The sequence below is a fragment of the Hirundo rustica genome, chromosome 1 (genome assembly GCF_015227805.2).
Source record: "Hirundo rustica isolate bHirRus1 chromosome 1, bHirRus1.pri.v3, whole genome shotgun sequence".
NCBI classification, from domain to species: Eukaryota; Metazoa; Chordata; class Aves; order Passeriformes; family Hirundinidae; genus Hirundo; species Hirundo rustica.
The window spans coordinates 122,859,285-123,003,463 of record NC_053450.1 but is presented as its reverse complement, the minus strand read 5'-3'; the positions used below and the strand labels follow the sequence as shown (position 1 = coordinate 123,003,463).

The 144,179-nt window shown below is 41.0% G+C and overlaps 3 protein-coding genes across 14 annotated transcripts; 2 read left to right on the top strand and 1 right to left on the bottom strand.

Moving 5' to 3' along the window:
• The first annotated feature begins 83,901 nt into the window (after positions 1-83,901).
• NFE2L3 (NFE2 like bZIP transcription factor 3) lies at positions 83,902-102,074 on the top strand. Of its 2 annotated transcripts, none has more exons than XM_040079042.2 (4): positions 83,902-83,955; positions 95,837-95,938; positions 96,792-96,875; positions 99,281-102,074. In XM_040079042.2, exons 1-4 carry the CDS (start codon positions 83,947-83,949, stop codon positions 100,490-100,492), a joined length of 1,407 nt encoding a protein of 468 aa, XP_039934976.1. In that variant the 5' UTR covers positions 83,902-83,946; the 3' UTR covers positions 100,493-102,074. The 2 variants fall into 2 exon arrangements, with proteins under 2 accessions (XP_039934976.1, XP_039934983.1); XM_040079049.2 differs by lacking the exon at positions 83,902-83,955 and adding an exon at positions 84,736-84,911 and having other exon boundaries at positions 99,281-102,026.
• Positions 102,075-105,635: 3,561 nt separating this feature from the next.
• Positions 105,636-120,582, bottom strand: HNRNPA2B1 (heterogeneous nuclear ribonucleoprotein A2/B1). Of its 8 annotated transcripts, none has more exons than XR_005703205.2 (12): positions 120,334-120,522; positions 115,258-115,368; positions 114,186-114,332; positions 112,749-112,959; positions 112,357-112,458; positions 112,178-112,267; positions 111,620-111,682; positions 111,057-111,176; positions 110,661-110,783; positions 109,545-109,627; positions 108,097-108,227; positions 105,636-107,272 (listed from the first exon to the last, which is right to left on the bottom strand). XR_005703205.2 is itself a non-coding variant. In XM_040079078.2 (11 exons), the coding sequence occupies exons 1-10, from the start codon at positions 120,361-120,363 to the stop codon at positions 109,566-109,568; spliced, it is 1,059 nt and encodes a 352-aa protein (XP_039935012.1). In that variant the 5' UTR covers positions 120,364-120,522; the 3' UTR covers positions 105,636-107,272; positions 109,545-109,565. The 8 variants fall into 8 exon arrangements, 6 of the variants coding, with proteins under 6 accessions (XP_039935012.1, XP_039935032.1, XP_039934996.1 ...); XR_005703206.2 differs by having other exon boundaries at positions 112,187-112,267; XM_040079078.2 differs by lacking the exon at positions 108,097-108,227.
• On the top strand, positions 119,584-131,609 carry CBX3 (chromobox 3). Of its 4 annotated transcripts, XM_040079131.2 has the most exons (7): positions 120,727-120,769; positions 122,320-122,370; positions 124,136-124,285; positions 126,158-126,300; positions 127,812-127,977; positions 129,324-129,418; positions 130,959-131,609. In XM_040079131.2, the coding sequence occupies exons 3-7, from the start codon at positions 124,244-124,246 to the stop codon at positions 131,083-131,085; spliced, it is 573 nt and encodes a 190-aa protein (XP_039935065.1). In that variant the 5' UTR covers positions 120,727-120,769; positions 122,320-122,370; positions 124,136-124,243; the 3' UTR covers positions 131,086-131,609. The 4 variants fall into 4 exon arrangements, with proteins under 4 accessions (XP_039935091.1, XP_039935073.1, XP_039935083.1 ...); XM_040079139.2 differs by lacking the exon at positions 124,136-124,285 and having other exon boundaries at positions 120,529-120,769; XM_040079157.2 differs by lacking the exons at positions 120,727-120,769; positions 122,320-122,370; positions 124,136-124,285 and adding an exon at positions 119,584-119,888.
• Positions 131,610-144,179: the final 12,570 nt, after the last annotated feature.

Below are 144,179 nucleotides of genomic sequence, written 5' to 3'. Positions count from 1 at the left end.
AAAATAGAAGTACTAATTAAATAAGCATATCTAAAAACCAACCCCAGATAGATACAATAGGACTTTAAGACATAATTGAATTAATTTAAAAGGCTGACGCCCAAGTCTTAGGAACACAGACTGTGTGCCACAATTGCACATTCCTATCATTTCCGTAAGTGACATCCACTAGAAATTGAAAACTACTTTTCAAAATACCAAGCAGTTGCAATCGCCAAGCTGTTGTGCCTTCCCTGACTTGCTGCGGTTTAAGATGCCTCTTTTTTGGGAAATACACATACAATTGTCATGTGCTGTCACTCACATTGCTTAAGTTAGCCGTTTATGAACTAATTTTGAAGTAATTAAACATCAAGGTCTGTGTCCATTTCTGCTCCACACCCACTGGTACAGATTTGTGTGCTCCTGAGAGTGAGAGTTAAATAACTTTATTGCTGTGCTGCTGGTTGATTGATAACAGAAGGCAGCAGTTATTGCTTTTTGTTTCCACAATACAGTATTGTTCAGGAACATAATAATTTAGCGATACTGGGAGGTCAGAGCACTTACAGCTTATTATCTCACTGAGCAATAGTCTGAAGTTTTGCCTGAAATATTTGTGGGCCTTTGTGTTTTTTAAAAGGCACAAATTGACTTGAAATCCAAATTTTTTCAGGATATGGAGCAAAGCCTGATCTTAGCTATGGGCAGGCAACAAGCGCCAGGCAGACAAAGATGCTACTTCAGAATTGCTTCAATACAACCCAAAGCTTTGGCCTCATAAAGAAGCCTTTTAACATTATGTATATATCTGCTGTGTGTTGTGCAGGCATCACAAAAGTAGTCATTGCATCAGTAGTGCGACAGCTAAAATAGCTGTTTTCACATTTCAGGGCTTAGCACTATCAGCAGATGCTGATGGAACAACCCAGAAACTCAAAGCACAACCCAGTGCAGATAAAACACTTTTTATGTTACCTTTAATCTGAGGGGGGAATAAAAACAACTTATCATTCTGACAGAGAAAGAAACTTTCATGTGATGGTGGACATTCATGTAAATAGGTTTTGAGGCTGGCAGCTTTCTCCATGGCCATCGGGAAGATACTGCCTCCAGGTGTTCTGGTCTGGAAAGGAAAAATGAACGGTAGGAAGGAGAGGAAAAGGACAATCCCACCAAACAGCTAGCTCTGCCACAAAGCTGAGAATCTGCCCAGCGATGCTGCAACAGAAACAGAAAACATGACAGTTGTTCATTTTGTGTTAATAAATTCCTCAAGCAAAGGCTGGAAACTGCCAGCTGCTGGATTTACCACCAAAGCACAGCATGCTGAGCATTGACCCTGTGCTCCTTGACGTGGGTTAGAGTGAGCACTTTGCTCCTCATCACTGGAAATAGCGATCAGAGTGCTGCCATCATGTCACTGGCATGGCCAGCAATGTTCAGACCTCCCCACCCACCTGCTCAACAGCCCATCCAGAAACTTCATAAATAAACCTTTGGAGATCCCACCCCTCACTTGCTGGGTTTGGCAGATACAGCACTGTAGGAGTATTTTTTGGGGGGCCTCACCTCAGACAGTGCAGTCAAACACACCCTGCTCATATTTGTGTGTTCAGAGCATCTCCCTCACCTCTGGAGCAGCATGGCTGCTGCCAAGACCTTTGTCCCTCAGAAGGAGTCCTGGGAACAGCAGTCCCACTACGTGTGGGAGAACATCATCAAGAATACCTTTGTTGCAGCATTTTCCCTTTCAGAGGAGCCAGAGGTGTGGTAGCAGCAGATCAGAGGCTCCTGTACCCAAAGAGGGGCACATCATGTTGGCTTCTGGAGACTGGCATGGTTGTTCATCCTAAATTTTGCCATAAGTTGTTCAAAAAAGCAAGGATGGAGCCTAGAAGCATCTGAATGATCTTTGCTTGTGAAAAGAAGGTATAACAAAGCCTCAGCTGCCTGGCTGTGAAGGGCACAGAGATCTCTCTCTGTTAAACTTCTTGCTTCCTTTCAGTGGCAAAAGAAATTGTGGAGTACCATCCGTGGAAGTGCTCAAGGCCAGTGACAGATCTCTCCCTGTCCACAGCAGGGAGCTGGACTAGGTGTTCTTTAAAGGTCCCTTCTGAAACAAACCATTCTCTGATTCTACCAAACCCATTTCACACGGGCCCACTGCATTTTCACTGGCTCAGATTTCCCGGGCACTATTGCCCCTTGGGGCACCATTCCAGGTACTTTGCATAATAAGGAGGCGAGCGCCCTAACAGATGATTCCCACCCCCAGGGATGGAAAGGCTTCTCTCTGAGGGGCTGGAGGTAATGTTAAAGCTGACTTAAAGAATTCCCAAAAGTCTGTTGGTGAACTCGGCTGAATGTATTTTAGATTCCTGACAGTATCAGGGATAATAAGGGATCAATTCTGTTGCCATACCTGTATTTGGTTCATGTCCACATCCATGCCCATGTCCACTCTATGACTGGACAGAACTCTCCAGGTGTTCAGTTGTGAGATATATATATATATATATCTCACACACACACACACACACACACACACACACATATTATATATATATATATATATATAAAATGTGGAGATGTTGATATTCTAGGAAGTACATCAAAACAAGTTAATTCATTTCAAAGAGGTCCTTGAAGAGCCTGGTGGTCAAGCAGTGATGAGCCAAGTCCTCCTGTACTGCTATTTTCTGCATCAATTTCTACTACATTGCTCTGAACGGCGCACTGTGAACGGTATATTTTCTCTGAAAAGTACCATTTTTTTGCCATAGGAAAAGGGTCCACAAGGTGGCTCAGGTGGAAAAGAAATGCAGAGGTTTTGATCTCTGGCTGCACATATATATATATGTATTCTGATTGGGACAGAATAGTGCTACTCTAGAACAGCTGCTTGAGACTCTCTCAAGAGATGTGTTGATTTGAATTCAGCTAAAGATGAAGAGGTGCAGCATACCAAACAAGTGGCAATCAGTGTTGAGGGGATCTCATATTAAGAGACCAAGAGCTGAGACAAAATAGCCAGGATGCAGAAAGAAAATGGTATCCTTGTGATCCAGATCTTAGGACTCAGCCCTTTCGACTTACCCACAGGTAGCTTCTCCAAAAATTAAATGTACCCAAGACTGAAAAGCACCCATCTGTTAGCATTTTCTTCAGAGTCAGTCAAGGAAGTTTCTGTTGAACCAAGATCTGCCTCTCATGTTTGGCAAATCCTTTTAAAGCCTATGAAGTAACTTGTATTATTATAAGCTATTTACAAATCAAGAATCCAGAATCACAGGATCACAGAATCACATAATGGTTTGGATTGGAAGAGACCTTAAAAACCACCTAGTTCCAAACTCCCTCTTTCAGTTTGAAGCCATTACTCATTGTTTTGTCACCACATGCTCTTACAGAAAGTCCACCTCCAACTTTCTTGTAGGCCTCTTTTGGGCACTGGTAGGGACTGCCAGGTGTCCCCAGAGACTTTCCCATACTCCATACCGAACAGCCCCAGCTGTCAGCCTGTTTTCATAGGAGAAGTGCTACAGCCCTCTGATCATGTTTGTGGTCCTCCTCTGGACTTGCTCCATCAATCTGTATCTTTTCTGTGTTGAGGACCCCAGACATGGATGCAGCACTCCAGGTGTGGTCTCATGAGAGCAAAGAAAAGAATCACATTCCTTGATCTGCTGGCCACGCTACTTTTGATGCAGCCCAGGGTACAGGTGGCTTTTTGGGCTGGGAACAGGTGTTGATGGCTCCTGTTGAGATTCACATCATCCAGCAACCCTGCCTGTGAGGCTAACAAACTGCTCATGGCACTAATTCATTATTCTATAATATATCAATAAGCAAGGTGTATTGTTTTTGTTCTCTAAGTGGATGATGGGACATTTAATAGTTGAATAAGTGGAGAATAATATGTAAGAACAATACGTTCTCAATACCAGGTAACTCAGGATTTCTATGCCATAGAATCATGAAGTAATTTAGGTTGGAAAATGCCTTTAAGATTGAGTCCAACCATTAACTCAGGACTGCCAAGTCCATCACTAAACCATGTGCCCAAGTGCCCCAACTACACTTGTTAGGAAGGTTTGAATTGCCTGGCCTGGGCAGAAGTGGAGTACAGCAGTTACCTGACAGTTTGCTTTGTGCTTGCGTAAAACAATGTCCCAAGAGGCAGCTATCCTCTTTGCTAATAAGTGTGGGTTGAAAGGTCACCAGGTGGAGAGTTTGGTAAAAGGAGACTATTCCTTAGCCAGCAGAGACTAGCTTTTGTCCACTGACCCACATTGTTCCAACTACAATATGCAAAGCCTTTCAGATGAAGCATCACAGTGCCTCATGTAACTTCCCTGAGACAAATGTAAATGGTCTAAGCAATAGCCTTTCTGTCTTAAATGCCTTGTTAAATGTATCTTTTTATAGTTACCAGTGACAAATTCCTTCCAAAGAAGCAAGTTCCAAATCACTGTTCCAAAGAACAGTGATTCTTGCTGATGTGGAATAACAATTCCTCACACCTGCTGAAAAGAGCGATAACACAAGAAGTCTCAAAGTTTAGAGAGTAATTGCCAGTGTTGTATTTTGGAAAGAGAAACCTTCAGGACATCAATTTTACTAAAAAGAAACAAGCATCTATGCCTGTTACGCTCAACGCACCACTGAAAAATCCAGCACTAGAACCAGACAACTTTTTCCCATCCACAGTGCAGATGGTGTGAAGGATGCCTCACTGTTGTGCATCACTAGCACAGCTATGTTCTCACACACCCATTTTCATTCCCACAGCAAGAACGGTCATCTGCCTTCACCAGCTTCTCTCCAAACGCAAAGAGGCGGGTCAAGGAAAGCCAGCCCCCAGCACTGGAGTTCTCTTCCCTAGCAAAATGACTTGCTGAGTGTTTTTAGGGACGCCTCCTTCAAAATCTCCTGAAGTGCCCACCTTCCATTCTCACATGTACACCAAGATATTTCTTATCAATACAACAGGAAAGAGAGGTAAAAAATACAGGGCATTGATTACAAAATATTCCAACAGATACACCAAGACTCAAAAGACAGGATTATTTTCATCCTGCTAAGTCTGTAGTATTCCCCTTTGATGGTTCATCCCCTGCTCTTTAAACACTGAGGGCAGCATATTGAGGGGGTTCAGCAGCCTTCAGTCTGGCAGGAAGCCAGGACCCCAAGCCTCTACTCCCAAGCATGGTGGTGTCTGAGGGCCATGAATCACATCTGCTGGTCCCAGCACTGCTGCTATAACACCCACACTCCTGTTCCAGCCCCTGCTCTCACGGGGCTCCACTGATTCCCCAGGAGTGCCTCAGACTGATGCCCCCCATGAAGTTCTCTTCCCCAACAGAAAAGAAAACTGTTCTACTTTGTGCTAGCACTCATTACTTTGCATTACTCATTTGTTTTAGGGGGGTCGTGACAACCTCTTCATTTTATAACCAAGCTAGTTAGCAGAGCTAGATGAAAAATTGGCCACTTACATTATAAAATTGTAGTTTTTTAAGAATTGCTTCAAACCAAAGCCCTATGCCAAATGCATTTAGATGAGATTAACTAATTTTGCCTAACATTTTCTAGGCCATATTTCCATAAAAGCAACACTACGAGACAGTAAGGATGCTGAGATCTGATAAATGGTGAAAATAAGGGTGACTTAGAAATTACATTTCCCACAGATGAAAGAAATTAATCAAGTTAGACTTATCTCAAAAACTGAGCTCCTGTTAGATACATTTAAAAAGAAATGCTCTTCATATAAAGGCAGTAACTGCTCCCAATAGCCATGGAGTTTCCTTGAACTGAATTTTGGGGAAAAAGGAAGACTTTACGGAATATCTGTATTTTTTAGTTAAAATTATCCAGACTGGCTCTAGGCACCCATGATCTGTAGTGGGAGCTTTCATCTCCATGCAGGCTGAAAACCTAGCTGAGGGATACCCTCTCCCAAAATAATTTTCTTTCCCATATGGCTCTTTATGGTTACATATTTTACACAACTCCAGCCCCAAACCCTGCCATATCCTCGATAGTCCTGGCTCCATGGGCTTGTGAATGGCACCCTCTGTGCTGGGCCACGCCAGTGTGTCATATCCTTATAGCTTCTTCACCTCTCCCTCTGAGGAGATAGGGGACAGAGACATTCTACCAAAGCCGTGTGAAAACTGATTTTCTACAGCTAATCCCGAAAAGAAGTAGCAGGTCGGAATTCTAGTGGGAAGGAGCACCCAGGAGCTCTCCAAACAAAGATGGTGTCGCGAGTTCAAGGCAGGGTCTTCAGTGCTAAAATTTCTTTGGAGACATGGAAAGCATTTAGCCTCATCACTTTGTGGGAGGAAGCTTCCTGACAGGGAAAGGAAGCAGTGACAGCCTCAAGGAGAGAGAACTCTCTGGGAGTGACCTTGGCTATGTGCATAAACGTCTGCCCTCTATGGGGTGGCCGAAGGGCATTGAGTATCCAGAGAGGGACACATGCAGTAATAACTCTGTCAGATGCTGCCCCAGCCTCCAGACACCTATGGCCCAAGCTGTCCATGTCCCCAGCCCATGGCCAAGCTTTGAAACTGCTCCGCCAGCAGCCGGAGATGGCTGGTCCCTAGGTAGGCTTTCAGACCTCTTAGTGTCTCAAAATACCAAATGTGGTACCAAAAAGCAGACATAAAAATAAAACGATATATTGTATGCAAGTTGCTTAATTATAGACATTCTTCAGTCACAAATCTTGTGGCAGCTGAGGACCTGGCACTTTGCACACAGAAAGGACAGGTTGAGTCTTAAAATATTTACAAAATTCCAGGTAATGATTAAAAGATGTAAGTGCCACACCTGAGGCATAAACAAATTGAATCATGTTTCACATTTCCTGAAATGTAGCCATTATTTCTAGTTAACTGATCGTTGACTGAAGTCTCTGGATATTCTGGGCATATTTGTTTTACTCTTTACAGAATTCATAATTTTTAAAATTTTTTTTTTTTTTTTTTTTTTTTCTCTCTTTTTTTTTTTTTTTTTTTTTTTTTTTTCCCCCCATCATTTAGAGTTGTTTTTTGTGTTTTCATCCAATCTTTGTTCAAACAGTCCATAGGTTCAAGGCATGTATTTTGCTCAAGAACAGATGTGTTCTGAGCTCTTCAATGAGTGCCGGGGAATTTTTCCTGATGGGAGCATTCCCAGGACGTATGAGGAATGAGTTAATGCAGAGCCGTATGCCAACCTGGAACATAGGAAATGATGGATCAGTGTCCTAAATCAGCACGCGTGATAGCAATCACATAAACCACGTATGGGTGGGATGATGAATTATATCATTTACAGTGTGCAAAAGGTTGTTTAATTTTTTTCTTCCCCCAAACTGAGGGTTAGCAGCAAATGGTCAAAAGTTAATGCATTGTATTAGCTCTTCTTTAGAAGAATATTAAAATCTTAAATACAAAGTGCCACAGGTCGTAAAGGCATCACTAAGTGTTCTAAGAAATTGTAAGGAAAAGAAAGGAGTGTAGTTAGTTAATATTTCTCCCAAGAAATTCCTCCTTTCCATTTATTAGTCACATCTAGGCAATGCCTAGCTTAGCAGTACATTCAAAGTAGATCACTTGAAAATAAATTTGAAGTTCATTCAAATTCAGTTCTCCTATACCATAGAAAAGTATAAGGGCTGATCTTTAAATTAAATGCTTTCCTACACGGAGAAAAAACAGTAGCCTGTATATGTGAGAATGCAGTTAAAATACTGGCACTAGAAAAGGATTTCTCAGAATTTTTTTTTCCATATTTCTAGAATTTCACTGGAAAATATGCTGTCTGACCTCCTGAGGGAGCAAAGCATCCTCTCCACAAATTATGTTGGAGAGCTTGGAAGGAAAGCAGCCATTTTCTTCAGTGTTGTGCTCTGTGGCTTGCTAATTTGAGTTTCTGCAAAATGGAACCAGTTTCAAGTGCCTCAAATGATTCCTATCGAGTGCTGACATTTCCAGATAAGAGAACATTAACTCCTATGTTGTCTTTCTCTGCAGCTTCAGCAGGCTGGTTCTTAGCCCTCTGCTTACCAATATCACTGCGTATTTACACTAGCTTTTGTTCTCAGTGCCAAGTGTCTAGAATTATGGGGAGGATTTTCCCCACACTGTAGGGAAGAACATGGTTTTTTATGAGACAGAAGCCATTCAGTAGAATTGAAAAAGTGTGACTTTTATGGGCCTTGAGGTGAGGAATAGTGAGTGTCACAAAGATTATTTAATGGGTTAAGTCCCCGCAGGGATCTGAAATCCTCAAGGGGCTGTTGAAAGAAGAAAATTAATTCAAGAATGTTTTGCCAGTCAGGTTATACGAAGAGGGGGTGTTTCTAGTGGCTGAGTGGGAGGGAGAGGTGTGATGGCACTCTCAGCTACGTGAAGTGGGCATGGCTGAGCAGCTGGAGGCCAGTACCCCCATTTGCTGATGGATCCTGATGACTATCATGGCCTTTGAAGGTCAGTGACTGAAGGTCAGGCCTGGTCTTTGTCCCACTGATGCTCCAGCCCAGCTGAATCGGGAAAGTGATCCTGCCTGGTCCATACATCCCAGACCCTGGTCTGGGGAATAAGTGGATGCACAGAATTAATGCCAAACCCACGAGTTTCACGGATTTCATTATGATTTGCTGAAGGATCTTGATCAGCTTCTGCAAGAGCTGGTGAGGGAGTCAGCATGAAAACTGGACAAAGGCTACCCTGGCTTCACATCATTCTTCCCTGAGAAATTCTGCTGAGGTTTCTCAGAGAAAGAAAAGCACCTACAGCATTTTGCCATTGGTAATAAAGTAACACTTCTAATTGAGTTCATTCACTGCAACAAAAAAAATCAGTCCCTCCCCAATTAATGTGAGGAGAGGTGGCATTTCATCACTCGTGTAAGGAGCTTAATAACCTCTAATGTTCACTTAATACTCTTATTGGTGGTTGACCACGAAATAAAGCCAGGTTGATTAGGATTTGTGGCTTAATGCCAAGGATAGCTGGGTTTGAAGATGGCCACTTTAATTTCCAGGATTCATTATTACTGCTAGGGTCTGGTGGTATTATTTCTATGGCAGCACTAGAAAGCCTTTCCTACTTACCACTGCATAAGTACATGACAAAATTGTGACCATTGCCTCAGGCACTTTGTCACTGTAGGGGGAACACGCCCTACGGGCCTGATGGTACTGCTGCTGAAGGACTGGGCTACTACTTAAGAGTCTTGTAGATTTAAAAAAATTATTATTGTTATTATTATTATTATCATCAACATGGACTGGATTTTTCTCAGTTCAACAGATATCCATCAATGAAAGGACTAAAAGACAAATGAAGAAAGAAGTTACAGAGCAGATTAACAGAATTAATGATAATAAACACTCAGTCCTGGGAATTGTCTTTTGAGCTTTGAGTTTCAGCTATCCTCTGTGTTTCAAACAGTTTATTGTGTTCATCACTTTGTAACTCTTTTAAGGCGAAAAAATAAACAAACCCTCCACAAAGTAGGATCATACTATTACAGATGTATATAGAGCTCTTGAAGATGAGCATATTTATCTTGTTTTCTGTTAATTTTTGAAAATACATTGTCCACTGTTTGCTGTTGTTCCTACCCTGCTCCTGCTAGCATGACTGTAAGCTCCAAAGGGGGTCCTGCACATCAACAGATCTGGGGCAGAATGAATTTTCAAAGGTGTGCACAGTGTTTGGACACGTGAGCAAGGGCCCCGATACAGCAGTGTCATTCACTCACAATTTATATATTTTCTGATTTGAGCTGCATCAGAAGCAAAAGTGATTCAAAAAGCAGTTAGCTTCTGTGCTGGAATCAGTTTACTGTTTGACTGTCATTTAGATAAAGGCTGGTTTTGCAGGGCAGCTTGTATTACGTCATACAAAGCCAACCATCAAGCTGCCACAACGTCACTCATTGCAGAGCACTGCTGCACAGCCTTCACTAATGAACAGAAGCAGCCAAATTCCTCCTGACACTGAGGAAGGAAATATTTCTCTACATCTGATGTCTTTCACTTCTCCTGTTCTGAGTTATAAATATTCTGGTGCAGGAGCTCAGATGAATAATGCTCATACTACAAATAACTAAAGCTAAGGATCTTTATATTTAAAGGCGAAGAATGATTTCTTTTGGAATGTAAAGTGTGGGGTTTTTTCTCTTTTGTTCTGTTTAGCAGCTTTCAAATGTGAACAAAACCTTCTGTGAAGGAATTGAGATTATGAGGTTGTGGTTTTAATTTCAAACCTAGAAACTCAGATATGGATTTCTATCCAGTTAAAGTTTTTAAGATAATGTTAATAAAAAATAAAAAATAAAAGGGGGGTGGGGGGGGGGATGCAGGGGGGATGAACCCTGTAACTCTGAATTATGTCAGCAAAACTCTTCTAATTGATCACTCTGTTTTCCAGCAAACTCATCAGTGCTGGGGTTTCTTTTGTCCTCTGTGCAACTCCACCATTAAGAAACTTTTCTGATTGCACAGTTCAAACCCAGACAGGGAATCTGAGATTTTATTGTTCCCCTTTTGCTAGGCTGTGGTTAGTAATGTCTTACACAATGTTTCATAACCCATTTGTAGTCTAGTATCTATCTCCTTGAAGAAGACAGAGAAGTTTGACCCTTTTTTTTTTTTTCCCATGAAATAACTCCCCAGTTTGTCTCTTCATGGCAGAGCTGTACTGATTTAAACACAAGAATAAGAAATCAAGTAAACACAGGGAGGATCGGTTTTGAGTAACTGAACACTTGCAATACAATGCAGACACCTCTTTGTTTCGAAAGTACTTAAGTAAAAAGATAGATTTTTGCTTTGTTCTCCATAAAAACAATTTTGAGAAGCAATGCTGAGAAAATTATGAGATGTATCAGCAATAAATATCTTTGTCATATTGAGAGGTTTATTCATTTGAGACAGTATGGCACACAAATTAAAGACTGATAAGATTATTGGTGCCGATCTTGCCCATGGCCATGTGCAGGACTGTCTTGTTACTGCAGCTATTTAGCAGGGAGTTTTCTCACCCGCCTTCTGAATTTTTGTCTGTTAAAACACTGCAGGCCAAAACCAGTCATTTTGTATTTGGCTGTTACCTGTTACCATTCCTTTCTTTTCCAGCTAGTGAGCAGCTTAACCCTTGCAGTGCCTTCTCTTGTTTTTCCTCTGGTGTTCACATTAAAATAGCTCATGCTTAACATTCTGCATTTTTGAATGGGGACTATGACTGTTGAAAAGCAAAAACTGTAACTACTTTAAATAAGCTAGAACACAATATGCAGATTTAACATGATGCATATCACTTGTTTAACAGTTCCTCATTCAAATGCCTTCAAAGGTGCCTTTTTTCCTAGGCACCAACTTTGCCCAGTCACCAGCCCCAAAACCCAGTAAGTAGCTCCTGTTGGCACACATGGGTGCTTCAGCATAGTGAGAGGAGCAGTGTCTTTAAAAGAGAGGGTTACTGCAGCAGTAGATCTTCAGTACAGCAGAAATAAAAACAAGTTCTATCAGGAGAAAGCTGGATGATGTTAATTATGAGCCTACACAAACACTTAAGACTATGCACGACTGTTAATACACAATGGACCGTCCACATCTTCAGCGGAAGGCTTGGACACAGATCAAGCATAGAAACTCACTTGTGTTTTCAGCTTGTGCAATCAGTTATTTCTTCATTTTAAGTCAATATAAACTGCCTCCAGCCTTTCTTAGGTTTGTCACCCCCTAAATAACTTGTAGTGGCTTTGAAAAAAAAATCCCAACAAGTCCAAAGACACTTCCATTTGAAGTGGACAATAAACTACCAATGCGCCCTACTGGGGGCAGCCTTATTTGTCACCTGTAAGGCCTGCTCCAGAGCTGCAGCCCAGCATGCTGCCTATGTTGTGTCTCCCCCAAAGTACAGGGTATGTGGTCTGAGAGAGGATGGTAAGCATGTAATTTAGGTCCAGATTTTGCTCCACAGCTCTTGTGTTAAATATTTTAGAGATTGCATTTGCAACAGTAAACACCTCTCCAGTTATATTCAACCTTGTCAATTTAAGAAGTAGTATTTTCCAGTTCATTTAAGTGAGCACAAAGAATGAGTTACACCAAACTACAGATAATGCAGGTTCATTAATATGTATGCAATTTTCATGCTTGTGGATTAAAGCCAAAGTTGCTTTTCTGTTTGAATGTATCAGCACTTTGCTCCTGTTAACACCTAAACCACCAGGCTCCAATTTTGACAGTTTCATCACAAAGAACCCCTCAGTCCCTCTGGCTGGGATATGTTTTGTGCTTTTCACCATCATGTACCATAACTGTGTCTTTATTAACAAATGCCTTCAGCTCCTCACTCATTTTATTAAGATCTGGCTCCCACAAGTACTTGGCACCTTCACAGCCTTACTTGGCAATTGATGATTCAAACAGCCACATCAGACATGAACTTCCTTACTTACTCTTCTGTTCTCAGTGGCTTTGTATCACCTCCCTGAGCCCCAGATCACCAACCATCACATTTCCTCCCTGCCCCCATGCCACCCAGATTCTAATTTACTTGTTTTGGTTGCACAAGACCCTATCATCCTTCAATTTATATCTAGCTTATATCCAAACCTGCTCAGAGCCTCTACTCATCTCCTCTTGCCCACCCAGTTCTATAATTCAGGATATTCATGCAACAGTGGTATAGACCTTCCCTGCAAAAAAAAACCCTACTAGATTAGCCAAATGGAAATACAAATACTCTCCAAAACCAGTTCTGTTGGAAACATCACAGCCAAACTGCATCTCCCAGCCTCTGATACTCCAGGCACTCAAAAAATTTAGCTGCGTGCCTTTCTCCCAAAATGTCCTTTATGTGTTTGTTCTTCTATATTTAACTTTTACTCCCTATTTGATGAAAAATTTTATTCAATTAAAAAAACCCTCCATCAACTAGATGGCAAATCCACTCCTGGGTTTCCCCACTACTGCAGTGGTTCACAATATTAACCATACCTACCTCCCAATTTCTATAGAGCCTAAGTAATGAGACGTTTCCCTATGCTTGTGAAAACATCCTTTAATACTTTCCCTTTTTTCCCCCTTTTTCTCAAGGGAATACAGTGCCTTGGACTAGATGGCTATTTTGCTGCTAGTGCTTACTACTCAAAAAATTCCCCAAGCTGGCAGCACTGCCATCCTTTGCCCATTGCTGTACACGTATCTGTCCTCCCCTGCATGCAACAACTCTTGTGACCGGTGGTGTAATAAAATCTTATCTGAAAAAAGCAGATACAATAATGTCTGCAGAGAAGTACCTTTAGACTATGCAAAATCTAAGTTCAAAAAAATCCCTTCTGCATACCATGCACTTGAAAAAACTTCATAAACATCAAAATCTAAACCCATACATTTTACATCCATATATGTGTTTATATGCATATATTTAGATAATCATATACCATTCAATGTTTTTCCACCCCAAAATAACAGTTTATGAAGCAGAATAAATAGCATCAACTTGGCAAAGCGTAATCCAACAGCAAGTCCTCTCATTAAAGTTTTTTATTCTTAATGAAGGAAAATAATTTCAGTCCGGAGACTGTAAAATCCATTTGTAGCTCATAGTATTTTATTAGGTTCCTTTTCACATTCAATAACTTTGAATGTTATGAAATGACTATATTTCCTTGGAAGCTTTACACAGCTAGCAGTACTTCTACTTACTGTCTCATACACTGAAACAGTGACTGTCACCAATATATCTGCCTTTGTACATCAGAAGTGAGCATAATAGAATCATTTAACCTAGGAAAAGACCTTTAAGTTCATCAAGTCCAACTGCTAATCCAGCACTGCCAAGTCCACCAGTAAACCGTGTCCCCATACACCACATCAACACATCTTGGCAACTCTAGCACTTCCCTAGGTGGCCTGTTCCAATGCCTGACAGCCCTTTCAGTGAAGAATGTTTTCCTAATATCCAATCTAAACCTCCCCTGGCACAACTTGAGGCCATTTCTTTTTGTCCTATCACTTGTCACTTGGGAGAGGAGACTGACCCCCACCTTGCTACAGCCTCCTTTCTGTCAGAGAGAAAATGTGATTATTCAAAACTCAGAATTTTGACATTATCCTTAAAACAGGATGCCAATTCAGCACAATTAAAACACAAAGATTTCAAAGCACCGAGGAAAAGATCAACATGGGCCTGTAATACAAGCTTTCCCTGCTTTCCCCAGCCTTGGCGCTGCTCACTGTACATGGCAAGTGCTCCATATAATACAAGTATCTCAGCACTCAATGCTGAACATAGACTCTGAGCTGTGCTGCCCATGCCCCTTCTTCATTTGTATCCAACCACTAAAAGCTGCCATTACAACTTCCCATTTTGTTTGCTTCATCCCAACTATGAGTATATTTAACACCAAAATTTAAACAATATGGTTCAGACAAGTGAACCAATCCAGAACTGCATGTTAAATGTTAAGCCAAGAACATACAATTTTAGTAATGAAGTATTTTAAAGACAGAATTCAATTTTCATTGTATTTTTATTCTTGCTTCTTAATCAAACCCACATGGAACGCATTGTGTTTAATGAAACTACAAGATTAATATTTCAACAAACCAGCCAGTACACGAGACCACAACTGAGAGTAAGTTGAAGAGGTTATTTTAAAATATTTCTGAAAAAGCATTTTATGAGAGAAGCACCCTCCTGAAGGCTTGGGCCTGCTTTCTCTTCTCTTTCAGGAGTGATCTCTCCTTGAACACCAAACTTGGTCTCCATGCATTATTCCTTGTTTTCCAGTTCTGGTTTGGATTTGACTGGCTGAGAACACGTGAGGCTGGAAATCAAAGCTGTTGTCATCCATTTACTTCCTTACAACACTGTTGTCGGAAACTTTTCCTGTGAAGGACTTGTGATCCTTCCCTCCTTGTTTAGGACTCCACCAGTATTGATTCTTTACTGTGCAATGGTTAAGTACAGTTCCTCTTTCTTGGCAGCATGTCCTCTTTCTCTCTAAAGAGACAGTTAATTACAGTTTGCCAACAATTGTTTACGAGTACTGCAGATCCCCACTGGGTTTGCTAACATATTTGAACTAATGAATTTATAAGATATAAGCCTTAAGAATCCAGAATTTGAAGTCCACTTTTCTTTTCAAATTAATGCACAACATAAATTTAAGTCCCTATGACATAATTACAGTACTTTATGAACATTATGTTTCAGCTACTTATTAGAATATCTCAAAAGGCACGAGCTCCTCTCACACAGTGTGAGTGTACACAAGGCTCCCAAATTACTTTGGTCAATGTGGAGTCCAGCAGTTTAACATCTAGAAAAGTACTTTACAAGTCACAGTCACATGGACATTAAACTTTACAGCAGAGCCTAAATCTTGCTCCTTTGGCAACTTCCACAGCCTCTTCTACCCACCACCCTCTGCCTTATCTTCTCCCCCTTTTTTCTTCCCTCCCCAGGTATATCTACACCCCCTTCTTCCTCCTGATCCCTCAAGCCATCTCCTACAGGAGAGTGCGGTATGTTACACAGCAGCAGCAAAGCAAATATTCCCCAGCATACTTGCTCCTCAAGGCAAGGACTACAAGAGTTTCACAACTAGCGTGAAATGTACCTTTTCTCCAAGCCTCGCTCTACACTATCAGCTTCTAGCCTTGATGGCTGTGAGAGGGTGTTACAGTGATGCAACTCCCTGCAGACTAAACACGACTCCTTGAAAAGCAGTCAGGGCAGCCAAGCAGATATTCTTTACTATTTCAAGCCTTCCTATCTACCCAACATCTTCCACTGCAAAAAGTGCTCACTTCACCTACATTTCTGTCCTGGCAAGGTCCTTCCCTCTCTATGGAATTGTGGTTTGCCACACTTTCCCCCACCTCAACACAGCTCCTTTTCCTTGGTGAAGGGGCAAGGAGCAAGTCTCACTGGCACTGGGGCCCTTTGGTTAAGAGCTGCTATCATTCTAGGAATATTTTGTCAGTCTATTAACATCACGGCACTGGGAAGGCCTTCTGCAAAAGAAATCTCTGAGCTTCAGTTGCTTCCTCGGGCCCCACCATAACTTAACAGCAAAACCACACTTTTAGAAGCATATAAGTCACTAGGAAAATGAGAATCCCTCTGCATTAAACACATATTTAATACTGTACTTGACTACTTACGTAGGTTAATGCAAGAACATTGCTTCTGATGGGATTCATTTTTTTTAAACACTCAAGTTAAGTAACACTAGAGTCAAAGGTGATCACTATGTGCTTTACATTACATTCATTCAGATTAATATCGATCTTCTGTAGCCCTTCTTCCCCTCTGCTTTATTAATGAAAGGATAATTCATGTGACAGTAAGTAGCAAGAAGAAACTGAGAACAGGGAGAACACAGAAGAAAAGTTTTCTGCATATAAAGTGATGAAAAGAATTACAGAACCACAGAATGGTTCAGGTTGGGAAGGAACTCCAGAGGTCATCTGGTCCATCCCCAAGTTTAAGAAGGGCCACCGAGAGCAGGCTGCCCAGAACTGTATCCACATAGCTTTTGGATATCTTGAAGTATGGAGACTTTGCAACCTCCTTGGTTAAGCTGTAAAAGTGCTTGGTCAGCATCACAATGAAAATGCACTTCCTGATGTTCAGATAGGCCTCCTGTGCTTCAGCTTGTGAAAGAAGACACTAAAGGATGATACAGCTAATTGCCGTATCTACGTACATTTCCATAAACTACGACAGCCCTTTCTCTGCCTCTTCCAAGCAGCACCTGAAGGAACTGTTACAGAAAGTCACAATTTTGGGATGTCTTGCTGGGACCTGAAAGTCAGTACAGCAAAAGTGATAGCACGCACTGCAGTTAACTCACTTGCCTTTATGAATTTAGATACAAGTCATATAGCTGCCAAAATGCAGAGCATTAAACAGCTTCTGTTCGCCTAAATGGCACTACTTGCACAATATATTACAGCCATTATTTTGAGTCTTCCATACTGTTAATGATGTTTCCAAAACTAGTGCTGCTGGATTTTACTGTCCAAGTGGGTAAATACTCAGCATTGAGACTTAGTTCCACTAAAAAGAGAAATTCATCCTTTGACTACAGCTGGAGAAGATTCATAAGAGCAACAGATCAAGTATTGGTGCAAGAATGTAGCTTCCAAAACTTGAAAGGTAACAGCCATCAGATGGTAAAGATTGTCATTGCACAAATAGGCAGTATTGCCTCACAGCCCAACTGGGCTCAAAGTAAAGTGACAATCACTCACTAATAGTCCCATGCTGCTCTTTCACAAGGCCCAGGATTCTGTATGCTCTTAGGCAAGTCACTATATGCATATATATAATTCAGCAAGTAATTACTTTGAGTTGCCTATATGAAGCCAAGTTTCAGCTCCCTCAGTCTGCAGCTAATTAGAATGAAGTTTAAGTACACCACCTCTAATATTTTAAATACAGGTTCAACCACCCCAAGCTATCTTCAATAGTATTAGCACCAGTATTCAAAAAAAAAAAAAAAAAAAATCCTGGGCACTGTAAAGATTATTTGCAGAATACAGGCAGCACCACGGGCACCTGGCTCACTTCTACTTCATCAGTTACACAATGTAAGAAAATAGCCTTATTTGAATGGCATTTATCAAATCTTTTTAACTTTTGTTTCCCTCACAAAATAAAATTAAAAATACACCCTGGATTGCTCTGCAGCTCCAGTTTCCACTTCTAAGAAACCACTGATTTATAGCTCAATGTCCAGGAACAGGTTCACCTCCTCTGGTTCCAGCTGTAAGGCAAATCCTTGACCTCATGGTGTCATTAACTCACCTCAAATACTGCAACTACTTCCCATTCTGCAGCTGACAGATGCACTGTGTTGGTAGCTTAGATATCCTGCAAAACACTTCTCTCTTGCTGTCCCAAGATTTTGGGAAAAGACCATTGCTACCACCAGAAGCAATATAAATAAGATTCCACAAGCTGCTGCTCTAGGTGGACTTTCAGGACACTTCGATTTATGTGGGTCTGGAGAAATTTCCTGAATATAGCTGCCCAGGCAGCAGATAAATATAAATATACCAGGGTTTTTAGTAGTCAGGTCATTACTTCCAACACTTTATTTGTATTTCATTGAACTCTATGGTCTATTTATAAATTGTTTATCATACAGCTGCTAGAAGCCAGTAAATCTACTTTGTTTCTAATAAAACAGAACAACTTTGTTGCATGGAAATACACGTGAAAGGCTTGTCATTTTTATCTCTACTAACAGCATTTTTTGGTACAAGCTAGATTCTTGCTTAAAACTTCAGCTCAAAATCCAGTCGCTGGAAGCTACTCGAGTAAGCACATTCCTCAACTCTATCAGGTCCCATGGCATCCTGAGACTAACCAGCTACAGGCTGTGCAGCTACAGGCTTCTTACTCTATATTCCCTATACTCTTAATTATTCTCCCATCACAAAAAAACCCCAACACTTGAACTTGCACACTGGCTCCTTCTGGCTAATTATCACACCCAGCAGTGCAAGACATGCCAAAATCTTGGCATTTTAAGGAGATCCCAACCTGGAAGAGAAAAGAAAGCATAAGATAGCACCTTTTATACTCCAAAATTCTAAGATGTCTCTTTTAAACAGCACCTCTGTACAGATTTCAAGCACATACTTACAGCTGAATCAATACATACAGGGAGTCTGGGCCATGCTCAGATCCATTCAGCTTCAACCTTCAGAGTACTTGACAGCAAACTCCTTTCCTGTCCCTCCACTTTGCAGAACAATAAATAGGCTGGTATCATTTCCTTTGCCTCTGCGCCTTCAAATAACAGACTTGTACTATTTTGGACATGTGTGTAATTTACTCAGCATGCTCATTTGCCACTCTTCCAGCGAGGGAAGGGCTGTAATTGGAATAGACACTCTGAAGTGCCAAAAAGCACCAAAAATTAAAGCAGCAGTTTAGAGTGTGTCTCCAGTGATGCACTGGAAGAGAAGCAGACAATGCCACACAGTCATTGAAAAATTACATGTATCAACGCATTTACACAGTTTGGCATTCAAACTCTATATTAAATAGCATCACCAGTTATTTTTCTGTTTCCAATTCCTGCATCAACTTCATCATCAAACACTACTGTTAGTAGGTTAGCCAAAGCCTCATCTGCCATTCAAGGCCCCAAGCACTGCTACACACCTCGAGCTTGCTTCTGAAGTCTTACACTGCAAAGAAGTGAGAAAGTTCAAATGCCAGGGTACTGTCAGAGCACATACATTTCAGTGCAAGAATAAAGCACAAAATCGGAAGTGCTAAGCTCTTCTCCAGTCCTATCCGAAGGCCACATGATTTCCTGTATCAAAGCAGAAGTGTCACCAAAAGGTCACTATTCAAGCATTACTTGTAGGACAGGAGGTACAACATGCTGCAGACATGTGGCAAGGACAAGTAAGGGCTACCAAGAGGCCAAGCATTACTCACTTTACCTTCAGAACTGGTCAGCTTGACCTCCAGGGAAGTAAAGCAGGCAAAAAATTGGCTACCTGTAATGTTTTAAAGAGATGGCAGACAATTCTTCATTCCCACTGCAGCTGGACTCAGGTTTGCTACCTGCCATCACACCCAGTCCACTACAAGAGGTTTCAGGATCCTGCCCCCCTCCCCAGCCCGTTCTGAGATGAATTTATATTGCAATAAGCAGAGATCCAAACACATAACACTTACCCCAAAAGACTAAGCCTATGCTCCAGTCTGTGGGTTTCCAGAACTCAAAGAATCTATACCGTTTTAACCACCAAATCTGAGTATCGAAGAAGCCTTTGTAAGATCTACTGTGTCGCCACTAACCTCCCACCCCCTCCCCCCGACACTCCAAAAGGCTATTTAGTACAAGAACTGGAAACCGCAATTTGCATATCCTGCTAGGCAGGAACCACCCCTAAATTAAATACAGCGGGACTTCAGCCCTGACAGTACAAGGTGTTTCCCTATAACCGCACTGATTAAACAGTTTGCGGACACCAGACCTCCAAGTCCTTTTTAGCAGACGTCACACTGAACGACATAAAGCTGCAGGCAATTGGCCAAAAATGGTTAGCAAAAAGGATTCCTTAAACCTCCAGCATCCAAATATAGCCCTAGCTGGTCACATGGGCTGCCATACAGTAAGTGCTCCTCACTTTACCTACCCTTTGATTAAACATTTTGAGCTAAAAAGCATGTACTTAGAATAGCATTTCAGTTTCCAGCCCAGTTCCATGAACCATATAATCTTGCTGTACCTTCCACATTCAGACAAGCAAAAAGGAAAAGTTGATTCAGGTTTCTAGTGTGCCCAAGGGCGATGATTAGCTAGAAGAAGCTAACAGAATATGAGACCTCTAACATATATGCGTATACACACGTTTTTATGTGTATGTATAAATATAAAATTATTTTTAAAAAGGCAACACATCTGCCATACAATGCAGCTGCTGTAAAATACTTCATTATTAACATACTTTACAGCACATACTGATCTTTAAATAAATTGTCATACCTTACTCCATCTGGCCTCTAGCAATATGTTTTTTCATATTACTCTCATTATGATGAAAGCGGATCAGCTGATTACATCCACCTCACAAGAACTCCACAGCTTAGTTTACACATCAAGAAACGGCAAAATTTCTGAAGGCAGGCCAGTTACTGTGCCGTTGCCAGGTGTCAAATTTGAACTGAAGAAAGTTGAGCTTGGCCCTTCCCTTCTCGGCCCTTAAAGCCACTGTCCAAGTACTGTGCAGGTGTCAAGTAAGTTTACTTTATACAAGTTTTTATAAAATTATAAGTTTTACAATATAAAAGCTTGCAACCGCAATAAATACAACTGTCACTTTTCCTTCCAAAGCCTTCCCCCCCACTATTAGTGAGGATGAAGCCTTGCAGTACTCACTCACAACAAAGCTTGTGATCTTTGAATATGCAGAGACTTGAAGTATTACTCTACTGAAGTTGGAAGTCTGAGGTTCCTAAAGAGGAAAACAGCCCGGTAGCAGAGGCAAGGCCTAAACCCTGAATTAGCACACTTACTGCATTGTGTTATAGCAGGGCTCGGTGGCATAGATTTTTGCTAGAAACACGGAGCCTTTTATCAAACTCAAGCCCTCAGTTAAGCTGCCATATTCTGTTACACAGTTAAAAGGAAGCACTATTAGGCACAGCATCGAGCACGTTCACATACCCACCACCGGCTCAGCTGCAAAGAGCACCAGTTAGTTTCACATTTATGCCGGCAGCCAGGCCGGCCTGACTGCACTGAAATAACCCTCAGTACCCAGATGTTGCGCTATTTTTACCCTGGAAAAGAAAAAAAGGACACCCAACAAAACTTCAGAGCGGGAGGCCACGACAGCACAGACTTTATTCCGAGGCTGCAGCGCAGGTCTCGGCGCTCGGCAGCGCCCGTGCTCGCCATCCCCGCAGTGACGTGTCCACCTGAGGCTCCGGGGCCGCCGCCGCCGCCGGAGACAAAGTTCTGTAGTGCACTGACTGCTATCGTACCCAGAGTCGGAGTGTCACAGAACTTTGCTTCCGGAGGCTCCAGTCCTCCGCCGGTACCGGCACCGGGGCCGCCCGCCAGCACAAGTTTCCCTGCCTGGGAAGGGAAGGCGCACAGGGTTAGAGGTGGGGAAGGGAGCCCCCTCCTCCTCCGCGGCTCGGCGGGAGACCCGCTGCCCGGGGAAGAGGGAAAAGGAGGCGAAGAGATTTTTCTTTTTTCTTTTTTTTTAATAAATACCCAAAATGCATCCCCCCCCACACACCTCCCCCAACCCGGAGCTAACGGGCCGCCCTGCGAAAGCCGCGGCCGAGCGGCTGCCCGGAGCGCTGCCGCTGCAGCCAGCGGGATCTGCCGCTTGCCGCTGACAGCCCCGGCGCCGCGGCCTGCGGGACCCCGGGCGGCGCCGGGCATTCCCCCGCGGCCCCGCAGCCCCCCGCGGGAGGGACCCGAGCGGCGCCCCCCGCCCGCCAGCCCTTCCCCCGCCGACGAGCGCAACAGGTCCGGCCCGCCCGGTGTCGCCCGCGGTCCCCGCGGCGGCGGCGGCCCCGTCCGGTCCGGCCGCGTCCCGCCGTGCGGCGGCGGCGGCCGGTGTCGCCCGCCCGCCCGCCCGCGCCGAGCGCCCGCCGCTCCATCTTGACTTTTGCCGACGTGGAAATTTTGGGTTCGGGGACGAGCCGCGCTCTTATTGGCCGGCGGCGGGCGGGGTCGGAGGTCACGGCTGCTGTCGCCGCTCCGCGCCAAAGCCGCCTCGCAGGCGGCCCCGCCCCGCCGCCTGCCCCGCCCGCCCGGGGGCGGTGCCGCCCGCGGGGCCCCGGTGGCCGCTGCGGCCGTGTCGGCGCGGGGGGCGGCGCGGAGGGGAGGAGTGGCGGCGCTCCGGAGGGTCTTCGCCTCCGGCTCGCCTCGGGCGGCCGCGGGACGGGGCTGGGGGCGTGGGGCGGGCTGGAGGGGCCGCCGCGGGCCCGCCGGGGGCGTGGACGGGGTGCCGGTTCTCGGCGCGCCCCCCTCTCTCCGCCGCCTGCGGGCCCGCAGCGGTGCCGCCCCGTGCGGGTCCCGTCCGCGCCCGGCCGTGCCCGGCCTCGGCAGCCGCCCCCGTCCCGCCTGCCGCAGCCCCCGCGGGCAGAGCTCGGTGTTACCTCGGGCGGGGGTGCTGCCCCTGAGCGCTGGGCGCCGCTGTGCTTGGGCTCCGCCGGCACTTCAGGTGTCCTGGCTCTCCCCGGAGAGAGCAGCCGGGGCTGTGCGGCGGTGGATGTGAGCAGGAGAATCCTCGGCCGTCTCCGGTTCCCGCTTGGCATTTGAAGGACTTTGGAAAGAACGTAACAACTTTCACTGAAGAGTGTGTTCCCTTTCCCCGAAGGAATAGCTGAGGGCATCTGTTGTCTGAAAACAATGTTTTCTGCTCTCTCTCTCGGTGTGCGGACTTCATTAGTTCTCTGTGGAACTCATCGTATACTAATAGCGCAAAATTACCTAAACAAAGCTTTGAAAATAATTCCTGCTTGTTTTTTATCTCTTACATTGAATTAAAGTGCTAGAACTTACAACTGGTCTTACTGTGCAGCTTGGATGGAACAGCTAACACCAGTAACAGTTTGAAACACTCATCAGGGCTCCTCCAGCCATGAAGGCCTCCACAGTAAAAATGCTCTTTCTGTACTTGAGGCACTGGAGTAGTTCCAAGAGATCCCTTCACCGACAGGAGCTGTGTGTACATGCAGGTGTTCACGGGAGGAGACGTGCTGGCCCTGTCCTGCTGCAGCATCACTGCGCCACCAACTCCAGTGTGCACAACTCCAGTGTGTACGTGGTCCTTGTCGTTGTGGGGTTACAGTGATACCTGTTAACCCAAACCTACGGCTGTCATTTCAGTATCTGAAAGAGAAATAAACTGAAAAATGCTTTGAAAGTAGTTTTTGCCTCCTTTAGCACCTTTGCAGAAACAGAAAGGGCAAGCCTTTCGTGAGCCTTTCTGTTCTGTTTAAAAAACATGTTCTTCCCTCCTTGTCTGCACCTTCACTGTGCTGCTCAGCCATCAGCCCCGTTCTGTCTTACTGCAGCTCGCCGTGGGCAGCAGTACTCCCCATCTTCCCGTGGCCCCTCTGTCCCTGCTCCCTCCACAGACACCTTCTCTGCTAGACCATGGAGCAGGCCCCAGCTATGATCTGCTACTCAGCTGTGTGTATGGGAATATTGACTTGACAGTGTGTATGCTCTATATTAAAAAAAAAAAAAATATATCGATATTTCAGTAGATTGAGCAGAGTGTGTGGCAGTGTAGTGGAGCCCAAGTCTGCTAATGTAATGTGCAGGGGTCCTCATTCAGAGATTGAGGTCACTCGGAAAATGGAAATGTGTTTTCTTATTTTACTGTGTGTTTCAGGTATAATGTAGGTGTTTATGTTCTAGTGTTTAACTTACAGCATGCAGTTACTTTTAAGTGATATCCAACAGAAGGTCACATATTGCAGATGACACACACAGAAAAGCATGCCACAGATATACAATCCATTTTTTTAAAGCTCAGTAAATCCCCTCTTACCTTTATCCATCATATATCTACCAAACAACAGTTGTGAGGGAAAATGCATGATTTTTGTTTCTGGAAAAAAAAAAAAAAATTGTTCTGGCATTCGGTGCAAACTTGGCTTCTGATTATGTAATGAAACATGCAGTACTTTAACAAACTCCAATATAGCAACATGTATCGAAGAATGACATAAACTGTGCATAAGTGAAAAGAACGAGGGAGGAGAAACAACCAATGTATGACACAAAACTAGAGTAAAAAGCTCCCATTAATTTTAGTAGACCTGGGATTTCAGCCAGAATTTTCTCCATGATACATTTTCCACTTTTTAAACCGTTGCATCATGCCTTAAAATGTAGCTAAAGTAATTCATAAAATGACACGAGAAACCACGGCATTCTCAGCCTCAGAGTCAAGAATAGTGTAAGCTAACTATTGTGTCACAGCTCTGGGCACAATTGATAGGGTTTTATCTTTACTTAATAATTTCATCTGCTGGTTTTGTCAGAGGCTACTTCTTGTCTACCAAAAGCTCTCACTGCAGCAGTGAGCACAGATCTATACAACAGGCAGCAGAGTTTTATGTTCGTGAATGTTACAATGCTTTGTGCTGAATATAACATACATTTCAAGATGCTACAGGGGCCCTCATGTTGGGTAAAAAAGGCAAAGCTATTTATTGTTTCGTCATTCACGTTCTTAATTGGAGACTGATTTGGCAGTCGTGGCCGGGGAGGCACGCAGGGCTGGAGCGGTAACATCTTTCAGTTACTACTCTGCTTTAGGACATGACTCATGGAGAAAGCTTCCAAATGTAAAATACTGCTACCTACAAATGCACACGATACTGGGATTTCTCAGAAGTCAGTTGATATTCTTCGGTCACTGAACACAGATTTCTCATATATGTTTCACTGTTCTGGAGAAGTGTTTGTTTTAGTATTAACAGCTGCTGGAAACCTGTGCACTCACCGCTCTTGAAAATGTACCTCAAGACATGCAATATGTCCTAAAATATTTTAGCTATAGTTTAAAGAATAATACTGTAATTACATAAAATGTAAAAATATATTTAAACCACTGCAATATAATATTTTACTTGATCCTAGAATGCTTTTTGCAGTACAAGTATGATAAACTGCAATGAAAGTATTATTCCAATTTAAATGAGAAGATAAATCTCATAGCTGAAGATAAAGAAATAATAATTAGTCTTGCACTTTACTTTAAGAGTCCATCTGTTTTGGCAGCATGATTCCAAATAAGAAGATTTAAGGAGGTGGTTACTATGTGAGACAGACAAAAGTACGTGATACAGAGGACCAAGCTGTGATGTTTTGTAAAGCAAAGCTGAAACAATATTTCATAGAATGTTAGTTTAAAAGGTGGGAAAGTTTTATGATAGAATTTATTTTATGAACTAAAGACTCTTTTTCAAGGGTTTTCATCTGCCAGCTTTGTGAAATAGTAAACTGGGGATGGGTTCTCCTGGTTTTTGTTTTGGTTTGATTCATTGGGTTGGTTGATTTTTTGGGGGGGGGGTTTCTTTGTTTTTTTCATTTTGAAGAAGTTAGTACATTATAAGAATTGGTATTTAAATCTAATTGAAAACTGGAATTATGCTGGATGGGAAATTAATTTTCTTATTAGTTGGAGAACTTTTATGGTATTCGTACAATAAGTACTCAGCCTAAAGCATCAATCAATATTATAGAATATTTTAAAACAAATACAAACAATTTACACTGTAACAATTTGTAGCATTACTTATTGATGGAAGACAAATGATACATAGAAACTCACTGCCATATAATTCTAATACTTAGTTGGATATTATCTGAGATTGCTCTTGATTAAATATGATTTGTGTTATATCTGTGTAATTCTGGTCTTCATTACTATAATAAATGTGCATTAAAACTACATTATAATGTTCTAATTGTGAAATTGCCATTGAGTAAATTAAGGTTATGAGTATTGTAATGCAATATTTCACTGAATGTTTTATTTCCCAGGGCTTAAATTTCCTTGCATATTGAAATCATAAAATTAATTGCTAAATTTAATAAATAATGATAAATAGTCTAAGTCAGCAGTAAGTCAGAGAAGAATCCAGGCTTCCTGATTTCCTATTCTCTTTCTAAAGAACAGACAAAGTAGATACTTCTTTCTGAAATTGTAGCGATGCATCACTGATATAAATATAATTTTAGTATTATATGAACATTGCTAAAATAAGATCAGGCATCAAATCAAAATTTGAAGATATAAGGACATAATGTAATGAACTTTCATTCGAGGTCAGTAGAAATCTTTCTATTGATTTTAATAAAATTATTATCAATTCATAATGTGCTGGCATCAAGTGTATGAATAGCTCCATTAGTTAAGTAGCTAAAGCTCCTAACAGCTTATATGTTAGAAATTTGCAGAATCAAACCCTAGATGTCTCCTAAAAAACCTGCAAAGAGTCAGAAGGGCTCCATTTACATTATAGATCCCAAACAGAGTGATTCTGTCCTCCTCATTTTAAAGAAGTTATGAATGGATTTGTGAGGCAATCACTGCCGGGTTAGTGTAACACTATCTGCAAAATGTTGGTGTTTTGGAAAACAATGGTAAAAATGTGCTTTTGTTGAGCATTAAAATGAAATTAGAACCTTTCTGGGAAAAAAAAAAAAAACAAACAAAAAACAAACAAACAAACAAAAAAAAAACACAAAAAAACCCCACCACCAGGCACCAAGAGACAGAAGCCAGTAAGAATACTCCCTTTTACCCTTTTACCCTGACTGATAATGTTCAACTTTGCATAGCTGGCCCAGAAAGAGATTAATACAATGAATCAGTGGGGTTTGAACATCTCCTGCCCATTTCCTCCAGGGAATGGCTGAGCACTAAGCAGCCATCCACTTTGAGGAAAAGAATGGAAAGTTGTCTTTCTCTCTCTCTCTCTCTCTCTCTCTCTCTCTTTTTTTTTTTTTTTTTTTTTTTTTTTTTTTTTTTTTTTTTTTTTTTTTTTTCCCCACTTCTGAATCTGAGAAGCCTTCTTACTGGAACAAATATTTTCCACAAAAAGGTTCCAGTTCATCAAGTCAGCATTTTTGCATACAAACAGATTGTGGGAAAATTCCCACCAAGTTTTACTTCGGAGTCTTTCAGAAAAGAACATGCAAGGGAGAATTATAGGAATGGCATTTACAAAGGCATACACATGTTGCCCTCTACTGAGTTCAAACACAGTGACATGGCAATATCTAGGACAAAGACTTGAAGGCATTTAACCTTTCCTTTTTCGAGCAGTAGAAATCTCTGATACAAGAAAATCAGCCAGAGATAAATAAACAACCAAATTCTGTACCATCCATCACAAGCCACAATTTATTCAGTTTATAAAACTTCAGTGGGGATTGTGCTGAAGCTTGTCGGCAGAGTCTGCAGGACCAGGACTGAGAAGGAGCAACCAAGAGGTTATTGATGTAACAGACCCAAGTGTCTTGAATAGTGTGTCCTAGAAATGGGGACCAAGGGTCATACAGCTCAAACTGGCTGACAGCTACTTCTGTAAGTAGTCTCACCAAATTCAAACCTGCCCTAAAAAGGCACTTAAGAATCTTCTGGCGGCAACAATGTGAAAAGGAGGTAAATAAATGGCTTGCAGAAATGGCTGGGATGATCATGAAGTTACTTACTTCTTCCATCTGCCCTACATGGGCAGTTCAAGATAAACCAGCTGCTTTCAGAGTGATGGAAAAGCACTTGCATAGGGTATTCCGGTGGTGAAAGCTGTAAAGGCATGCACTATCACTGCCTTTTCTCCTCCCTGTGGCCTCAGTGTTTGAATACTACGTTTTCTCACAGAATCATAGAACATCCTGAGTTGGAAAGAACCTGAAAAGTTCATGAACCCAACTCCGATCCTGGACAGGACACCCCATGAGTCACACACCATGTACCTGAGAGCATTGTCCAAATGTTTCTTGAACTGTGTCAGGCCAGGTTGGCTGGCTGGTGACCATTCCCCTGGTGACCATTCCAGTGCCCAAACACTCTCTGAAGAACCCATGTCCTAATATCCAACCTCAAGCTCCTCAAGCCTAGCAAAACTCAACTAGTGAGTAAGGCTGAGGAAAAGAATTCACGCAGCAAAATTTAATGAATAAATGCTGGTAATGCAACTTGCAACTGCAGACTAGCTGGAAGTGCAAAGAACATTAAAAATCATAACCCCGTCCAGCCTGTACACACATCTTCTCTGGATAAAAGTAATGTCATTTGTAGATACTAGTCTTATAGGAAAGTTCTGTAAGCATTTGAGAAATGAAAACTATTCTTACATGCTGAATAACCAAAGAAGATAGAGGGTGGTGGAAAAAAACATATGTGACGGTTGTGTTGTGCGACAGTTTTTCTTATCCACCTCCAAACCATTTGCCTGGCAAATCCCTTCTTATTTTTTTAGTTTTTCCTTAACTCTTAGGGTCTTGACCACAGCTTACCCCTCAAGGAACAAGCATAAAAAATAATATCCAGTGAGCATTAAAAATCATGATATCTCTACCACATTAATTTCATTTCTATTATCTACATCAAAGCATGAATTTGGGGAAGGTATGGTTATTGAGGGTAAAGAAACAGAATGCTTAGCAGAAGATCCCTTTCCTCAGTCTCCTTAAACACATAAATCACAAATTCTCAAACATTCTTTCGACACAGAGGTATTTGATTAGGAAAAACCTGCTCTAATGGAAAGGTTTTAGTTGGCTTGGGATGAAAGAGATGCGATGCTTCCTGGTGAATTCTGGAGCTGTGGGTCTTCCTGGGTCATGCATTTCCAGCTCCCTTGGAGACTGTCACAGTGCTGAACACTCACCAGATTTGGTATTCATCCAAGATGCAGCGTGACTGCTCCAGAAGGTACTCAGCTCCACGATCATATTTAAAACATCAGCTTCTGTCTCTGAGGTAGCAGGCTGGGTATGATGAGTCGGAATCCCACTGAATGAAGCATCATACAACCATCCTTCAGAGGCCATCTGTACCTCCTCCAGAACACTGTGGCTTTTCATTAGCAGCCTTGGAAGAAGAAGTGTACTCATCACACCTCCTGGGAATTTCTGAAGAATACAGTTCAAAAGTTCCCTCTTTCACTATTTCCTTATTCCAAAGCAGGGAAGTATCTTTGTCCTGTCCAGTTCTTAAACAGATGAAACGAAGTTTGGCTTCTTAATTTCAAAACATTAACAATTGCTTAGACTTTCACTTCTGCTCAGACCAGATTTATGGCTCTCACCTTGCAAGACATATAATTCAAATCACCATCCACTTAGGTCCACAGGAAAAATCTTCAGGCCAAACCATTACAACAACCCATTAATCTTCTGGCTTTTCTACACCACCAGGAAATGTCAGTGAATGCCAAAATTTTGCAACTGCAAACAAAGGGAAGTGGATATTCATCTCTACCATTACTTTCATAATTAGTTGAACGGGGAAAAAGCAATCTTACCAGGAAATCCTCACAAGTCTGAACTACATCTGCCAGCCTGGTTTGTTTGCCAGTTCTTCTGATGAACCACAGGAAGTATATTCCCACTCCAGCACAGATTGTTCAGAGGAGACAAGACAGGCTCATTAGCACTGTAACCTGCAGGCAGTAGGCAGATACAAAAAGTCTTCAGCCTTTGGATAGGGTAGAGCAGATGCAACCTCACGGGCTTGCCTGACACAACTGGATGATGTATTCATATTTATGTTGATCATATAACCCCGACTGTGGCTCTTTATCAATGCACGTGTGACCTCGATAAAGCAGGCTCTTAGATCCCAAGCTCAGATGCATGAGAGACCTGGATAGTGCAGGTTCCCCTGCATGCAATTTCCCCAAGGACTGTATTTCTTCCATGCTGGAGGGTAATGGCAGTAAAACTACTAATTGATGCAATCATCAGATATTAATAGAGTCACTTGAAGGAGTGCTGTAGTTGCTGTGCAGGACTTCCTAGACACAGTAAGTCACAATATGAGTGGGTCACTTTTTGAAAACTATATGATTTTGTCAAAGCTTGCTGTACAACAGACCGGGAAATGTATTAAAATAAATAATCTGAATAGCTGAATAATGTATGTAAAATTAAATACATCAGAATGTAAATGAGGCATATTTCGTGGGTCTGGATGTTTTTGTTTCCTCTAGCTAAATTCCATATCATTAAATGAAGAATTTCACTGGGCTTGTTAGCTTGTTACCTATAAAACTTTTAGTAAATTTATATATACCCCACTCAGCTGCTTTCAAACAAAGGCATTAGAACCTATTTGACTGAAGTGTTTTTTCTCATTGAAATCCACAGAAAAAAATGTGTAAGTTTCATCAAGTGAAGGAGGCTATCTTTATAAACGTTTCCTTTCGAAACAGATTGCTTGGAGTCCTTTACTGTAAGGAAAATATTTCTCTTTAGATCCCACCATGACACTCTCCTAATTTTATGAGATTAGGAATAGGCTGTCAAAATTCTGAAACACAGGGAGATCCTAATCAGGAGCAGCTTGTTCCAGCTAGAATCATATTTCCTACGTTGCAGGACAGCAGTGGGCAAAGTGCTTCATTTGCACCTCTCAGAAATGTGCTTTTCCTCCCCAGTTTCTCAGCAGAATGCAACAAGACACTTCCTCTGGCCCTTAGCAACAGCCCTGAGCAAGGGCTGACAGAGAAGTACAAGCAGCAAAGCCAGGGCTAGCAAAGAGCTATTGATTCGTGAATGAAAGAGAACATTTTCTGAAATTAAAAAAAAAAAAAAAAAAAAAAAATCTAGTCACAATAACTCTAGGACAAGTCTAACTTTAGTGACCATAAGCAAAAAGAACAGGCAACTTGAATTGACATTGATCTTGCTGGCATTCCAAGGGTAATATTTTCATTATGATAAAATGTTCTTTAACAATCTCTCCGGTGAATTGGGCACAAACATGCTTTTCTTCTACATTGGTCCTGCCTATCTTCCTGTTCCACCTATTTTTATACTACTAAAAAATATTTGTTTAGGCAATGCAAACAAAATCCCCTCTTCCATGTGTTTAAGTTCCCTTGCCGTTTATGCTATACCGTAGTACAGGACCAGCAAGACAGATTATAATTTAGTTTCAAATTAATTTTTTTGTCTTCTTTTCAGTCTCTCATCAGAAAAGGAGTAATAAAACTTGCTCACAATGTCAGTAAGCATGCAGGACCTGGACGAAAGTTCTACAACATCCCTTCCCAAAAAACGCACTGGCAGAGGAGCATACACACATATGTGAACAAAAGCACCTGTATGGAAATGGACAGGCAACTTTGTTTTGTCCAGAGAAATATTTTTGTGGGCAATAATATAGAAAAATCACCACAAAGTTACCTCTTATATAAAATATATGTATATAAAATTTCTTCAGCCATTTTTAAACTTTGATTCCCAAAGAAAACAGACGAAAAGATGTGATTACAAATAGTCACTATGGACCTTCATCTTTCATAAATCTCCATGGTTTCTTTGCCCATCTTAATCAGGTGATAATTTGTCTAATTAACATAGGAGAGAAATAGACTGCCTGCTTTTCAACACTGTTCCAAAAATATGTAGCAGTATTACGTGACAAAATGCATTGGTAGCAGATATATGACTATTGCTTGCTATTATAAAGCATCAGCTGTGCATTCATGGGCTGCACAGAAGACAGACTCTCACTGAAGTCCTGTAGAGTCTCGGTGAAGATTTATGTGACCTTTTTTTTTTTTTTTCCTGCAGCTTGTGATGTGGCAGAATGACCAATTTACGATGTGGGTGGAACTTTGTTCAGCACATGGAAATGCCTCCGCTCTCCAGATTATGTTCTCCTGCGGTAGGCAGCAATGTTTCTGCCCTCCATATGGCCACCATGTGCCAGCAGACACCAAATGGGTATGTGGGTTAAATGTAAAATAACCACAAGAGCTCCTGAGCCAATAATTACAAGGCTCCTTTTGATATGGTTAGTGTATCATTATCTGTACTGTGCAATAATAAAACAGAGCTCATGTTGTCCCTCTCTTCTCCTTCAGTAGCTGGGGAGCTCATTGCAGAACTATCACACACAATTGATGTTCACAAAATGCTTTTAGGAATTGTCATAGCAGCAGCAAAGAGCACACCAAAATTGCAGTTCTAATTAGACATTCGCTTGAATAAAATACTGGAGAGGACAAAAAAAGAGGCTTGTTCTGTTCATTCGCTAAAGACACGTATCTGGCATCCTGGTCTGAGCTGCTCAGGCTGTGGGGTAGATGAGCTGGTTTGGAGGGCGTCTCAGGTGTTAAAGAAGTCCATTTAAAGCCTAAATTATCAAGTTTTAGCACTCCGTACTTGTGTATTCCAAGAACACACAGCTCTGTAAACACTGCTAGTTCCCACTTCTATCCAGGTGCAGTTCAAGGCTTGGATGTGAGTTATTTTATAATTTTGGCCTTGCCACAAGTATCTCAAAAACTAGTCCCTGTGGTTTTACCCAGAAGCTGATATAAACTGGGATTCAGAAGCAAATGCTTCCTGGATATGCTTAGCTATAGGCTTAGGACAGGTCGTTCTTAGAGCTCATGACTATTACTTTGCTTGGTGCACTAAATCCCAACATTTTTGCAAGGGTTTTTTATAGACTTGAAATTTTTGAGAAGGTAGAATTTAGTGGGAGGGATTTGTTGAACAACGAGTGCTTAAACTGTTTTTTCTCTTACACTTGACAAATATGGATTATTACTTGTCATAGTTCATAATGGTATTTTATGTGTGATTTTGACTGGCCTGCTGTGTTAAATGAAAACAAATAGGACTTGTCACTCATTTGTCTTCTGAAAATGTCACTCAGAACGTTCTAGCTGTCTGGTGCAGAATGGGCTTCCTGCTCATCTTCTTGCAACATCTATAAAGCAATAGATGGGCTCAAATCTGTCTCCATCTGGAAATGTACAAACATTCCCATTAATCAGGAACAGAGAAGTTGGTGCACATACAAAATCCAGTTAGAAAGTAACTCACATGAACACCAAATAAGATTTTTAGGTTTGTTGCCTATTTGTCATTTATAACAACTGACAGTGTTCCAATGAGCTTTAGCATTTTCCTCCTTATGGCGTATGGAGTATATTATTATATCATTAATTATAATGTATTAATAATTCATTATGTTGAATTAAATAATTATTAAAAAGTATGTCTGGATATACAAAGGAAATCTATGTGTATATATAGATGTGTACAGGGCAGGGCAAGGGAGTGAAAGACCTCTCAGTGGCAGCTTCTCTAGCTGTGACTTCCACCTAGGCTGCACATTGTGGGCACTGTAAAACCAACAGTGTGACACTTCATTGACAGCCATGTCACACATCACAGGTGGCTGCTACTCCTCACATTTAGTATGAATAATTCCAGCTCAGCTTCAACCTTTATTAAGACTGTCAGGCAACACTTGCAAAAAAAACCAAAACCAAAACAAAACAAAAGAAATAACTTTCTGCTTTACATTGGTAATTTTATTTTAATTACAGTTGTATTTGTGTATTTATAACTAAAATGGTGGCCATGCCATTTCTACTCTTTTCTTTTTATTTTTTTTCCCCCAATCTGTTATAAACCAGTCATTGGTTTCCTGACCCAGACAGCTCCCACGGGTATCAAACACCCTCTGAGTACTAGATTTCTGGACTGGCTTTCTGATTTGGCTGACAGACATGCAAAATCACACACAGGGAAACTGCTCCAAACCAGGTTGGCAGAGACTGAAAGCTACTGCTGTCTGGAGTCTGTCCAGAGATAGATGGGAATTACAGTAGTTTTGTAGTTTCAGTCAAGTTCCTGGCTGACCAGTATCTGCATCACAAAGCCACCACTATACCCTTCACTTGGCAGTAATTAGTACTTTGTTAACAATCTCCACAGGGAAATGGTTAGCAAAAAGTGCAGGAAAGACCAGAGAGTGAGTGATGGGGCAAACAGCTGGATATCCAAACCAGCTATATGCAATATCAAAAATATGTTAAATAAAGAGGAACACTCACAGTCTTCATATGCACAAATCTGTGACATCATAGGGGCCACGAAGTCCTGATGGAACAAATCAAGGAGCTGGAATAGGGACACAGATACAGCTTTTTTTTTCAAGAAAAAAGGCATTTGGACATGAATACTTGCTTTCCATTTCAGTGAGAGCTAAGAAGCTGACTTCTTGACTGCCTTTAAGTGAAAATGAGGAGGGAAAAGAAAAAGATGTAGTCTTGTTGGATGTGTTTTGGAGAAAACTAAATCATGGAGAAAAGGTAATACATGAGGGTCTTTTTGCTTGAGCAACTCATAAAGATGTTCGAGAGTCAACCTTGTCTCTACCAGGCACTTCAAATAGCATCACATCCTTTGAAAAGCAGTAGAGGAGGACACAGACAGTTGTCAGGGTCTTGGAATACACAGAGGGCAGGTTTTCCCTCAAAAGGTGTGGTGTGAAGGGATAAAATGTCTGGGGACACAGCTAAACCGAATATGATTCAGCTAATAATGAGGGGTTGCTTAAAAGGGCAGAAGACAGTCTGGGTGAAAGAATGCAAGTATGAAATGACAAAATGCTATTTTAGGAACAGCCTTGCTATTAAGGATGAACTACATAAGAGCAGATTTCTAAAAATTCATAAGCTAGTGGGGAGGCCTCTTGAGAAGACAATTGAAAGGATAAAAGGGTAGGAGACCACTGGAAGATAACTGAAAAAAACGTATTAAACGTTCTTCAATAAGCTGTTCAGATACAAAGCGAAAGGAAAGCACGATTGCAATTGCCCTAGAATGTATTCTAAGGCATCCTTTAGGCACCTGGAAATGAAAGTCCCATAGAAATCCTGGAAAACCAGGTCACCTCTCTATGTCTGACTGTATAATATGTAAGGACAAAGCAAAACATTTGGGCATACAAAGAGTTACAAATAGTAGGAGGCATAAAAGGCAACCAGAAAATGTTACCAGAACATTTGATGAGGAAAGAAGTACAGCTATATAGCAGAGAGAACAAATAACAGGCTGCACAACAGAGGCTGAAGTATCCATTGCTTCAGTCTTCACTTAAGAAGCTTGTTATGCACAATGCCTAATAAAGTTAGCTTAAACCAAAAAGTAGAGGGTCAGGCCAGAGCAGACAGGGAACAGTTAGAAATGCTTAACTAAAGCAATATTCAAGGCCTGACCACATTCACGCAGAAGTACTGAAGAAACAAGTCGCAGTAATATCTGAGCCATTAGAACTTGCCTCAGAGTGTGTTAGCCTAAGGGACAAGGAGGAGATTTTGGATAGAAGAGAATAGATATAAATATAAGTATAAATATAAATATAGTACAATATGTGTGTGTTAAAAGGGAAAGAGGGAATTATAGAATAGCCAGCCTACCTCTGACACCCAGAAAGAGAGTCCAACAACTCCCTGTACAATATACATACAAACATTTTGAGGAAAAGGTGTTAAAAATTATAACCAAATCACACCAAGTCAGATTGATTTCTTTCATTTCCCAGATAACTCACATTCATAGCATTCAATATGCTATATCTTTATTTTAGCAAGGGTTCTGCCATGACCCTTTGTGACATCCAAACTTAAATGGTTAAGTGCAAGTAAAATCACTAATGGAGTGCACACAAAAAATTGCAGACACAGTTTTGTGACACACATGGGTAATAGTTTAAATGTGATCTCACTAGAAGATCTTGGATCTCTGCTTTCTACCTGTGGATGATATGGGTATTGGAACTGAGAATAGGCTTACAAAATTTACAGGTGACAGTGAGGAATGGGAGAGCTTTCAGGTGCTTGGGAGACTGGGATCTGAATTCAAAATAGTCTTCAATCCAAATTAAACAAACGGAGTTCAGCAAAAACATACCTAAATCATTATTCTCGGGAAGGGGAAAGCAAATTAATTTAAGACTTAAATAATAGGAAATAAATGCAATATTTTCAGAGCTCCTGGAGGAAAAAAAAAGGTCAAAATTATGATAGATTTCAAAGTTAGTGAGCTAATAACATGGTACTATTACATGTATTAAGAACTAGACTGTGTGTAAGAAATGGGGACTGAGAAGTTTCAGCAGAAATCCCATTTACAGCTCCAGGCATACTTAAAAACACAGGTGAATTAGTGAGAAGTAGACAGAATCAACAAAAGTGAAGGGAACATATGAAGAATGGTGGGAAAGGCTGGGCTGCCTCCTTCTTGAGGGGAATGATGAAGGGCATGATATCAGACTTAGAGTGCGTAAGCTTGTTGCAGGGAGGGTGGTGGTCCATTGGAAGTTGGTAGGACAAAAAAAAAAAAGTGAGTTCCCCAACTAATGGAAGGATTACTGGCAGCCTGTCTCACATGTTTACTCAACACTATAATTATCATTACCTACAGACTCGCTGAGTTCTGATTTGCCCTCCACTGAGTGATTGGTATCCTAGTAACCCTTTTTTCCCTTTTTTTTTTTTTTTTTAATATCAGTTATTTTTATCTTTGTGTGATTTGTCAAAGCAAAGACTGAGGATTTATCATGCTGTGTAAAGTCTATGTTCTACCAAGACAGATAGTCTTTGTTATGCTCTTCAGGAGATCTTGGATCATACAACTTGTTATTCCAGTTCAGAGCAGTCACTTCACCCAACTTTTCTTCTCCACAGCAACTGTTGCCTTCACAGTATGTTCTTAATGAATGTAGAAATCAGAGAACAAGAAAGATTGCTTCGACTCAATTTTTCTTCCACTCCAAACCAATCTTCCTCCCTCCCCAGGTACTCAATACAGTTATGTCAGGCCAAAAAATTTGAGTCTTAATTAGAAAATTATCATTAGTCAAAGAACGTGGTGATTTCTTCCCACTACACCATCCACCATGATATAACAAAAGCCACCATTTCCAAGGTCCATGACTTCCTAAATCCACCTTTGTCTTAGGGAAAGAAGAGCACTAGTTCTGCAGTGTCCCAGACCTCCTCTGGATACCACTCCCCAGTAGTTTTTATGATAAGAATTTGCTTCCTGGACTTTTGGCTTTGGAAGCTGTCTCTAGGAGTGCCTCATGTCCTTTTATGATGAAGGCCAATGATTAAACCAGCTTCCATTATCACTTCATTGTGGGGATTGGTACCTTTATTAATAGTCCACATGAGATTAAGTTGCTTGGAATCTCTCCCTGGCTGAAGGTATCTGCAGGAGTGCAGGAATTAGAGAAATATGAGGTGATAGCAAAGATCTACCAGATAAATCAAGGTGCAACATGAGTGGAACTGCTCAAGCTCTTAGTTGTGTTTTCCAGCTTTTACCTTCACTTTTGGGTGGCCATGGATTTTTTTTTCACCCTAAAACACTTGCCACACCATGCTCCCATTTTTATCTGATTCATAATATTTCAGCATGGCTGAAGAAATTAAACAGTGATGCCCAGTGGTTCTTGAGTGCAAACATCTTGAAAAACAAATGGAATGCCTCTCTTCTCATCAGTAGTGGACTAAGGACCCTCAGTTTCACCTGCAGGTCCTGCTTGTTTCTATGTTCATAAAGCAACTCTACTTTATCACTGCCTGTGAAAGGTCTTATTGCTTCAACATCAGATTTGCTTCCCTGTCACTTCTCCAGGCCATGACTAGACCAACTCGGGATCTTCACTGATGGCCATGAGTGAAGAGACTGGCACACAGAGTCATCACAAACATTAACTAATTTTGGTTAGTAAAGAATCTCCAGAACCAAATCCTGCCCATGCCCTGGGTAGAGGCTCTAACTCCTGGACTCCTGGAAGCCCATGGGAGTGAGAGCTGCTGTTACTGGGTGAGTTTGTCAGGTGGGGATGCCAAGGAGCCACTGACTGCTGCATCCTTAAAAGCACACGTTTCCTAGGTTATAGAAAGAGCTAATTCCTGCCTACAGAAGTTCCTTAAATACATTTTTATTATAGACGGTTTGAAAATATGTGTTGAGAACGAATGATACTAATGTGTGGGTAAATTATAATGTATTGTATGAATGTCTAGTCACAAGCATGGCTGCCCAAAATATCAAGACAATTCCTCTCTTCCAGGGATAAAGTCAAAACAGAGGGATCAAAATCTGATGGAAAAAGACACTCACAAGTTTCAGACATGAATCCTGCCACATTTCAGAGATTTCATGTTTGTTGTTTGACACTGTATCTTGAGTGAGACACTGAAAGTAGACTCTACAGACTTTTCCAAGAGTCATCTGTGTTGTGCTGTCCCAAAAGTTTTGTCTGATTTCATATGGCAGCATGTTAATAAAGACTGAGTATTTGCACTTCCATCACCCCTGCTTTAAATGCCTCTTTTTTTTTTTTTTTTTTTTTTTTTTTTTTTTTTTTTACAGGACCAAATACGTCTGAGTGCAAGAAAGATATCAAAAAAAGACTTGAAATTAATGGAAACTATCCAGATGGATGTCAAAGAAAAAGCAAACGGCAAGGAAAAAATAATCTTATCCTGCCTGCATTGGGTCTTAGAAACTAAATTTCTGTTTGCCACTTCAGCATAACTATGAGCAACTATATAATCACCTAGGTTATCATTACTCATTTGTCTGCAACACAGTCAGGGTGAATGATGGCCACATCAGAGGAAAGATGCCAATAAAATCAGTAGTCTCATTGTGAAGTTATTTAGCTGTTGCACACAGAAGATAAGGTACTCCCTGCTCAAAAAGCTGCATTTCCACTTTGCAGACATTAACAGAACCATGCAAAATCACAAAAGGGACTGCATGCTCAAAACTTCAGAGCAGACCATTGAAACTAGGACAGTGGGTTGCCTGTTAATGTACTCCACAGCTGGGATTGTATACATGGTGCTTGGAAGCATCCAGTCTCAGGGTTGACACATCCCGACACAGCTGCCTTCGTGCTCCCATCCACAATGAGGTGAAGAGGGTAAAAAAATCAAAACAAAACAGAAGCTATAAGTTTTTCTTTAGAGTCCCTGATAACACTGTACCTCTACTGTGGTGTAAAAATAAAAAGAAAACAAAAAATAGAAAGAAGCAAATAACCTTGTACTCAGTTTAGAAAATAAAAACAAAGGGAAAATTACTTGTCCTTATAGAAGTGATGCACAAGGTTATTATGCTCAGTTAATTTATTTTAAACTTTGCTGTGTGTAAAAGCTCTTGCCTATTTCTCTTTTGTTTTCCTGTGAGGGTTTTTATCATCAGAAAATAGTCATATGCTATAACAAATTGTGGAATATGAAAGCCAGATGCCTTACATATTCCTTTGACTGTTATGTGCTTCCCTCCACTTAAACATTATAATTTTTCTTTATCCCAAGACAAGAACATTTCCTAATCTTTATTTTGGCCCCTAAACAAAGACAAAATTTGACTTGAAAAATTGTGGGTTTACCAATTGTTAGACTCATATAATCAATAAATTTCAAAGGGAAAATGTTGATAACTGGACACTTGCCAAGCAGCACTCTCTTGGAAGGGGGAAATTTGTATACAATTTTTGAGTGTGGAGTGCACATCTGTCTTTGCACTAAGGACAAACGGTGAATAATGTTTCAAACTAGTGTTTTGCCATTAGTAAAAAAAAAAAAAAACTTTGCTCAGGGTTTAATTCTGATTCTTGTCACGCCAGTGGTGAAACTTCTCTAAGCTCTGTTTGGATCGGAGCTTCACCTGTGGCGTGCCACAAGAGTGAATTTCCTCTCAATCTGTTGTTTCCTGCAAGCTGCCCAAACAAAAGTATTTTATTCATTTAATGTATATTCTTAACACAGGGATTTCAGAGACTGCAACTTTTAGCTAGAGAATGAAAAGAGGAGGAAAACTTGACTTCAAATGAGATATAAGAAGAGTCGGGGTTTTTGCAGTGGAATAATCCTGCTGAATGTGGAAATATTGATAGCACTTGTGCAGCTTTGTTTCAACAGGAGATGCAGCAGAAAAGAGCAAAGGTAAATTGCCCAAGTAATGTCCACTTCAAGTTGTGTAGTGGGTCATGGTACACTGGTCACTGCGGTCTCTATGCTCAGAAAGCAAATGTACTTAGCAGAGTCTGATAAAAGTTTTGCTTCAATTGAATGACAATTGAAATGAAGTCTGCAAACCTGTGGTCAAAAGAGGAACCAACACTGGGGGAAAAAAAAATAATTTTCCCATTTCTTTACTAACTGTGCGGTGTCATCTGATCACAGAAGGATGAAAAAGTTTGTATGATGTGTCATCATCAGAGGAAGACATAATTTGCATTGTGTAACAGATATGTTCCCTGACACTAAATAGCTACTTGTGTTTTTTCCCCTGGGCACCATGAAGGGAGAGAGAGAAACGATTGTCTAAAAAAAAAAAAAAGGCTAAAAGGAATGATGGAGCCAGTAAAAATTCAATTCCCAGAAAAATACTGGAATTATTTACAGTCAGCTACAATAAAAAAGTGAGATAAATAGTAGCTGTCAATGATTTGAAAAGCACAAGTAGGACCAAAGCAACTAAAATTTTCATGGTGGGTAAGCTATGTGAATAGAGAGAAGGAATATTTCATGGCTTTAGTAAAAACTCCCTAAAAGGGCCAGTTAAGTAAACAAAAACAAGACCACAAATAAAACCAATAAACAAGCAAAGAGAAACAGAAAAATAAAAACCACCAACTAAAAAAAAAAAAAACAAAAACAAAAAAAAAAAAACAACCACAAAACAAAAAGAAAAACCACCACAAAAAACACTAATAACAATAACAAAAACCCCATGCCAAAAAGTGCTAACAGAATTGGCCAGAAAACTACTCAGGAAGTATTTACTAGTTCTGCAGAGGGTCTTAAAGTACTTTTCATCATTTTTATTTGTGAGGTGGAAAACTACATGCTTTGATATTACAGATGCACACCTGGAGGCTGGAGAGGAACTGTAAAGGATCTTGGCAAACTAAAGAAATTACCTAGAAATTAGATGGAATCAAATAACAAGATTTTGCAACTGCAAAATGATTAAGACAATAGTGATTAATTGCACAAAGAAAGGATGAGGATTGACTGGGTAGGGAAGAATTCTGCAGAAAAGGATCTGGGGCTTGTTGTAGATCAGAAGTTGAATAGAGGTAGAGAAGGACCCACTGTTATGAAAAAAGATTAAAATTACAGTGGGATAGATAAAGGGAATTATTGTCTGGAGGACATATATTCCACTCTACTCAGCATTACTAAAATCTCAGCTGGAGGTCTGTGTTCAGTTTTAGGAAATGTATCTCAAGAAATGTATAGACCAGTGGAGAAGAGCTGAGTTTGGAGATCTTAAAACTGGGGATGTTCCATCTAGAGGAAAAAAACAAACCTGAGGAACAAAATAACAGTCATGAAGTATTTTATAGAGCACTGTGAAAAGGAATGGGATGATCTATTTCCCATGTCCATGTAGGACAGGACAAGGAATTATAGGGCTTAAAATGAAGAAAAAATTAACCTCAGTATTAGAAAAATGTTTTCTAACTCTAAGGGTAGCTAAATACTGAGCTGGAATCTTTTAAGGCTCATTTATGCAAACCACTGAGGCACAGGTATAAGAACTGGATGATTTTCACAGGTCCCTACAAGCCTTATTGTCTGTGACTGTGTTCATTTGTAAATGCCTGAGCTATTGAGGTAATAGATATTATCAATACCTTGTAAAAAAATCAAATATTTCATATTCATATGAAAACGTTATGTTCCAACATCTGGTTTTGTAATAGCTGCCATAATAAATTTCACCTACTAGTGAAGTGATCACGCACATTTCTCTTTTCCATACACAGAAACATTTTTTCAATATTATTTTCCAAGCCTTCATTTACAGCTTCCTTCTGAAAGGAGCTCACTTTCTAAAACCTGCAGTTGCTTTCATTTTTCTAAGTTTTGAGGAAACCCCATTGATACCCATTTAGTTTTGGCATGACAGAAAAAGCTAGAGATCTTGCCTACTACTTTAAGAAAGAAGGAGTTCATTTTCTGGAGAGAAATATCCTGTAATACTGTACATTTATAAATGCATATATATTATATTTACAGTAATATTGTATAGTACATATGCAATAGTACTGCAGCAGGCAGCAAATAGAAGGACCTTTATATTTTATATTATCTGTGCCATCCCTTGCTAAGGCAAGCCTATTTTTTACAAAGCGTTTTATAGCAGTTTTTAATGATTGCTACATATAATGAGTGGTTGCATATGGCTGGAGGGTAACATTAGCTCGACACACAGGGTGATGTGAGCAGCCCTTTCATGTTTTATGGGTTGCCTGTCATGCTGTTGCTCTTATACAGTTCTTTGAACACAGTATATAAAGTACATATGCCAAAAAGAAGCTATGTAGTCATTCCAAAAGAGCAAGGGGAAGGGCAGGAAGGAAATACCTGCCTGTTAGATATATCAGATGAAAATCACTTCATTAACAGTGTATTCAAAGGTTAAAGGGGAAGGATGTTTGCAGCCAGCTATCTCTGAACTCTTGAAAAGCAGCACACACAAATGCACGAGCAGAAGTGGAAGTGAGGATCCCTTCTGCCAGCACTCCTGGTTTTCCCCATTGCCCACATCAGTTTCAAACAGGTGTCAATCAGTGTCCAAAGCTAATCCTGATTTCTATCAGTGTGGAGGAACAATCTGGACATTCTTCTCTTCTAAATCTTGCAGATCCAGTGATTGTCCATAAGTATTATGAGGTTCTCAGAATTGTGAGACTGTAGGGAGGTATAGGTTTTATGTTTCACAATCTGCAGTGGAGGAAGAGGAGCACTGACAGCACAAAAGACTGTTCACGTGTCTGTATACACAGGTTCTGGGCCATCTTCAGACCATGACAGCGACTAACACAGTCACCATCGCTGTCATGGGAGACAAGTTCAAGGGAGCAAGGGGTGTTGAAAACCCTTGGTACACCTCCCAGACCAGCTGTCCCTGCCCAGGGGAACATCATCTCACATCTCACATCCTTGCCTTTGTCACCAGCTTACCGAATGCACTTTCCTCAGGAGCTGCAGGTCCTTTCTGCTGTGACAGCAGTGTGGAATAACACAGATGCTGCCCAGCATCAGTGTCAGCTCCTACATCTCCCTTCACCACTGCCACACTCTGTGGGTCCCATGCTGCACCCTCTCCCTGGCACTAAAACTGCCCCTAAAACTGGACAGGGGAACTTAGCTGGGTTAAAAATAACCTTTTCTTTTGCTGAGTTAAAAATAACTCGGATCAGTTCCCCGATCCAGGTCACCATGTTGCTGCACAAATAGCTGTGCCAAGATGTGCCAGCATATTTGCAGAGTGGAAAAAAATTGATAGAGGAGGGAAGGAGTGAGTTTGATTGTGGGGAGAAACGGCTAAGAGTGTTTTTCTGTCTTTTGAGCAGTATCACTGTGTGTCCTCACCCAGGCTCTCCAGTGAGAACGAGGCCCAAAAGGCTTTGTGCTGCGTGGTGAAGACACCTGGGCAATATCCACAGCGCAGCGTTTTGTGTTGCTGTTGTGGTTTGGGAAAGCTGGATGGCAGGATCTCTAAGGCCATCAGGAATTTGGACAAAGTGCCTTTGTCACCAGCTGTATCAGCTGCCTTGCTCATGTGGCACATATGGGCTTCATAAAGAGCTGGTCCTATGCCAGTTTACAGTACGATTTTGTGAATTTTACAGGACATGTGTAGAACTGGTATCCTTTACAGTATCAAATATCAGATGTTAGAAGCTGCAACTCAAGTTTAAATGTATAAGGTAACAGTTTAGGTTAGGTGAAAATGGAATCACCCCACAGGTGTGTTGGGTATGTACTGAGCACAGGAGAGTTTGCTCTTCGGTTTTCCAGGCTGGAACAAGGCTGCCATGGGGAGTCCAGAGCAGGGCATGTGAACTAGCCCGCGTGGCAAGTGGAGTATTTTGAGACTGTGCCAGTAGTAATTATGAACCAGGAAGTAGAATGCAAAGTAAATGAGGGAGACAGAAAGCAAAATCAGCTGCTCGTGCACATATGGGTGTTGGTAGATATGTCAGGTCATCCAGGTCTGGTACAGCAGCACAGAAATTCCTGCCCAGGAGGGGAGACAGAAAGAAAAATCAGCTGCTTATGCATATGTGGGAGTTGCTAGATGTAAGTCAGGTCATCCAGATCTGGTACAGCAGCACAGAAATTCTTGCCCAGGAGGGGAGAATCCAAGGCACAGCAGCAACATGAGCAACCGTTCCCAGACCAGCCTTCCACAAACCCTCAGAAATCAGGGTGCTGCTGGGAGATAGCAGCCCCAGTTCTGACAGAAAAAAACACCTCAAGTCTCCCAAGTAAACTGGAATAAGTAGTTGCCAAGATATCCAGTTTTTACGCCTTGTCTGGAACCGTATTTCACACCTGCCCTACCTGCAGCCTTTTGTTTCTGGTCTTGTAACTAGAACCCTTGCTGTAATTCTTGCTGAATAAACCATTTCCTTCTTCTGCCATTAAGGTTGTTCGGTGTTGCAAAGTGAGACAAAATAAGGATGCTGCTACAGAAGTACCAGAGTCACATAAAGTGATACAGCATCACCCCAAGGGAACTGCTTCTCAAGGCATGTTCAGGGCCAGGCACTTCCTACCACAAGCTATGTTTTGGAAAGAAGTTCTTGCTGCCAAGTATGTCCTTTACCCCACCCCAATTCTTTCTACTGCAGAAAAATGAAATACCAAACATAACTGCAGGCAAATCCCCAAACTTCCAATAAGCAAATGCTGATATATGTGATCTCAGCAGAACAGAACCCAACAGAAATTGGAAATCAGAATGGTATTCAAATGAGGTCATATTGGAAATTTGTCTTCTTGGAAGTGGTTCTGTGGCACTATTGTAAAATAAACTTTGTGAGCTTCCCACTTTTCTAAAAGGTGTCTGCCAAGCAAGCAGCAAAGAGATGTATTTTTCATTGATTGCAAGTTTTGAAGTAAAATTTTAAAAGTTTAAATGATGTTGTCAGGTGCTCATAAGGAAGAGCCATCTGAAGATTTAAATAGGTTTTAGATGCAATGGAGGTGTGCTTCAGACAGGTCTCGGAAGACCACGGTTAAGCTTGTCACAAAATGTCACTGCTCGAGAGTGCCAGGATGAACCTTGAGCAAGGTCAGCCGTGTTCCTGACTTCTTTTGCTCCGGAAGCCACCCCAGCATATCAGGACACTGTGATCAGCACGATGGCAGTTCACACAGTGGGGACCATATTGCTAATCTCCCCATTTTGCAGAATACATGTGTTCTGTGGAGTGTTTTTTGCTCTGAATCAGGATGTTTGGGAGTTCAGATCAAATGTTCTTACTGAGAGAGTCAGCCAGCTAATCTCCATGCCAGGAAATGAAGCCATCTGACGTCCCGAGGTGAAGCTATAGGAGGCTGTATGAGTCCAGAACAACTTGAAATCTGTTTTATAAATAATTCCTCATTGGTTTGGAGTGTTTGTTTTCTACCACAATCAGTATTGTCGTCTTTTTATTTTCAGGCCTTCTCAAGGGGACAAATGCAGGTAACTTACAGGTATGTACTACTTACAGGTAGGATTTTACAGGTTTTACAGATTTGTAAATGGCCTTTCTAATGCTGTTTGCAAAAAATCTGAATATTGTCTGAAAGAGAGAAAGTAACACTTTGTACTGGCAAGCTGTAATTTACTATTCTGCCTCTGAATCTTCTGCATTGAGATACTGCAAATTAATATCCTGGAGACTGAGAGAAGCATGTGCTGTTTGTTTGGCTCTATTGGCAATGACATTAACCTCAAACAAATGAAAAGTTTCAGCTAAAGAAGTCTTTTAAAATTTTATTTGTATCATTAGCTCAATAGGTCTCTGTCCTCCAGTCTTTTGGACAATGAGGGAAGACCAAAAGTAAAAATCCTCCCTTTATTTTGATGGTGTCCTGAAAAGAGTATATGATGAGCATAGGACCTGCTGGCACAGACAACTTGTGCTTCCTAGTCACTGTCCAAAGGACATATATTCCCCCACTGACCTCAGAAGGCCCCAGATCTTCATGTGAATGCACACAACATGCGCCAAAATGGGAAGATCCTCTTCCTTCTTCTCAGTTCTGTTGCTGGCTCCAGTTTCCTTATCCATTTACCTTTGTGCCAGGTCTGGTATCCAGCAGGATCAGCCATAGATCTTCTCAACTCAGGAGCACAGCAGAAAATTAAAGCCATCAGAAAGCAGTGCATAGCTGTCTGCCAGTTTTGTGAGCTGAACTGGTCCAGCTCGGTGAGATGCAGAGTAAGTTCTGTGACATTACACCAAGTTGATATAGATGTATAAGAGCAGCAAGCTCATCTGCTTGCAGTTTTCCAGAGGAAACTTGAAAAATTTTGGAGGCATTTGGACAATTTAAAGTAGCAGGATGTAGTTCCCATTGTGTAGCTGCCCAGAATCCAATAGAGAATTTCTGTGCTAAGGAGCCATTTGCTCAGGGTAAAGGTGCCAAGGAAAGATGCTGAATTCCCAAGCCATGGTTTGTCGAAGGGCTCTGCCTGCATGACTTGCACTGGCACAGAGACCAAAAGAGCTAAATTTGTTCAAAGCAGAGCACAAAGCGGGGACTTCAGGTGATACCAGAATAATGACTCAGCAATTAAGGGGTCCATTTAAGGGCCAAGGAAACAGCAAACGTTTTGCTGACTGGGCAGTGCCCACTACCCAACTGGCAGGATGAGGGAAGAGGCATCTCCCAGCAGTGAGGGGCACTAGCACAGGTCGGGTCACCTCTGCCTCCCCCCTTGCACAGCTCATGGGGTTGTCTTTAAAGACTACATGAGTGACAGCAGCACCATTTTGGGGACTCAGCCATCTTTATCTGGAGAAATTGGGAGGATTTATAGACTGTACGCTAAAAAGTCTGGAAAGGAAGATCTCTGCCTTTTTTTTCCTTTGAAGTTTACACTCTTTCTTCCCCTTATCACTAGGATTTTTACCAGAACAGAGAATGAATTTCACCATCAAAACATTAGACAGCTGTGTAAAATAAGAAGTATTTTTCCAAAGAGGAGGCTCAAATTGCCCAAGGCAATTCGGGATCAAAAGAAGGACACATTGATTTCTCAAATAAAAGCATTTTCAAATGAGAGTCCCTTACTCTTTGGAGTTTTTTAGAAAATGATTTGCAGATGGCACATCTCTCCCCGGTGTGACTTTTTCCAGACACATGGAGCATTTAGCACATCCGCAGTTCGGAGGCAATGCAGCTCGAACATTTACGTGCCGACTTCGTAAATGAGCATATTACTGTGAGTGCCTCCTAGGTAAATAACAGAAGTTTCCTTATGAAACGATCAAAGGGAATGCTAACAAACCCCTTCCACTGGCACAATACAAAGTACCCGTTTATCAGCTATCTGCAATTATTTACACAAGAAGGTCCTGCAGAGCCCAAGGAGGCACACGGTGCCAGCTGTGAGGCATGGCTGCATGCACCTGGAGCTGAGAGCAAGGAGAGCAGCCCAGCCTTTGGACACAAACCTGCATGAATGGTATTGGTATTGTCCTGGGAATGCAGCTCAATGGAAAAGTCTGTTTCAAGCGCACTGGTGCATATAGATCAATAGCAAAATGTGCAGAATTGGCAAAATAGTCAAAGAAGCACGCCTTTAAAAAATACAGGTAAAGTCTTTACATCCAAACTACAGCTTCCAGATGTTTAGCAGAACACCTAGAAATTATTATTATGGTGAAAATCGTATTTCTTCACTTGCCTCCATGTGCTCTCTTTGTCAGCTGTATTCTCACCAAGAATTATGTCCATAACTTCTGCTCAGTTTAACCAGTGAAAGCTACACATGTGAAAAGATGAGATACATAAATCTTGAAGTTAACCATGACCAAATCCTGTCAAGTGTAAAACTAACTTTGTTTTCATAAGAATTGTTAAATAATAATGTTGTCTCAAAGATGTATCTTTGCCTTAAAAAATTATTTATGAGAAGGCACTCTAAAATTTTGCGTTATTCCTGCACGCGTATTAAATGGATACCAATAACACGCACACATGCACACGCGGTGCTTGGAGGAGCTCTGTGAACGACTGTGACATAAGGAGACATTTAACAGCAGCAAGTTGAAGACAGCATATCTTAAAAAGCACCCCCTCACATTTTGGGATGCTGGTTCAGTACTAATGCCACAGGAAGAGGGTTGACTGCTGAACCAGCAGCAAGACCTTCTCTGCACAGAAACTTGGGGTTTCGCTTGGGGAGCTTCCCTCTTTGTGTTAACTTTCTGCAGTGCACTTCTCAGAAACAAGGTCACAGTCTCAAGGGCGTCATGACATCCGTGTGTGTGCGCTTCAGACTGCTCCGGCAAGAACATATGCCGGTGCTTTTGGGAAAGGATGTGTTTTTCATTTCAGTGTGAAAGCCCTTATCAATGTGCTAGCATGTGGGGAGGCTCAGGAGACTGTTTGGCAGGAGAATTATATAGAAAAAACTTCTACCACAGCCTCTCAAGAAGGGAAATCTATGACATGTGGGTTAGGTACAAATATCGGAACAGTACATCACTAAATGATCAAGAAAACCCTAGTAGTGCAGTATCAGTGCATGGAATTAGTAGGAACCCAATTAAAAGCCCACTCTTGCTAGCAGTAAAGTGCCAACTGAGTTTGTGAATTCTGAATCAGGACAACTTTTGGAAAGAAAGAGGGGTTGTAGCTGGATAAGCCAGAAAAAAAAATGTGTTGGCAGAAAATTCTTTTCATCACCAGTAATGAATTTGTTGACAGATATTATGTAGAACCGGATACAGACACTGCCTGTACATGAACAATTTAACCAAAAATTACGACATACACCCTTTCAGAAGATTATATGACAAAAATAAACATCTCAGTAAGAATGTCTTTGAGCTCCACAATTTATCATGTTTCAAAGGAGTCTTATACTAAGAAAATTTACAGCTGAAAATTTCATGGTTGTGCTCTCATAGGCTTAGTCTTGACCAAAAGTAACATAAGCTGTGTTATATCTAAAAAAACCAGCTTTAAGTAACAAAGTAAAATAATTATCAGGCTAGTTTCTCCACCATGTAAGGCAGTTGCAAAGATTTATAGACCAATCCTGCAGGCTGGTTTCTTTTTAATTTAAAAGACAGCTACCAATGAAGGGGAAGTGTTTCAACAAAAGAGAATGTAATTTGAGATTATATTTGAAAAAACAATTTGGAGTTTACAGAAAGAAGGAACTTTGAAAAATGACCTGGGGGTTGAAACTGTACACGATTGTTCTTATAGGAGCTTACAGTTGGAAAGTGTCCGGCCTAACCTGTTTCTCCTGAATGCAAATTCTTCACTGACGCAGTGGAACAGCGTTGTACAATGTCCGTGCTGGAAGGGGATGGGCAGCAGCAACCTCAGAGCTGGCTTTGCACGCTGAAGGAACAGGAGTCTGGCAATTGTGTAAGCAAAGTTAAAACCACTGCCCCTTTCATATCCAAGGCAGGGAGTAAAGTGCAGAGATCAGGAAAAACAGAAATTGCAGCTTCAGTGCTGAAGTAACTCTACATCTGGGGAAATGGGGCTGGCCTCTCGTCACTCTTGTCTAATTCTGCTGTGTTGGCTACTTCTATGGACAAAGTGCAGTGAAAGGACAGGAAAGACAAAGACAATATATCACTTTACCTTTTCTGCTTCTGTTGTTCATTTCATCTTTTCTTATTTAACCCATGAAGTGCATAAAACTGGTCCCCCTTGCTCCACTTTGAACCATCTTCCATTTTATCTGACATGCCCTTCTTTTCAGAAGAGTTTGTTCTTCCAGTCTTACTCTTGCGATGGGTATGAGCTCACACACATTGTCTTACACTCCCAGTGTTTGCTTTGGAGAGTCAGCTCTGAAATTAAGAATGTTTTGGACCCACTTTCCTGATCTCTGTGTGAACCAGTGGTCACTCCCCAGTAAAGGTATGCTTGTTTGCCACTGCAAATGTAAACACCACAATTCAGGGACACCTTGTTATAAAGCCTACAGCCTGTTTAGTTCACCACAATAAGCAAGAGCTTTGCCTGACAATGCTGAAGTTAATTTCAGCCACTTGCTGTTTCCATAAAGCTACAGTTTAGGCCCTAAATCATGGATTCTGTCCCAGCAGACTTAAAGAAAATCAAGAAGTGTTTTCTCTCTAGAGCTGAAGTAAAACTTAACACAGTAGAATTCCATACTGCAACTCTGTAGTCTAGTATCATCTTTCTTATTCACAGAGAAGTTAGACATTCCCAGCCTGTATTTATGATCAAGGATGCTTCAGAATAATATATATAAATTGAGTTTTATTGATCATTGAACATCTGCTGGCACTTAAGCTTGTGAAAATCTAAGCATGAACAAAAGCTTTGCAAGTTTGCATTTTTTGATGCTTATAAAATTATAATTTATAATCAAGTACTCTATGTTACATTTTCTTTATCACCTTCATAAAGATAAAGTAATGTAAGCAGGGGCTTGGATTACATGACCATTACAAGATTGCAAAGACTCAGGGGTTTATGATTTATGGAAGAAAAATTCCATTATTTTCCCTTAAACCTGACACAATTTAATAGCATTTTGCCTGCTGTGGTAGAGGGTATGTGCCAAACTATGATTACTGCAAACAGAATTGGAAGTGCTATAAAATAATTTTTTTTCTTTTTGCATCCATTGCCAAAGGTGGTGAGCAAATGTCTTTGTCCAACTTCCTGGTCATGCAGTTTTCACCCATCCTTTCCAAAACTGACTAATATAGAACATGTGCCAGTGCTGATGCAGACCCTTCTTAAAGTATGTGGCCTTCACACACTCTCTCGTGGATGCACGGATCATTCTGTGCAAGTACAGCTTGAGCAGGGAGCCAGGAGGAGGGAAAATGTGGTACTAGAGAGAATCAAAACAACAGGGTGTGCAACCCTTACAGGTGTGGGTTCAAGGAAAGCCTCTGCACACCAGGCGTGTGTTGGGAAATTACGTTCTTTTATGAAAATGTGGGTCATAGGAACTGAAAGCAACTCAGAAGAAGGAGCCTTTGTCTCATTTCCCAGAGTTACCAAGCCTCTTTCATGTGGCCTGACCTTTTCTCTTTCTTTTCAAAGTCAAACGTGAGCTAAACCAAACATGCCAGCAGCATGTCCAGGCATGGAAGCATTAAAGTTGGCCCCCCTTTATAGACCTGCTGCTCTGCTGGCATAAATCTGACCAGCTCCAGGTCTGAGCAATAGGACCCCCAAAGTTCCTGCTGGACACAAGTTTTGCTAGATAAGGATCACCTAGAAGTTCAGAGCATGCTGGAAGTTGTGACTGCGAAGGCTCTGAGAATATCACAGTTTCACAGGGGTTCTGAGGTAACTGAAATGAAGAAAGGACAGCTTTATGTTCAAGACAGATTTTGTAAGGAACGGTGGCCTATAATGATTTATAATAATAATAATAATGGTTTAGCTAGCTAAACCAGACTTTAAAACACTTGGATAAGATGATCTTTTATGGATAACAATTAAAACCCATCCATCCTTAAATCTTAGAATGTAAAATAACTGTGGAAACCTACTACATGCTGTTGCCCATCTTTTTAATGAGAAAATCACCCTTTTAATTGTCATCATGACAATGCCAAGAAATTCCCAGGATAGAACTTCTCTCTTTCCTGCCCCGACATGTGTCCATTGCCTAATCACTACTGCTCAGGAAGGAAATGCTGCAGATCTAAATACTACAGACCAAGTATTTACAAGACAAGGAGGTTAAACGCAACATCTTTGCTCCTGTCCAGCCAACTCCTACACCGAGGTTAGGGACTGTGCCACTGAAAGGTCTCACTAGAGGGCAGCCAATAAAACCTCTAGCACTAAAATTGCACGGGCTGAATGCTGCTTTTTTAATTTTCCTTAGACCCTGGAGTGCAATGGGATATGAAAATTGGCCCCTTGAAATTTCTGCCAGTGACTGTTTGTGCTGTGTTTGGCTTTTTTTTTTCCATGTAGGGTAGTAGAGGAGGATCTACTCACTGCTTTATCTCCATCGGACTCCTCAGGCTTGATGGACATGGAACATCTTTGTGAAGCTTTGAAAAACCATGAAGGTGAGACAGCACTTGATGCAGAGGAGGGCAATTGTGACTACCCCTGTTCTCACTTTTTTCCTTTGACTCCTTAAGGGAAAGATCACAAGTTACAACAAAATATACACAGTGTGATATGTAGTTGCTTGCCATTAAATTGCTACTGAAGTAGTTATTGAGGTTCAAATGTACCATGCCACTTTTTAAGATTTCTGTAGTCCTTGTAATAAACTGCAATCCTCAGTGCCTCTAGGTCCTCTCCCACCTCTGTTTTCATAAATGGTTCCCAGTACCTGTCCTATCCTGTAACACCAAAAAAAAAAAAAAAAAAAAGAAGTATGCTATATGCTTTCCAGAGAAGCACAAGAACAAGATCTCAAGAGCTTCCAAGATAAATACATTCTCTGAATTCCACACATTCATCACGTAGCTTTTATTAGGCCAAAAATTTTTTTACAAGATTTTGTGTGGTTCTGAGCTGAAATACATTTTATATCCCTATAGAAACATCTTTGTTTACTTGATCATATATTGCACTGCTACTAAAAAAAAAAAAAAAGCATGTTTTCTCTAGTTTTCACGTACCAGGAGAAATGACTATCAAAAATAGCCTTTAAAGCATAAACTGTTTCAGAAATAAATAACACTTGATGTTAAAAAAACACATTCCTCTGGCTGTGACTACTAGGAACTCCGTTTGATGAAAGAGTTCATACTTTAAAGAATTCTGACTTCCCTTAAGGTGACCAAATGTATATCAGAATCTACTGTAATATCCCAAATCTGATCCTGCTTTACACTACGTACTCAAACCCCTCATTTTCTTTAAATGAAAGGATGGACAAAAAAAATGCTAAGCTGCAGTTTGATAAGTAAAGTTTCATCAGAAAAATCTTGTTGATGATATTGAATTCATTATAGAAGTTTCCATTTCCTATGAACACAGTAAAAAGTAACTGGTTTGCAGTACCAATTAATAAAGCTGAGTGAGCAATTATACACGAATCTTCTGCTTTTCATGGTTGGTAACAGCTGCACTTAGTTTTAAATTTCACCAGATACATTAATTACCCAAACATAGTTAACATTTTTTGTTCATGAGGGTAGCAACTTGAGTCTTTGTTTCTTAATCAATTAGAATGCTCAGGTTTTTTGTTGTGCATGTGTGTGCCGCACACACAATTCATTAAAAATTGATTTTGCCGGTGATTACAAGGGTCGTGTTACATTGGCTCAGCTCCCTGTTTGGCTGATCCTATCTCATCCATCAGAAGAATAGCCTGAAGATACCATCAATCCAGTAGTTTATGAAGTAGAAACAAATATTACGTGTTTAGTGATTTCATAAAATATTATATTGTTTTCCTCTTTCTCTGCACCCCACAGACTTTTCCCTAACCATCCCTCTTAGACCAGCAAATAGTGAGATATATTGGCTAGGAGGGGAGTTTAATTCAACTCTTACTCATTGCATTCACACAAAATAATTGAATGCACATGCAGTGTCTGGTTTTTAAGGGATCCAGTCAGGCCTTTATCTGATTCACCTAAAGGTCCCCTTGATAGTGAATTGGCAATGAATTTCAAAAGCCTCTTCGCTACTTCACACCAAGCAGTTTCCCACTCAGAGGAAGGACTGAGAGAAGCAAAGTTAACATTTTTCATGGAATACACGGTGTGACACTTTGGGCACCTTCAAAAGATCTTGAAAAGCTGAGGTCAATAACATACGGATTTCTTATACGCATTTGCAAATATTAAGGGTTTTTTTTATCAGCTGCACCATCACGTGGTATACGGGAGACGCTACCATATGTTTAGTGGAAAGCAGAATGTCGAGAACTGCTGCTTTGCATTTGGTTGCTTTTGTTCTTTAAAGGGCAGAGCCTACCCGAGTGTCTCCAGCCGCCGCTGTGGCAGAGCCCGGCGGGGCACCGCCGAGGAGTTTAAACCCCGGCAGCCTGCCCGGCTCCATCCCTCAGCTGCCCAGCCGTGCGGAGCTTACGGCTTGCTTTCAGGATTAGCCGCGCCTACAACTTTGGGGATCTTTTTTACAAATAATTATTGCCACAGTAACATTGCACTATGCAACCGTAGCAATAACAGTTGCACTTCAGCGTGTCCAGTTCCTCCTTCTCCCCTTTTCTTGACCTCGCCTCGCTGAGGCCTGAGAATCCTATGGGGAACGGCAGTCCGGGCCAAGGAAATCCTCCCAAATGTCCAAGGGCTGGAGCTAAGAATCAAACACAGTAGCCTTGAGTACACAGCTCACATCTGGAAACACTGGTATGTGATCTCAGAGGAGGGGCCTTCCCGGCTCGTCTGGAGCCCCAGGTGACGCCCCCTCCCAGCTCCCCTGCAGGGGGAGGGATGGCTCTCCGCTAGGCGTGTGTCATTAACTCGGAACGCACTCTTCCCTTTACTTAAACCATATGGATGCATTTCAAATTCTTGTTATTTTTCATAGGGCTGAGACCACCGTAAGTGCTTGCTTTGCATCTTTGCGTGTTTTAGCCTCCTGAAGCAATTTTCTCTTATGTTTCAGTTAAGTACAGGCTCCACCAAACACATTATTAATTACAGACGTGGGTTGCCTTATGCGGCATGATGTGTTCCCTCTGCACATTCACTTAAATGCCTGTTGTGAAACAGTCACACAGATACTGGCATTTTATCTATAAACTGCCTGAAATAGAAGCATTTATAATTAAACGTTGATTAAAGCTTAAATTCTGCAATGAAAATGCTCAGTTTTAGGAACAATGTTTTCCACACCCAGTAGGTGCTTCGTAACATACTAAAGACCTGTTCGTCTCATGGGGAATACTCACAAGCCTTTAGTTAGGCTTGCACTAAAGTACTTTGCTATGTCACAGTAAGCAAATAACTTCTTCAAGAGCTATGGTAGGTGGTAAAATCCCACTGACTCAGGTCCATCTTTGTGTTTACAGAGCCTCCTGTGTCCAACCAGCAACAGTGACATTTGGATTGACACTACCAACTCACTGGTGCAGAAACCTTAGGTTCCCTAAAAAATGCTTATTTTAAGAAAGTTCACCTTCTTCTTGGCTTTAAGCAAATAATACAGAGATGAAAGGCTGTGCAATTTGTTACTCATTCACTTATGGCAATTTTTTAAACCATCGTTTTCAATAATGATCTGTTTTACTTCTCAGATATCTGTGCTCATTTGAAAGTGATGGAACAGTGGCAATGCAGAATAAACTCATAATAAGAGTAGAAATCAAACTCAAAGGCGTAATTACTTTCAGGGGTGCCTAAAACCTTTCCCTTTTGCCAGTCTGCCACAACTACTCACTTATAGTTAGGTCAGAGTGTGTGTCAGTTGTTAATAATATTATTAACCAGGAATTCTTGAACAGACAGTGAAGAAAGATGTACGCTGCTGAAGAATTAAGTTGAGGGTGGACTAAAGGCAGTACAGTTCAGACTCCTGATCGCTTCTCACAATGCTAAGTCAGGTACATTGCACAGTGACTGCTCTCATTAGATTGATTTTTCCTCTGGTGGGACTAATGATACAAGGTGCAAAGAAGTAAAGAATTTGGCCCAAGAGAGTTTTAAAAGCCTGCCAGTCTAATGCAATATGGGAATCATCCTATATTGTGACTATATCTTCACAGATCACTTTACTGAGACAAGAATAGAGCTGCTGTCTGTGAAAAAATAGACGTTTATCATTGATACACATTTTAAAGCAATCCCAGATTACTGTTCACTTACTAGCATTAGATTATTATCACTAGGTTGCAGTGCTGTGAGTGTTTCTGATGCAAAACGGCAAGCAAAATCTATGGAGCTGCCTCCTTCAAGTGCCTAAAATAAATACCAAGTGTGAACGTTTCTGAGATGTTCATTGGAAACAGGAGGGGAAATAACACATTTAAGCTAGTGTCCTGCCCTTGCTCATCTTGATGGACGATTAAATCCAACAATTAAACAGTGACTAGCCTTTTTACATCAGTACCCACACTGAGTGAGGAAAGTCCCTCACATGCGGCACATCCTGAACAGCTCTGCTGCCCCAGCTCAGGATTGTGCCAGCTGCCTCCCTCACCCCACCTCTCACGTCCCCTTCTTCCAAGGGACCTTCTTAGCCTTAGCAGCCCCATGCCAGTGATGGCCATGCTGAGGGGGAGTGTTTTCCAGGAGTTGGGTTGTGTCTCTTGCCCCACGGTGCTACAGGGCTCCCGTGAGCACCACAGGGAACAGCGTGGGGAGAAGAGAAGTGTCAATGACTGACAATGGAACATGGATGTCACACTCCAGTTTCGCTGTTTCAAAGATGAAAAACCATCTGCAGGTGTGTCCCCACTAGAGAACACATACCCACTCGTTTCCTGCTCCTGTACCCCCACTGAAGAGCGGAACATATTCCTAATGAAAACCTGTGGCCAAAATCCTCCAGACTCCTATGGTAGTCCCATCATTTTAAGCAAATCTGCTGTGCTCATCACAAGGTCAAGGTGCTGGTCTAGAGGACAGTGACTGCAGTGAGGTGACACACATTTGCTGCAAATCTCAGAGGTGACCCTTGGACTGCAGGGACAGGATGCAGTCTGTCACACTGTCTGACACTATCTGGTGTTTTTCTGCCACACACAGTAGGTGTTTGTTGGGAAGGATGAAGCCAGAAAGCCCTATAAATATGATTGCTTAGATTCTGAGAATGTGAAACCTGTAACTGAGATAGAATTGAAAGTAAGTTTTGATGTTTGAGATGTCCTAGCTGCTGGATGCCTAGGAAAACAACCCCCAATGTATGATTTATCCCACACTTGTAAAACCCCCCTGAAGTATCAAGTATCTGTAACCCCATTGGCACAACCCTGTTACAACCCACCTCGAGACCCCTTATCAGGGGGCTGCGAGAGTGGGCCTTCCTTCTGTTTCTTCTGCTTCTTCTGTTTCTTCTGTCTCTTCTGTTTCTTCTCTTCTCTTATCTCTTTGTTTACCTCTTGCATCTTGCTCTTGGAATTTCCTTATCTCTTACTACCCCCACCTTCCAAGGCCATGCTACAGCTGCGCCTGGTGGCTCTGAGCAAGGCCTCCCATCTTATACAATAAACCCCTTCTTCTAAAACCCAACTTCAGAGATCTCTCGACTACATTCATCTACACCGTCCTGGAGTCCTCAGCAGCAAGAGGCATATTTCTACAGGTGTTGAAGCAGATCCAAGCAGGGTTTTCCCACTGGGAGCTTTTTACAGCGCAGTTTTTGTACTCAGGCAGCTGGCTCACCTACTCCTCTGCTGCCAGGTAAACACCTGGTTTTGTGAGGGCAAACTCCAGGAAAGCCAGGAGAATTATCTCATGATACAAGAGGGCTAAACAACACAACCAGAGTGTGCCTACTTTACCTGGCAGAACTTTGGTCACTGTAAGGTACGTTAAGTCAGAACCACAAAAATAGATGCACCTGGGTACTGGGTATTAACTTGCACCTCTCATTTCTTATCAGGAAAAAAAAAAAAAAGCTTGTGACTCTGCCAGGAAGCAAACCAGTGCCCTTTAGGCAGTTCTCACCTCCCTCAGAAAAGTAGACAAACCAGCTTTGAGTGAAGCTAGGTATGCAACATAGCCCACAGCCACCGAAGCTAGAAAAAAGAGGTTTCAATGTTTTTGGTGCCTCTGCCATACAGGAAGCAAAGCTTTGCATAATTATACTTAACCCAAGTGTTTCGGGATTATTTTTGTTTCCAGAGCCAGACCCTGAGATAAGAAGCCAATGTGCTCTGAAGCATGTAAGTGTATTTTAATGGTTGATTAAAACCTACCAGCATTCTAGTGACACCAGCAACTAAATAATGCAACAATTCACAAAACATTAAAATGGTCCTGATTGTCAGGATGGGAGTGAGGGAATGAGGAAGAGTACACTGATAGCTTTTAATGTGCTCAAGGCAGACACCTGGAAGTGAGGTAGCAAAAGTCACAAATTAGGTGGTTGCTAATATAGAAAACAGAAAAGCATATTTTTAAGAATTGTTTAGTTTTTCAAGAAAGATTGCATTAAAGGAACAGAAAATGGAACAAATATGTATTTTTTGCAAGTCATTTGTTCTAGGGTTTCCCCACCTGGCATACAGCAATAAAGCTGTCAGAATTTAACGTACTTTTTGGAGCAGACAGATTTTCAAGGGTTTATTTTATATGTTTTAGTTTCGTTTATAAAACAATCTAAAGAAATTCACTAGCTGGAGGACCAAAATCTTTCAGTAGTGGATACAGGAGTTAGCATCAGTATTGCATCGGTGTTGCATTAGTATTGTTGCTATAGTTTAGAGAGTCAGAGGTTAGCCACTTCTGTTTTGCTCTTGCCCTTTCAGAGTTTAACAAAAATTTTGCCCGAAATTTGTCTGTTGTTTTCTATTGCATTAGAATGGAGATTGGTGGGTCCAGTGAGGAGCTTGCAGCAGCACTGACTGCTCCCCTTGTTTTGTGCACACCACTGGCAGGCGCTCTAGGCTTCCCTGGAATGACACTGCTGTGAGCACTACTCTGTTCTGCTCTGAAACATAAAGAACACTTCGAATTTAACCTAAAATCTGTCTCTTTCCTCTTTTATAGACTGGTTTAGCCATGCTGTTTCCTTCTAACTTTGTTTCTTTATTTTAGTCATCTGTTATTTGAAGAAACCGATCCTGAATGTAACCACGTTTCACTATCCAGTCTCTTCTGTTCAGTAGTGTTTTCCATGTATTTCCTACAAAAGTAAAAGACTGCAGGATCCTAGTAGGATCCACAGCAGCCATAAAACCCACGGGGTAATTTTTTCCCACAAAGCCACATGACGTTAAGAAAATGTAAGGTCACAAGAGAGATTTCTGATATGATCTCTTCGGTAGACTATGGTGTGATATGTCCAAAGTCTAAAAAGTATTTTTTGGACACAGGGATTTCCTGCTAGGGATAGCAGCATGCCAGTTTCCCCTCCCTGTACACATGATTTTGTTGGCATATCCAGCATTCTGCAGAGTCTGAAACAGGAGTTAAGGGATTTATTCCAGGTTGGCAGAGAACAACACATCTTCCAAGGATACAGCCTACCTAAGGACCTTCTGAGTCTGTCAGTACCAAGTGATAAGAATCATTATATCCAAATTTAATATCCAGCATTGCCATTGGACTTGGGATTTCTGTGAACAGGTGAAAGATCCCCCATGCAAAGGGGTTAACAACATCTGACTGTGTCTCAGAAAGGTAGAAGAGGGTGGGAAATGATAAAATATTGGACCATCAGAATGTAAGAACTTAGTAATATACAGACTACCATTTCCGCATCTGAAAGAAATACAAACGAGCTTTTACTATGGCTGAGCTGTCACTGCTCTTCCTTCTCAGGAAAATATCTAGCTTTAGAGAAATGGCAGTTTTACTAAAAAAGAAGGAAAAATTAGGGAACTGGGAAAAAAGACTGATATGACAAGACAAGAAAAAATATTAAGCAAAATGTAGCAATTACAGCAAAATCATCACAGTACCATGGCAGCTAAGCATGAAAGAATAACATGAACCACAATGGACTGAAAGTTTTTTTTTTCATTTCCTCACACCTACATATGTATTTATGAGTGTACAATTTGAGTACAAAAGACGCATATAAAATTCCCCTTCTGAGCTGGCACAATTTTATTTCCATTTTGCCAGGGCTGGATGACTCCACAGTTTTAGGAGCAAAAAATAGCTTGAGCAGAGTCTGAATGCAATGCATTGATAGGTAGGATGTATAAAGGTAGTTAGTGACACATATAGATCATGTGTGGTAAGAGTCCAGAGAGAAAAAGACAAAAGAAAAATAGGATACAAAAAAGGGTAGAAATTGGTAAAAAGTGGAAATAAATGCGGCACAAAGAGTAATTTCAGGTAAAAAAAAATTCAAGAAAACTGTGATCTTGTTGTTGACAATTTACAAACAAAGAAGGTGAAAGACCTTGGATAAATTATTCATTATCCACCAAGCTTTAATTAGAACACACCCACATATGTGTGCAAGGGTGGAGAGAAGCTTTTTTAGCTAATAAAGCAGTTTTGATCTGCATCATAAAATGCTGTAGTGGATTGCCTCAAGATTTGTCTCGAACTGGAACTTTCTTGGGATGCTAATCTCAACAAACAGTTTGAGGGCATCCTCATGTGTCAAAAAATGTGCAAATGAGAAGTGTTTCCCTTCAAAGGAATATGGCATATTATAGACTGTATTGCTAATTGCAGCTATGTATTTCTTGATAGTTGATCATGACATTAAAATAATTTTCTAGATCCACATTTTAGAAAAATCATTCAAAATCACACTTAAAGACTGCAGTTCTTCAGAGCCTGACAGAAGAAATGGATGCTTTGGGATGCATTCAGATAGCATTGATTCAGTATCAATGCATAAAATCCATCTGTCCATAGACTCTATAAGATAGATTTATCATTCAAGTCTAGCATTTTGAAGATCACATCCAAAGAAACCCACTGCTAGACTAATTGAAAGTCCTATCTGGCAGAAAAGTTATCACAGAGTTAAAACAGACATTGAGTCAAACAATTACCATGAAATTTGGAAATTTGGTCCTCTATTCTGTTGATGCCTTGTGGGTTTTTTTTGTTTTGGTTTGGTTTGGTGTTTTTTTGTGTGTGTGTGTTTTTTGGTTTTGTTTTTTTTTTTTTTTAGCACAGAGTGAGGATGTCTTTCAGACCACGAATCTGATATTTCTCACTGTTATACCTGCATATGGACAACCACATGCACAAATATTACAAAAGGAGGTGTTAAGAAGTTGTATTTACTTGATTAGTGTAGGTAAGCAGAGCAGCTGCAACCGGACTCTTATCTGTTCTCGAGTATGTGGCCTAAATGCTTGTAGAAAAAAAAACCAACAACATAAAATGGAATCTGGATGAAAAATGGGATTATGAGACTTAAACCTCTGTCATTCTCATGTTATGATCAGGAGTATGGATATGGTGGATACTCATGAACGATCATGGCTTAACCAAAACACAGTGTGGGTCACAGGTGAATTTCTCTCAGGGTGGGAGGTGCAGAGGCTCTGACCCAGGGTGGAGTAGGACAGAGAAGTTCTTGCTCGAGGCCCAGGCTTGAACCTCACCCATTCACAAAGAGGTATTTGGTGGTGGGGCTACCCAGCCAAAGGTGGCTGGGCCTGGCTATGGCAGTGTTATTCTTGTGCTTTAACGGTGATAAGTTAGTAAGCTCAAAATACCATTTGAGCTTGACCAGGTTCGTATTCAGTTCAAGTCATAAGGCTACAGGTGAAAAGAAAGGAATTATGGCATTAGTGTGATATATGACCTAAAGTTAATTCGTGTTGTGAAGTGTAATTACTCTGCGATGAAATGTAATAATATGCAATGTAAAACTGACCTGCTTTCAGTCTAAGTTGAGATCGGTAAACCTAAAGGTATGTTTAAGTTTAACTAAGACTAAAACAGCATGGAGGGACATGAGGGTGGAGAGGAAGAAGGAATTTCTGCCGGGAATCGCTTTGGGACGAACCTACAGAAAGGCACCACTAGCGGAAAATGGGATATGGGCGCGCTAACGATCAAATTATTAGATCAGATCGATATCTTATCTGTTCCGGCCCGATTTAACATTTCCAAACCTCCTCCGGACACGGCAATCACGGCATTGTTCCACCTTGAGAATCCATTCAACAGACCCCGGACCTGAACATGAATACCTAGTGAAGCTACCACGGAGGGGGAGTCCTATGGTCTCGGTCCACTCTCAGTGAAAGACTGTATAAAAACCAGCGGTATTGGACCCAGTTTGTGAACAGAGGGGGTGACAGGCTGACAGAGTCTGTTACCGCGTTCACCCAGTGCCGAAATCCCGGGATTCGACGCTGTCCCTTTTAATTGTGGCTACCGGAGACTGTGATTTAAGTCTCAAAATAAAATTCTATATTTTGATTTACTGAATTTGGCTTGGCGATTTATTACAATTAGTAAAGGAAACATCAATGAAAAGCCTCCTGCAGGAGTGACATGACACCTTGAGAAGCTTTGGAAAGGGATTTCGAGCCTGTGACTTGTGTTTTCAGGTTTCAAATAATTTAAAAAAACAATTAAAATACTGTTTTACTAAAGATTACCAAGGTCAAAGATTCCAGACATGAGAATCTCTGCACCTACAGACCCGAATCCAGTGAGGGGAGGCTGTGCCATGGTATCAGGAGGGTTAGAGAAGTAGAAATTCTCCATGTAAGCAGAGGAGGGCAGCTCCACAGTTGCATTTTCCCTCAGATCCAATTGTGTGCATTCAGACCTTGCATTAAGAATAATATATATACGTGCTTTTCCTCAAGAATGAGAGAATGATCCTCAAAATCTGTAGCCTAAGGCTCTGCCTCCTTTGTTATGCAAATGAGCTACCCCTGCCTTTCACTGTATAAGCCACAAAAAGATGAAGATATATACTTTTTTCTTTCATTGCATACCCATATGTTTGTATAGTGATTACCATTGCAGCTAGCAGATGCTCTTATTTTAGGCTTCTTAAACAGAAACCCAAAATCATCTTGTATCTGTGTTTTTCTGATACAGACAGATGTGAAAGGGGCTTTTTTTTTTTTTAGTTATTGATGGAGAAAGTTTTTCTCTGCTTGCTGTCTACATTAACATTTTTCTAATAATTGATTCCCTTCCGGGTAACAGAAGTAGAGAATTTTCCTCTACCTGTTGATCATTTCTGAAGCAAGATGGAAGATCTGTTGGACCAAAACTCCTTTTGGGTTGGTATGACAAGGCATGATCCCCTGAATTATTTAATTCCTAGTAACAAATAACAGCCCCTCAGGCACAACATTTATTGGAATAAACCATTGTTTCATTTTGCTTTGTGGAGGAAGTACAGAAACCACCTAAGAAGAAAAATCTAAGACATTGATGGAAGATTTTGAAAGATATGCATAATTTAAGGACTAGAGTAATTGACATACCTCCTATTCTTAGATTTCTTTCAAGTCAGGGGTGTGTTTAGTAGATTTGGCTCTTAAATGATAATATGTGTGAATTAGCTATTCATTCCAGTATCTAGATCTTTGCAAATCATCACATATCTATGGAAAGCAATCTACTTTTATTTTCTAATTGCTGAGCTCCAGGGGCTGGGGTTTTTGGTGGGTTGTTTTGTTTTGTTTTGTTTTTTTGCTTCTGGAGATTACATTGGCAAATTTTAAATGGTGGTTTCAGTCAGCCTTCCCAACAGCAGAATTACAGTTGAAATTTCAGAATAGAATTCAAAAATATTTTCTTCTTGGCTTGTATTGTCCTAGTTCTGTATCCCTGGACATGAAAATACCCCTCCATAAGAGCATGGAAAGCAAGATCTCTGCCCCAAGAAGAAGATAATTTAATCCAAATATAGAGGATAGGAACAAAAAGATCAAGCGAAGAGATGGTGGCAGATGGTGCTGGGGGGCACACAGAGTGAATTCTAAGTGGAAGGAAGACATCTGAATTGAGTTTTGAAAGCAAAGAAGGAATTATCTTAATGAAGGAGCAGCTGATCCAAGTGCAAAATGTCGCTTGAGAGTACGTAGGACACAAGGAGAGAAGAAAAGACCAAGAGAGCAGTCGGCAAGCATTAGGTGAGGGCTGTGCCTCATGCTTGTTAACAGAGGTTTGCTTGTGTAATTTACACCAATAAAAAGCATGTGATGGAAAAAAAAAATCTTCATGAATACATCTGTTCAGCAAGTGATGAACAAGCAGTTTTATACATAGGTACACAACAGACTCATATCTACAGAACCTTTCTGTCGAAGAAAGAACATGACACAGACAACATGCAAACCTACTGCAGAGTTAAAGATGCTTCCTGCACAGACCTGGCCAAGTTTGTGCCAGAGGGCAGTAGAGAGGAGCAGAGACAGCAAGGAGGCAGACCTCGAACTACCTGAAAGACCTTTCCTTCCATGCAGAAATGTAGGCAAAGAATAAGCCTGCCTTGAAAAGATGCAGAATTTATTTTAATCCAACTTACAAAAAAATACAAAAAAAAAAAAAAAGGGCACACATGGATGTGGTGAAGTACATGGTCCTCAGAGGGGCAAGGGAGAAAAGGAAGTAAGGTACGAAGCCTGTGATCCAAACCCTCATATATATCAAGTTCAAACTGTCATAAGAGGAATATGGGCTCTGATGATTTAATTTATGCTGAAAAAAAAATCTGATTTTGAACACGGTACAGTTCCAGGTTTTTAAAAAAAAAAAAAAAAAAAAAAAAAAAAAGAAAAGATGTATACGTTGAAAGAAGCCCATTAGCTCTGCCATTTGAAGAATGTATGATGGCTTCAGCCCGCTGGTGTTTACAAGACAAGTGTGCTAATTTTCATACTGAGTCTGGTGCTCTGCTTAATTTTTTAGTATGCCCTACTTACTCATACTTATCCCTGTCCTTACAAAATTCATGTTTTTCAGGTCTCCTCCTTCATCACCTTCTTTACAGTAAAAGCAATGTAAATTTCTTCGCTTCTGCTGATAATTAGAGTAGTGCTATTTATTTGAACAAAAAAATCTCACCACTTTCTAACTAATAACACTGGCTAATACTACAGCCAGTGGTTTTGTTGGGTAACGGGTAGCATAGATTTGTATTGCACTTTTATCTACCAGTACTGGTCAAGAACTTCAGCAGTCAGAACAGCTCAGGAATTAGGAGTATTGTAGAATTAGATATCAGACCTAATGTTTTGGTCTAGACACTGTAGAGACCTAAATTTAAGAGTTAATCCCTGTCTCAAGTAGTTCGTACTACAGATTATACCATGACAGGGATTGTGAAATGGGAGATTATGACTCACCTTCGTGAAGCCGTCTCTCTTCACAAATTACTCTTTTTGGAACACTATAATCAAACAAGAGCTTTATCTATTTATTTATTTATACAGCTCCCAAAAGTATGTTAAACCTTTGAGGGCAGAAACAGGCAAGATGCAGAAGTGAGGCATTTTTTAGTCTGCCACAAACAAGACTTTTCACATGAGCTGTCAATTTTTCTTTTCTGTGTGCACGTTTCTTACGGGGTGTTTTTGTGCATTTCTTAAAGCTCAGAACACTGTGTCTTATCAATTTGCAATGAAGATTGGCAGGTACTGCTTGATACTGTTTTAAAGGCACAGAGCATGATACATTTTGTCAAGTCAAACATATTAACAACTTCTTCCAGAGTGTTTTCTTTGAGAGACATTCAACTCCACAGCATTCTCTTTAATGCAAGAATAAAGCTAAGAAATTACGTTCATAGATCTTATCCTGTAAACCTGTCTACCAGAGCCTTTTTTTTTTTACCAGCAGACATTAAGGCATTACCTTGACATGAATTTATTTACCTATTTGTAAATAAAAATGGAGCAACAGATATACTTCATTTTGAAATTGTATCACGTGGTTCTGTAATTAATTTGGCTCAACTGCTCTATGATTCCATTTGTTCCTATTAATGCAGAAGCATGTCAGAGCTTACAGAAAGTTAATCACTGACACTAGCACAGTGCATCATTTCCCTATTTGTGCTGGATGTGAATTACTGTGCTAGGAGAAACTTGAATAATGCCCCAGATCCCTCATACCTTTAAGCACAGGTGCACATCAGTTTGAGTTGAACTATGATGCATGGAATCATTTGTATGTGTTATCATTTGTATGAATTTGACCCATTCATCCTTTACAAGCTCCAAAGACAGAAAAGCCAGATGGGCAGGGATGCTGGATGGGACTTACCAGAGCGTAGAGGCACGTGTGGATTTTTCCTCAAGACCTTGAGGGCCCTCCTGGTAAGTCCCTGTAGGAGTGCCCATACTCATGGCAAGACCTTAACAGGGATGAGGTTTTCCAACTCCCTTCCAACATCATGTGTCTGCACCTTGGTGTCTTTATTTAAGCCTCAACATCCAGATTCTAGAGATGGCTTAGGAAAACTGTGGATAGCAGAGGCCAAAGCTCTGTTCCAACAGGCCATATAACTGCTGCTGAACTGTGGGGATGCCTGACTTGCCTACATCCACCCCTGGCAATGCCTGTGGTCCTACTTCCAGAGGTGCCTGGGCAGCACAAGCTGGAGCTCCAGCTCTGCATCAGCTTGCAGGCTCACAAGCAGCCAAAATCTCCCAAGCCTGACCTATCTTGTCCATGTACACAGATACATAACAGCAAGACTGAGCTAGAGCTGTAGCTCTAATCTCTCTTTTGCATGGAGCCTAAATAAGCTGGAGATTTCCCTTCCCATAGGAGTTCAAATTCCCATCTTTTATGGTATGGATGCCTTAAGTTAAGTTTTAGCTTTCATGTTTTCCTGTGCTGCCCAGGGCTGTAGTTCTGAGCCTCACATTAAGTGCTAGTAAGCTCTCTTCACAGAGTAGGTAGACAAAACAAATCCTTTTCCTGCTGAAGACCAAGGACAACTTTCAGGCCCAAAAGCATAAACAATGGTGGACCGAAGGAAGAAACCAGAAGGATGAGACCTCACAACCTGAAGCTGTAACTGGACAATTAAACCCCAATATGCAAATGGATCAAAACTTACAAAAGTGTAAGACCCAGTGACCGGCCAGCCATTTTGTGACCATTCTTAGTCCCCCTTGGGTGTAGCTCTGGTCAGGCTCCTGTCCTGCCCAAGGTGTACCCTAAAGGCCTTTCAATAAATACCTACTTTATTCTCTAGCTCTGTCCAGTCTCTGTTTCAGGTCAGCCTTCCCAAGGCATCAGCATCAGACTTCTGGCTGGGCCCAGGGGTTTGTACAGCCTTTCTTTGAGTGAAGCTGTGCCACCAGGCAGCACAACGGAGACAGTGGTCATGGATTTTCCATTGAATTAAAGTATGAATATGATCACTACCTGCAGCCCAAACACAAAAATGCTCCCTTCCTGTTGAGCACTCTTCCACCAGGTGATGGCACCTGGGTTCTCCATACACTTGTAGCTTGTCTCTGCCCTTAGGTGGTGGTCATGAAGTTGCTCTCTGAGAGAAAGATTAAACCTCTTTCTTATGTGGAAAAAGACCCAAACTTCATGGCTGTTCAGAGGGAACTTTTAACCAAGCAGACTATTAAAAGATAAACAGCTTCACTGTGCTTTTATTAAAAGGAGAGTGGGAGAGGAAATAAAAAGCAAATGGGAAAGAAAAACACAATTATGGTTTCCCTAAAAAGCATTAATTATAAGTATATACTCCATGGAGAAGATATCAGGCTCAGAGTGCAGAGTGGGTGGCAGTGCATGACATAGCTCTGAGACAGGCATTTAATAAGTGACATCCCCATGTTCAGCAGGATTCTTTGGAGGAAGGGAGAATAGGCAACATCCCTAATCTGGAGTGGACCTTATTACTAAGATTATGGTTTAAGTGAACAAGAAAGGAAAGAAAAAAAAAGAAGCTTTCATCCTTGGGGCATGGGGACAAGAGCAGCTCTGGGGTTTAGAGCCTGCTTGTGAAGAAGAGAGAAGGCTCCTCAGCATTTTGGAACAGGGGTTTGCATTTTGGATTTCCTCCCATGTATAGAAAAGGTTCTGTATAAACACTGTGCTCTTTTCAGTAAGGACTTTTGCCAGGTTCCTGTGCTAAAGGCTGGCATTATCTAGGACTGCAATTCCCAGCAGTCTCTGAGATACTTTATTCCCTCTGGCAGCTGGAGGAAAAGGGGAGGTTAAAGCACTCTGCTCGAGGAGCTGCCACCACCCCACCACCGATCCTTACCAGCAAAGTTGCAAAACAGGAATTTCCTCCCTCCGCTGCAACTTCCCCTGTGCCTGCCCCCAAAACCACCATTTTTTCTTTGACTGTCATTAAAAAGAAGTTATCAGTGAAATTAAGAACATTTGTCCACAAAAGTTCCCTTCCTTCTGTCATGGTTTAACACCAGCCCCATACTAGGCACTATGGAGAAAATTAACTCCATCCCAGCCAAACCCAGTATATTTCCTTAAAGGGCGAAAACAGCCCAGAACAGGAGCAAAGTGTTGGATTTTTAAAAAAATCTTGTCTGCAGAGAGAAACAAGATCTGACATCCCCAGAGTAGCATCTTTCCACGTGTAAGTATTGAATGTACTGAAACAATATGCAGGTGACATGAGGGAATCATGAAGACTTTTGTTAGTTAATCACTTGGAGATGTCTGGCAGTGAAAAGCAGCAACTCAAACATGCCCTATTTATTCTTGACAGCTATTAGCAGTGGCAAAGTCACAGAAAATGTTAAAGTTATAGAAGAGGTAATGAAGGCACAAAGACCTAATATGATTTCCTTCGAGGCTGTTTATGAAGCCAGCACTGTCCTGCTTTATAGAGAGCAGCAGATGTTTAGTGTATCTTGTTGGTACATGCAGATGTGGTTCTGCTTATCAGGTACACTTAAAATCTAGAAGGACTCGGCGCTCTCCACAGGGACTTAATATGAAATATTTGCAAGTCCTCCGCTGCTAATTTGAAGACATGTATTCAAAATGTATGAGAATAGAGTTATAATGATATGGCTAAAAAGAACAAAATCATGGCAGCTATTTGATGCTGGATTAAAGTGGAGACTTAGCAAATATCTTTATTTGCCTAACAGAAAAGTTGTTCTTTTTACCTACAGGAAGGTGTCATGTCTTTGCTAAATACCAGATCTCGCCAATCTATTCACAAATAATCATAATTTCAATCACAGTCACTAAAGAATGAGAGATGACTTGTCTCCCAGTAAAAATATAACATTGGTAAATAGTGTAAGGGCCCATATTGCTAAAAATTAATTCTTTTACAAAATACATTAAAAGGCGTCACAACCCACAGTGGTCAGCACAGAATTGTCCTCTTGGTTTGAACTTGCTGGCACATTTCAGGATTCCCCAGATTGCTGTGCCACTGATGAACTCTGCCATGGCCCTTGGGTCCCCCAGCTGTCCTCAGTGGGGTGCCTTTGCCAAGAGCTGGGGCTGCCCAGGGCTTTCCTGCTCCCAAGCCAGGGTGGTGGGACAGGTCCCATCTGTGAGGTCCTGGCCTGCTGCCCCTGGGATGCTCCCATGCTGCTGGACCCCAGGAGCACCCAGCCCCCATAGTGCCCTGGCAATTACTGCATGTCAGCTGTGAAACTGTATTGTTCCATTTGGTTTTATAAACAATAAAAAATAATTACAGCTGGCAAAATAAATGAGCTTGGAGTGTTTTCCAATGCATTATCCTGACCTTACTTTTGTGTGTCTGTATCTGTGTCTGTCTGTGTCTGTGTGTTTGCTTCCTGAATTTTCTGAGTTACAATGATTTAAAAAAAAAAAAAATAAATTGCAGCATTTTTTGGCTACTTCTGCCAATTAGTCTGTTTCTAGAAAATCCATTATAATAAAAAAAGGGTGCATAAAGGCAGTCTGGCTTTATCCTAACAAATTGCACAGAATTGAAAGACTCGAAGCAATGGTTGCCTCTGGCAGCTCAGCCTCAGCAGTGCTGATGTGGCTGGTACCAAGTGAGGGTGGGGAGCTGGGGATTGGCTTCTTCTCTCCTTGTCCCAGAACCTGCTAAGCCCAGAGATCTCCTAACCACCCCATTAGTAAATGAAATGTTCTGCTCCCTTGGAAATCAAATGAGAAATCAGAGAGCATCTTTATGCCACTGCATAAAGCACCAATAAAGGTGTAGAAACAGGCAGGAAGGTGGATTGGAAGTAAGGACTAGCTCATCTGAAGGTTTTGACTGAGAAAGACCTGTTACATTCCTACAACAAAGAATGTTTGTATTGTTGGTTTTTTTTTCTTACTGTTTCTCATAAGACAGATCATATGATAAAAGGCACAATTAATAAAATGATCAGATAACAGGTTACCCCAAGCAGCATATGAGGATATTGTGGAGACCTCCATATGAGGATATCGTGGGACCCTAAAGTGCAAACAATTTCAAAAGGGAATAGGATGAATTGAAATAGGGTCGGGGCAGCTGAGAAAGATGATGTTCCAAAGTCAACCTCTGGCAAAGGAAGACCCTGCGCTGTGTGTTGCCAGAAACTGGAAAACTCAGCACAGGAAGGATCCTACCCTGACCCTCTCACTCTTTCCATCAATGCTGGGAACAAATAGATGTAATGAGTGATCTTTACAGGCTGCAGCAATCCAAACACTATCAATTCCACACAAATAACAAGTCCACTCTACTATTAAAAATAGAAGTGAGAATGTGAACAAAGTCTTTCTTCTCTACAGGCTCTGGAGTGAAACTTCCTTGCAGAAGCTGCTGCAGGAAGCTTCATGTAAAGGCAAGCACTGTGACACCCTGGTGACAGCTATAAGCAAAGCCTCAGAAATCTATCGACCTTGGGAGTAATGCTGAAGATTTTCCGACCCTCCTATGTGGCATGTTTCCTTTACCACCAAAGATCTCTTTCTTTTCCTTTTGTGTGTGAATTTTCATGGGAATTGTAAGTTGTTTCTTAGACAGATGGAATGCTTGAGTCAGTCCTCTCATTTTCTTTAATGGGAAAATAGGATTTGTTGGATTCTTCAGGAAGAGGGAGGAAGATTTTTGATAGCTCCTCCATATCTTCTGTGCACTGAGTTAAAGGTACAGAATGACACAGTAAAAGACCAGTAAAACTACCCATTCTAAGCCAAGAAGTGCATTTATGGATCTAGTTGTAAGGACAGTTGTTTAGAATTTTTTTATTGCTTTGCCGAAATCTGTATAATACCATACACAAATGCAGTTTATAAATAGACATGTCTGGGTGAGTGCCTTTACTCCTCATCTGCCCAGGCCATAGGGACTAGTGCGATGAGAAACGCAGTACATGCACATTCAAGATCTCTGGTTAGGCTAAATGTTTGCCTGATTCAGCATAGCATGCTTTAATAATATAATTCAATTTTTCTTCATTTTTTAATGTTATTTCAGCCCGTTAACATAATTTGGTGAGCTGTTCTAGTTGTTACAGCTGCTAGTTTTGCCCTTAATACTGATTTCACTTATGACCTCAGTCAGAACTAGATTTAAAGTTCGAGATGATGTAAGTGAATAAGGATTATTAGATTTATCCATACGGCAATTTAAATAAGAAACTGCCTGGCTTAGAATAAACGGCAAATGAAAAATGCATGTGATTTATAGACCTGTCCACTTTGAAGATTTATACACAGAGTGGGATGATTAAGTAAGAGACAGACCTGATTACATGAAATATGTAATTTCTGTAATGCAATATTGGAAGCAAGCTGCTAAACAGCAGCAGCATAACAATGATTGCCCCAACAGCTTTTATTAGAGTATTAGTGTACAGCTGGTATGCAGTCATGTAAACACAAGCAGCAGGCTTGCAACCATTCCTTTTCCTTGACAACGGGTAGATGCTGTTATGTTCCCATGAAAAGCATCTTCCCCTCTCAGAGACTGCAGTACCATCTCCTGGAAGCAGGCTGTGGGACTGGAGTTGCCTCCAGGCTTTGTCTATCCCTCCCATCTAAGAGCACCATTTTCCTGTGTCTCTCTGCTCTCCTACAAATGTGTGTGCAGGCACTCCCAAGGCCGCATGCCAAGATCGTGATTAAACTGTTGATTACACTCTTCTGTATCTGAAATAGGTAGAGATTTCTGAGGCTTGGCGGAAGCAGTTGTGCCTCTCCGTCAGAACCCGAGAAGGTCCAGATGCATCATCACAGAAACAACAGGATTGGAAAAAATCCTCTCATTTTTCTACTACTTAACAGAAAGAAAAAGCTCTTCCTTTGCTCTCCACCAAGCTTGAAAGGCAAAAAACTAAATGCATTTCCCTTCATTGGTTTTAAGGGTAAAAGAAGGTGTTGTAATCATTTAGCCTTTCTACCACAATATAACACAAGCTGTGGACCTCCATTCAGCAACTCCATCTGTCTTCCCCTTTAGCTGAGAACTTGGTGAAGTTGCCCTCAGTCTCACCACTGCTGCAGTAAAAGGCCTTCATGAATAACACCAGGGAGGTCTGAGCATTTCTACAACATGTTGTGCCTCCTAAGGCACTATCTTTGCGCACCAGAATGAAAGAGCAATATGATCTGTGATTTTTTTGGCATTTTTGTGTGCTTGCATATTTTCTCCTTGTGGAGAATTGAAGACTACATGGGAAAAATGGAGACATTGTGTACAGAGATATTAGGCTATGCCATTCTATATGAATTAAGACACTTTTTAGGAGAAAGCTTAATAAGTGTGTTTCAAACCAGGGGGTCTTCCATAACATAATTTGCAGAGAGTGAATTGACCCAGAAAATTTTAATCTAAATCCAATCTGATTTGTATAAAGTAATTTAATTTCCTCCCTAGTAGTTATATGGATTTTATCAATTATACCAATTAAATTGTCAAGTAGATTTATTGACCAGTCATCTACAGGACACTTTCTTTGATGTACTATTCTGGTGTCATCAACTGGTCATGAATGTCTAGCCTTAGTATTTTGGTGTCATTATGTGCAGCTCAAAAGAGAAGGTTCTATTAAATGATTGTTGTGATCCAGACATTGAAATGAGGATGAAAGGCTCCTTGTTTTGAATTGCAGACACAGAATTACAGGTAATGGCAGATGCAATCCATGTAGATGCTTAGCCATCCTACATGGAAACCACACATTTGATTTGTGACCTCTGAGTTGCACCTTAGTTAGAGATCTCACTGTTAATAGCTATCATCTAAATGTAATAATTCTTACAAAAAACGCATATCCAGTAGATTTCAAATATAAAAACTGAGGCATAAAATTGAAACTTGGTTTTGAACTTGACAACTCATGCTTTTCAGTATGTTGCATGTTCTCTATTGCCTGATTTCTCGACAAGGGGCAAAACTTCGTTCCTATCCATCATGCAAAATTTTGTTATTAAAAAATAATTTTACTTTGTCAGAACAGATTACTTTAATCAGACTTCTTGCTTCCATTGAGTGAGTCACAGTGCAACTTCTCTGTGACCTTTTCCTAAGTTTCTTCTACAAGTGTGCCAAATGAGAATACTACTAGAAAGAGTCAAGAAGTTACTGATCTTTGTAGTCAAGGCAAAGCCAGAACTTGTAGTTGATAACCAAGGGAGGTTGCTGTGCAGCATATTTGAAAGTCTAAAGACAAAAAAAGTAAATGCAAGTAATGAACCTAACACCCTCTGGAGTGCTTTGGTGCCTGTTTGGTCACGAGACTCGGCACACAGACTCCCTTCTGTTAGGGGTTCAGAGAATATACACCACAGCCTGCAGCATGGTTGGTCTCCTACAATATTCTGCTAGAACTGAGGGGGTTTTTAGAAACTAGTCACCCATCATGAGAGAGAGAAGGCAGACTTGCCCTCCATCGATGAAATTAAGTCCCATGGTGTTGGTTGCAGGGAACCCCAAATCTGGTGGTTGGTATTATATCCTATTGCAACTGAAGTTAAACTTTTGTTTTTCACTGTTGGCATAGGAAGTCCAAATTTTAGTTCATGTCACTGCTTGAACTCTAGTCTTAAAACACTTGGAGAGGTTTGCAAAAATCAATAGATAGTGTGAGGTGGCAAACAGAGCTGATATGTGAAAGATGCCTTTTTTTTTTTTTGAAAGAAAGCAATTTGTTGAAGCATTGAAGAGCTTCTAGGACTATTCCAGAAACACTTGGCTGACATGCCTAATCTCATTTTTTTTGTTAAGCCTGACTGTGAATGCATACTCTAGCCAACAGTTCTGTATCACTCTAGTGAATGATGTCATGAAAGATATTTCATTATGAATACGAAAGAAAAATAACAGCTATGACAGTGCCAAGCTCAGCCTTGAGGAGTAACCTTCAGGGCAGTGCTCCAGAAAAGGATCTTCACACACCTTAGGGGGGTATGCTAGATGTCCTCACTGTGAAAATGTGGGACTGGTCTCTTATAGAATAAAGTGACTGTCAGTCATTTGCATTATTAGATTCTGTGTTGTCAGGTTTACTCAGCAAAATATGCTTTGTTTCTGGAAAGGTGTTATGAGCTCTTTGGTTTCTTCTGCTTGACACTTCTGACTCTCACTTCCGTATCAGGGCCTGCACAGCCTTGCTGATCCCAGCCTCAGTCAGGAAGCACCTGGCTTTCATATCCTCTAAAAACAGCAGACCCTTTACTCAACCTTATCAGTGATCAGCAGACCCTCCTTGCTCAATCCATCACTGCTAAGCTGTAAATATGACAAAGTTCAAGCTGCTGTATCCCTGCTTAGGCAGAGCACCTTGCAACAGAATCTTGGGGAACCATTTTCTGCTACAGCAATTTAACAGTTTGGGTTTGATTTCTCATCTCCAGTGCTTAACCTAGCTGTAGTTACCCAGGACTGTGATTTAAGGAGACAGTATCTCATTCCTTATTATTATTTTAAACAATTCATAAAAATGTTTAATTTTAAATGTACATACTGGTATCATCTGAGTGACACAAGGAGCAGGTATGGCACAGAAGAAAGAATCATTATTAAATGAACTCATTCATCAGGCAGGTCAGCATCTGACACCACAGAGGGAGCAAAACAAGGTCAGGAGGAAGGTCTTTGTAAGACCCTGCTCCACAAAAAGACTGATGGAGCTCATTTGGTCCTGTAAAAAGTGATGGGAAGGATATGAGTTGGCAGCAATTCCCATCTCCTTCTCTGCCAGCTCCTTTTGGCCACTAACATTGGTGATGCTGCTCTGTGAGCTGTGCAGCCAGCAGCACCTCGGTGGGTTACCCAGCAGGTGGCTGTGCGCCCTGCACCAGCCCACAAACACAGGAGGGATGGTTTCTTTCTTCAATGCCTTCTGTGAAGAGCTGTGCCATCTGAATTTTGAAACCTGACCCAACAGGTGACCAAATAAAAGCTCTGTGTTTGAAATGATGTCAAGTTTTCACTAATGTTTCTTTTCTTTAAAGTATTTAAAGAAGGCAACGAATTTTTAGAGTGCTTGAGGAAGTGGTAGTTCTAATTTGATTATGGGATTTAAAGTCAATTTTATACTTAGGGTAAGCATTAATTCTATTTACTCTATTAATTCCGTTTATTCCATTCTGTTAATTCTGTGGGTTCAATACATACCGAGACAGAAGAGATGGGTTCAGCCAACATGGAATTTGCACATAAATGCAGGTAGAAGTTTCCACACTGGCAGAACTCATCAGTAGCAGAACCTGTGTTCTTTGTTGGTTCTTCAAATATTATTGTTATTGCTACTGTTATCATCCCTGTTGGCATTTTAGTAATAGCAAGAATATTAAGGGATTTTAAATAAATATAAGATGCAAGACCCTAGCAGATAAAAGAGATTTCAGCTTTTTATTTAGGCATGCACAACTGGTGCCTTCCAACATGCTCTTCACTTGGAGAATTGCTGCAAAAGATGTTTTTCAAAAGATTTTCATTCTGGCAATAATGAACCATTTTGTGTAAGTCATCCCAACTGTAAAGGATGTCATGGGAGAACACAAGCAGGTTCCTGAAAGAGAACTGTATTGATGTTCAAAATGTAATTTAAAAAAAACCAACCAAAAAAAAACCCCACCCACAAAAAATGCACAGCGTAGGGGTTGGGGATAAAAAAAAAAAGAGAAGCTACTCAAATGGTGCCCAGGTAAACACAGTGTAAGCAATGCCTCCTTTTGCAATCAGCTTCCAAGAGAAAAGGCATTATGAGACACATCCATCTTCAACATGCATTTGGTCCAAGCAAGGTGAAGATGCAGCCTTTACAAAGGTAGAAGCTGTTGTAATAACTTAGATAATAGGACACTTTCTACCTTTTTCACCCTTTCTCTGAAAGAATCTCCAAGCCAAACAGGCTGGATACAGGGCACTTTTGACACAAAGCCTTCCAGTAGGAGAGAATAATAGAATTTTGATATTTAAGATATCAAAAAGGAAAAAAGAGCAGAAAGAGATTTAGGAATATTTAAATGTTTTGAAGATGGAGTTACAAAATATGTAAACACCGATAGGCACTGAAGTGAGTTTCAAAAATTGCTCAGGCGATTATCAATAGCATAAAGGCAACTTGACTAAGAAAACCCAGAGCTGAAATATTTTCTTCCAAGCATAACAAAATATTTTCTGATAGGTGTGGATCCCTAAATCTTCCTAAGTCCTGAGAATAAATCTTTTGACCTGCTGTAGGTCTCAGCTAAAGAGAAACTCCCATGTTCCTGTTGAAATCTCCAGACTAACATAAATTCTAAAATTGCTAAATCTTTTAAGACTGAGGTAAACTGCAGAGCTACTTCTCTGAACTCTTTATGTTCCAGCAAATCCTCATGAGTGAAAACATGTTTGGCATTTAGCCATGAACTCCATTGCTGGCTGGATGCTATCTTTCCAAATGCTGTGGCTGCAAAATGCAATGCAATATCCCCTTTCACCTTGCACTATCTTTCCTTTCTATCCTAAGTTACCACAGTGACATATTGTTCCTGGCATACAACTGCATCAATTAGGAAAAAGAAACCAAATATAAAAACATCTTGAAAGCACCAAGTGTTCTGTCTCTACTGTTTTTCTCTACTTTGGTAGTTAGTGGCCAGAAGTAGAACAGTGCTTCTGGCTCTCAACAGTTAAGGCCCTGACTGCCCCCAAAATTCAGGAACTCTTATCACACCACATATCCTTGGATTCCACAGATGCCACTACTATGGAAGTGACAGCTTCAGCTGAAAATGAAGTGGAAATGTAGTACTTTGTACTGACAAGTGCTAACCAAGTTTAGTACGTGATGACTTCTGTCTTCTTCCCAAACAAAGCCATCATATTCCTGCCACATAAATCAAATTATTTTATTTTCTGCATTTTGGTATATTTTGTGCTGCTTGAGAATATTTAAAGGATTTCCTTCTTGGATTTTTTTTTTTTTTTTTAATTCTATCTTCTTTACCTTAGCTTTCAGCTAGTGTCCCTACTGCTTTGTTGTTGTTGTTGTCTTTTGGCTTTCAGTGTTTGGTTCTTTTTTAAATAAGGATCATTTCTTACTTATCACTCTCTCCAGGAAGAAGTCAAGCATTCCTCAGGTTAGAACTGTTATTTCCACTAGCCTTGTACTCTAAATGTGTTTCTGTATGAGTGCTGTCTTCTTCTCTGGCACATACCATTGTGGCCGTGCTGGCAGGAGGAATTCCTGCTGGGCTGTGGCCTCAGCTGGTCCCCAGCTACTAGCAGAAGAAGGAATAAAGGCACAGATCCACAAAAAGCCTATCTATACAGGGCTGCCACCAACTCTTCAAGTATTGAGATCAATTGATGTAACAAAAAGATGCCACAGAGGAGCAAAGAGTGAATTTCCCAGAGCTAAGGCTACTGGGACAGGACAAATGGCCTCCCTTGTGGAGGATGGAGAGGGAGCTGGATCCTATCCAGGCACACCTTAAAAAAGGTAATGTTGAAAGCTGGATGTCTGTTATGTTTTGAACTGTATGTCAACGAGAGAAAATGATACCTCCCATGGTTTTGAAAGGAATTGACATTTATTTTATGTTGTCCAGATGGTTTAGAGATAAAACACTAAGTAGGTGGATGGTATGGGTCAAAAGAGAAAACTGGGACCCATCCCTTCCTGTGGGAGACTGCTGTGCATAGGCAGAGTGCCAGCATGGGGGGCAGCTTGGGTAAGCATTTGGAGAAGGAGAGTTGGCAGCTTGAATCTAGGGAATGGATTGCAAAAAGAAAGTAAATTTCAGCTTCATACCACCTCTTGTCACACATTTAACTAGCTAAATTTGTGAATGAGTGGCTCAATGTCCAGGGGACAAAGCTTTTTACTTTTTACTCTTTCAGTATCTAGAATTTAAAGTTTTTCTGTGTTGAGGCATAACTGATCTTCCATCCCAGAGGACAGATAAATAGATAGATAGACAGAGAGATTTAGATCTGTATCTGCTTAAATCCCTTGAAAGAAGGTATAATGAGAGACAAGACATGAAAATGTGGGCATTACAGACCTGCTTAGGAGGACTTCATGAGCCACTCTCCCATGATCTGTCTCTATAAGCCATGGCCTCAGCAGCACTAACACAGATATTTCAGAGCCCTTCCAAAGGATTCGTAGTAAGAGGAAAAGGATTCGTAGTAAGAGGATAGCAAGATGTTGGTATTTATACAGTGATTTCACTGGCATTGTATCTGTACATCTGACATAAAGGAGAGCTAGTTTGAATGTGTGAAAGTGATAAAAATGGGTTCCAGGTCTGTGCTCAGCTTGTGCCTTTTGACTCAGAAAATGCCAGAACTGGCCACTGCAGATTAATTTGCTTTTTTTTTGTTACTGCCCATACAAACACATGTAACGATTTTTTTTTCTTTTTTTTTTTTTCTTTTTCTTTTATTTTTTTTTTTTTTTTTTTAAGCACAGAGCAAAAATTTGACCAAAATTAACAAGCGGTGGATTCTATTTGTTTTATAGCTAACATTGTTAGGACTGATAACTGAAACCACTTACATATAGATTTGTGATAGAATGGTTCAACCCAGTTCCAGTTGCAGAATCTCCTGTGACACAGAAAGTGTGAAAGTGAAACTAGAGCAGGGGCATCTGTTAGAGAAGTAATAAAACTGCTGCTACTTGGTCACAGTCAGGGTGACAAACTTCATGTCAGATAATAAAGATAAAATAGGATAAAGCAGGAAAATTATTACAGTCTAAAGCTAGGCAGCAATTTCTTGATATTTGTATGTTTGTGATTGACAGTACCTGTCTGCTCTAAGGGTCCAAACTTAACACTCGCATTAGCTGCCCCGCAAGGATTTCTATTCCATCACTTGCCTTCTGCTGTAAATGCTCTGATGGTAAAGAGCCTGTCTCTCCTTTTCAACATGGGCTTGAAGTACAAAGGCATGATGGGGACCAATGCACTGATCTAGCACAGCAGAATCAACACCAAATAGTTCAGCAACATACTTATTAAAGCTGATGTTAATGTTTCCCTGAGAGAAGATTATCTAAATAGTTTACCTTGAATAAAAGCATGTTTCACAAGAAGTAGGTTTATAAATTGAAAGAATCCAGAATTATGTATGAAATCTCAAATGCGAGCAATTTTGCTGATGTGTTATTAAACAAAATAAATTGTTTTCATGATTTAGCATAAGGAGGAAAAAAAAACCCACAAAACACAAAACAAAACAAAACAACAACAAAAAAAACCCCACCAAAAACTGCTATTTATAAGGTTCACTAAATGTTAGACCGAGTACTTGAAAGTACTGAAAGATTTCTCTGGAATTAATGACTACAGATGCACTTAGGAGGCTGTAAACAGCTGGGATGTAATCACCTGCAGCTCCATACATGAACACTGTTCTCTAGGAATTCATACCAGGAGCCTTGTAAAACTGTTGTGGCACTTACCTGGGCTACATGTCCAGCCTTCCTGTACACAGAGACAAGTGTAGGGGACCACGTGCCATGGGGATTGACTTCCATTTCCGTTTGAGTAACTCAGGAGAAACACTGAGGAGTTCCTGCATTGTAAACTGAGGGAAAGAAGGAGAAGGCAGCTTTCATTTTCACACGCCCAGGCAGCCAGGAGGGCCAGCCATGTCCTGGTCGGCACATCAGGCACACCATTGCCAGCTGGGCAAGGGAGGGGGTTGTCCCCCTCTGCTTAGCACCTGGGGCAGCCTCACCTCAAGTGCTGGGGGCAGTTTTGGGTGCAACAATATAAAAAAACCATTAAGCTGTCCGAAAGTGTCCAAACGAGGGTCACAAGGATGGTGAAGGATCTGGAGGGGAAGCCTTATGAGGAGGTCAGTTGGTCTGTTCAGCCTGGAGAAGAGGAGACTGAGGAGAGACCTCATTGTGGTCTTCAACATCCTCACCATGGGAAGAGGAGGGGGAGACATTGATCTCTTCCCTCTCGTGATCAGTGACGGGACTCAAGGAAATTACGTGAAGCTGAGTCAGGGGAGGTTTAGGTTGGATACCAGGAAAAAGTTTTTCACCCAGAGGGTGATTGGACACTGCGTCATGGGTTAGTACAGTTTGGTTTTTTAGTTATAGAAGAATGTAGAATAATTCTCCAGGTCAGGACCTGGGAATTGCTTTAGAAAGGACAGGGACCTATCAGAGGGTTAGTTGGAATATTGGCATCTGTTCTAACCACTGAAAATTGTTGGCTGCGACTTTGGGAAGTACCATATAAAACCCCGTGAATTTCCTGTAGGTGGGTCCTTTTTCCTTCTTTTCTTTGGCCCCAGAGAGACAGGTAACATCGAGCTGGGCCTGCTGCTCCCCTTTTTGTGGGGAGCTGGCCTGAGGCTTGGCCGGATTCCATTGGCTCCCGGGTGAAGGGGAGGAAGGAGAGGTTGCTGTTTTGTAACAGCTACTTTCTTCAGACTTCTCTAGAGCAAGGAGAAATCTCTGCTGGGCCCCTGATGGGAGCTATGGGCACTATTCAGGCTGAAGCCACCCCGATTTACACCGAGGGGTGGGCTGAGAAGGCATTTATGATCCTGCTTGGTTTTTGTGATTCCGGACTGCCCGGGTGCTCCGATCTCTGATGTTTCTGTGAGTTCTTCCTCCCTCACCAGCTCGGCCTTGAACATCTAACACCACGAGCTACAGAGGGAGAAACAAAGACTCCAAGCAGATTTAACTCTTTCTTAGCAACATGAAGTTTCCAGAGCTTAGCCCTCCTCTGAGAGAGTAAGAAAGGACAGAGTGAACATAAAGAACAACAGCATGAAGTCAGTAGAGCAAGAGTGAAAAGACTATTGGGACAGAGGGTTGAAGAGTTGGTTGTTCTATTCTTACTTGAGCCATGGAAATGAACTCTATATTTAGATCATTCCTTTAAATCATGGGAAAGATATGCATTTGGGGAGATGATTGTTTTAATTTTGTGTGGAATTGAGCAAAGGTGTTTGTGATAGACTAAGTAATATCAATCCTATAAGATGCTTGAACAGAGATAAAGATGAGAAGCCCTCTGCACCAGTGAAGAAGTGAGAAGATATCTCTGTACCTTGAGATGAAGAATCCTTTGGTTTAGAGTTATTCATCTTTAAAAGGTGACACCCCAATATGCAAAAGTCTAAGACCCATGACCCATCAGCAGCTTGGGAAACTGCTCCTGGGAGGGTCACAAAGGCAGGTTTCTCCAGGCGGTTTTTTTTTGTGACAGTTTAAAACCCACAAGAGAACTGTTCTAAGTTGTCAGTGGGATCCATGACTCAAAGGGATACTCTTCCCCTAAAGAATTGATGAAGGACTATTGTCAGATGGTGAAACTGACTGAAAATTACAAGTTTTGTCTCTTTATGTTGTTTTGTAAGAAAGTGAACAGTTTGTAAGGGGAGGGAAGAGTGTTTTTGAAGTTTCATTCAGTTTTAGGTTTTTTTCCAACTTTCTTTTTTTCTATTCTTTTAGTGTATGTTAATAAAACTATTTGTTAATTTTAAGGTTGAGCCTACTTTGTTTTTCTCCTAGTCTCTCTCCCACAAAAAAAGTAAGTACCAAGACCAAAATTTAGTGATCGTGAAACCACTGCATACTGAAACAGACTCCCCAGGGAAGAGGTCACAGCACTGAGCCTGTCTGAGTTCAAGAAGCTTTTGGACATTGCTCTCAGGTACGTGGTGTGACTCTTAGGGTGTCCAGTGCAAGGCCAGGAGCTGGACTTGAGATCTTGATGGGTCTCTTAGAACTCAGCATTTTCTATGATTCTGTGACGGTTCACAGGCTCAGATCAAGCTTTTAGTCAAGCTTAGGGAAGCCAATTGTCTCTCTTCCCTCGGCAATGAGCTGCCAGAGCAGGCCAAACTAGTATAAATTGTCACATCTACTGTTGTGCTGATCTTGACTAAGATGTTTGGGGAGGTCTCTTGTTCAAGGGGTTCTATTCTAAAAGAAGTGTTCATGCTATGACATTATCTATGTAATGGTCTTTGCATTTATTTCTTAGTAAACATGCACAGAAAGAATACTGACCTTGCAGATCAGGAGGAAAGGTTGACTGCCTATGTGTGTCTGACGTACAAAATAGTCACAGCGTTGTTTGGGAGAGGGTACACGAGGGCTCTCTGACACCAATGCCTTCTCTGTGGGACAATGCTAACTGAACACACACTTGTTCATCGCTATTTCAGGGCGGGATTTTAAAGTTCTGAATACTGGGAGCCAGAGACCTGGACAGAATCCCTAAATCTGCCACAATCAAATGTCTTCTGAATGAAGGTTATCCACAGTTTAATGCATCTGGGCCAGCCTGAAGTTTCAGTCCCTCTCAAGTGGCCTGTGTGTGCTGCTGAAGGTCTTAAGGACCAGGATTTAAAACTCAGTCGTGATGAAAACCTAGCAGCCAAAAGCAACCATAACAGTTCAGTTTCTATTAAGCATTTTGAACACAACTTGTTGAGGACTAAACGATTGAACAGGCCTGTTTCATATATATCCTTGCAGCGTCCTACAGTGGCCACAAAGAGGCTCTTGTCTCCCTTGGGGAATGGAATGTGCCAAGTTCCTCCCTGTCTCTTGCAAAAAATTCTACAGGCTATATTCAATTGTCATATATTTTCTTATCATCAGAAGACTTGATCTACAAACACAAAAATTATGAGCAAAGATTTTGGCCATGCTGAACACCCCCCCCCCCCCCAAAAAAAAATAAAAGGTTTAACACCAGTGCATAATGTGGAATATAAGGACTTGTAGTGGCTGTCTTGGCTTTCATGCATTATTGCAAATATATTTACCTTAACACACATATAATTTCTTTTTCCCACAGCAAAATCAACTTTACTTCCACTTTAAAAGTCAGAGATCTCGCCCTGGAATAAAAACAAACAAACAAACAAACAAACCACAAAACAAACAAAAACTTCCCAAAAAATCCCAAACAAACAAAAAAACCAACCCAAACCTGGCAATGGAAGATTGTATACTATTCCAGTACTTTTTATTTTTTAAAGAAAATGGTTACTTGGTTAGAATTCAAGAAACAAGTTTTGCAATAAAATGTTAGGAATACTGTAATACACTCATGAAGTGGTATCACGCTGGCGCCCACAAAAAAAGGGAAATGTCATCTGCGATAACAGCGAAATTGAGAAACTGCACCCATTACACACAGAGTTATCGCTGGAGAAGTGACACTTTCAGGGTCCGCCCGAACAGCCTAACGTTTTGCAAATGCCAAAACAAGTCTGAAACACTCAGATAAGTAGAAGTGATGAGAAACGATATGAGACCTTTTCAGAGGACAGAGAGACTACCACTGGAAAATATATCTCTAGCGTGTGCGAGAGTAGCTCCTGCAGTGCTGAGCTGATGTGCCAAGGAAAATGCAATTCAGTAGGTGGGAAAGAAGAGGCACTGAAGTGATGCTTAGGCAGCAGGTTGATTGTAGTTAAAACCTGTATCTGCATCCTGTAATTCTATCTGGAGATTCTATTGACCGGGGCTTGTGGAGAATCTCCTAGCTTTTTTCTTTCCCTTTCTTTTTTCTTTTAAATTTCTTTCTGGCTACTGGCCCTTGTAACTCGTCTCCTTTAATTCCAGCTCGCTTCAGCAATCGCATGCCGGTCCTGCCCCCCGCACACAGGTGGGATCCCAGGCCGGGCTGTCCCCGTTCCCGTTCCCGTCCCGCCCCGGCGCCGCCTCCCGTCCGCGGGCAGGGCCGGTGCGGCGGCGGCGGCGAGAGGAGTGGGGGGCGGCTTTGCGGCCCGGCTGCGGTCCGCTTCCCCCCGAGCACACGCACCCCCGAGGGCCTGCGCCGAGCAGCCATGGGGCACCGAGCCCCGAAGCCCGCGGGGCCCGCTCCCCCGGCCCCGCCCGCCCCGCCCGGGTGGAGCCGTCCCCCGCCCCGCCGCGGGAGGAGGATGCGGCGGCGGCGGCGGCCCCATGGCGGAGGTAAGGGAGGCGCGGGTGGCCCCGCAGCCGCCTCGGCCGAGCGGTGAGCGCGCACCGGGGCGGGCGGTGCGGGGCGTCCGTGGGGGGCGAGCGGTGGGGACGCGAAGGAGGAGGCTTTTCTGAACCAGGCACCGTCCCACAAAGAAACACGCACAAAAAAAGAGAAAGACAATGTCCAGGAGGGACACACACCTCCGGCGGTGTGCGGGCTGGCCCGTGCCCTGCCTGTGGGAGCCAAAGCACCGAGCGGCGGGGCCGGGTTGCCGAGCAGCCTCTGCTGACGGAGCGACCCGCGGAGCCTCCCGCACCGGAGCGGGGTCGGCCCCGCGGAGCTGCCCTGGCCCGGGCACGCCCCGGGCCCCAGCGCCGCCGTCACCTGCCGGGCAGGGTCGTACGGCCGGGACGGACAGCTCTGCTCGGCATTTCCTCCGGCGTCCCCTCTGTTTTCTTCATTTGGGCACACGGGCTTCTCAAGAACACCTCGCAGCTGCAGAAATGCAGCTTCTCCCAGAGTGTTGCAAATGCTGCGCCCCTCGCCTGGGCGGAGGGCACGTCCGCGTCGTAGCGCGGTAACTGCACTTGTCAGGAACATTTCTTACATGTAGAGGGTCTCCGTGTGCCAAGGCAAACCTCCGGGCTCCTTTTATCTGCCCTCCATTATCAGCGCGGTGGTTTCAGAAGTCCCCGTGAAGCAGCGAGCGCCCGGCAGCGATGCCCCGTGTCCCTCATTCGCGCCTCGCGCAGTCCGCGCCGCGCCTCTGCCGCCTTGCTCCGCTCGGGCCCCCGTCCTGCACAGAGCTGAGGAGCCGTGCGCAGCGGCAGCTCCGAGGTTAGCCAAGCCACTCAGCTCCGGGGCCGGCTTTTCCCAGTTAAATTCCTCCTGGGAATAGAGTTTCATTGTTTCGTGCGGAGTTTATGGTCTGGGACTCTTGTGGTGCACTTTGTGGATACAAAAGGTAAGGGAATGCCAAGACGATGGGCCTGTGACTCTGATATTCAGTACATTTTGAAATACCAAGTTCAACTACCAACATTTTTCCAGTTGGTTTTGAACAATTGTGAATAGCTGGTTCTTATTGTGAATTAATGGACCAGTATCGACTGGTAATTGTTTAATTTGTCATGCATGGTAGATTTTATTTTTCTTTTTTAAATTTTTTTTCTTTTTTTTTTCTTTTTTTTTTTCCTATTTCCCCATGCGTTAACTTGGTTACTTTTGTAAATCAGTTGCAAAACTAATTTCAACACCCTGACTGTAAGGGAAGACTTTTATGTGGAGAGATGATTCATTTATTTGCTAAATGTAGGTCTGGATTTCTCTCTTTAGCACAATGCAGTTAAGTGAAATAATGATTGAAGCAAGATAAGGCATTGTTCAGTTCTTGAAATAAAATGTAAAGGGACATCTATCTGGAAACCCCCATGTCTCTTCCATCAGATGTCTTTTGAAGCACATGGCAGGTCCAAAACATTAAACACAGATCAAAAAGTAGACCTTTGTTTTTAAGGTGACCTTTGGTAGCTTTGATTGAGTCTACTTATGCTGTCAAAATGTTATTGTAATAGTACAATGGATTCCAGAGTGGTTCACCTGATTTATAACCTTCAATTTGCCTTTTGTAAAAATAGATTTGAGCTATTTTTAGCATTTCTCTTGTCTACACTAGACCAGGACAAGAAGTCTGTGTAAACAGATGGAAGTATTTGGGGGGTTTTTTTCTGCTTGGTATTGTGTGGCATCATGAAAAGTTTGCAGCTGGATTTACCCATCCCTGGATTGATTTTATTCATTGGACTCCAGTCCCTGCTGAGAACATTGCTGGCACCACAGCGCAAGCTATTGGTCCTTTGAGATCTGGTACTTAAAACTACTCTTGAAGACAACTGCAGATGAAAATTAATTCAGTGGCCAAAGCATGCTGTTGGAGCACACTAAACTGCAGGGGTTTGCCTGTTTTTCTGTCCTGTGCTAAGATGATTTGCAGTGTTAGAACAGCCTGAGCACTTTGGTTTTGACAAGGAGTAAAGTCAGTAGGTGGGTTCCTACACTCAGCTTGCTGCCCAGCAGTCTGGGATCAGCCCCAACCTTTGTGTCCACTGTATTCCCAGCAAACCGTTTCATTCTGTTTGTTTCTGTAATCAAACACAGGCTTGTTGACGAAATGCAAACCCCACAATATTTTATCGCCATAGTAATAAAAATACCAAAATATATTTCCTCTGAAATGCACCCTTTAATGGACAAAATAATCATACTATCTCAATGTCTTGCTACTCATTTTCTTAGATGGATGTGTATAAGAGAACCAGGGATAAAAGTGTTTGTACCAGTGCAGAGATTACACTAAGAAAAGGTTTTAGTTTCAAGTTCTGTGCTGTCCATACTGCCCCATCCTGCACCCCTGCAGCAGCTCAGAGCAGGTGTTGGTAGATGTGCCCTGTGTCTTAGGGTATCAGTTTAATGCCTCTGCACTGTTCTGATATGGGTGAGCTACAGAGTCAAAGCTTGTAGGTTTCATTCTTGGGGATGTTAAAGATTGAGACTGAGCTCCCTGAGAGCTGTGAGTTTAGATGAAAAGAAATAAAAAAGCAATAAACACTTGCTTTGGGTAACTGGTAAAACATGCATCAGTTCATGCAAGGAAATGGATTAATTTCTGTAGTAATGAAAGGTGCTGATTCAGGCCCTCCCTCTTTGCAGAACACCTGAGACCAAGAGTTCAGGCTCCAGTGGGCATATTTGCTAAGGAAACAGATAAAAGGCCTTAGAGTGAGCCAGGTCTTTTCTTTGGGATATTTATTTCTCATGCTACTTTTTTTTTTTTTTTTTTTTTTCCTAGAACTAACAGTGTTTGTTCTGCACCTAATCCTTCTCATCACTGTTTGCTGGAAAAAGAGATTGCAGTCCTGGTCAGTTTTGTTTGCCTTTCTTTTTTAAGAAAGGGTTTACAATGGGAGCACCACTTGCTTCTTAATATTCAGCACCTGTTTGAATGCTGACACCCCCTTTTGAAAACAGAGTGCCTAACTTTTTTTGTCCTACTCAAACCTACTCACACAAGTAAGTCACATTGTGTAGGCCATGTGTTAGTATGCCATATCGAATTACACAGGTAAAGTTGGGCATATCTCCTTATTTTTCCCCCAAAAAATTGGATTGCTCAAGGAAATAGCTCATTTTAAGGAAAACTAAAACTGAAATTTAGAGGCACATTTTAAGCTCAGGAAGAGCCAAAAAAAAAAAAAGGAGGCGGAGGAAAGACGTGTAGCTGACACTGGTTACAGGTCTTACATTGGTGGGGAAAAGAGAGAAGCCATTCTACAGGAACATAACTTGGGTTATATTCAAGTGCCTCAACAACACTTCTGAAAGCTCTTACACTAAGCCTTAAGTCTATATGAAAAATGAATGAGACACATTTTCCCCAAAGCACCTTAAAAACTCTGTGGGGAAATGCAAGATGTGGCAGCACTCCTATGTGTATGGTAATAGTGTTCCTAAATAAAGTCTCAAGAAGCTTGTCAGACAGAAGTGTCTTAGCTTGAAGGTCTTGCAAGGGTTCAGAACTGCTCTACTTGATTCAGTGATTTCCTTTTACCCTTCTTTTTTGTATATCAGTATTTTTATGTGTGCGAGTACATGTTTATGTATGTATGTAGACATTTGAAGAAAGAGAGTTTAAAAACTCAATTTTTTTTTTACCTTTGACAGAATATACATGGGAGAATATTTAGATTAGCAAAAATGGACTATGTAGCTCTTCAGCTTTTTCTCTGTGTTAGTCTTGCAGTAAAAATGTTCATTCCAAATCACGTGAACCTCAGGCACTGGTGCTGCCCATGCCAGCAGAAGAAGCAGTGCTTGAATAAGAGCAGGAGTTGCTGTGCTGGGTCATTGCACTCTGTGTGAAATACTCTCCAGCTCGGGATGGGATAGAGGAGGAAGGTTCTGTCTGCTCCCGCACAAGTCAAGTAGGTTTGTTATATCTGAATCTATTGCATTCTTTCAACAGATATTTGAGGCCCTTCCCAAGAGCTGAATTCTTGCACTTGATTAAACAACACCTGCTCTAATTAATAATTAACAGCATAACATTGCTGTTGTTTATGAATTCCAAAATTTAAGGAAGAGGATGCACAGTGGATAATTTGTATTGTTTGTACTGTTTTTTCTATATTGCTTTTTAGAAAGGGCAGTTTTGAGTCAGGGTATGTAAAACCTCATACAAGCACAGTTCTTTGAATGCCACCAGTGACAGTTTTATGGTATTAAAGCACTGGAAGGGGGAAATTCATCCCAGACTTTGAACACCATTTGAATATGGATTTTCTTTTTTTCCCTAGTGAGTGTCAAAGTTTGGTAAAGTGAAAGTTAAGTAGGAACCAGGTAGATTTTTCTCTGAAGGTTTTTCTCTAGTCCATCTGAGAGCTTCTGATTGAAGCTTTGTGCTTGGCTTACAGAACTTATTTCAAATTATTCTTTTCTTTTGAATTCATTGAGCAGTAGGACACAGCAATATTGCTGTGGAGAGACAACTGGAAATAAATAAATGGGCTGAGGTCCCTGCTTGTGAATGGCCCTTACCTGTTAGCCAGAACTCACGTTCAGGAGGTGGGAAAGGACTTCATGGTGTTTCAGAAAGAGGTGGCATGAGAGAAGAAGCTAAAACTTAGTCTTGCAAGGGTTTGAAAAAGCCTAGTTAAAGGAGAGTTCAGGGAGGGTGTTAGAGGAAGTTGGAGTTGTGGTGTAGGGCTGACTTACATCAGCATTTTCCTGTTGTCTGGAGAGTGACCAGGGGGTGTGTAAAAAGTGCATGTGAGGGTAGATGAGGGGAATATCAGGCATAAAGAAGGAAGAATTGGAGTGTGGTAAGTGGGGAAAATAGAAGAGGAATTGCAGGGGAGGGTCAGAGGGAAGATAAAGATACTTAAATCCTAGAGGAGCTGAAGTGTCAGACTGTGTCTCTTAACAGTGCTCCCTATTCAGAACTGTGAGTTGGCAGGCATTTGGTGTTGCAAAGAGGCTGGTTGCTTGGAAAAGCTGGGAGTTGGATAAGTTGGATACCTGAGAAGGTATGTTTGCTTGGGAGGGATCAAAAGAAGACATCTGGAACTGAATTGCAGACGAAGTTGTATCTGAAAGGGTAGTCCCTGGTTAATTTTGTCTTTATTCAGTACTGACTGCATCATACCAATGACAGTATACAACCACTCTATGGTAAAGGTAGAGCAGGAAGTGAGGGAGGTGCCTTACAGAACCCTGATGTCAAGTAGTTCACTGACCACAAAAGAAAGCATCTTGGGGCACCGAGGCATAGAAAGAGAGTTTGGTTTGGGGGTTTTTGTTTGTTTTTATTTTTTACTGTGCTCAGTCTGAAAGAGTGACTGAATAAATTTATTTACCCTCATCACATTTACTCTCAGGGATATTGCATACCTTATTGATACTGGAATTGGCTAGAAAACAAGCTTTAAAACACAATTTGAAGTATTAGAGAGCAGGCATTCTTTATTCTGAGTGTGCTGAATGCACCCAGAGGATATCTCCTCTAATGGGGTGTATTGTTAAACTTTACAATGAGAGGTATTTATTCCATCAAGACCATACATATTCATTACAGCGTACTTCCTAGCTAATAAACTTTTCCTGGAACTAATTTGCATGAATGTGCCTCTTACTGGAAGCCCTTTTATGGTGCTGGAGGGTTGTCTGAAGTGGTCTCTGGTGGTCATACCGAGAGCTCCCAGTGTGACAGATAACTTTGCCTTGAACTTGCCTTAAGGCATGCACTGTTGCTTTTTGTTACATAGCTTTGCCACAAAAGCCACTATATTCCTCATTATCTGTTTATCCAGTGGTTCCAGCTATGTTTAGCATCCTGTGTGTCTGCTTTTGCTTTCTTTTATCTACTTTGCTAGTTAGTCTTTAAGCTCTATTTAGCAACTTCGAGGGGAACTGAAAATGTCTATTCTCTGTGTTGTCTGTCATTGCAATGAAATCAATTTCTGGTGAAAAACATCTGCACAGGACCAAGTGGCTGGAGTATGCACCTGTTTGGTGTATATGTTAGAAGTGGTTTTGAAAGCTCATTTTGAAGAGGATATTGAGCTATTTTCAGCATGAAAACTGATGTTTTAGTTGAAATAATGTCAACACTATTGGTCTCTGTGTCTTCAACATGTACCTGTCTTTGCCTCCGTCTGGGGAGTAGGTTGGTGTTAATTTTGTGTTGGAACAGAGTGCACACAGTACGTGTGTTTTGTAATAGCTAACACAGCTGGCCCATGGTATCTAAAGCCCTGAAATGCATGTGGTTGTAGAGGTGCTATCATCTCACTGCAGCACACAGGAGGGCTCTCACAGGGAGTGCTTGGTTGCAGCCCAGATGGCATTATTAGGATTTAGAGCAGTTGCATCCTAAATGTTTGACAGGTGCCACATTTGGAGTCACATCTATGACCATTTGATTAACTAAATTGCATTGCTTAGCTAGCATGGTTTATTGTCATTTTTAAGCCTAGCCATCTGTAACATAGAAGTTACTTAGATATTTGGTGTTTCCATCCCCCATTCCACCCTCCACACATCCTAAACCCTGGCTGCATTTCAAAAAATAAAGTATTCTTCTGTTCTGGATATTTTAGGGCTGATTATGAATATAGAGAAACAGCAAGAAATAGTTTTCTTTCTTTTTTTCTTATCTATTAAGTAGATATCCGTTTGTAAGATTGTTATCACATATTTAAAGTACACAGCCAAAGAGCAAGATCACTAAAATTAGAGCTGAATAATATCAGATACATATAATTTAATTATTAATTGTATTTAATCCTACCAAGTAGTAAAGTGAAACTACTGGTTATGTTACTAGAAGCTGTTTTGCTTAACTTTTGCTGGTATTGTGCAAACATAAAGGATCGTTCCAACACAAGCTGTCTATTCTGGAAATGCTACTTAATTATTCAAAAAGTGGCAAAGAGTGCCAGGCCTCTGCCACATCTTTTCAACTAATAACAAGGAGAGGGTTAGTTCTACAGAGAAGTGCCGTTAGTAATGGAGAAGGGACAAAAGTTTGTAAAAAAACCATCTCAAAGGTAATCAAATCAATGGATCAGTTTAAAACTTAACAACTAAAATAAAGAGAGCTTAATGTAGACTAATTAAAAGATAGCAAATGAACATGATACATGGGAAATCAGAAAAAAAAAAAAAAAAAAAAAAAAAAAAAGTTCTTTTGCAAATAATTGTGGTCATGTACCTTTGCTCCAGCACTGGGATATTTGTAGTGACAGCTCTGAGTCTGACTGCAGTGAAACAGAGTGCTGTCTGTGCACCCAGGCAAGCCACCCTGTCTGCTCTGCTCTCTTCCTGCAAGACCTTTCTGTTACGCCAGAGCTAGTTCAAGTATTTCTGTGCACTTGTAGCCCTGGGTTGTGTCGTTTTAGTCCTGTGTGCCAACTGTACACAGATCAGTAGCTGAAAACAGATTGATTGTGCTTTCTGCTGCTCCTTCAGAGGGATCTTCTTCACCCATCCAATACACCGCAGTAGACCTTTTTGTGTTTTGGTGCCATTACAGGTTCTGCTCCCTGCGCATTCTTTTAAGGACAGCAGATAAGACATGGGTGTAGGAAGCAAGGGGAGGAGATATGTGGAGGGATAGTTTGATGTACAGTACACCCAGTTCATGTTGAGATCAATTTACTTAATTGGAAACTGAAGGCTCTATTTTTAACACAGAGTAAGAAATTCTGGAAACCTGCCGGAGCAGGCAGCATGCTTCCAATTAAGTGTAGGCCAGGCCACCCACAAAACCATACTTTCTCTTACTTATACATTGATTCTTGGCCCTCCTTAAGTAGCAGATTTGACATAAACTACTATTTTTCATATTTCAAAGACTGACAAGTTGAAGCCTGTAGCTGACCTGTGGTAAGCTGTACCTTAGGGAAAGGGCAAGTGCACAGTTAGAGCCCAGCCCTCCACATACAATGCTGGTGGATAATTTGGTAAAACATACTCTGTCTCAGGCTGTGTTCTTTAATGCAACTGAAAAAAAGTAAGTGGCAGAAGCAAGATGAAATTCCAGATGCTTGTGATTTTTTTTTTTTTAATTAGATTTTATTATGAGATTTTTTGTGTAATTCTCTGGCTTTGTGCTTGCACAAAAGTCCTTCCAAATGCAAATGAAAGGTTGCCCTCAGGTAGGGTTGTAGTTTATCATTTGGAAACAGCCTACTGTTGGAGGCATGAACTTCCACACCCTCCAGCGGTAGGAATGGAAAGGCTGCTGCAGTAGATGGGTTTGGTGGTATTATTAAGTCTTTTACAATCAGCAAAAATTAAGTCCTTTTCTCTATACAGAGACAACAACATGCTGTCCCAATTCCTTGGGCTTTAGTGTGTTACTGTAACTCGATTACTGTTTCTTCTGTTACCCTTTTTGCAAAATAAGGATGGAAAGGACAGAAACACTGAATTTGACAGCACAGTGCTGAGTAAATCGTATCTACACCTAACCCTTCTTGTCATTAGATTAATATCCAGACGCAGTAATAAAGCTTTTGTCATTAGATGTACATCCGGTCTGTAGAATTAAGGTATCTTTAATGAAGATGCCTTATTCAAAAACATATTGTGGCTTCTTCTTGGGGAGACACCCCTCTTATTCTTCCCATAGCAGTAGTCCAGCAGTCAGTCCCAAGTGATACAGCAGGCATGGAAGGAAGCATTCCGTTGTTGAGCTGCGCTGTTCAGTCATTCTTCATCACTGAGGAGTACTAACAAAGTGTAATAAAGAGCATAAACATGTATCAGCATAATCCAGGGGATTTTTTGTGAAAAGCCAAAACAGAGAAACGAAGGCAAAAAGGTTCTGGTTGATTGCTGTATAGAGGGTTTCGCTGAAATGATCCCATAGGTGAAAATCTGTGATGTGAAATATCTTACATGTGCTGTTTCTACACCACCACTGTTGTGAAAACCTGGCTACAGGGCCAAGAACCTTCAGCAAGTGCTCTGGTAGTGGTGAAAACAGGTTTTTTCAAAGGATGGAAAACTTACTGCAGTAATAATTGCTGTGAGCAGCCATGAGTATATTTTAATATCATCTGCCAGAGGAAGAAATGGTATTAGTAAGACTAATCTTCAGAGCCACACAGTGCAGCATTATTAGGCTCACTCAGAAGAGATGACACATTGCCTTTGAAAAGCTACAGGGAAAGGGCATGACTGCAAATGTGAGACCCTGCTTCCCTCCCTTCCCCACTGGCACCTCCGTTCCATTCACATCAGCAGCAGCTCTGTGCGAAGATCAGGGGGAGATTCTGACCTCCATTCTGTGCCTAAAGGCCAAGAGTCCTTTAGGCAAAATGGTTTATGATCCTGTCATGCACTGGTGGCTCTCAGCCTGGAAACTGTGAGTACTGTGACACCATCTATGGCTGAGTAGAGAAAACATATTTTTTTCTTGAAAGATACAAAAAAATGAATGCAGACTCCAGGTAAATTCAAAAATTCGTAGTTGGAAATATATTCCATTTCCTTAGCAGTCGACAGTTCTATATATTGATGAGAAAAGACTGGAAAATTCAGTTATCTTTGACATCTTGGGGAAATTAATACAAGATTTCTGTCAGCTTCAGGAGCATTTAGATTCCCTTCAGAAAGATGTTCCATCAGGTACATCAGAAATTTAGTTGTCCTCACAGTGGTTTGGGAAAGGACCATCTCCATTGTAGACTTTAGCAGACCAGCATCATCTGCAGTCAGATTTCCACCGTAAGAAAGTTGAACTGTGGGGATTTTGAATGATCTGTAGGACACACCATGGGCTTTTCCCAAAGCTACCCCAAGCTTTTCTTTTCCCTGGCAGAGGAATAGGTTTATATCCCTGGGAAAATTTAAAAGGAACGATCAGGTTGTGACTTAGATACCTTCTGTATACGAACCCAGTGCTTGCAGTTGGTTTTTTGAGGCATCACATTATAGATACTACATTTCTAAGTATTTCCTGCATTTGCCTCTTCTGCAGCCAGTAGAGTAATGAATTTGCTGTGTTACCCAGGAGCTGAATTGCTCTGCCACAGCAGCACCTTTCCAGCCCACTTGGCTCCAGAGGAGCTGCTTAAGGTCTTTAATAGCAGTTGTCCTTGGCTTCTTATTCACTTTTGATGATCACGCATTTTGTTAATTAGAATATTAACCAGTCACATTAATTCAACAAGTATTAGGTTGGTTCTCTGTAAAATTTAAGCCCAGCCCTGATCTTGTAAGCACATAAGTATGGGACTAACTTCATGCCTGTGATCTGCTCCACTGGACTCAAAATAAGTGTTTGCAAGTAGCTACTTACCGCATTCTCAGTGTCTGGTATAGTGAATGCTCTCTCGTGTTTAATTGCACAGAAAAAACTGTTGGTTAGGGGTTTTTTTGTTGTTGTAATTGTTGTTTTATATGTGTGCATGTATGTTTTTAGGCAAGTAAATTTGTTTTCTCATATTTGGCAATAAATATCATCTGGTCATTTCCAGATGCAGCTGACAAAGAAGACATAATGTATTGGAATATAATTTCTAATGAGTAGAAACTGTGTTAGGCATCATTGAGGGAAACTCTTCACTCTTACATCAGAGTAGCAAATGAATTCCCTGTGGATCTATTTGGTTTTACAAATTGCTGTTTATAAAGCTAAAGTTCTTTTCCAGTCTTGAAAAAAAAAGTACAGAAAAATTGAAAGCCAACAAACAAAATCAGTTTAAAATAAAATGAGTTTTCATATTTTTAAATATTTAAATGGAATGTACAAAATTGAAAATAATATTCATTTGCTTTAAGGTTATATATAATTTTACTCCAGAGTCTTGTTTTTAGACTCTTTGTATTTACTTTTTAATGTGTTTTGTATGAAGGAACAAATTTAAAACTTTTGTGTGTTTTGATGACTATTACAACTGCAGGTTTTATGTAGTTTATGCTTTCATAACAAACCTGTAACGTAAATTGTTTGCTGAGATTTTTAGAACTGAACACTATCTCATTATGTTTGCTGCTGCTGAAAACTTGTCTTCTCTGCTCCTGCCATAGGATTTTGCTGGGAATACCCGGAACTAATGCAGCGTGGCCAATTTGTTTTCTGGCTGCCATTCCACTGAGTTTCACATATTAATAACATAGTTGCCCTGTACTTGCTCTGTAAAAGCTGAAATATCAAACTATTTTTAAATATAAAAACACACTTTTTAAAAATAGGAATTAGCACTAATTCCTTCTTACTCTAGCAATACTCCAGCCATAAACAATGAAGAAGTTTGATGATATGAATATAGATAAAATAAAACTTGAAAATTGCTTCTGAGGCCCCTAAATTTGAACAATCTCATCACTAGAGATTAAAAAACTCCATCATTTGGATAAATGAAAATGGATAATGTCTACATGGAAGTGATGGGAAACAATAGTTGTTATTAAAATACAGGTAAGCAAAGGATTTTGCCATGTATAATTGCCTATTTTAAGATTCCATCATCGAGTATCTGGCTTGGATATGTTTTATGAAATGACCTCCAAAAGACACTGATAGTCTAAACATTTCATGAAATCACATAATGGTTCTTTGTCTGGTTTAGAAGAATTTGTTTCCAGTGTCCATTTCTACTGTGGATGGATTCAGTGCCTGGGCAGCAAAACAGGAGGTGGTGGCTGCCCCCTTGAACTGACACTGGTCTTATTCTGCCCCCAAAGTCTACACACTCAGTTCACCCACATCACCTGTTCAGTGCATATTTTATTTGGAATGCTATTGCTGGAGAAAAAAATGCATTTTAAAGGTTATTTTTGACAGCATGCTGTGTAACAGAACCGTTTTATCTGTGTCTTCAGGATGTTGACCTGAAAGCATGTCAGGGAGCTTTGGATGACTGCTGTCCACCTCGAGGAGAGCATCAGCTGGAACTGCAAGAAGAAGAGAAAGACATAAATCAAGTAAGTGATGAAAAAAAGGGAAGAAGGGAAAACTTGAAGAGGAAGTGAGGGAGGATATAGAAATTATCACTAAGATAAATTGTAGTGAAAGGTTTTAAAAGGAATATTTTGTTTGGTCTTTTTATATGAAGTGTTCCTTTCCAGCACAGGAAAGGAATGCTCACTTGAGACAATGCTTTGGAATGATGCCCTTGTACACCTTTTTGAAAATTGCCTACTTCCCTCAATCCCCCACTATTTTTTGAGTAGTTGAAATATTCACAAGTTTACTGGAAACACTTGCAACTAATCATTTTTTCATTTGGGTTTATCTTCTCCATTGTAAAGATGTTGTGCTTGTGGGAAAGGGTGTTTCTGCTTACAAATAGTAGAGACATGGATGCTAAATTATACTGTTCTTACCATTTATGTAGAATTTGATGCTCAGATATTGAATTACATTTGGGACACTGGACTCCTCAGTTTTGTTCTGTCTAAGAGCTACAATGAAAAGGGCACTCAATTTTCTTGAGACCTTGTGAGAGCTGAGAACATCTGATCCAGGTGTCTTGCCAGCCTCTCCGTTTGCCACTCCCGAGAGCTTGGCTTTGAAGAAATACCTGATTTTTTTGCAGTGGTGAGGAGGTATAGCTTCAGAGGAAAGCCCAGTTCTGCTGTTGTGGGCAGAGTAGGGATGCTCAGGCCATAGAGCTGTTCTGCTCCTTCTAGCAACATTTCATGTCCCATCAGGATGAAGACTTGATGGTGGGGTCAGCAGCAGTATTGCACTGTGCTGTTTCCTCTCAGACTTTGATTTTTACTTCCTTTTACGTTAAATAACTGCTTTACCATGTTTCTCTTTCTTTTGTCACAGAGCAACAGCCACCATGTAGATTCCCCTCTCTCCTTAGAGGGCTATTTACAGCTTCTGTCATCACAGGTGGAAAACATGCTAGAGGTAAATGAGAAAATACAGGTATTGCCAATAGAATGGAATAGTGTCAGCAATTACTTTGTTTTATCAAATAACCACAGCCTATCCCACCCATTCTGGGAATATATTAGCAAATCAATGTAGTAAAATTTACCTGAAACTGCTAAAGATGCTACGATCCATCTTTTACAGCAGCTCTCATTGGCTCTACTTGAAAAATTTTCCCCAGCAAATTGTCTGGTGTAAGAGCTGTGTCTTTACTGTGATCTGGCATTCAAAGTTGGATGGAGCCACTGGACAACTCAGTTCAACTAATAGTTGCCTTTCCTAAACCTAATACCAATTTGTATTTATGCAGCATCTCTTGGTGTGTTTCTCTAGAGCAGCACTGATTTATTACACAGTAGCAGCTATTGGGCATTTGTGGTGAAAGAGTACATTTGTCATAAATATTGGGTCAAGTGCTTGCAGGGTTACTGCTCTTAAGAGTAACAGAACATCTTCACTGCAAATCAGGTTACTCAGCATTAGAAGTAAACCCATTTAGTGCTCTGGGGTTTTTTTGTTTTTGTTTTGTTTTGTTTTAATCTTGTGGCCCTCTGATGCTGTATTTTACTTTCTGTGTGCCCATCTTCACAAAAACTGGTTGTTATCTTAATTGAAGCCTCCCTCTTCTCCCACAACTCATAGCTGCAACCATTGACCATGAAGTTACACCCTACATTCCTTTTTTGCAATACTTCAAGACCATCTTACACACACTTCCCATCATATGATCCTCTTCTGGAGTCATTAGCGTTTTCCATATAATTTCATGCTGATCTGGTTTTGGGTATCTCTAGCTTGGGTAGTACCTTCTAGCCCATAAATTAGCCTCCTCTTCTGTTCAGCTCTGGAAGTGGATTGCACGCTAATGAGATGGAAGAGTCATCAGTTTCATTTTCTCCAGTCTCAAAATTTGAAAGGAATTTGGCTTGTAGCCTTTATGCAGCTATTACAATACACAGTAATGTATTGCATATTTTATTTAACATTATTAATGCACTGCCATCTTGTGACAGTCTATCTGTTAAATATGGATTGATTGTTTTTGCCAAGTATCAAGTCTTCACAGTGAGTGGGATTTTTTGATAGCTGACTTACTAAGAATCATTCTTTTCAAGGGATTAGTTGAAAATAGCATCTCTGTCTTACGGACTGGAGGTGGTCTAGTACAAGGTAACTCCCAAGGCAAGAACTTGTTCTGTTACCTGAGCTCCCAGTAAGCATAATAGAGAACTTAAGATGTTCTGGTCCTTACAGTACATCATTCCTTCCCTGTAGAAAGTGCTTTTTACATAGTCTGTTCACTGAATGGCTATCAGAAAATCCTTTCTGAAACACAGCAAGGACACTACAGAGGAATCCTATACACTTCCTACTTGATATTTTTACATTCTCAAGTACTTTATATCCATCTATTTTATGACTGCTCTGCTTGTCAGCAAGCACCCAACATAATCTTGGACAGTGGCTTTGTGCTTCTAAGACCCAGAAACTATGACTCAGGTCCTCAAAAGGTGGGCCTTAGTGCTACTACAGATTACCAGTCCAGTTTACTGTTTGAGCATCAGGGCCCAGGCATCATGTATCAGCCTCGGTTTTGTAAAAAAACCCTGAGTAGTAATTTAAAGTCAAGACCACATAAGATGTGACTTGCGGGGAATGTTGCTTCCAAACTGATCAGTAAAACAGTTCAGCTAAGTTTTGGATGCAGTAGACCTCAGTAAAATGGAACTAAACCAATTGTGGCACCTCACAGCCCTGAAAACTTCATCAACTGTGAAATAAGTAGTGAGACTGCAACAGCACAGTCTTAATGTTCCTGTCTTCTCTTTTCTTCACTGCTGTTCTTACTGGTTAACTTCTGCAGGTGTACTATTTATCTTCTTTAAAAAGTTTGTTTTCTAACACTTTAGCACCTTGACCCAGTTAATCCTTGAATCATCAATACCACTACCAGGGAAGGGTCATGACCACTCCTTCCTAGAAGGACTTTATCTTAGACCACATCAGACATAACACACAGGCCATAGCTTCTACACTTGGCAGTAGTCCCGTTTTTATCTCTCAACCCTCATCAGTCCCACACTGTCCTTTGCAAGTCCGTCTCCCACTCCTTCAGTCACTTCTGCACCCTTCTTGCTTCCTCTTGCCATATGCCAGTATAGAGATTACGCTTTGTACAGATGGGAAACACTATTCCAAATAGCTAGAAGAAGAGTTTAACATACAAAAATTTGGCTTTAATAGACTCAAGTAGTGGAATATTAAAAACAAATTGTTTGTGACTGTGTAAGTGAGGGATGTAGAAGCATTCATTTTGTAGAAGCATTTCCTTCCTTCAGTGAAAGATCTTATTCCTTCCCCCCCACCCCTTCATCTTTTAGGTGAACTTCCTGGAAGATACACAAGTTGCTACTTCTAGTGGAGGCCAAGACCCATCATCGTCACACGACAATATAAATTTGACCCAGACACTCCAGAACAGTTTCAGTCCTCCTGATGCCGTACTACTAAGAACAGACTACCACACTCAATTAAATTCAAAACCAAGACACTTACAAAGGCAAGAGTTTTTCCCTCAATCAAGCTCTGATGTCACAAACCCAGAATCACTGTTTCATGGGGCAAATTTGGCAGGGCTGTTTTCAGCTGCTGACCTTAGAAATCTAACAGCCCACGATGATAATTTTGGTGACATTAAGCTCATGTCTTTGGCTTTGGAGGAAGGCTTTGGTCCTGTAGAAGTTTCTCAGATCTATGAAGAACCTTGCTCAGATTCGGGACTATCTTTGAGTTCACATCACAGCACCACCTCTTATTCAGTCTGCTGTGAAGATTCTGTTGGGTACAGCAGTGGTGTTAAATCTGCTCCTTCATATGGCTTAGGAGCTGTTGGTGGCCATTGCCAAGAAAACATTAAGCACAGCCATGGGGCATATCCAGGTGATGCAGAATGTTCTACAGAAGCCATGCTTCAGCAGTTTCTTCATAATCACACTTACAATCAGATGCCAAGTCAAGCAGCATCCACTCCAGAGCATCATCAACAGATGTGGATGAAGAAATCAAATGAAGTAAAGGATAGGTGCCATAATTCTACTGCTACTAACCGGTGCAGAGATGAATGTCGTGCAAAAGCTCTGAGAATACCATTTTCAGTCGATGAAATTGTGAGCATGTCCGTCGACTCTTTCAACACCATGCTAGCAAAGAACCAGCTGACAGAAACTCAGATATCACTTCTACGTGACATCAGACGAAGAGGAAAAAACAAGGTGGCTGCCCAAAAATGTCGAAAACGCAAACTGAATGCAATTCTTAACTTGGAAGAAGATGTGTGTAATCTCCAAACACAAAAGGAGAGCCTTAAAAAGGAGCACTCCCAGTGTAGCAAATCAATCAACCAGATAAAGCAAAAATTAAACAACTTGTACCATGACATTTTCAGTAGACTGAGGGATGACCAGGGTAGACCTGTTAACCCATGCCAGTATGTCATTCATTGCAATAGTAATGGTGGTATTTTCATAATACCCAAGCACTTGGCCAAATCTGAACAGAAACAAGATAAAAGAGCAGAAGCAAAAGTACGATGACTTTTGATCATCTTTAGATCACCTAAATCACCTTTAGTTTGCCTGAACGGGTGATAAGAATACTTGTGTGAAGACTAAAGGTCAGTGCTTACAGCACTTCAAACAGAAACTATATTTGAGAAACACTCTATGTTCAAGGGTCTGGCAAACCCAACTGTGATCTGTTAGAAGTTCCATGAGCTGAGGCTTCTGGATGAGGAAATCTGTTACATTTTAGTTAGAATTAAAGGAGCTAGACCAGTAGTGTAGCTTTACAGATCTATGTTAATCTAGATATAATCTTTATAGATCTATGTTAAAACTAAAAATTTAGTTACTGGTAAGGGAGAGTATCAGCGAGGATAAAAGTCAACTTCAGAGGAATGTTAACACGTGCAAGAAAATGTTTTAGTCTTGAATACTTGACTCCTTATACAGAGAATGACCTTATTTTATTCTCTAGCACTGAAAGAAAAAATATAGTTCTAGTTGATCTTCAACCTAAATTCACTGTGGACTTACATAGGCTTAAGAGATAACTGCATGCTTTGCTTTTATTCAGAATGGCTCTGATTTTCCTTGTTTTCATTTGAGGAGAGCAGCCCAAGAAGCTACTGCGTTTTTCCTCACTACTTTCACCATCATAACTCCAAGCAAAGATAATCTGCCACCTAATTTTACAACTCATATGCTCAATCTGCAAACAGATGCTGAAAAAGTGTCTGATTCAATACTACCTTCATCCTGTGCAACTGAACCATTATCAACATTCTTCCACAAAAACGACCAATGATGAAGAGGTTCTTGTTTTGTTTCCTAGTGACTGTGATATTTACTTATGTATCTTCTCTTTTCCTCCCATTTTGACACCTTCCTCAAGTACTTGAGTTTTTCTCTATGGCTTTTTTAACTGGTATTTTTAAGTGTCTTTAATGTTCCAGATTTCATTTTTTAAAATATACATTTTATCTAGTCTTTAAATTAAATTGAACCAAATTACTATTTATCTATACTTGTAATTATGAGCACTCTGCTAGTGCTCCAAATGAAGAGGTTTTTGGTTTGACATTTGTGTTATTAAAAAGTTTTATTCACTCACGTACTTAAAACATCCTGTCCTTTACTGTTTTACAGCCTGAAAAGGGTCTGCAAAAGAGATGGCCTAAGAGGCTTCTAATGAATGATAAGGAAGGAATGTTGAGGTATATTATTATGAAAATAATTGCTAGTATTAATGTCTAGATAACAAATACTTCTTGTTCATTTTTTAACTAAAACACATAAAGCTGGTATTTAAGTAAAGTTCTCAGTGGTCATGGCACGATGACAATGGAGCAAATTCAGGTATGTTAAAAAAACCACTTGTACCAAACATGTAAGAGTTACACATACAAGCTTAAATAGCATATTATATCTACTGAAGAAACAAACTGTCACTAGCATGGAATTCCCATTGACTGCTTCCACTTACCTGTAACAAAACTATCAAGTGGCATTTTCTAAAAAAGGAGCCCCAAGGTAGTGCCAAGTGCACTGAATTATCAATAATGAAATCAGCCTGTTTGAATAATTTTCTCAGCATTTTCTATTAAAAGATTTCTTTAAATAAATGTGTGCATGTCTTTTTTTTATTGGTTTTGCCCCAAACTGCTAAGTGTAAATTCATAGCAGAAAGTCAATTTCTTGCCCTTGGTTAAGCATCTGTGTGAGACACATCTATCCCAATTGGTATTCACATGGCATTTGTCTACTGGCTGGATCAAAAAATTCAACCAAAACATGCAACAGGTATCAAATACATACCATGAATTGTGACCTTTATTTCTAGTTGTAGGGGGAAAAGGAAGTACATATTGAAGTCAGCATGATCAGCTGATTAACTGACATAGTAAACATTTTAAAATCCATGCACTTACCCTTTGCAGGAGGAGGTCTCTAAACCTACTTCACTGCCCATGTGCTTGAACTCTGATAGCTCCTAAATTAGGCTCATAACTGAGAAATGCAGAATGCCAAGTATTTCTGCTTTAGGGCCTCACACAGAGAGAAGGGAAAAAAAAAAAAAAAAAACAACCAACCACCTAAACTTCTTGGTGCCCACTCCTTCAGTAGCAGTGGCAGGTGATCTCTTGTGGATTTTTGTAAGGCCAGCTGCTAATTGAGTATTGCATATGCCCAATTGGGAAACAGCTACACAGTTAAATTCTGGCAAATGTAAAAAATAAAGCATAGTGTAACCCTTTCAGAAAACAATCCTCGTGGAAAGCATCTTACTCCAACTGATCTACCTAAGACATAAGCCCCAATCACTCTGTAACCTGTACATTTGCAGATTGCGAAGGATTATGAACTGCCCTCAGCTAATTCAACTGTCATGATTACCTAGTAACTGTATTTCTTTAACAAGTTGATGAATGAATCTCAGTTCCTCAGAACCCAGTAAGCAACTTAACCCCTACAAAAATGTCAGCTGAAATACTAATTTTGGGTAGACTGCAACCGTACCGATGGGAGTTTTATGTCTATTTTTTTCAAACCATCAGCTACCTGCCCCCAGGACAAAACCACAGGTAGACTTCAGACCAATGTCTTATTTTTAATTGGAGTAGACTCATATTTCACCTAAAAGCTGCTGAATCGTCTTCCCTTTCTGCAACTAGCCTGTGTTTAAAGAAAAATACCGAACACATCAACACACAGAAAAAATAAATCCACACCCCAAAAAAATCCCTTAGTATTGCCTGATCTTGGCTGTGCTTTATAGTTTCATGTCCTCAAATGATGGGTGCTTAGGCTACACAGCCTCATGCTTTTAACACACTTTTACTACTGGCCTTGGACCATATATTTGCAACCTCTATAGAGGTTGCAAATATAGTGTCCAAAAGGACACTATAGAGCTAAGCTAAGAAAGTTGTTACTGAAAGGGTTGTAAAACGTGGTTAACACCTGACTGAAGTCTGTCTTGGCTTTATTATTGACAGGTCAAGGTTTTTTCAAAATCCCAAGTGTACAAACCAGGAGCTTTATTGCTTGAAGGTAATGTGCTATCAAACCTGCTCTGGAGCCAGATGTGACAACAGCAACAAAATAGAGAAATGCCAACGTGGGAGTGACCATTAAAATACTGTTCCCATGGATAAGCTTTTGAACAGTCTTCAACACTTCAGTGGTAACTGCATTTTTGTTATGTTAATAAGAGCTTATCTTCCAAGAAGTTTAAGTAAAAGGCAAAACACTGGGCGGTGGGGCCATCACTGTGCGCACATACTGTATTCCCATTACTGACAGCAGCAACATGTACTATGGAACATTACCTGCTGGCTGCTCAAAGATTCACACCTGTTCTGGAGAAACATCCATCAGCAACAAATGCAAGCAGAGTACTCCTTCAAACTGCAACCCCCACTGCACATTTTTGACCTGTAAGGCTGGACAGTTCCATTGAGGCATCCTGCGAACACATGCTCCCAGAACAAACACAGCATTCTGCTGAAGCACTACACATACTTAGAATGAACAATACAGTACTGCACTGAAGTGCAGCTTTAAATTCATCATTCAGGTTTTATTCAATATTCAGCTTTTCACAACGCCAAATTTTACACAGATGTTCCTGCTCAAGAGCTTACAATCTAGGTTTAGATGGGGGAACCAGAAGAACAAACTTCAATGAGAAAAAGAAAGGACAAAGCACTTCTTGAATATCAACTTGTCAATCTTTGTCCTGAAATACACACACTTTAGTTCATCCTCTGGGAGTCAGAAGTACAATTCTAACAAGAACCTTGAGGACAGAGATGGCAGAGACCTATAAATGAGGCAACAGGACACTCAACGCCAGGATGTAGTGCAAAACTGTTTATTATGTAAATCAAACAGAGATGGCAAATGTAACCAGGTGAAGTCTTATTAGTGTACCTCAAAGTACTGCAACTCAACACCTGCTGCACAGCTACCAGAACCCCATGAAGTCCATCAGCCACCCATTTTCATACAATGCCCCGAAATGAACCAAACCGGGGGGGGGGGGGGGGGGGGAAGAGTGCTGCTAACAGCAATTTTCTACGAGTTCCCCCAGTCACCCTTTTTCATACAGTGAAGCAGCACGGGAGGTCACACAAGCTAGTCTGTGACTAAGGCGTGCCCAAAGACTGTTGACCTTGTATGTTCATAGCACTCTGTCCAGCAAGTCATGCAGGTATTTATACACTGTTAATTTTACTGCTGATAAATAAATCACTTCTTGCTCCATTAACTGGAGTAACTCCTGACAGAATTTCTATGCAGCACAAACCAACAGCAACTGCAAAGCAAAAACATGACTGTTGGATGGGACTATACTTCTGGCAAAATAGATCACTTGTACCTAGGCGAGCCCATCCATACAACACTCCGAGACACGCTGAATGGTATGGCTGAACAAACATGGCTGAAGAGAAACAGCCATCTCCCTAAGATGGAAAAAGTAACAGTACTACTATACAGGGTTTTGCTTGCATCACACACTGCTTCAAAAACCAACTGAAACACTAAACCTACAGGGAATGTACAGCACCAGTATGTTCCCAGTAAAATATCCTCTACCAAAGAGGTAAAGCTGCCGAAACAAACTCAGCTGACAACTGTTTGAAAATTCAAATCCATTTCTGGGGCTTGGGTTTTCTTCCCCCAGAAGTGATATGATTTCATCACCAAGCAATCATGCACACTCACCATCAAACTAAAAGAGGACAGTCTTTCCTACACATAATGAAGTTCAAGTCCTGTTCATTTTACAGTATTAACAGCAGTTTATCACATTTTCTTGAATGTTTTTTAACACCCGCAGCACAACAGAAGTGAATAAAATGCAATCTTCAGTGTAAATAACACAAAGTCTGAGTGGCCAGAACCCTAATACTGACCTCTTTTGACATTACTTTATAAATACTAGTCATAATCTGGTTTTGGGTGTTCTTTGGCTCACATTACTAGTTATCAACAAGTTTATGTTTCTTTCTTCCCTCAGTTTGCTGTACAAAGTGTTGGACCTAGTACTGACAACCTGATCCTCAGCTGTTAGTAGCTGGAAAGGCTGTAATGTTAGCTTACTTGGAAGACGAAGTCTGTAGTGACAAAATCACACTTGATAGAAAGAAAGAATCCACTGTGTACAAATTGATGACCAGTAACTGACCACACAACACTGCTTTTATTTGAAGCTGTTAACTTCCAGTATTGGGTTGGCTCAAAACTGTGACTCTTCTCACCACATTCATTGGTAAACATTGCTGACTGTCACATGCCTTAACTTTTAAGACCATACCAAGGTAAAAGTCAGGGAAGTTCAACAGTAGGACATCAGGGAACTTAAATACACCAGCTTTTCAAGACTTTAAATATCCAGTAACTTCGTTCTTGCAGTGCTGTCCCCCATACGCTCCCTTCCCCCACTGCCAACAGATCAAAATGAGAACATCCTTATCACAGAAAACATACTCAAGTAAATTTTAAACCTTGTAGCTAAACTACTGAAATAGTATTTTAAACAGAAAAATAATTACTGCCCTTTGAAGTGGCTGTTAGTTTTTAAAATGGTATATGAATGCGGACTTGGCAACTGTAAAGAAAAAACTTCCATCAACTACATCTAAGTTACAGGAAAGAAGGCAAATTCCTTATGATCTGGTCATTCTGTTGGAAAGAAGAAAGTAAAGCAGGTTTGTGTATCTTCATTTTCTACTTCCATTGCAGCCCACTGGTTACCTATGCAAGTATTTCAAAGTTTAAATTAAGAAACAGAAAAAAACTGTATGTGAATCCTGAAACAGTATTGTAAGTGCTAAAGATTCTGCCAAAGCATGTGAATTTCAGGTTTTGAATAAACCATGCATGAAGATAAGCAATTAAAACAGTATAACCTCAAGATACCTTCCCTTAAAATACACTCCCAACAGAAGCTTTCCCAAGATCACACTTGGTGTTTGTTTTAGTGGTTTTGATTCGTTTGGCATTTTTTGTTTTGTTATTTTTCTTCGGCCCCCAGATGCAGCTATGGGTAATAGTTTTGTACAGCAGGAACTCTCCAGTCAGTCTGTCTGTCTTCATGCTAAAAGCTCTTTAAAAGTGAAAAGGATAAAGCTCTAGTCCTATTGCAATCTGACAAACTGACTTAGGTCATAGTTTCGTTAACAGTAAAGTATGAGGCAATATAAAACACAGCCAAAAAAAGCTACTTTTAAGCACTTGTGTCCAACAGCAAAGACATCAGCAGTTTAAATTTGCAGCACTGTTTCTCCCAAAAGAGAACAGATGCCCATGGTCAGAGAAAGAAGTTCCATGAACATGGTTGTCAAACTGATTCCGTTTTAAATTCACCTCAAAATGGAATGTTTCGAATCATGAAAGGGTCTAAACATAAACATTATTTAATGTTAGATACGCACTAAGTTTTTATTAAGCATTACACTAGAACTACTTTGGTATAAAAATACTTTATTTTAAAGCTATGAAAGTTATAAATATATGTAGTTAAACTTTCTACTCACAGAATGTTTGCTATTTTAACATTAGTGATTTGTTTCTCCTAACGAATCTGAATTTTATTCGAAATGTTTACAAGACATTATTACTGTAATTTAAAAAACCCATCATTACAGGGAGCTGTACTAATTGTGATGTTTTATCAGTATTAACCTCTAGGATTTTTAATGAAGGCAGCAAAAACAACTATTTTCTGATGATACAGAATTTCTTATTTCTTGAAGCGTTTCTGTGGTTGACCACTTCTTCATTAGTTACCTGCAGCATGGCACCTTCCTGCCAAAGAAAAAAAAAGTGTATCTGAAGATGTTTATCACATATGTCTAAACCAAATTACCAATAGGGGAACTTCAGCCATTTTTTAAAAAAAAAGTATAAGCAGTTCACTGGTGTGTCTAACACAAAAGGAACAGGACTTTTGTTAGCTGAGTCCACGTTCTTTAATGGGTAGCCTTTTAGAGGCAATCAACTTTGAAATTAAGGCATTTTTGGTTGCCTTTTTTTTTGATAGGTTTTGTTGAGTTTTATTAAAAAACCAATCTAGTAAAGTATGCCACCCTTACTCTGAGTAACTCATTCATTACTTGATAAATTTCTGTCAATTTGAGCTGCAAACATTCAATGCAGTGAGAGTAAGGCTGACTAAATTTGGCACTAAGGTTTGTTAGCTGCAAGAACTATAAAAAATGGTGGAAACCTCAACATTCTAGCCAAATTCCAATTTACATAAATACACTGTACACTTATGAAATACCACCTGCATTTTCATTTGAAGTTTTCACTTTCCCTCCTAAAGAACTGCTTATGCAGTTGTTAAAAGAATGGACGACACATTCCTTCACAGAGGCAGATGTATTCTGTGGTGCAATTTTTTCCTTACACGTAAACAGGCTATACTTGGGAACCTTCAGGATGAAATGTGTTATATAGAATAGATTACAGCAGACAAGACACGTAACAACATAGTTCATTTTCAACAGCACAGAACTACCTTCATTGCATTACCTTGCAACCACCATAAAGCATAGACTCCCAAGAAAAAAGAAAATGTTGCAGGATGCAAAAATAAAGTTGTATGATTTAATTAACTTGTGACCTACCATTTTAACTACCAACACCAGGGATGGAACCCTTGCAAAGCTTTACTAATGGACACTTGCAGGTCTCATTTGTTCAACTGTAGCAGTGTACAGTGGCAGCAGTCTATGCTTGTCCAGGGTTCATATCATAGCTAGATTCCAGTAGGAAAAAAATATGTTAAGTGGCTGAAATTAACAGTTTTTTTTGTAAAAAAATTTAATAATACAAGAAAACAGGATTCACAAGTTTCTGTTCAATTTGTAATTGTTAACTCAATTCACTGCTATGTTAAACTACGTAACGATAATCACTATACTGAAAGAATACTGTCATACATTAGTTTCTTGGTTTTGAAACATTAAGAAAAGAAAAGTAAACAAGATCTTACCTAAAGAAGTTTAACTGAAGCTTAGAACTATTTTGCTCTACACCCTCAGCCTTCGTTGCCATCCTTATAAACAATCTACCGTAGTTAAAGCTTTGCAGAGATACAGCACAGCTTTTTAAGACTGGCTGAACTTTTAGTGATGTTTTCAAGAGTTCTCTTGTACTAGACCTGCGTCCCTGGAAGAGTACTTTGCTGGGGGTTTTTCCTTTCCTTGCCATTGAAGAAGCAGCATCTAAAAAATCTAGAAAGGTGTTTCTCCTTGCAGAGATACCCCTTAAGTTACCTAGATATTTTAAACCTGGTAATTTACAGACAACATACTTTTTCTCACCAGCATTAAATTTTACACGTACAACAATAGCTTTGTATTATGTGGGACCTTATACTACCCACTCCTTGCCTTATTTTACAGTATTTAAAAAAAAATCTAAAATTACACAATATTTCCTTTAGAATTATTTTATTAAAATCATAAATGTACAACAGCTTCTTAACTCTACACACGCACTTAAATTTTTAAAAGGAAAACGTTATGTCTTATTACACCATGATCCTGGCTAAAAGCTTTTCAAAACTTTGAGAAAAATCTTAAAAAAGGTTTCACATGTCACCTGAAACTTACAAATTTAACATTATCAAAGGAATGCTTCTACACTTACAAAGACCACTAGAAAGAAACAACAATTAAAAAGCTAAGAAACTGTCTCAAAGGCATTTTTACAATCCTTCCTCCACAGTAAGGTAATGTTATTAAATAATCCAAATCCATTCACAAAATGGCTCTCTGCATCTGCTCTGGTGTCTTCTGCCATATCACTGCATATTTATGCATGACTGAGATAAGTGTTTCCTTAACATTGTTATTTCGATAACCTGAAGCTGTTCTGTTACCTCTGGGCTCTCATCCTCTCCTATTTATACAGTGAAGCCTGTTTCAACAGAAGTAAAGAGTAAAAAAATAGGTTATGAAATTATTCATCTAACCATTTTTTAAAGGAAAGATAATATCCTAAAAAGTTTTTAACTCCTGCAGCTACTCTCAAGAATCACTGCATTTTTAACACTTAAAAACATACTTACCCATGGCATGCTTGAATAAACTCAGTAACGGCTCCTCCCTCCATATCCACCACTTCCTCCACTGCCCCCGGGACCATAGTTTCCTGCAAGTGGCAGAACAAGAAACAGAATGGTCCCATCAGATCATTTTTTAATCTAGGAAAAGTTTTTGACTGAAACAATCAACTGAAGCTTGACTGAATGAAGAGTAACATCTGCTTTACTTCCAGTGACAGCATACATAACAAAGACTTCTAACATTTCACTGTCTTTCTCTAAAGAACCTCCGAAGACTGCCACAGGAAGCAACTACATGCTGAAATCTTAGAAGATTCAACAGTGTCACATGTAACTTGATGCACTGTGCTGTCTTGAGCCTGTGAGGGCTGAATTTGCTTGCAGGCTAAACTTTAGTAGAAAGGGCTTCATGTTTCAGTTGCCATTTCACAAGCCTGATATTCCGTATTAAGTAGCATTCAGACAGCAAAACGCATCAGAAAAAAAAGACACAAGAGGAGGATAAAAGAAATCACAGCAAATATGCTGGAAATAAAGTAACTAGACTCTCCACAAAGAGTGTGAGCTGACAGCAAAGAACATGAAATAGAATCTTTAAACTCAAAATTGCAAAACACTGTGGAAAAAGTTAGTACATTGTATCTGTTTCAAAATAATAAAAACAATTTTCCCTGAGACAAGCTTTACAATCTCAAGATGAGACACTGAAGCCAACTTGCAGAAAGAACACAGGCACTGCAGTCCATCTATTGCAGAAGTTATCCCATTTCTACATATCCATCTAGGAATCATACAGAGTGACCCGGGTTGGAAGGAACCTTTCAAGGTTATCTCATTCCAACCACTCTGCCATGGGCAGGGTTATCTGTTATCACTAGACCAGGATACTTAAAGCCCTATCTAACCCTGCCTTGAACACTGCAATAGGGCACTCACACCACCTCTGAGCAACCTGTCCCAGTGCCTCACTATCCTCACAGTAATTTTTTTCCTAATATCTTATCGCAGTCTACCATTTTTTTTAGCTCAAGAAAGCTACCCCATGTCTTCTATTTCCCCCAAAGTCCGAGAAGCCCTCCCACTCCAGCTACAAGGAAATATACAGGACATATACAATACCTCCACCATATGGTCCCCCCATGTTCCTGCTGCCACCAAAATTTCCACTCTTCATCGGACCATAATTTGAAGGTTGTTGGTTGTAATTGCCAAAATCATTATAGTTTCCACTTCCATAATTGCCTGTATTATCAACACAAAAGTGGAGAAATATCTGGATGAGCTAAAATGGATACAATACTCAAAGATACCCCATCATAAGAAATCTAAATAAAGTACAAAATCACATGTACTCCAGCAGTGCACGCACCAAATAATGTTTTCATTCTGTTTCATACTACTTGAAAAACAACAGCTTCCTTATACAACATATACAGACACCCATCCTTCCCTGCCTCAAATGACTTGCAGTAATTTGTAAATGAAGTGCTTGAACGTTCTAAGCCTAAACATTACCTCCTCCATAGTTGTCATAACCACCTCCATAGCCCCCACCCTGGTTGCCATATCCAGGTCCTCCTCCACCATAGCCTCCTCTTCCTCCTCCATAACCAGGACTGCCACCAAAGTTGCCACCTGTGAGAACATAGTCCTTTTATATGAATTTTTCAATACAGAATGCATTCAAATTATACACAAAAGGTATTTTTCTGTTTAGAAGAACAAAGAGAAAGTAAAAGAGAGTTTTATAAATAAATATTTAAGAACAGTATTTTTTAAAGAACATGCCAACTCCCAGCCTAACTGAACTATATGACCAAACCCAACCACTTAGACTGCCTAAAGACCTGAACTGAAGGTTTAATTAAAATCTTCATTCTCCAGGAAATTTAAGACCCACTCCTATCCTAAAGAAAAGAATGGCTGTCCAAGAAATAACCAAGAAATTTGCCATATGGAAATCTGACATAAGCCAACAACCATTCAAATAAATTATATATATATATATATATGGATGTAAATATGGAAGTGTTTTTTAATGAGAGAAAAATAAATCACCACCACAACAGCAAACTAACCTCCAGGTCCTCCGCCATATCCATTATATCCATCACCAAATCCACGGCCGCTTCCATATCCATCTATCAAGAGAAAAAAAAACCCCAAAGGATTTCAATATACCTGTAGCAAACTAGTTAAATTCTCAAACCATTATGACCTTAAGAACTAAATCTCAGAAATTATCAATTAAGAACATGTAAAATTAACTTCAGAAAAACAGAAGTGAAACATCCAGTCATCACTCTACGCTTTTCTTTTTCTTGCATTTTAATGGTACCCAGCTGTAAAAAGGTCAGGCAAGCGCTGCGTAGAATCAGAGAAATCTCTGACATTCTTAGCAAATAATTAAGCTTAGGTTACTTCTGGCTTTCAATAAAAGCTAAAAAACAACCAACAAGAACAAAACCAAAACCAAGCCAAAACAAAACAAAACTTCACTTGCAAGTTACTTTTCCCAAAAATTTTCTCAACTGCTACAGCGGCTTTTAAGTTAAACAGCGCCACAGCATACAAAGTTATCCAGAACTAGAAAGGCAGTATTAATAAGGTAAAAAATGTAAATGCTACAAACATGCCTGTCTTACCGGCTCCCCCTCTGAAATTGCTGCCAGGTCCTGGACCGAAGTTGCCACCACCTCCACGAGCATCACCAAAACCAAAGTTCCCTGTATCAGTTTAACATTTTAAAGTAGTGAGATTGTGAAAAGTGAATGCAAAAATCAACCACAAACTCTTAACCATTACTTGTACATACCTCCTCTCCCACTCCTAGAATTTTGAACCTCCTGCATTTCCTGTCTAGAGAGAGCTTTCCTCACTTCTGCATTATGGCCATTGATGGTGTGGTACTTCTGCACTGTAACCATATCAAGTTAAGAGGCTATCAGCATTTAAGTGGCAACAAGTCAGAATATCAGACTTCCAACCCAAACACATTCTGAATCATATAGAAAACCATAAAATACCACATGATTTTTGAACAAGGATGACAGCACTTATTTGAAATACATATTCTCACACAATTCAGCAACCTATGATGTACCATATATACAGGCATGTAACTAATCCTATTATCTCTAAGTTTAGCTTTACACAACCACCAAGATTGCAAGAATACTACCCCAAGGAAAGAGTGAAATTACTTACATACAATTTTATCCACAGGATCATGGTCATCAAATGTAACAAAACCAAACCCTCTCTTTTTACCAGACTGTCTGTCAGTAATGATTTCAATAGTGTCGATTTTTCCGTATTCCTCAAAGTAGTCACGAAGGTGGTGCTCTTCAGTGTCCTCTTTAATACCACCAACAAATAATTTTTTCACAGTAACATGAGCACCAGGTTTTCCAGATTCCTGTTAAAACAACTTTTTAAATTAGCACAAAGAAGAACAATTTCACAAAGCACTATCTTACCAGGACTTCAGGAATAGAATTCAGATAAACTAGGGTACATGACCTTGTAAGCTCATTTTAGGGGGCCTTCTGAGAGGAAAACAAGTTACTTGCAGGTTTTTCCTCCCTGCTTTATGTCAAAGCCTTAAAAGCACTGAAAAATGATACAGATCAATGGTATGAAAGAACTGCAAGTATTTAATAACGTAAGTTAGAGCACGATTTTTGTAATTGCTTAAACAAAGATGCATCAGCTTCTTTTGCCCAATTCGTCTACAGCAGTGAAGCCACATTCCAACTGTACCAAGATCCTTCAACCTCAGTAAATTCCCAGCTATGCATCTTAACAGTATCCACACGCTGCTGTAATTACTTTTTTCAAATGCTAACCAACCCTGCATTCTGCAGAGAACAGAAAGAAAACTGGGATAGCTAACAGGAGTACCAGTGATTACAATTTCTATTTCCCTGTATCTTTGGGACAGCTCATTCAAATCCAGTTCATCAGTCCAAATGCATTAAACACCTCAGTCCAACATTAATCTGGTAAACCCTCCCAAGAGCTCCTGGGTGGTGAATGGAACTTGCCTTATAACCCACCCTTGCTCCTCAAGTACTTCTGTGCCCCAGTTACCTGGCTTACAGGTTCACCTCGCTCCTGTACACATACCCCTACTTCGTACGCTGAAGTGGAAATCGAGTATGCCTGAGACTAAAACCAGCATAAGTCCACAGATGACTCTGTACATCACCACTGGAAGTTTCCATGCTACATCCTCTGTTTTTATGTATCTTTTAGAAATACCCCCACCAAAAGATCTTGGAATAGTCAGAAAGATAGACAGGAGTTTATTAATTTGAGGCTTGTAAGAGAACTATTCCAGAGAAGTGCTCCTTTGGAATTTGCATAATTACAGATATTCAACACGTCTGCTACAACAGTTTTCAGACTCCAGATGTGTCTCTTGCAGACATGAGTCCACAACCAGAATAACATAACAACTCACTGTAATAATAGACATTTACATACGTGACCAGAAATGTGGGAAAACAGTGCCCCAGCTATGGGCTTTTAACCAGGTAATTTAAACCCAGGTCATTTCAAACAAGAGCAAAGCCTTAACTGTCTTCCAAAACAGGTATTTTTCAAAGCATGAGAAGCAGCTACTTTCAAAGCCATACTTACCTCTCTAGCCACAGCTCTCTTAGGCTCAACCACCCTTCCATCAATCGTGTGAGGTCTTGCAGCCATAGCTGCATCAACTTCAGCCATGGAAGAGAATGTTACAAAACCAAATCCCCTTGATCTTTTGCTTGCAGGATCCCTCATTACCTAAAACCAATACAAACATTTAAACTAGACCTGTCTCATATTAAGCTTTTTGCTAACAGTATTTAGAGTAAGTGTGTAAGCTTAAATTACATTTTCCTTGATTTGATTTCAAAACACAATTACAGTAAAGTAGCAGACTCTGTTGATTTAATACACGAGTGACACTGCTTGGGATCAAGGAACTTCAAAACACTGTTGTCCTCCAACACTCAGTTAACTCAGAAATTCTGCTACATCAGTGAGGTGCATTTATATTTATGTTCACTTTTGCAAAAGAAAAAACATACACATAATTTCTTTTAAGTTTCATGAAGACCACAGACTTTACACCTGTGTTACGATTCATTACTCCCAAGACAACTCAGCAGAGAATTTCTACCACAGCCACCATCCCTGTTGGTATTTAAAAGACACATGTGAACGTGGTTGTTTATGGACATGGATTAGCGATGAACTTGTCCATGCTGGGTTAACAGTCAATGACTTAAATGTTTTTTTCCAACCTTAATGACTCTATGAAAACATCACAAAGATGTCCTTTTCCAGCTTTGAGGATGCTTACTGTTTACCACAACACGAGCTTTTTGCCAAATGGTAACAACTACACAGATGTAATAGCGCTCTGTGCAAGCACTTCCTAATGCACTTTAGCCACTGATACCAAAGTCCAGCTACTGAAATCAGTGGTTAGAGATAATCTGGGAGAATTTTACAGAAAACAGATTGTGAATGCTCCAGAACTCTATCAAGTTTGTGAGAGAAAAATGCATGCATCACTACAATGGACTGAACTGTGTACAAACCACCCAAATGTACCACTAAAATCTAATGTCCCACCTTTCCTAAGCTATCCAGAAAACAAACTCCCCATTTAAAATTCTTTCACATTCCATGCCATTGCTAGGTATTAGTATGCTAAACTTACCACACAGTCTGTAAGTTTTCCCCATTGCTCATAATAACTCCTCAAGCTTTCCTCTGTGGTTTCAAAGCTTAAGCCGCCAATAAACAGTTTGCGGAACTGCTCCTTTTCCCTCTGCCACAGAAAAAAAAACATTACATTAATGTAATTTAAAACACCTCTTTTGCATTTGCAAATCAGACACTAAGCAAGATTTCCGTAAGTGTCAAAGACATTCAGTAAGATTTATTTTCCAAATGAGACCCGGCTCTTCTAAAGGTTCTACCCATATTAAAGAAATTAAGCAATTTATGCAATTCTGCAGGTCCACATTCACAACACCTTTTCTTTTAGTCCTTATTCCTGTCTCTTCTTCTAGATACCAAGAACAAGGGACCACGCTTGAAGACTTTCAGAATATTACTCTCAAAGACAGCAAGAGATGCTTTTTAAAGAAAATGAGAACTTGGAGATTTGTTTTCATTACAGAAAATATTAATTAATTTATACTGTCTGATTTTATCCCAGGTAACATTTATTTCTAAAACCCATTCTGGATTAAATTGTTTTACATTAATAGTACCATACTCTTCATCCAAGGCATTATAAATAAAAATAAATTACATCTAAAAATGTTCTGTAACAGGTTAACAATTCATGTTTTCTCCATAATTACTAACACAAATAGAAGTCAAGTATCTGTAAAACTAATCTGGGATCCCACACCACTGGAATTAGCAACAAACCTGTACACCCTCAACAGGAGCAGTATTAAAATAATACCCTCTGAAGTCTAAATGTGAATAATACATATTCCTATCCACTAATAACATGTTTCCAGTAAGACTTTCAGACATTTCCTTGCAGAGAAATTATCACTGCACTTGTTCAGCAGAGATCTCTTATGCAATGACAAGCACGTCATAAAAAAAACCCTCATAAAAAAACAGAACCAGCAATAAGGTATTTACTTTTTTTTTATATTCAGTGGTAAACTAAAGCAGCAAGACAACCTTCCAACTTCTACCAGTTCAAAACGCTTTTACAGTAACTTTTTATACAAAGCAGGGCTTTTAATTGCTGGTGTCGACATACAAAATTATCACTAGTTCATGCATGTAAAAATTTCATGCCAAACAATAAAAAAATACACTAAAAAGTACTCCCCTTCCACAAATTTATGACTTTGGAATGTTGTTTTGAGAAGAACTGTTCTGCTAGGGACAAGGGAACTCAAGCCAAATCACTTCAGCTTTATACTGTTAACTAATTTTAAAAATCAAGAAAATCTGCTTGGGTGTTTGGTTGTTTGTATTCTTAAGTGAGGTGGGTTTTTTTAATGTAACTCAAACATTGTAGCAATAGGTGCAATTGACAGACACAACATGATTAACTGCGCAATGGGCATTAAGATAAACATAAAAAGGAAACTAGAAAAACAATGAGACTAAGAAAACAACAAAATACTAGAATGCACGTATGCTTTTAGAAGTACTCATCCAATCTGCAAGTAGATCAAGATGTTTTCTGAGGACATGCAAGGCAGGCCTGGATTGAGATGCGTATAACAGAAGACAATTACTGGAAGCAGTAACAAACCAGGGTTTCTTTGCAATATACCTCCATATTACCAGCTTGACATACTGCAGTCTGACAAGGAAGTCAACTTTCTCCCCTCTCTCCTCCAAATACATACTCTATTTGAGAATGATCAGTCCAAATTTCTCTTGAAAAAACTTGGAATTATCTGTTGGATCTAGGTTTTTTTTCTTCTAGGAACACAAAGAAAGCTACTACTGTCTCCTCCTTGCACAAACAAGCAAAATGAGACAAGTTTAAAAGCAGCAGATGCATGTTTTAAGTAATTTCCTTCCACCTTATCACATAAAAGGAACAAATGAAAGAACGCTGCATACCAAGCCAGTATTCTAAATACCATGTATTCATCACGCCATACTGTTATTTATTAATTTTGGGTAGGATGGCAAAGAAAAAATTTTAAGCAACAATTCTTTAAAAAAAAAAAAAAAAAAAAAATCCTTCAGTTCTGTTGCTTCAGAATTAGGGACCACTCGCTTACAGTTTCATAGGTCTATGAAAGGCACTTTTTCCTATATAATCAGCTGCCATACATTTACTAATGGACAGTATTTTAAAAATATGAGAATCAAGAAAATTTAGTAAGCAGGTAGGATTTTTCCCTGAAATATTTACCCCTGAAAACAGCTACAAATCTGTAAATGGAACGCAAGGGAAGAATGGAATCTATCAGCTGTAACAATGATAAAAATATATTACATGTAACTAATAGACACTGAACAGAATAGTAATGCATTTTACAGATGTGTTTACGGTCATGCCCTACCCAGAACAACATCTACGCACCACACGTCTGAACACAGCAATAGCAAAATTCTTTACCAATTCTTAAGTGAAAACCACTGTGCAAGAACAGCACACGCATGCTGCTCCACTAACACGCAGACCATCTCTAGATGCGGAGAAGCTATCTGTCGTAAGTGAGCCAGATTCAAGAAGCCCTGGTTAGCCTAACACCAACCTCCTACCAGAGTCCAGAGCTCTGCCTATCTGAAGTTTGTGCTGAAGGTGTAATGCGTACAACAATAACTATCACCAGTACCTAGGAAAATATGCTTCTGGTAGACATAGATGCCTCATACCTATAAAGGGCCACAATATAAAAGCTAGAATTAACACCTCTTTCAAGATTTCCACAAGTATGTCCCGTGGCAGGAACCAAGCGCCAGAGGTAATTCTACTACCTCCGTAGGATCTTCATCCACGTGTATTTTAAGTTTTCCCTCACAGGCTTAAAGCACCTTGAAAGGACTGGAAAACGCATAGCCTTTACTGAAAAATTAATCATTAGAGCAAGGAAAGGTATTTTATAGAGTAACGTGCACACACAATCCACGCCGACTGCGTAATTAAGAATTCGGGTAACAAAAATGTTTAACGGAAACAAGCGAGGGGGATCCCTGAACCCCAGGGCTCTGCAATCCCTCAGCAGCTGCTCGCCCGCCGCTTGTGGCGGCCGAGACGCAGGGGCCGCGGCGGCTCCGCCATGTGGCGGCAGGGGGAACACCGAGGCCCCGAGCCGGGCGGGGAAAATGGCGCCCGGGAGCAGCGCCCGCCTCCAGGGAGAACGCTGCAAATCGCTTCTGGCGTGCACCTACACCCACGGTACTATGTCCTCTCCGGCGCTCCTCCTCGTCCCCGTGGATACCAAACGGCTACAGCTCGCCCTCGCCCTGCCGGAGCGATCACCCCTGCCCCTCGCAGCCACGAGTCTCGGCCGGGCCGCCATTTTACCCCTCCCCCTCGCCACCGCCATTACCCGCAGCGCCGCCTCGGCCGCTCCGGGCCTCGCGGGGCCAAGACGGCCCGCGGAGCTCCGACTCCCCCTCCAACGACGACACCTCAGCAGCAGCGCAGCTAACAGCCATGGCCACAGGCTCAAGAAGGCGCTGTCCGCCATGCACGGTTACCGCAGCTTCCGCCGCCTTGCCCGGCTGCGCGCCAGCCCCAGTTGCCGCTTCCAGAACCTTCCTTTGCGCAAAGACATCCAGCATCCGCCCCGCGCTGCGACCCAGCGACACCGCCCGGACTTGTGCGGACGACTCAAGCTTGCTTGTAATTCCCAACCCCGAAAAAATTCACTCCATCTGCGCAAGCACACGCGTCTCCCTCCGTAAAAGCAAAATAAAAATCTTCCCATTCCACATACCATGTTCTTCATAGTTTACTCTCGAGAATACCGTACAACCGGTCGGTAATGGCTGCCTGAGCTGTTACGTAATTTGAAATTCAGCTCCGTGTAGTGTTAGCGCCCTCCTACTCCAGCCCGAGCTCTCTTCCGAAATTTAATTAATTAAAAGGGTTAAAAAAAAAAAAAAAAAAAGCCAGAATCTGGAGCTTAAATATCTCCAAAGGGATTGCAGCTCTGAATAACGCCCCTACGTGTTTTTATCGAGTAATGAAAAGTCATCGACTCCGTTAGTAATGGCCGTCTCCGAAATGAGCCGAAAGAGCTGTCGGCGTTGAGCTTATCCGCTTCGACACCCGCCGGAAAATGCCGAACCAGGAATGGAAGCCCATTCGGCTCGCTTCGGTAATTTCCGGAATCTGCCGCAGCACGCGAAAATGGCGCTCGGGGCCAGCTCGGCAATTTCCGGACAGAAAGACGCAGCAAGTCATCGACTACTTCAGCCAGCTCGGCAGTTTCCGAAACCGACAGGCTCGCGAGACATGCCCGAGCGCAGCCGAAGCGGCCTCGAACGCTGTTGGCACCGTGTCACTTTTTTATTCTCCGGAATTGAAAAAAGCCCCGAAGGCTCAAACCTCGGCGTTAATATTGGTCGGGGGCGGCCGCGCATCGCCCCCCAAAACCTCGCCCTGGTCCCCTTCCCCCTCCACCCAGGCAGGAGGAAGTGAGAACTACACAGATTTTGGCACAAGCACGACACATCGCGGGGCCCCGGCGAAGGGAGGCGAACTTCGCCGCAGCCCGCTCCGCTCTACCCGCACCGTCGGCATCGGGCGTGCCGCCCGCTCCGCCACTCTGTTCTCCTCCCCTCCTTCATCCCCTCCCTCCCTTTTACTCTCCGGCGGCCCTGCGCGCACCGCGACAAAGGGTGAGTGCTGCCGCCCCGCGCGCCAGAGAAATGGCGCTGGAACGGCTCCTTTCTTCCCGCCCCCTCTGCTCCCCCTCCCTTTCAGCTTCACCGCGGATCCACCCGCGGATCTTCTGCCCACAGCGAGGCCTCCCCAGGCGACACCCCCGACCCATTTTCTCACTTATGAGTGAGTTCTCGGGCCCCAGAGCCCCGCTGCTTTCCGAGCCCGCTTCCCTGCCCCCGCCCGTCGCTCACGCCCGGGCCTCCCCGCCGCAACGCGAGAAATGGCCGCGCTCCAAGGCGGGGGGAGCCCTCCAACCGAGCTTCAAACCCACCCGCTCTTCGCCCGGCCGCACCGACCGAGGGCCTCGCTCCGCGGCGGCGGGCAGCATCTGCAGCAGCGGCCATGATGGCGGCCGCAGCTCCCGGGGTCCACCAAGCCCGTCCGCTCTCCCCGACTTACCCAGTCGCTTTCCCTGTCGCCGCGAGGCATCTTCCTTCTTTTGGACGCCTGGCGCGGTCCTGCGCTCGCCCCGCGTTGGAGAGACGTCTTGGCCCCCCTCCTGTGCCGGCGGCGACGACGGTCGGAGGTTGTAGCGGCTCGCGCGTAGGCGGCGGCGGCGTCGTGCGCTCTGCCCCGTCACAGCCGCCGGCGCGCAGTGCTCGCCCAGCCCAGCCCCGCCAGCCACCGCCGCGCCGCTCCCCGCCCTCCGCCTCCCGCCCTCTCTCTCTCTCTCTCTCTCTTTCCCTCCCTCTCTCTCTCTTTCCCTCCCTCCCTGCCCCCACCCCCCGCCTCAGCCCCCCGCGGATGTCGCTGTTGCTGCCGCCGCCGCTCCTCATTGCGCGCAGGGCGGGAGCCAGGAGGAGACGGGAGACCCAAGCGGCTGGGCACCATTGAAGTCTGTATCCTTCTCTCTCTCTCTCTCTCTCTCCCCCTCTTTTCTCTCGCTGCAGCCGCCTCCTTTCACCCCACTCACCCTCGAGTCCCCTTCCCTGACTCCCCTTTCCTCTGCGGCTCGCTGCGGGCCGCCGCGGGGAGATGCGGAGCGCAGCCCGCCCGCCTCCCCCCACCGCCGCTTCTTCCCCACCCCCGCTTCCTTGGCGGTGGGGGGTGGCGGGCGGAGCGGGGCTGTCGGGCGATCGGGGCCTCGGCAGCCGCACGGGGAAGGGAGGGAGGCCCCCGGACCAAGCGGGCGCTGTAGCCCCGAGGAAGGAGAGCAGCGCCGGGGGCGGGGGCAGCGGCACCCGCGCGGCAGACAAAGCCGGCCCGCCGGCGGTCCCTGCGTGGACCCGGCCCGGGGGAAACGTGAAGGGGCGGGGGAAAGACGGCGTGGAAGGGGCCCTGTCAGCGACGGCGGGAGCGGCCCGGGGCCTGCGTCCCCGTTACCTCGCCAGCGGCGGCCCCGCCGGCCTCATGTGCGCCCGCCGCAGGCCCGAGGCGCAGCCGCCCCCAGCAGGCCTCCGCAGGGCTGCCTCTGTTCTCTGCTGGGGGGGTTGTTATTGGGTTTTTGGTTGGTGTTTTGTTTTTGTTTTTTTTTTCTATTTCTGCTACCTCCCAAGCGGGGGGGTGGGGGGGGACACAAGGCAAGACCTTCGGCACTGGCGCCCTGGCCCCGGCCCTTCTCCCACCTCGCCTACCCCACGGCCCATGGGACTGCCAAAATGCACCTCCCGTGTCAGGGGAGGATTGGGCGGGATTGCTGAGTCCGCGAGGCTTTCTGGCCTTGAAGGACTTTTCTGCCTTACCTAGGCATATGGGGAATTCTCGCAGTTCTATAGCCCAGCGCGGGGCGGGGACAATACATGCCTATGGAGCTGGTCGGTATGAGAAATGACATGGAAAAGGGGATGGATTGTGTTCAACGTAATTTGCATAGGTTAAATATGTAGCATGTACATCTTAGCGGAGTTAATAATGTTCTAGGACTTTAACTCTTGCAAACTTGAGAATCGGAAAGCAACGTTATAGTTGCATTAAGAAAAATATTTGCTGTTTGTAAGAATTTGTTACCATGTAAGAGTAATGGGTGATTCATTATACCACATATATGTATCTGTTCCCCATCGGATTTGCAGTTAATATACCTTAGGTATATCTTCAACTGCTAGAATCTGAACTCTTGCTCTATTTGGTTTAAGGAAATAAGCATCCCTGATGGTCCTCCCCCTTTTCCCTAGAAACATGTCTATGCTTTCGAAGGCCTTGGGAAAAATCTTTTTTCAACCCTATATACCGCCTTGTCAGTGTCATTTATCCTGGCTAGCCTAATGGTGCATTACTGGGTTATGCCAGACAAAGTAGTAACCTACTTTTTGTTCTGGATTTAATCCTTATAAGAAATGTTGTATGCAATGAATACATGGGGGTTGGAACAAGGACCATGCTTGTCTTGGGATGCCTTTCTTTGAGTAATGCAAACTTCCTTTTAATTGTCATGCATTTTTCTAGTAAAAGCTCTGCAAGTCTGCAATAAAAATGGCCTCCAATAAAACTACATTGGTAAGTTCATGCACACCTAAAGTATATAAGGATTTAATCAACATATTTTTCTTCAAACTTATAACTTGGCATCTCCATTTAAAAGATACATCCACATCTCCCCTCCCCAGCATTATTCTGACCAAAATTTCAGATCCAGAAAGTAAGGCGACTAGAATGGACATTGTCTTTGGTTTTAATAAATCTGCCATTTCTAAAGAGAAACTTGTTGGGAAAAATGTGTGAAAGGACTCTGCACTATTTCATCTATCCTACAATAGAAAGCACTAAGGATTTTTTTAGCCTCCTTTCAGCATACCATGTAATTCATCATACATGTAAAAAGTAAAGTCCAAATCATGTACTCATTTAATTTCTCCCAGTGTATTTGGAAAAAACTATTTGCCTGAAAAAAGGCAGTCTTTACAGATGAAAAGTAACATTATTGAGAAATTATGTGGCATAATTTAGATGCCTTTTGAAATGATTTTTAACAAATAACAGTTTCTTTGAATTTCATAGGAGCAGAGATTATCAGATGTCAACCCCTCCTGGACCATTTTAATGATGCATTCATGGATCTCAAGTCCTCTAAAGCTTTGCTTGACATTAAAATATGGACTCCTAAGGGCAGTTGGTTGCTGGTTACAATTCAACTAATAATGATACTTAGTTTCATGAAAGACAGACCTGTTGAAGTGTAATGTGTGATATATCTGAGGCTGAGATGAGGAAGTAAACAGAAAATATATGTGCACAATTCAGAACTTCAATAGCAGAACAGCTAGTTTGTAATACATTCAAAAGGCCTGTTGTTAAATTTACAGAAAATATTATTGAGCTCAAAATATATTCAAAATTTGTATTAACTCCTGGCTTAGAAGTGCAATGGAGTGCTTCCTCTGTGTTGTACTGTTTTAAACTATTTCAACAAGGTGAATGTCTAAACTTTCTGTTAGTAATTGATTGTCCACTTACCCTAATTTGAAGAAGAGAAGGAGTTAGCCAGCCTGGGGAGGGGTGTTTTGGAGAGAGAAAAAAATCTTATCAATGCAGTATTTTTAATCTTTTGATGTTGAGAATTTTGCTGCACAGGTCAGGAAAATCAGTTATGGTTCCCATGGGAACCATAACTAATTCTGCTTCGTTATATATTTGCATGCAAAACCTAAATGTGTTAGGGTATAGGGTAGCTCTAGAGCTGTAATTCTGATTTTTTTACATCTTGTTTGTTAAAATTCTACACAGTGTCACATCAGTGTTTTAACCTTGCCCCTCAAAGAAAGATTGATTATCCATACATTTGCATCTGTCATATGTGGTGTCATATGACTTCTGAATGCAGAAAGAGAAATGAGCTATACATGAGCCTTCAATGGTCAAATACCCATTACAGCTTACAACATGCAACTCCAGAGAAGAGAGCTTCAGGGGTCAAGTGGACATTTAATATGCTTTAACTTAAGTCAGGTGTCACAATTCACTTGTGGGCTGAGATTTGCATGGGCTTGTATAATCGCAGAATGTACAGGTTTTTAACATGTTCAGTATTTCTGCAGGCTCTGCAACCAAGTGTTATTTTAATAGGCTCAAGAGTTTGAAGAGCAGTGCTGATGCACAAGACCTAATAAATCTCTAATATTTAAAACAGAAGCAGCATACCCTTTATTTTGCTATTTCTTACTGCACTTCAGGGAAAAATACAGACCCCCATAACATTCATTTTCCTCTGTGAAAGATACTTAAGTCCTAGAAAGTAAAAAAACAAATTGTTGCTTTGATACAGAAATCCAAAACATTGATCTTTAAGTGACAAGAATTAGTGAAGCCGAAAAGAGTGCCAGAAAACAGTCTTCCATTGAATCAAAGAATTTTAGTCCAACGGAGAATACAGATGGAGATGTTCCCCACTTGTAGCCTGCTTGCCTCATCACCAGTAATTATAATGTTATTACTATGGTATAGTGAGTCTGTCTTTTTCTGTGTTGTTGTTTTCCCTCTGCTACTTTTATTGTTTGTTTCTTTTTGTCATATCTATACCCCTTTCTATTTCACACTTCCATTTTTTGAAAGAAGCTGCCCTTACAGAAGCCTTGGACATCTTCATGTTGTATTTCCCTTCAATATCAGTCTTGCATTCTTTTTCTTGTGGAGGCAAAAAAAGCCAATACATTTAAGTTACCACTTTTCAGACATGAATGCTGTGGTCAAAATACACCTGGGATATACAGGCACTTAAAGTCTAATTGGAAATACATGCTCTGTTCTCTCTTCTATGCTCTCAAATCAAAATGATTGCCATGTGAGATATATACAGAAACTTGCTGTTTAAATGAGAAACTAAAAACTTTTTCTCCTCTTTGTTATTTGAACCTTCAATTTATAGGTTCCTAACTATAAAGAGTAAAGTATTTTGGGGAGGGAGGGAAAATTAATTATGAAAAATAAAGGGTACAAAGACAGGGCTTTGGCAAGAGAATCATCTTCCAGTCTTCACTAAAAGAAGACAGTTTTTGTTCTAACATACTTCTTTTTTTTTTTTTTTTTTTTTTTTTTTTTACCTTTCACCACATCAAGAAAGACAAAATTCTACTCTAAAAGTTTGAAAATTCAAAAATTGCAGTATTGTCAAACTAACCCACATTAGGGAGGACTAGAGAATGGCTATCAAGCAGATAGAGATGCTTTGTGATATTTGCTTGTCTGTGTTCTGTTCTAGAGGAAGTGCTTCAGTGAGGAATTAGTTCTGTCCACTTTTGATTTAGGGTGCTGCATAACTGTGTTTCAGGAGCTTAATACTTAGCTTATGGCTGCCAGTTGACAATTTCACTATGAGGTGCAGTCCAAAATGGCAAGCAAACTGCTTTTGGTCTGCTCGTTCTCCAGAAATGAGATACAACATGATAGGCTTGTTCCAACTTTTTTAAGATTACAGACAAGGAAAATCTGAAATGTGTCCTTCTACTGCTATTTAATTGTGCCTTATTAAACTGGGAATGCCTTGAGGATGATGTGGATGTAATATTTGTTTTAAGAACTTAAGAATATTTCCTGAACTATCAAATGTGAACTTTAAAACACTTTAAAAGTTTTGTAAGTTAGCAAAATTACATTTATGTGTTAAGTGCTGTACTTAAGTGTAGCAGTCTTAAATTTATGCACCTTTGTGACATCTCTTTGTAAGTTACATGGGTGCATGGCTAAGAATGAGAAGGGACTGCAGTAATGGAATGCTCCTAGCATGTGTCCTGTTCAATAGATGCAGGTTATTGTTGAGTGTTCTGCTTATTGTAGCAATACATTGTAAACTTTGCTGCCATCAGTTTCTCCTTGTTTTTTTGGTTTTTTTGTTTTGTTTTGTTTTGGTTTTTTTTGGGGGGGAGGGGGGGAAGGTAGAAACCACCTTTTTTCAGTACCATCCCTTTTCTATTTTATGCATTTTCACAGTTCCCTTATTACTTCTCTTTACTTCTGCCTTGCCCTCTGCCTTTTCACAGGCATAGAGTTAACTTTTAGAAGCTTCCTGATGTTTTGAGCATGTAGCACTGAGAATTAAATTTTTAACGGGAGTATAGTTACTGAGTATGTGGATGAAAAAATTTTTACCTTTTTAAAAACTGGTGTTGGGTATCTCATTAAGCAGCTGAAAAAAACCCAAAAGATTAACATGTCTTGCTCAGGTTACCTGACCACATGCACTAACATGAAAGGAATCTGAGCTTCTGGCTTTAGTGTTAATAAGCCAGTGAAGTAACTTTAAAGAAAAAAAAAAAAAAAAGAATAACATCATTCTGAATTTCTTTTGTAGCACAAAATGGGAAAGAAACAGAATGGCAAAGGTAAAAAAGTTGAAGAGGCAGAGCCTGAAGAGTTTGTTGTGGAGAAAGTCCTGGACAGACGTGTTGTAAATGGAAAGGTGGAATACTACTTGAAGTGGAAAGGATTTACAGAGTAAGGCATTCCTTTTTTTTTTTTTTTTTTTCCTGATAGAATTATAAACACCATTGATTTGAAACAACTGTGCAAAGAGGAGATTGGATGATGGGTATCCACTTTAAAGAACCTTGAGGGTAGGACATCCATAAGTGCATAGTCAAGTGAGACAGTCGAGTGTGAAAATAAAATAAAAGATAATATAGTTCATTGTTTCCACTATATAAAACATTCTAGGACTTTTACCGAGTTCTTAGTGATTGTTCTTTTACCACTCTGATAAAGCTTGTGTCCATAGCTATCAAGGTAAGATAGACTGACAGTTATATATGTAGCAGAATGAATGGTACTTCTGAGTAACAAATCATGCAGGAATGTAAAATTGCAGGCAGCTCTGAATCAGATCATTTGCTTATTAGCAATTTTCCTGAACTGTTCTCAAATTAATTGATTTTGCCTGTGGAATGGTTACCTTCATTAGGCATACTTGAAAGGAATTTATGAGTTTCTTTCCCAGGACTTACATATGTACGTGAAAAGTTTACAGTAGACTTAAGGAGCTGATTGTTTAAGAAGGAATGTAGTTGTGCCTCCTTCCAGTGACACTCTGTGGCAGCTTGCTTTACCAGCTGAAAGAAGATTATGCACCTTGAATTTGTGCATAGATGGTTATGTATGCAATGATATTATTGTTGCATACTTCCAGAGTGCATTGCAACATTGTGCACTCTGGCACCTGAAATGTTTGTAGTGATGTGTGCATAAACGCAGAGTACAATATGTTTAGTATTTGAGGGTCTGATTTGAACTTGAAGTAATATGTTATTATAATGGAAAATAATTTGTGGGTATCCTGCTGGTGCGGTAGTGCTGTGCCAGTATTTGCCCATGAAATGCATAGTGGTTGTGGGGAACATTTAGCAAAGTACATACTCACTGAAACATATGCAGTGCCCAGCTCTGCCCACCTTTGTTCCCTCCTGCAATCAGTCATCTGAAGGAAGCAGGTAGTTCTAGGTATAGTTGTGTTCAGTGCTTGGAGACAACTTTAGAGTGTTTCTCATATCTGAAAGCTTTATATGTTTATACTTAATCTGTTCGTAGTGACTGCTGTGTACACTTCTGTTCTCTCCAAGTATTATTGCTCATATCATATTGTTTGTTTTCATGGACAATCTTTAGGGGAGCCAGGGAAGTGAGTCAGTTTAAATGGACAGGTATGTTTTTGTAGGGTGCGGATTGTTTGTTTCAACTCTTATACCCCACTGGGAACACAGGTCTTAATAGAGCTGCTTTTTGTGTTACCTTCAGGTTAAGAACATTGTTTTTCAATACTAATGGAGCATCCTTTCAATCATCAAATGCAGTACATGAAGGCTGCTAAAGGTGGCAAGATAAATGCCCTTTGGGTTTAACAAACCTACCTTATACAGTGAGGCAAATATTAAGTTGCTTATTTTAAGGGGAGCCATGGGGCTAATTTTACATTTTTCTTTACCTAGTTTTACATAAACGTGTGTATGTTTCAGTGCTGACAACACATGGGAACCTGAAGAGAACTTAGATTGTCCAGAGCTAATTGAAGCTTTTTTGAACTCTCAGAAAGCTGGTAAAGAAAAAACAGATGGTGCCAAAAGAAAATCTTTGTCAGATAGCGAATCTGATGATAGTAAATCAAAGAAAAAGCGTGATTCCGTAAGTATATGTTCACATGTTAAGTTTTATTTCCCTGCATCTCTCCCCTACCTCTCCACGTCCCAAAAATCATATTAAGGCTTTGAGAGACTGAACATGGATTTAAAACTGCAAAAACTTCATAGCATCTGGATCTGCAGTTTGAAAAGGGTATACATTCATTGTCATTAATGAGACTGTCCAAATGGTTAGTAAAGGATGATTGACTGACATGACGATTAGAAGTCCTTACATTGTCCCATAACACTTATTGAATAATTGAAAGTAAGACTGGTTAAGAGTTACTAATTAACAGTCTTAAGGTCCATGAATGGAACAAAGATGAAGTTCTGGTTGGCTGCCATATTTAGTACATGATTTTGAATAGGTGAGTGGCAAGATGACAAAATGTGAAAACCAATCAGTTACTTAGACTAGGACCAGACAAGAGGGTGGAGAAGGAATAGAAAGGGTGAGTGAAAAAAAGCTTACCTTTCCTAAGAGGTCTGGATTTCTCCTTCAGTTTAAATGAATAAACAACTTGACACATTTAGTGCTGATATATACAGAATAATGCACATGTGGTAATGTGTCAAATAGTTCACGTTTTCTTGCATAAACTTTTGGACTAGCAGTTTGTTACCACTGACACTGCCAGTCATTTTCATGTACTGAAGACAGCAGGTAGTTGGATATATGGTTACTGTCAAAAAGGTTGGAAGGCATCGGAAAGAATAGTTCATGAATAATACAAAGAATATTTTTCTTTCTGTCTACAGTCAGTTGTTCGACTTCATCTAGTACAACAATGGCCACTGTCTCTAAAAGGATATTGTGAACCTATAAAGGAGCTATTATAGGAAATAGTTGTGATATTTTTTGTCACCAGTGTAATGTGAGCGAGCCAAGAAGAGTTGAGGTGTTCCCCAAGGGTGCAGTTTCCTTGTTGGTTTAGCCAACCCAAGCCTGTTGTTTTGCTGAAAAGGATGTGTTCCTTCCACTTCTAGGCATGCATTTTTACTTCACTGCTTTTGTTATTTTTACTGACCATGCCTGTCTGTTTATCTGCTGAAATGATTTTAGACCTTTTGTTTCATCTGTTATGTTTTCAGAAATAAATGCTGGAAACATGGATGTAAAATCCTTTATTATTACTCTGTCTCTAAATGACTTGGTCTGAAGATTGGTCATAAAAAAAATCCACGTCATCTTCAAACAATAATATGTAATTATAGATTTGATGGGGTTTTAAGGCTATATTTTTTTGATAGACACACACATACATACATGTATGTACAAAAATTTCTGTATCTAGTACCAAAATAGAATCTTGTCTTAAACTAGATAACCATCTTCTAACTTACTAGGTTGATAAACCAAGAGGGTTTGCAAGGGGTCTTGATCCTGAGCGGATAATTGGGGCTACGGATAGCAGTGGAGAGCTTATGTTCCTCATGAAATGGTAAGTCTTACTTCCATAGTTCTTGTCCATAAAGGGAGGGCAGGCAGCTCCACTTAGGCTAAAGAGACAACTTCATTTCAGGAGTAAGACACAGAAGCTGGTAGTCTCCTTATTAACCTTGTATCCTTAGAAAAATAAGCCTTCTATATTCAGTTAGGACTTAATCTCTCTTCCTTCAAAAATCAAAATATCTTTCATTTCTGTTGGTTGAGTTTTATTTTGAAAGGTAATTTCTGATAAAATAGAGAGGAAATTGGCATTTGTATGGAAAAACTGAATCTTGGTAGTGCTCTTGCAGAGGGAATGGCAGGCAGAAATCCTGCTTTACATGTTTAAATAAGCAGAAGCTAGCTGCTGGATAGCCAGCTGTTTACCAAGCATAGTGCCAGCTGTTCTGCATGCATCAAAGTGGAATTGAAAGCAACTAGGGGAGAAGGCAGAAGTAGAGATGAAGAATAAACAATATGGAGAGGCTTGACATTATGGGCTAGTAAGGGGAGAGTGATGTGGGGAGTTTGTGTTGTTGGGAGGATAGGTGGGGACCAGCTTCATTAGTTACAGTGTTGGGAAAAGGACTTCTTGCTTTGTGAACAAATGGGATGAAATTGGTGCTTCTTCTCAGTGTTGAGAAATCAAGACATTGAATTGACGTTTGGCTGAGAGTCAGATTTCTTAAGGTGATGGGATAAGAATGATGGCTTTCCACAGCCTTTGAGAAGGGCAGATTTTCAGGATGGAGTCAAAATGCGTGATCTCCTGAGACATGATTTGCCTTGGGTTGTGCCTAGACTGCTGAAGATGTAGTGCTGTGGGAGATTGTCTCCCTTCTGCCTTCTCAAATTCTCTGAAACTTAAAAACGTTGCAAAACCAAGATCATGAGTGTTTGAATTTCCGTAGTGAAAATTGGCAAAATCAAACACAGAAGACTTTTTTTTTTTTGTTTAGTTCAGTTGCAGTTGATTAGCTTTTCATCATTGGTAACAAACACAGATATGAGTTTGTATGCACAAAGCTGACTTTTAAAGGCAGCATACACTTTAAAATGGAATCTGAAGCATGTCAGACTGGCGAGCTTGGTTTGTTACCCCAAGACAGCATCAAGAATAACAGTATGAAATACAGGAAGTTACTTGCCTAAACAGTAAATGTAATTTGCATGTAAGTATCAGCTCTTAAGATTGGTCCTATTGATTTTTAAGTCTTACTTTGAAGCTTTGATTAATCTTTAAAAGACAAAATTAACCAAGTTTTACTTCTTCCATTACATACTGTGTAATGCAGTGTGTAACCTTATAATTTATGCCCTTTGAAAAGCATTTTCCTTTCAAACAGAAAAAACATGGGAAGGGAATAATAATGGAGCTATGAAACCTTGTCACTACCATTAGCATGGAGAGTCTTCGTAGCTTTAGTGAAAGGTATACTGGAAACAGATTTCTAGCTGACATTCTTTTCAGAACTTAGGACTTACCAAGAGCTGCAAAATATTTTGAAGTACTGATTATTAATTTTCTTAAATCCTGCTCTCTTCTACATCAGGAAAGACTCTGATGAGGCAGATTTGGTGCTGGCCAAAGAAGCTAATGTGAAGTGTCCTCAGATCGTAATCGCTTTTTATGAAGAACGGCTAACTTGGCATTCATGCCCAGAAGATGAAGCACAATAATTGTTTGCATTGCTTTTTTTTTTTTATATATAAGAATATTAAAACCTGAAATTTGATTTATTAGCAATGTGAGAAGCATACATTCTAACAAGTTTCAAATTTGATATTTTTTTGAAGTAGTATGTTTTGCATCAACCGCAAGTAAATAAAAGCTTTCTGCAACTTGTTTCATTTATCACAAGAGAGCATTTGATACTACTACTTCCTCCATATTAGGTAAAAGGTTTTATAAAACATTGATGAACTTCCATAGTTATTACAGAATCATAATGAATGTCTAAACAAACTCACAGATGTTTTGTAGTCTTCTATACTATTGATGTGCATGTATCTTCTTTACCCGAGCCTAGCCCTTTTAAACCAGTAGGGTCATTCTTTTTAGTATTTGGCATCACTTGGTCTTAAGAAGACCAGGTGAAAACTAACTTTGTAGTAATTTGAATGTTATCAGACTGTATATTGTTTACTTTATTGTAAATACTGGTGAACAGTGGTCAATAAAATAGTTTTATATTCTTCCTTTATACTGATAGGCTGTGACTCTTTTGAAGCGGGGTATTTCTCAACTTTTGATATGTTAAACTCAATTTGTAATATATTTAACTGTAAGTTGTTTTCTTGGGGGGTAGGCTGATTATTAATATTACCCCACTGCTACTTTTATCACGATACTGGACAAGTGTCAGGCTTTGATTATTAGTTGGGGGTTTTTGTGAATACTGCCTGAGACGTTTTTTTTTTTTTTCAGTCAGGAAGGGCCTGTAAAATTAATGTGCTTTGGTTACTCTTGTAAGTCACAGATGGCAACCACACAACTTAAGTACAGCAGCTGGTCACAAGGCCAAGTAGCCTCTGCAGGCATACTAGGAAATATTTGACGTGTATTGACAGTATTAGCCCTTGCTTTAATTTCAGATCTTAATAAGAGGCTATAGTTTACTCTAGGACTGGTTCAGATGGAATTATTCATCACCTGAAGAATACTTAACATAGCTCAGCTTTTAAAGTGGAATATTTAAATGAAAATACTTAAGTCATGTATTTGAAACAAAATACTTTCTATTTAGGATTGAATTTTAAAATTAGCCCTATAATCAGCTGCTTGGAGAATACCTTCAGAAGGGCAGAAGTAAAGGACGGGGAACTCAGGAAGAGTAAAGTCATTTATCTTTTCACTTGCTTTTATATACACACCATCTTTACTTTGTGTTTTGACTACCATAGTATAGTTTGCCTTAAGCTGTGCTTATATGTCAATGGCCAACATTATTTCAGAATTATCCTTATTTTATAGTTTTGACTAAAAAATATAATACTGTAGGACACTGTCAATGTCAATAGACTCATAGAATGGTTTGGATTGAAAGGGACCTTGAAGATCATCCAGTTCCAACCTGCCTGCCACAGGGAGAAACACCTTTCACTAGAACAAGTTGCTCAAAGCCCCATCCAACCCAGCCTTGAGCACTTCTAGGGATTGGCTGTCAGCAACTTCTCTGGGCAACCCGTTCCAGTGCCTCACCACCCTCAGAGTAAAACTTTCTTTCTGTAATATCTAGTCTAACCCTATTCTCAGTCTGAAGCCATTTCCCCTTGTCCTGTCACTACATGCCTTTGTAATTCCTCTCCAGCCTTGTTGTAAGGCTCCTTTAGGTCCTGAAAGGTTCTCTAAGGTCTCTGGAGAGCCTTCTCTTCTCCAGATTTAACAATCCCAACTTTCTCAGTCTGTCTTCACAGGAGAGGTGCTACATCCCTCTGATCATCTTTATGGCCCTTCTCAAGAGTGAGACGGTTGGGATTGCCTGGGTATGTTTTTTCAGAAGACTAAAAAAAGATGCATATTCCTGGAAACTCTCATAGAATGTGCATAGCCTGAAGAGTGAAGGAAGGAATCCAGTCTGTGATTGATGTTCTTTTGATACTGTTTCACAAACCATTGCTATAATTATTTGTGCTTTTAATAGTTTCAAAAGCCATTTGTATTTTGAAACAAAGCCTGGCACCATAGAATACCTACTTATAGTTAAACAGCAGTGGCTAAACTTGCTATGTGAACTTTTTCCTAAAGATTTTTTATTACTGGTTTTGGGCAAAATTCAGTCTCCATTTGTAGCTCTAGGACAAATCTGACGTCTCTGTTAACATGGGGTCCCTTGCACCAGACAGTGATAATTTCCGCACTTAACTGACCTCTCTTGCCTGTTCCTTTAACAAAGTCACCCCAACTTTGTCGCATGTTTAAGCCTTCTACAGAGTTCATGGCTTAATTTTGGGGAGACCTGTAATAGGAATATTTATACATCTAGTGTATATGATTTTGAAATCCTTGGTTTTTTATCCAGTAGCTTGATAAACACATGGGCTAAAGAGGAATTCCAAAGCAGCTTGTGTTCTGCCAGTTTCTTCAGTATGGATTGCTTTGTAAAGAGTCTTAAAACTGTTACTGTACAAGTTGCTTTTTACTGCCTGAAACTTTGCAGTTTCTGTTACTCGTTTCAAGTGTGGATATCAAGTCTGTGTGAAGTTACTGGTTTGAAGCGATACAGATTAAACAGTTGTTTCTAATTATTGGTTATTGCTAGTGGTAGACAAAGGTTTTTGCTGAGAGATTGGTTCTCCTCAATTTGTAACCCTTAAAATACAGATTTGTAACTTAGATACAGCTTTTTACGTTATATTTGGCTCTTCCTTCTAACTTAATAAAAATACACTGTATTCACTATTAAACAACTTTGCAGCTTGTTAGATAGTTCTTTAGATTGCTGATTTTTTTATGTTACAGTAAATATGCTGACTGGTATTTGTTTCCTTCTTTTTCTTCTCACTTTGTGTCAAACTGAGTTTTTCTAGTAATGAAATGCAAGACTTTAAAGTTAGAAGTTATGTAAAGTTATGCTGAATGTGCTGCATACATAGGCAAAAAGTTAACAAATGTTATTAATTTAAAATTACCTGATTAAATAAATGAGATATCTTCTGTAGTTAGTTGAGTTGTGCGGAGGTTTCTCGTCATTGTCTCCTTTCTTATACCAAACCAAATGGGTTTCAGGCTGTCATTTTGTGATTGCTGTGTCTTAATGCTGCTGTCCTGAAAAAAAACCACACACAAACCACAAAAAATCCCAGTTGTGCTTGCTCCAATGCTTCTCACTCTGGCTGAAGAAAATACTCAGGTTAAACGTAACTGGGTAGTGCTAGGTTATGTAAAATTGAAGTCATGATCCATTATGACATCATCCTCTTACAGCCTGGTTCCTACTTTGCAGGAAAGAATAAAACTCATGCTTTGTTAATTAGTATTGTATTAATTGCAAATTAATCAGAGTAATTGCTGTTACATTGAATAAAACAAATAAGGTACCTGCAAAAATCTTTAAGCATTGCAAGTGATATTTATCAGTTCAGCACAAATTGATTCTGCACCTTTTGTGGTAATACTTTTAGATTTATGGTGCAGGTCTCCTTAAAACTGTTTGACAGTTTCTTAGCAATAGATTATAATACATATGTTGTCATTACTTGAAATGTAACTAGAACTACATTTTTCCTTTAACTGCAAATTATCTTACTTGCTTACCTGAATTGTGCTCTTGCAGCGTAAAGGATTGTACTCCTTTCCTATTCTAAGACCTTTCTCCAACATTCTCTGCATTCTCCTTGCCATTGGTGTCCTTCTCTTTCTGTTTGTCTTCTCAAAAAGCCACCTTTTTATTCAACTCTTGAATTTAGCTGCTTATGTTAAGACATAGCTATATCTGCTGACAGAGGCTTCTAAACTTGGGCTAATGGCCAAGCCAGATGCCCCCAGATTGTTTCTGAGGTCCTTCTCCTGAAATGAAAAGTTGCTACCCAGACCTGCTGCACTGTAGAAGCTGAAGTGCAATACCATGGAAATAGGGCTGTGTGGTTCCTGGAACAAAATACCACAGGACCAAACAGAACTATGTTTTTCTGTCTAGGTTTATAAAGCTATGTCTCTACCAGCATAAGGTATTGTGCTTTGTTTTGCAGAGTGAATATTCAGACTAGCTCTTGCAGGGTTTACCTGACTGATGTATACTTTCTCAGGCAGTTTCCACCTGACAGTGTTTTCCTATTCTCCTAGCCTTTAGTTGTGACAACACCTGAGGGCATGGAGGAGTGGAGCTAAAAGTGTTTGTTAGTACCTTTGTCTCAGTAGGACCAGGAAAGGGTTTCAGAGGCTTTGTGCTTCATTCCGGCTGCCTCTTGTTGGCGCAATCCCAGCTATCAGTTTGGGTAATACCACATCTTTATGAAGTTTAAGTGGAAAACTTCCATGTCCCAAAATGCCTGCCAGGGTCTCCTATGAAAGCATTCTCGCCTCTGACTTCAAATAAATGATAGATGGTTTAAGCTAAGAAAAACTAATAAGTTACGCCAAGCAAAATTGAAACACTTGTCCCGGAAAAAGAGCCTGCAATTGTTCCAGACTGATGCAAGTAGAAATGGTGCTTTTCTTCCTTGTAGAGTGTTATAGCATTTTTTAACTTGGTGAGAGAATTGGATATGATTCCCAGGGCTCCAGATGGCACCTGCCAGATGGAAGCTCATATTGTCTTAAGATGCTGGCGTTGATGGCGTGGTGTTTGAGAATGCAATAACTTTTCGTGATGGATTTTCTTACTAGATAAAGTAAGTGGTCAAGTACTTGCATGCATTGCAGTGTCTGCCAAAATATTTTAATCTAGTGAAAAGGTCGGGATGGGATGGGATGGGATGGGATGGGATGGGATGGGATGGGATGGGATGGGATGGGATGGGATGGGATGGCAGAGTTTGGTTTCCTTTTTTTCTTTGATTGAATGTACAAATCCTTCAGATTTGCTTAGACCAGAAGAGGCATTATTGGCTTCTATATACAATTTCTCCTTCCCAGAAATGTTATCCAGGTGCATTGCTCTGTACAGATTTACAATTTGAAATGTGTATGTAGTTTTGCTCCCAAATCTTTGTTGAAAAGCACTGGGCCTTGTTGCCTGAGCTTCAATAATCAGGAAGTTCTGTCTTTATTAAAAAAAGGCATGTTAAAGAAACTTAGAATTAAAGAATCATTTAGGTTAGAAAAAACCTTTAAGGTCATTGAGTCCAAACATTAACTCAGCGCTGCCAAGTCCATTGCTAAATTATGGCCTTAAGTGTCATACGTGCGCATATTTTAAATACCTCTAGGGATGGTGAATCTGCTTCCCATGGGCAGCTTGTTCCAATGGCTGATAAGCCTTTCAGAAAAAAAAAAAATAAAAAAATCCTGATATTCAATCTAAACCTCCTCTGGTACAACTTGAGGCCATTTCCTCCTGTCCTGTAGCTTGCCTGGGGAAAGAGGCTGACTTCAACCTAGCTACAACCTCCTTTCAGGCAGCTGTAGAGAGTGATGAGCCCTCTGAGCCTCCTTTTCTCCCGGCTAAGCAACCCCAGCTCCCTCAGACACTGCACACAAGACTCACCCTCCGGACCCTTCCCCAGCTCCATTGCCCTTCTCTGCCCTTCTCATTCTAGCACGACCTCAATGTCTTTCTTGTCACGGGCCAAAACTGGATGCAGGATTCAAGGTGTGGCCTCACCAGTGCCCAGTACAGAGTGACAATCACTGCCCTGGTCCTGCTGGCCACAATATCCTTAATCCAAGCCAGGATGCCGCTGGCCTTCTTGATCACCTGGGCACATGCTGGCCCCACATTGACATGCTGTGGACCAGCATCTCCAGGTCTTTTTTTGCTGGGCCACTTTCCAGCCACCCTGCCCCAGCCTGTAGCACTGCATAGGATTGTTCTGATCCAAATGCAGGACCCAATGTTTTGCCTTCTTGAACTTCAGACCATTGGCCCTGGCTCATCAATCCAGCCTGTCCAGTTTCCCCTGCAGAGCCTTCCTACCCTCCTGCAGATCAACACTCCTGCTCACCTTAGTGTTATCCATGAACTGACTGAGGGTGCGCTTGATCCCCTCATCTGTGTCATCAACAAGGATATGGAACAGGACTGGTCCCAGTGCTGAGCCCTCTGGAGCTTCTTGTGACTGACCAACAACTGGATGTAGCACCATTCATCACTACTCTCTGGGATCAGCCATCCAATCAGTTTTCACCCAGTGAACCTGTCCAAGGCATGAGCAGCTGGTTTTTCCAGGAGAATGCTGTGAGAAGGGTGTCAAAGACTTTGCTGAAGTGCACAAGAAAAAATCCACAGCCTTTCCTTCTTCACTAAGTGGGTCCCAAGGTCACAGGAGATCAGGTTGGTCAACCCATGCTGGCTGGGCCTAATCCCTTGGTTATCCTGCACTTGCTGACACTCAAGATGAGCTGCTCACTAACCTTCCCCAACACCAAGGTTAGACTGACTGTCCTTCCAGCCCCTCATATAGATGGGTGTCACAGTTGCTCACTTCCAGTCAACTCAGACCTTCCTGGTTGGCAAGGGCTGCTGATATATGATGGATAGTGGCTTGCTGAGCATTTTTATCAGCTCCCTCTGTACCCTTGGATAGATCTCATCCAGCCCCACAGGTTTATGTTTGTCTAAGTGGTGTAGCAGGTTAATGACCATTTCCCCTTCGATTTTGGAGCTCCATTCTGCTACCTGCCCCTGTCTTCCAGCTCAAGAGGCCAGATACTCCAAGAACAACTGGACTTACCATTAAAGAATGCAGCAAAGAAGGCATTAAGTATCTCAGACTGAGCTCTAGCCAAAGCTATCTGTTCAGCCAGGCTGGTTTTCCCCACTGGTTCATCTTTTGCATATGGGGACAGCCTGCTCCTCTGCCTTTAAGATTTCCCTGTTAAAGAATGACCGGGTTTCCTGGACCCCTTCTCCCCTCAGGACAGCCTCCCAAAGGACAATGTTTATCAGTCCCCTAAACAGGCCAAAGTCTGCCCTCCAGAAGTCCAAGGTGCAGTTCTGCTGACCCTCCTTCTTACTTCTCTAGGAATTAAAAACTCTGTCAGTGATCACTATATCACAAGATAGGATGTGGAGACCGAATGCAGAGTAGTATCACACAATTTTAAGTAGAGCACCATCACCCATCCAGAGCAAAAATGAATTATGTCTCTTTGGATAGAAGATGTGCAAATTACCTTATTCTCAGCTTGAAGGTATTTTAAATTCCAGAACTGAGAATATTTTTTCCCACATTTAAAGGTGTACATCTGCTCTGGGAAATCATAATGAAAAGAAGGTGGTGGCAATTTTTTTTCTTCTCAATAATTTCCAGATTAAATTATTTCAATCAGGAGTAGCCTCTTTTTTTTTTAAGGAAGTCGCTATTTCTTATCATATTCTTCTAGAGCCCACCTTTCCTCTTTTGTGTCCATTTCTGCCCCTGTGTGCTGGACAGCTTGGGACGTGCAAAGCAGAGAGATGCTGTCCTGGATGGACCCCTCAATTCTATTCTACAGCAGAGTTTGTCACACATAATTCTGGGTTTAACACTACATAACTATTCTATTTTTTTCATAGAATCATAGAATGGCCTGGGTTGGAAACCTTAAACACCACCGAGTTTCAATTCCCACATTGTAGACAGGGGAATTTGTCTTCTTTTCACTAGACCAAATTGCTCAGAGCTCCATCCAAGCTGGCCTTAAATGCTTCCAGGGATGGAGCATCCACAAGTTCTTGGAGCATTCTATTCCAGTGCCTTACCACCCTCATAAAGATTTTTTTCTGTTCTATTCTCTTTCCTGAACTTACAATTAGTTGAATAAAAATTACACCATTTGCATGAAATGCCAGGGGTTTGTCAGCTACAAAAACCACTTTCAAGAAGACAAGTCAAAAAGGTTACAAGTGGAAACAGGGTTATATTTTTCTGAATCTGTGTCAGAGTTAATACTCACAAGTATTAAAACAATGTGCATGTGTGGTCAGGCATGCTTGTAGCATTTCAGAAATGTCTTGCAATTGTTGCAGGGAGTGTTTATAAATTTGCTGATGTTAATTAACATCAATGTGTCCAGTTTGGTGGTTTACTTGTTGCTTTTCTACTTGAATGAAACACTTCAGTGATTGCTGCTTAATTCCATATTGTTGACACATCAATAAAGCACTTTGATCCCAATTTGATTTAAAGCTCTGTGGACTGAGCAGCTTTTCCCTACAAAACTCAGGAAAAAACAAGAGCTTAAAAAACCCCAGCTAAGGATCACTTAAGGGTACTGTATAGAAGGCAGATATTTAGAGGCTAATAGCAAATCACTCTGGCAATGTAGTTCACATCCCCCAATAAGTCTTATTTCTTGAGTGGTTTTCAGAGGAAAAGGGAGAGTCACTGAGTTTGTTGTTGGAGATGTTGCTGTAGGCTGCAGAAGACAGCCCCAACTAGGCTCCTATCTGAAATGAGAAAATTTTTGTTCTTGTTTGAACAAACTGTTCTTTTAGGCACAACACCATTATTCACATTCAACACAACAGCAGAAAACGCTACTGTCTCTGCCAGCTCCTGGAACAAAATAAGCAAAATCATCTCTCAGAAACCACTGGGAAAAAAACATGTACACATAACTACCCACATCTATATCTATATCTATCTATCTATCTATCTATCTATCTATCTATCTATCTATCTATCTATCTAATCTATCTCTATATCTTTATCTATATATCTCTATCTACCTACATATCTACATCTGTGTGTGTATATGTGTGTGTGTGTGTATATATATATATATCTATATCCACATACACACATACCCACATGTATGTATGTATGTATGTATATGCACGTGCATATACACACACACACACACACACACACACACACATATATGTGTATATATATGTATGTATCTATATGCCTCTGCTGGATTAGTGCAAATAAACCCTGACTTTACACAGTACTGGTAAGTCCAGCTGAAGGTGTGTGCTGAGGACACCAGTTCAACACACCAGCACTGCAGCCAAGGCAGAGGGAGATGAGCTGGATGGAACTGCAGCAGCAACGCTATTGCAAGAGAGGAACAAAATTAAAAGCAGGAAACAGGAGAAGCCATGAAAGGACATGTTGCTGATTCATCATATATCCTGAGTTGGTTCTCAGGGAAAAGGCATGACCTCCTCCATCATTTTTGCAGGTATTGAATCAGTTTTGCACATAGAGTTGCACACCACAGGAAAGGAGCTGTTAGAGAAAATGGGGTGAGGTCCAGTGATTCTACCTAACCCTACTGCAATTCACGACTTTGTGTTCCATGGATTGTTTACCATCATTGGAAACCTTTGACCTGAAATCAAAACACCTGCAGAAAAGTATATCTTAATGTTTCAGAAAAGCTTGCATTGCTGAAATCATAGATACATAAAGGAATCTTCTTTGCATAATAAAAAAATGGTAGCTCTATTAATCAATTTTTAATCATATGAACAGAGTTGCAATTTGGGTTTTCAGTTAATTTTCATTTACTTGATTAATTAAAAAAAAAAAAAAACAAACCAAAACAACAACAACAAAAAAACCCACCCAGACATACACCTGCAAAACTAGAAAGGAGAAGTTTTTCACCAGGGCAAGGAAGGCAATCACCTTATATGCTGAATCTTTAAACTTGATACTCCAACAGTTGTACTAAACCATATATTCTGTGAAGGCAGTAAAGTCAGAGATTCAAGGGAGAAACAGCATCTCATGTTGTCACAGACATACTGCAGTTGTTGCAGGAACATCGCTGTCTGTTACTGAGCAGCATTTCTGATTATTCTCTATTATCCCATCTACTGCAGCTGATTAATCTGCAGTTTTTTGATGTTGTTGCTAAATATTTCTTGATTTTGACAAGTCACAGCATGGTCGATTCTGTAATAAATGCATTTCTCTGGATTCAGGATTTTATATTTGGCAACTCCCCCATTTTTCTCACTGCAGTGTAAAATCTGACAAAGAAAGAGGTCAGTGCAACTCTCTGGATGAGGAAATTTAAGGCAAGAGATACTACAAAGATACATCTGAGATGTATGTAAAGGTGAGTAAAAAGTACATGCTCCCTTAAGAAATTAGGAATTACAAATTTTCATTTTCAATATATTTTTCAGTGATGATGGTTGCAAATTTTCAAGTATTCTGTAAATGATGTCAGAAACTCAGATTCTCTTTTCTTTCAATGACAGCAAAAAGCTAGTTTAAACTAGATAACTACAGTTAAACACAAATAAAATAGGAAAATACTGAGAAATAGATAAAAGCAGTTCTCAGCTAGAGAGAACAATAACACTACTACAATATTGATTTGTACTGCCTTTTGCTGTCCCATAGACAGTAACAATTTCTCGTTAGTGTGCACATGCTATGGTCAGCAAGCTAAAAATATCTCATTTTGGTGGACAATCTGTTTCAAACAAAGCCAAGAGAATGTCACCAATCAAGATAAATACAGTTATGGAGGCTACTATACAGGAGCCAATATGTTCACACAAGATGGACAATAGAAGGCTGCTAAATGCATTTTATTCTTCCACTGTCTGCAATTCAAAGGCTGCTCTAACTCTTTTACTGCACCTTTTAAATTACCGATTAAAATGCAGGCAGTGAATTGTGACTTTGGTTTCCCCAGAACCACCAAATGCTCTTTGTACTGATTGTATTGGGAAGGTGAAGAACTTAAAACCTATTTACTCCTTCAGCCATCAAGCACCACAAGAAGCCTGGACAGGACACATTTCTCTTGAACAAAAGCCAGGTGAAACAGTATGCAGGCAGCATGTTTCCAGTCAGCTGAAAGAAAAATGCTTGTGTCCTGACAGTGTTAATAACCATTGTATTAATGATCCAGGTGGAGGAGCTTAAAACTTTTGCTTTTATGGAATAATAGTATTTCTTCTGTTAGTTCTCGGATAAATAGCAGAATTCGTGTGCTTCCCATTGAAATTCTGCTGTTTCTCTAAACTGTCACAGATGTACAGGTGGCGTGTCTCGGTATTCTGCCCATCACTGCTTAGAAAATGTATACTATACCCTCAATTTAAAAAGAGCCTAGTTAAATTGATCTTCTTTTGAATGGGTTGTTGACTTACAGCTGTTTTTACTCCTTCAGGGGCAACGGAAAACATAATTGCTAGGTTTAAGCATTTAAATATGTGGTTAGATACAAGACGTAATTTAAATATGTCAGGTGTTGCTGCTTATATTTCGGTTTCTGCGGCTAAATCGCCAAACTGCCGTGGGTAGCAGTGGTGGTGGCTCAGCAGATGGCACTCCAGCCTGGGAGTCACGCTGTGGCCGGCGCCCAGCCCGGTCAGCCCCCAGCAGATGGAGCGGCCGTGCCCGCACTGCCCGGGCGGGCACCTGGGGGGGAAGATGGGGAGCCACAGGCGCCTCGGAAAACGCCTGCCTGTGCGTGGTGTGAACGGGTCGCGGTCCTGCAGGGAGTCAGTCACCCGTGTGCCGTCCTGCTCTTGACTCTTCCACCAGTTTCACGGCTAAAGGGACCCTAAGCTGCTGTGCTCTATCAGCAGATTGCTGCAGCCTTTTCCTCCCCTTTCAGAAAGGTGCTGCTGCCGAGGTGATGTTTGGGTTTCCCCACATAACCGCAAAGAATTCCTAGCCTGTGTGCTATGCTGCAATGAAACGCCTTTGTCTGCCCTACGCAATGTGTTGTACAACCTATCAGAATACTAAGGGTTGGGGTCAAACTAACAATGTACCCGTTTTTCCATGTTCGGTGCTCCAGAGTAAATTCGCTGCTAATGTTCTGGGTGCCATGTTCAAAACACCGTGCACCATTTTTCTGACAGACACTAACACTGAAGCGCTCTTCAGCCGTATTGGCCCATATCTCAGTGGATGACTCCTAAGAGGTGGAAGATGGGGCTTTGAGCAACGTGGTCTAATGGAAAGTGTCCCTGCCCATGGCAGAGAGGGTGAGTTAGGTGATCCTTAAGGTCCCTTCCAGACCGAACCATTCTGTGATTCTGTGACTCCATGCCGCTGTGACATAACATATGGAGAAGGGGGACCACAAAAACAGCTGTTTCTGCATGGTCATTTCCTTGTGAGGGTCCGCTCAGGATGTGCTAGTCCCAAGAACGGAATGGCAAGCAGTGGCCAAAGAATTTCAGAGATGAATGGTGACTTACCTCAAGATGGCTCCAGATACTGACATCTCGTCCAGGAATCTAATTATGCTCATTGCTTTCTAGTGACTGATCTATTTGCTGCCAGCAGATCAGCAGTCAGAGCTCCTGTCATGAAGATTAGTGCCTCCATTAAGAGGATGTTGTGATCATTTAGAGGGAGGTAAGTGAACCAGGGGAATAAAGATAGTAATGTAAGTCTTCAATATTAACTGCTTAAGTATAGGTCAAGGCTTGAATAATGAAATCTTGATTTTCTTTATCTCATGGCAGATATGCAAGATCCATGCTTATGTTTGTAAATGCATTTTTAGGATGAATGACAACAAAATATTAAACTTAAATTCAACAGATATGAAGATATAATCCATTAAGACATGGATTAGAACATCAAAATCTGTTAAAAAAGACATTGTAAAGGACTGTTTTAAACTACCAACAATTCTGATGAAAAATAACAGCTTCTCAAGCTGATTTTGGGGGAGTCATGGTTCCCTTCCTGCTTGTGATTTCACGTCTGCATGTCGCACCGGTGGTGGTGTGATGTCCTAAATATACAACTTGATATTTGCTTCACTGGCTTACAGATGGCCTTATTGAACATTTGGGCAGGAGGCAGAAGCTGTTTAACTTCATCCAGGACAGGTGTGGAGTGGCAGGAGAGAGCAGATATGGAGGAATGCAGACCAGCTGTACATAGAACTGTGCAGTTTGCCTGCTGTGCATACGTGCAAGGGCAACAGAAGAACCAGACCAAAGGGTGATAAACAGAGATTTGGGAAACTTCTCAACAGTTGGAAGTGCTCCCTCTCCAAAACATGGATATTTCAGATTGGTTAAAAGACTATGCATTGATAAATTGCTATCTTTCCAAGAAAGTTGTAGTGCTAAAACAGCCCTTGAAGCAGCACCTCCTGAAACATTCCTGTTCCTTTTGCACTAACACCACTCACACCCTACAACATGTAAATGCTGGACTAGACTCTCAGAGCTGACCTGCCAATGCAAGGC

Excerpts from the sequence above, each read along its gene's own strand:
- NFE2L3 (XM_040079042.2), top strand. Across the intron at positions 95,939-96,791 it reads AAGAGAAAGACATAAATCAA|AGCAACAGCCACCATGTAGA; the intron begins GTAAGTGATGAA and ends CTTTTGTCACAG. Across the intron at positions 96,876-99,280 it reads AGGTGGAAAACATGCTAGAG|GTGAACTTCCTGGAAGATAC; the intron begins GTAAATGAGAAA and ends TTCATCTTTTAG.
- HNRNPA2B1 (XM_040079062.1), bottom strand. The coding sequence starts at position 120,363 with ATGCCTCGCGGCGACAGGGAAAGCGACTGG. Across the intron at positions 115,369-120,333 it reads GCGACAGGGAAAGCGACTGG|AGGGAAAAGGAGCAGTTCCG; the intron begins GTAAGTCGGGGA and ends TTTCTGTGGCAG. Across the intron at positions 111,683-112,177 it reads AGGGGGAGCCGGTAAGACAG|ATGGATATGGAAGCGGCCGT; the intron begins GCATGTTTGTAG and ends TTCTCTTGATAG.
- CBX3 (XM_040079131.2), top strand. The coding sequence starts at position 124,244 with ATGGAGATGTTCCCCACTTGTAGCCTGCTTGCCTCATCACCA. Across the intron at positions 127,978-129,323 it reads CAAAGAAAAAGCGTGATTCC|GTTGATAAACCAAGAGGGTT; the intron begins GTAAGTATATGT and ends CTAACTTACTAG. Across the intron at positions 129,419-130,958 it reads CTTATGTTCCTCATGAAATG|GAAAGACTCTGATGAGGCAG; the intron begins GTAAGTCTTACT and ends CTTCTACATCAG.